Raw genomic sequence first — 141,996 nt, 5'->3', positions numbered from 1 at the left:
AATACCCAACATTCCCTGCATGATACATCATACCCAACAAAGTTTGACCACACCTCATGCTTGAAGTGGCATCTTGATAGGGGTAATGACAAATTGATCTCATTATTATAACATATTTATGCCCAATTCCTATTTAGCTTCATTCTGCATTCAAAGTCCACTATTAACATTTCAAAGTCCACTATTAACATTTAATCCAATATTAACCTTCAAAATTAGAATAAATTCTAAAGATACAGGTTCAAATATAGTAAGATCGAAATACAATTCCAAACATGTTTAATTGGTAGGTGATGCAAATTTAAAGATTTCATGAAATAGTAAAGCAAGCAACCATTACCCAGCTAATTTAACTATTACTCAGGCAATGTGTTAGCTTAAGTATATATTCAGATCATCATTACTATTACCTAACTTCAAAATCGAATAAAATATAGAAATATTTACTTGTCATTTTGGTTTGAATTTAATTACAGAGAATTTGAATTTAAACAAAAAAGTGAATCTAATTTTCAGTAAACTATAATTGTAGTGTTATCTAACATATGTTTAGGGGATAAAATTATAAAAGAGAAAGACAGTAGCTCAAAAGTGCTTGAAATGCAATCATAGATAAACTCAACAGAAACAAAATTTCGTTCTCATCACAGCCACTTAATGGTCTTTCTCTATCTATTCCATGTAAAATTGAAGAAAAAAATTAAAAGAAAATACACCATGAACGAAAACATGATAGGCATTCAGAATGAGTAGGAGGATTGTGTTCATCATATGAATTATCATATGAAAATATTCGTAAACATCATCACCATGCCATTATAGAAAAAAGCCCTAATCTCATTTAAAAAAATAAAAAACTAGAAGCATGCAAAAGATTAAACACCCCACGCCCCCAAAATAAAGGATGCAAAGAACAGTGGAAACCTCTCAGACAAATGCCTCGATTGTCATCAGAATTTTAAAGAATGGAATATAGATCGGACTCGTCATCATTTTCATCATCACAGAGAAAACCACACATCGCATCCTGTTCCTCAACCCAAATTCAACCCCCAAACAAGAATAATAAAATCGAATACAGTAATAAAACAAAAAAAAAAAAAAAAAAACACAACACAAACACAAACATATCTCACGAATAGAAGCACAAATGCAGAGGTTGGATTTGGTAGAAAAAAACGGTGGTCACGGTTCCTTGAAGATGCAGAATATGCTTCGACTTTATAGGCCAGCAGGTTCCGTTTTGAGGTATTAGGGTTTTGCATTACCGTTAGAGTTTAATGGGCCTTTGACTGAGCTTATTGGGCCTAGCGGCAAAATTAATTTATCGGCATGAAATTGCACCAAAAAGTGTAAAGTAGAGAATATTTTTCCATTAACAATTTTTTAAATAATATTATCATAATAATTACTCTTTAAGTGAATATAATATATATATATATATATATATATTGTAAGAAAATCTTTCTTTTATTGATAAATATTGCTATATAAAGTGGATTTTGAGTATTATATTGTTTGTTTTGTATAATTACGAGTTTGCAAACTTTGGTCCGTTGACATGGATTAAAAAGAATAATCAGAGTGATGACAATTATTTTACCCCAACCCCAAAATATAAGAATGTAGTAAATATATTAGTTAAAATTTTTAAAAAATAACATTTGATGCAAGTAAATAAAAAAACATTATATCAATAAAATAATAAATAAAAAAAAGTAATCATGTGTAAAAAACAATTATAAATAATAAAAAAAAACATTAAAACAATATTGGAGAGAATATAAAAAAAATTGTTTGACACCAAAAAAATCATTATACAATACATTGTAGGTGCAAAGTTTTTATATTTATAAAGAAAAAATGGATAAAAAATAATAAAAGGTAATGTGTAAAAGAAATTTGGCGTCAAAGTATAATTGTGCAACTTAAAAAGTCAAAACCATAAGGTAAAAACAAAAACTCTTGTGAAATTCAAAAAGAAAATGAGAAGAAATATGAAACAGTACCAACCCTAAATTATTATGAGTTTTTGTCCTTTTGAAAACTTGAACTTGGTAGTTATGCGGATACGCATATGTTGGTGAATGCCGTAACAGGGAGTAACAACGTTTGAAGGAGGATCAGTGGTGTTTAATGGAGAAGTGAAATTCGTTGAAGGTTCTGGTTCGTGCCGTCAAAAATGATTTTGTGCTGCCTATATAGATAAATGTTAATTTTTTTGGATTAAAATATATAATAAAATTAATATTGTAGACATATTACGCATATTTCAATCGCAATTTTTTATTGATTAAATAATTTCATTATTATATTTATGTTTAGTGAATTTGCTATATAATATAGTGGAGAAATGATAACTTTTTAATAAAATAGTTTTTTTTTTATCTTGTTCTATCTTATGTTTAAATGTTTCAGCTTAATAGCTCATGTAAGTTATTCAAATTTTCTATAATCTTTATACATTTTTATATTTTAAATTAAGAAAAAATGTATACCACAACAAAAACTTCTAAAGATTAATTCAGGAAAAGTAAAAAATCAAACGAATTGTAACAAACACACTACTTAAGTAGTGCATCTAGCTAAGTTGTTTTTAAATTTACATTAACAATTTATTTAAATGTATAAAAAAGAAATAGAAAAAGGAGGGAAGGGTTGATTGATTAAGAAAAATATTTATTTAGACATTAATCAAACAGATAAATTGAAATTAAACTCTGACTGAAGGAAAATATTTATACGAAATAATTTTGTTACTGTATTAAAAATGATTTATAATCGAAAGTTATTATTGTAATTTTTTTAAAATGATTTTTCACTGTTTTGTTTTATGTATTTAAAAAAACAATTAAAGAAAGAGTTTATAAAATGCATGTATGATATTTGCAGTTAGGAACAAACAAGAGAGGAACAGGGACAAAGTTAAGCAAAAACATAATATAAAATTATGAATAATAAAAAATACTGTCAAATTATTTTTAATGTATAGTTATAGTTGTATATAATATATATATATATATATATATGAGGTTTATTAAATTATGTAATTTAGTATATTAAATTTTAGTTGTGAATATATTTTTATATATTATGAATTTTAAATTTTAAGATTAAAGATATTTAAATATTTTTTATTTAAAATTAAAAATGAAAGTTATTAAAATATTTTTTCGTGTTTCAAATATATTTATTTTATAAATAGAGATTTTTTTTATCAATTAAAATTTGGTAGAGGTTACAACATCTTCCTGAAATGAACCTGACACTGTTTCGACAACCTCCCAGATTTACAGCATAACATTGCCTCCCTTCCTATGCAATCTGAACAGACGTGTGATGATCCTTTCCTAATACAGTTTTACGAACAATGCATGTAACCTTTTCAGGAGAAGGTAATTTTGATTTGCAACTGTTTGATGGAGTATTATAAGAAATGAAAACCGATTATGAGAATTTTTTAGCCAATTATGAATGGTGTCTCTATTTTCATACCATTTTCTAAATGGTGTCTCTAATTTTTGTGAAAATTTGATTTTAGTATTGTTTTTTATCAGTAAAATCAAATATATTAAATAAGGATAATTGAGTTGTTTCATCTTATACACAAATGTATAAAATATAAATAAAAAATAGCTACATAACTTTTTCTTCTATACGAGATTGTGAAAATTGTTCTGGTTAAGATATAAAACTAAATTTTACATATTTATATATATAACAATCTCAATAGGATGTACTCTGCATATATGTATAAAACATGATCCATAATTTTCTCCATCATTCTAAATTGCTTTCACCACAACATTTAAGCCAAAAAAAATATTAAAAAACACAGTCAAGGAACCAATAACAAAAGCCGCCGCGATATTATAAACAAAACCCAAACAATACTTGTTGGTGACAATCACTGACTATATTTTTCAACGTCTGTTAAAAATTAAAAGATTTTAAGATATTAAGTTTAGAGTTATTATGTTATTGTAACGAGAAAACGTGAAGAATTAAATACTTATTTTTTACTGATATCGTGTGTATATTATAAAATTTAATAAAGTAACAGAAAGAATTTTGTTTTGAACTAAGTTTATTGGATAGAAAATTTAAATATAGAATAATTCGTTTAAAATGTATTTTGATTGCTTAAATATAAAATTTAAATTCTATAAAAATAAAAAATTAAAATGCATCTCTTCTACACCACTTTATTCTATAACAATAAGGAATACGGTGAAAGGATATTTTAAATGATAGTGAAGTGACAAAAATCAATATTACTAGTTGTTTCTATAATGTGACTGAAAATTCAAGCAATGAAAGCTAGCATAGAAGAAACATCAAGTCCTCTAAGACTAAAAACAAACTGAAGTTTTCAACAAACTTCAAAAAGTTAAGTTACTAAATTAAACTTATGTGACGAATGTTAAGTATAAATCAAGATCACTGATACGATTTAGTCTCATGAATTGAAAGCAACTTTTTATTTTAAATTAAAAGACAAAAAAATAAAAAGAATAATTGAAGTACCAAAATAAATATTATCCACATTTAAGTCTGTTACTTGTAGTGATTAATTTTATATGGTCTCTATTATATATACTATTAAGACAAAATTTAAATTCTAACGAAAGAATATCATTAAAAAACATATAAAAATATCTGTTATTCAATTTTAATTCGATCTAATTTAATAAAAAAATTAAGTATTCACAATGATTTAAATTTGGGGATGAATCCTTAATCTTTTTTTAAAGTGATAAAATGACTGTCAAACGACACACACCATAAAATACAAATGACCGGTTTTGGTTGTTTGAGAGAAGGATTTTTTTTTAAATGAAAACGATACTTTAATAATATTTTTAACGACATTCTAATATTATACATATGTAATTGATTGAAAATTATTTTACGATTAATAATAATAATTATAAACACTGAAATTAATATAAAATGACATGTAAATAATATTAAAATATTATTAAAAAAAATGTTGTTAAATAATTATTATCATTTTTAAAAATAAATATTTAAGTGAAAGATTACTGTTGCTTAATTCTTTGTCAAAATCTCACTGTATGCACTCCAATCACCTAGAAAGGCGAGTCATTATGCAATTTACCCGGTCATCAAAAATTATTTGCAGTGTATTTTTATTAATAATATTATTTGAAAAAAGTTTTCTGACACCACTTACCCTATTAACAACCCATTTTTAAAAAAAATTAGTTCATTAAAAAATAATTTTTTATATTTATAAAAAATTAAAAAAAGAAAAAACAAATATAAAAGGTGTATAAAAATTTTATTGGGTGTATTTACAGGTAAACACAATGTGGGCACAAACGACATAGAACCATTCTACTTCAGCACCAGTGGACCCATTATCACGCATTCCAAAGTCCAATCATATTCTCACGTGTCATCCAGGAAGGTGTTTTACTAGGGTGCTACTCTACTTACTGTTCACGATGAGGACGCCGGTGGGGCCTACCCTCGCGCTTGTCAACCACCGTTGTCCGCTCATGGGAATCACAAACCTGCGTTTTGAACTTGCAACCGAACTTCTTACCCAAAGCGAGCCACGCCCCGCCGCCTTGTGGGCCCGTCCTGTCCATCTTCTCAATCACCCGTTTCATCGAAGAACACTCTCGTTCTAGCTGATGCACCCGCGACCTCATGCTATCCATGTCCAAGCGAAGCACTTGATTCTCCCTCACCGTTACCTGCCACGTGTTAATATCGCCGCCATCGTACGTGCATCCTTCCCCTGTTCCACCCCCGTCTGCATCCTTCCCCTGTTCCACCCCCGTCTGCATCCTTCGACGGCACCGAAAGCCTTGCCGGCTCCTCCGCTGCCATCAGCGTTCCGACGATGGCGTGCCTCAGTTGAAGTTGCTCGAAGAAGAGCACGCGAACCACCGCTCGCAGCGGGAGCCTTTCATTCTGCGCGGCGTGCGTGCACGCCTCCAGTGTAAGTTTCTGACAGTCCAACACTTCACAAATCTTCTCCCTATCCGATTTCGAAACCCATGGATGCGCCTGCAATTAGCGATCCGAAATTAGGATTTTCAATAATCAATTATGTTTCTTATAGAAGCACGTAATATCGGAATAGTTTGTATGTGCCTTGAGGTAGACATCTACGGCACGATAGAGACCATCGTGGAACAGTCTCGCTTGATCAGGAACTGAGATAGCAAGATCGTAGAATTTCTTAGGCTTGAGATTGGCATCGGAAGCGATCTCTGAAAGATAACAGTCGATGAGTTTTCCGACGAGCATCATCGCCGGCGACGTTGGTTCGCAGCCGTCGATTGCAGCCACTTTTCGCTCTTCTTCTAAAAAGTAACGTAAAATCCTCGCTACGCAATCGATATCGTACAAAGTTTCGTTTAGATATGAATAGCTAGGTATGAGAAGGTCATCGAGAGTAACTTCATCGAGCTGCGATCCTATCTTCTTCTCCAACACGTCTCTGCATGCTTCCGAAGCACTCAGCATGGCAGCGGTTCGCAACAGTCCGAAGAGAAACCTCACCTGCGTGGAGTGCTTGGATGAGAGGTTCGAGATCACAATCTCAAGTAACTCTTTCTGTTCTGCTTCTGAAGAAGACAATGTCAAAGCCTTCCGATTGGACCTCGACAAGCCTGGAATGTGTTTCTTAGCGTAATGCATTAGGCAGGTTTCGATTATCCCCGGCTTCAACTCAGATCCTTTCATGGCGATAATTAATTGCTTGAACATAGGTAAACCTAGAAGCGTGAGCTCCCCAAACCAAGAGTCCTCTTCACCATCGATCATGGCTTTTCTTCTTCCCCGCAGTGTGTAAGCGGAATCGCTCACTGGCCACCTAAACCGTGCTTCGGAGACGATGGAATCGACGCACCTCCGCGGGATTCCTAAAGTCTCTGCGAGAGGCATTAAGCGCTGGCTGGATTTCAAAGCTATGATGGAGTCCTTGAGGCCGTTTAGCACGGACTGAGAGAGAAAGGTCTCCGTCTTGGAGATCAGGTTTTCTTCGGAGTGTTCTTCCGTCATCTCGAGAAATTCCCCGGCGCAGCGGAGAGGAACCACATTGGAAGAAGATAAGTCGATTTTGGCGCCGAAACAGAATTTCGCGGCTAATTCAAAGGTCTCGGAGCCGCCGGGGAAATCTGCGAATACCAAATGACAGTGTTTGCCCCCCTCTTCTGCTTCTGGTGTGGTAGCAGAGGAATGATTTGCTTCTTGGTCGGTTATTAGCTGGTGAAGCTTTCGACTTTTTGACATCATAGGGGACTGAAATAAAACATGTCACGACACGGGACAGATTTTAGAGAAACCAAGTACAGAGAATTGTTGGGTGTGCAAGCATAAGATAAGAATATTGGTTTTAGTGTGCTATCGGAAGCTCACCTTGTGAAGATGGAAGTTCATCTTCTCTACTTCAACCAAAAGGTCACTTGGCAATTCCGTTGTGCAAAACCTGCAATAAGGAATTGTTGTGAATATGGTCACTTTTGGATCAAGAAAAGCGTGGTTCAAAGGTAGCCAGTGAGAGAAGTTATTAATCTAACCATGCTTGCCCTCTGGAATTCGGTTGCTCCCCTGTTGTCATTTCCTCAGAAAAATACCAGGATTCAAAAATACAAGCAGATTTCAGTTTAACTGAATTCTGAAGATGCTGAAAACTAAGCATACATAATGTGAGTAGGGGATTGTGGGACAGTGATTTTATTATCACCCTGAATTATAGACGAATTGTAGAAAGTAGACTTGACTGGCACAACCAATTGCGAAATATAGATAGATGAGAACGAAGAAAAATATTGTCTTTTTGTGCTTTCTTTTGGAGATTTTATGTGGAAAAGAACACATGAAAGCTTAATATAAGAAGTGAAAAGACGAAGAAAGGACCGGGTGAAACAGTATGGAATCTACAAACTCAAAACGGACAAATAGACCTAGACCAAATTCCTAAAAAGGGGATCCATAGGATCCCTTTCCTTCCTTTATCAGAACTTCCTTTTCTTTCTTCTTCTCTGACTTTCAGCAGAACTTCACTATCACCTACTGTTTATCTCACTCATGAATTAAGATGGCAATAAACTCAACAAAAAGGAGGTGTCACTGATTAGTTTTCTTTTTGGAAAGACAACATTCACTCATTACCCATATAGCATTGCTTGCCAACCAGGTTATTACTTTTTGCGCAAATGATGGAATAATTTAGTTTAGGAATGAGAATTCTGGTTTTCTCACATATAGTGTTGCTTTGCTTAGATAATAGATCATCTTATCATTATTTTAGACGGAACCTGTCAAATAATTCTCTAAAAGGCCCAGCGGGACCTTATATCATCTGCCATGGCGGAGTTAACGAATGCAATGTTAATTGCAAATTTCTTTAGTTGGTTTAGGATTCAACATTCTTTACTGGTTCTTTTGTTCATCTTTATTAATTAGTTAATTTTTAAAATAAACAAAGTTAATTAAAATAATAATAAATATTTCAATTTATGATAATTAAAATGTTCTTTATTACTAGACTATATTAATTAGTAATTTTCATTTTTAATGTTAAATTAAATTTAGTTGATGATAAAACTAAAAAAATATAGGTTAAAACATGACAAAATTCAAATTAATAAAGACTAAAAACAGAAGGAATTATTAATAGTACCTTTTCTTTGGAGGATGTTAATAAATTCAGGAAACGTCTTCTATATTCACTCTACCAGAAAATATGTAAGCATTCCTCTTGTCTGCCCTTGATTAAGAGTAATCACAGTAAATTTAGTAAAAACCAGATTAAGGGGGAAGGAAGCCTTATATATATATATATATATATATATATATATATATATATATATATATATATATATATATATATATATATATATATATATATATATATAACAGAAAGTTGGTATGAAGTATTATTGTTAATGAAATTAGTTTTCCTAAAGTTGAGGAATACATTTTAAAGGATAAGCTTAGAGCTTCCAAACTAAACAAAATTGAGTAAAGAGAAAGACAAATACTGAGAGGTGTCTTCATTTATCGTGGCATATCTTTTGTCTCATACTTTCGTAGAATTTACGGCTACCTTTACTGAGTAAACAACCACTGTAAGGTGCAGTGCAGCATTCCAAGAACTTCTTCAAAATAAACCAAGAGTTCAAATTGATACACGCACATGACAATGTGTACAAATATAGAAAAAGGGTGGGAGGGAAGTGTTTCAATAATGCAGTGTTTGCTTCAATAGATGTACTCTTTGTGAGAAAAGAAAAGGAAATAATGTAAGTATTTGCTTCAACTTGCTGACTTGTGAGAATGGATTTAAAGAAAGATGAGCTGATGAATTTAAGAGGATAAAAAGAAAAAAATAGAATTGTTTGTTTTAAAGATGAAGAGTTAAAAGTGAAAGGATACGAAGGTAAATTCGGACCTTTCAAATGCCTTCCAATGGATCAGTTTATTTGAGAATTCAAGTGATGGGTGTAGAAGTTTCTTTATCAGTTACTGTTTGGTCACTCACACTATCAATCTAGCCTATTTGCGCTGCTATGTTTTTGGACACAGGGGACCATTACAAGATGCTATTTGCTATTTCGAAAATATTAGTCATACCAGCAACTCTTACGGCTCGTTATCTTAATTAGTTCCAGAATATTGTTTTTAGTTTTGATTATTTATTCTGTAAGTTTTAATCATTCGATGGATTAGTCTCCATTGTTTTACAGAGATTAGATTTGGTATTTACACTGTACTTTGGGTCGTAATTCCAATGTAGAAGAAAATCAGTGTTTCATTTTTCTTACTATATCCAAAAAAATAATCCTTTTAGTCTATATATACACTTTGGCACAATTTTCCGTTTCAGTTCTACACCAAAAAAACTTAAGCACCCTCGAAAATTTAAATTTAATAAACCGTTGAATTAACTTCTGAATGGTTTCTCACGTAGAGGACAATATATAGAAAATTTTCATGCAAGAACTATGTTCTTGACCGACATTTTTGAGATTTATAATTCTCAAAGTCAAATTAATGGATAATAAAACATGACAATTAAAAAGTATATCTCTCAATAAGCATTTGAAAATCGTAAAAACCCTGCAGATAGCATCCATTCGAAGATAAAGATAACATAACCAAGTCGTTAGAACCCACGTTAAATGCGTCTAAAAAGAGGAGCAAAAGTTCAAGAACATCTATTGAAAGTTCAGAATCTGCTTATACACAAAAACCAAAAATATAGAAACTAAAATGACAATTAAACCTTTCAATTATGATTATATCCAAATATTTTAAATGTTCCCCCTCCCTCCTTTTACCAAATTCCTCCCTCTCAGACCCACGTTAACAGAGTATGGGTTAAAGAGGGATAGAAAACCATGACAGAATAAAAAATAATATACCTAAAACCAAAACATAAACTGACAAACTTTGAAGCATATGAAGTTTATTACACAGGGCACTAGAGCAGAGAAATTTATTCTTTATTAATGGATCCATTAACATAGAAGAATGCAGGTTCATGTTGGTCAGTTTCACATGACCAACGCTACATTACATTATTATATTAGTATTAACCTCCTTAAACAGTTATAATACACGATACTACCCTCTGCACGTCGTCGTATAACTCGAAAAGAACTTGTACGGATCAGAATCCAACGCAGCTCCATCAACTTTGAGCATTCCCGTTGCCTGCTGCAGAAACCAACAGGTACACTCCATCTCCATAATGAATTGGTATTTACATAAAGTTTAAAGTAACGTAATTGATTAAGAGGAAGTTGAAAAGGTTTACCTTGGGAAGAGTTGTTGGGCTGAGTTGGTTGCTGAGTAGCCGTGTCGGTGCTTCTGGGGGGTATGACAACGCCGGGCCATGAGCGGCAGGTGCAGTGCATTCCCTCGTCAATGCTGGCGTAGAGGGTGGTCAGGTGGTTCCCACACCCTCCCCACGTGTACCTCCCACAGCTTCTACACTCCACCCTATAGCACATGATTTTGGCTTTGAAAGTTGAAACTCTTCTACACTTGAGCAATTCCAACGATGCCTTGCTTCAGAGTATGGTATTATGACACAACAAACCCATTTTATAAAGAATGTATTCAGATGACATTGTTGATCCTGTCATCTCGTTAACATCAACGCTTTCTTGGTTTAGTTTCTCTTGTGCCACACACTAATGGGGCCACCTCGATACTGAAGATAACGCCTGGCATAATTATTCGGTTATTCCATTTCAGAGATTCTGTTTAGAAGCCACTCTTCCTATTCCTAATTTGCCTTTCAAAACCTTTATGGACCAGATAATGCATTCAACGACTACCATTATGCCACCTTCTTAGGAATAACCGCTAGACAAAATACATCGCATTCACTTCTTTTCCTAGGTCTCTTTCATTTGTTGATAGTAACTAGTAATTGATCTTACAGCTTCGAGTAGGGGTGCTCAATATATAGAGCTATTTTTTAGGTTAAGATGCTTAAATACTCCTTTCACTGCGCCGCATCCGTTATGTCTCTTTGTTTCGCGATCTTAAATATGGTTTTTTATCCTAGGTGAAAGAAATAGCAGAGAACCCTGAGATGGTTCTTCGAATATACTTCAAACTTATTTAGAGAAATCAAATTGAGAATACTTTATAAGGAAAAAAAAATCGAAGTCAATCATAAGGTATCAGAAATATAACCAAAACAATTCGGTAGAGAACATATAAATCAATCACAGCCTTTAAAGCTTGCAGATTTTAACTCCTAATTTATAGTTTACATGCATGAGCAAGCTTATAAATGAATTTTGCCAAACAAACTAAGAATCCAAGAAACAGTATTTAACTTCGATCGACAGAAACATTCATTATTCACAACGGTGGAAAGACCCATGCAATCATTTTTCATTTATCCTGTTATTTTTGGGCTGCGATGTTATGATATGGATGTTTCATTATACCTTCTGGCTTGGTTAAACAAAAATTGTAGCATGCTTCAGTAATTAATCAATTACCATGCCCCCCAAAATCATAACTATTACTCATTCAACCAAATCCAGAGTAAATACCCTGAGTGATTTTAATTGAAAAAAAATATCGTAATTTTTTTACGAATGTCATTTCAAGTATTCAGAAATTTGTGACGATATCAATTAGCTGCACATAAAGCCAGTACGGAGACTATATAGCAGAACACTTTCTCAGAAAACATTCAATCCCCTAAAAATATCCTCTCATCAATAGTTCACTAGTGTCACCAAACTGTATGGTTGCATTCAAAGTTCAAATTAAACACACCATACAAACGAACCAAGAATTACATCAGCAAGCGCTCTCATCACCCTTGTCTTCAGTTGATTCTAACGCTGGTTTTTTTGGTGTGCTTCCTTCTGACGAGCTGGCATTTGATGCTCGCTTAACACCTCTTCCTACCACACCAAGGTGTGTGACTCCACCTGATCCATTAGTGTGGGCAGTTGAAATGGATGGAGAGTCAAAACCTCCATTGTTTTTTACAGTAGCCAACTGTGAGGAACTCACCATTCCCAGAGATGATTCCTTCCCATTGCCTGCCTTGGCAGCGGCTATTCCTAGGATCTCAGCTAAAATTGACTTTGGATTTGAGACTAACTGTTGCAAATCTTCAAGCTGCAATTTCATAAATTCCCATTTATATCAAAATAAAAGCACAGGATAGCTAGTTATCTTAAAAAAATTTACCAAGTTTACCTTTCTTTCCAGCTCACTTGATAGACCTTTCAGAGTTTCAATCTCTGATTGCTTATCCACAATTGAGTTATTAGGGTCAGAATTGGGGTCTGTAGGTACATTCTCAGTTAACTCGGACACAGATGTCAAATCTGAACAACTCTTTACTTCATTTGTAAGACGATGCAATCGTGCCTTACAAACAGATGTAGCCTTCTGACAGTAGATAATTGCTTCTTGAGCCTTAGAACCAACCTCCAAACACAAGCATATGCGAAAGTTTCTATTTTCAGGAGTTAAGTAGCATCAGAGGACATATTCAGTTATCTACTTTGCTTAAATTAAAGACACCATAAAAACCACACATTTAGATAAAAATTAAACCAAGGATACAAGTCAGCAATTTTTCTATCATCTGGTTCAACCAGTTGCTCTAAGATGGACAGTGCCTTCTGGTAATCTGACAGAGAAGTTTCAAAATCCTCTGCATATACAAGAACCAGGAAATAATCCATCCAGCTATTAATATAATCATATTCCACCTTTTTGTTTTTCTGGAGAAGAATTAATAAAATTTAAAATGAGTATATGAATATGGAAATACCTCTTTCCAATGCAACATCTGCCAATGTTGATAGTATGTCCACCTGCTCTATTGTATTGACAGATTGCTTTTCAACAATCGCTCTAGCAATATCAAGCATTTTCCATGCCAGATCCAGGTCAGTCTCATCTTCATCAGCTTCTGCCAAGTCTTCTGCATCACTAGCCTCGTCACCTTCTTCCTCATCATTCTTGGTGGACCCTGTTTCATGTTTGAAAATTGAAGTAACACTAAGAAACTGATTTATCTGCAGACTACGACTTTTGTGGTTATAAATTATAAATTTCATCTTGATTAGGGAATAATATCTTGATTAGGGAATAACATAATGCACACACACATATATATACAAAAGTGACCTTATGCTAGCTTCTCCAAATTTTCAAATATGGTTGATATTCAGACACCCAGTATCTACATCTAACAATTTTAGGAGGCTTTGTACATACTTTTATTCATAAATATCCTGCTTTATATAGTCTGCATCAACCACGAGCTCTTTCTTTTCTCACTGGCTTAGCTACTGGTAGGAGAGAATCGACTTATAATGTTAACATCAGTGCCATGCATAAACATCTTATCAGTACACATAAACATGCTTAAACAATGTTTTTCAATTTGTCATTAAACAGCTCATAAATCAAGCTAATTACACCTGTTGATATAAAAGAATGTTCTGGCAACTCTAAATAAAATGCACATCTCATAATCTATCACATAATCAATAACTCAAAACACTTCCCCTTGTCTGCAAAGACGGTTGAGTAGGGCAGCATGCTTTCTAAGGCAAACTAAGTAAGAAGTAACAATTTTTTTGAAACAATTTCAAATTTGCATCACATTTTACATATATGTCCAATTCATCTTATAAAGAACCATGGTATAAAAAACTTTAAGAAATGGAGCAATAAATTATAAACAAAAATAAAATAAAAATTAAGCAGTAAGCCCTAGAGACAACACACTGACCATCATCCACAGCTTCACCCTGGTCAGCTGAATCCTGCACAGTATTGCTCGAAAAAGAAGCAGTGGAAGATTCTGCGTTCACAGAACTCTTGGCAGGTCCTTCTTTTGTGGAGTCATGTTGAGATCCATCCTCCTTCTTGGGCACATCAGCCAAAGGATCAGCTTCCTCCTGAGCCTTGTACAAAAGAGCACACCCATATTTGTAGTATGTGTGCACACACTCAGGAGCAAGTTCACCATAATGAGACACTCTGTTTATTTCAAATATTCTTTCAGAGCATTATACATACATACACACACACACACACACACACACATATATATATATATATATATATATATATATATATATATATATATATATATATATATATATATATATATATATATATATATATATATAAATTTAGAGTATGAAACATCACATCAACTATCATTTTCTATTAATCAAGCACACATATTCACTCATGCATAAACCATACAGTCCTAAAAGAGAATTTCTTCAAACCTTTTAGCAGAATGATTAAACTCAATTCACACAGAGAATGTATTTTACAGTAAAAGAAACCTGATTTCCAGAGCACGGCTGAAGTTATCAGCTGCTTCTCCAAAATCGTTCTCTTTTATTGCCAGGTTCCCTTTTTCCATCAGCTCATTCGCCAACTCCAGAGACTTCTGAGGATCGCTAACGGAAGCTTCAGCCTTAGACACAGACTCTTCAACACCATGGGCTGTAGAAGCATTCACAGATATTCCGCTCTTGTCCTTCTCAGAAGAGTTTAGGGTTTCGTCCACTGCGACAGCTTCCTCCAGCCGAGGCATTGTGACAGAGGTTTCAGATGCAGGAGCTTCTTCCGCCATTCTCGAATTTCCCTTCAGAGACGGGAGAGAAAGAAAAAATCGAAACTGAAGTGACCTCAATTCGCAAGGGTTTGGGTTTTGATTTGAGGCTTTGGTTTCTGGCGCAAAATGGTGAAAATGAAAAGGAAACCCGAGTACGAAATGGGCCTTATACCCGCACCATTTCAGTACCCAAATTTGCCGCTTGACACCATTTCGGTATTGACAGTTTGACACGTGGTAGAAGTGATGGTAGAAAGGACATTTTAGTAATTAAATAAATCAGTTAAATTTGGAAACAAACCATGGTCACACAGGTAGAGGATCAGTGAGGTAGTGACATGGTTTGTGCAATCTCGTCATGACCAAAGTTGGTTGTGATCCTGTGTTGTGAAAACTTTGTCGACACTTCAAAACGTGAGAACTGAGACAGTTGCTGTTTTTTTTTTCTGACAGGGTTGACGGCCAAAGAATCAGTGGCGCAGGACATTCCCCCTTGTTTTGGATACAAAGAGTCTGAAGAAAATGAAAGAGGAAACGGAGCAGATTGTCCAGAGGGGTTGGTAACGGCATAGAAGGGAAGACTGTGAGAATGTTTCTACCATCAATAGCCTGCTTCAGTTGTTCTGTATGACCCAGTATTTTGTAAGACATTTTTATTTTATTTTTATTATTTAGAAGATTTTTTTGAAGGCAAATTTTTTTATTTTTTATTAAAATAAATTTGAAAGTAAATGACAATAAATTTAAAATTAAAGTTTTTTAGAATTAACGTAAAATTTAATTAATGTAACAGATTAAAATAAATTATTTTTAAATTCACTTTTATTTATTTTTAAATTCATTTAAATAAACAATAACAAAATTTATTTTCAGATGATCTTAAATTTTCTAATCATTTTTTTTACATCATTTAAAAGTGAGATGAAGTAAATGATAAGTAAGGTTACCATGAACGTACGTGTGGATTTAGATTTTTAATAATGAATGTATTGTTGGAATATTTCACTGTAACTGTTAAGAATAAGTTTTTTAATCTTAGAAAAAGTTTATGAAAAATGCACACCAAGATTAGTAGTAAGTTTATACAAAAGTTTCTAATAAATTTAAATCATATTTAATCTTTAACAGAAACTGAATATAAAGCTGCATTGTGTACATCTCCTTAGTTGAAGTATCACTTGTAGATTTTCTTTAAACGATATTCTGGATTTAATTTTGTGTGTCTTTTGAAAAAGAAAAATTACTGTTGAGAAATTAGTTTCTCAATGACTCCATATTTGTACGCCTAAATAGAGGACTGCTGGTTTGAGGACTCACAAAAGGTAGTTTTTCCTTCTTTCATATTGGTCATTTGACCCTTTATATTAAAAATAATATAATTACAATTTTTTATATAATATTTTTTATTTAATTAGTATTTGTATTCAAGCAATAATGTACAAGATTTTCAAAATTATAAAATATTTATTATATTAATTTGATTTTATGAAAATATAATTATAATTTAATATAAGTATTTTATTTTATAAAATTAAATAATAATATTTTGATTGTTTTTATAATAAGAAATGTATTTATTATATATATTTTTAAAAAAATATATTATGTATAATTATATTTTAAACTATATTATGATTGAGTTAACCAAAATTAAAAATTTAATTTTAAATAAAGCATTGGTTAGATGATGTAAAAAAATGTAAATAATAAACTTTAATATATAGATATAAACACAATAATATAACTTCATAGTGTCATAGATATAGTTATGATTTCATGAATATTAAAGGTAAAAAATTTAATTAATACAAATAAGTATAATAATATATAGTTATTGATTAATCAAACTTAACATATTGGATATTATTAATCAAACATATAATCATTGGATATCAACCTCTTTACATCTAATGAAACATGGGACAGATTGTCATCATGAGTAAGGTTTTTCTTATCAATTTTGTACTAAGCTTCTTGACAACTGAATATTGCAACAACTCTAAAAAAAACCTTTTTGTGTTCCAAGCCTTTAAAAGAGTGCAAAAAGAAGCATCCAAAGATTTACGTGTAAAATACAAATATTAGTTGACTATACAATAACTCAATTAACAAGTTTAAAAGAGTAAAACGAAATTGAAAAAAATTAAAAAAATATGTGACGAATTAATATATTAAGTTTGTTTAATATTTTTTGTAATCTCATTTACAATTTTTTTCTTTTACGTGTTTTTAAAAAGAATGACATCGAATAAATTTTAAATAGAATATTCAAAACTTAAAACTAAGAAAATCATATCTCATTTTAAATTAAAAATGTTTTTATTTTATTTCTTATAACCTTCCATTTTAATTCAAATAACTTAGACAATTCCTTTTTGTAATGGAATTAACATTCTCCAACAGGAGTTTTTATTATATTTTATAAAATAGAAGTTGAATTTATCTTGTTTCTTTTCCATACTAAGGGACGGAAAGAAAAATCTTCCTTTGTTAACTGTGAACGGTGGGTGTTGCAATCTGAAATTCTGCATCTAGGAAATTTTGGTTGCGTGGATGGCGCGTTTCATATCCCCAAACCCCATCACACTGCACAGATTCCGTCCATGTTTACCAATTACTCGCTTCGCTGCACATCCTCAACACAATCGCATCAACACCCGCAAATTTCAGACTTTAGCTTGCCAAACAAATCCTAACCCCGATCAAAAGGATGTCCCTCCAAGGGTATGTTTCCGTTACTCTGCAAAAACAGAAAATTGGATGAGGTTCTTTATTTCGTACCTTAACTTCCTCTAACCTCTGCTCAGGAACAAGTAAAACCAGTAGTTGAGCCTACCACAGTCAATACTCAGACCACTAAGACGACCACAAGTTCACTTCCTCAATTGCCAAACAAAGATGTCAACAACAAAATCGCACTTGTTTCTACTTTAGCGGCTTTGGGACTTTTCCTGTTTGCCAGGTTGGATTTAGGTGTTTCTCTCAAGGATCTCTCTACCACTGCAGTGCCTTACGAAGAGGTTTGGTTATGCCCTCCACTGCTTTTCTTCTTTTAATTAGCTTGTGTTAATTATGTCAATATATCTGTTAGTGTTCCCAAGGTTTTCAAACCGTGTTACATAGTATCTGGCACCATTTTTTTTTATAATACTTGTGCTTTCATATTGGATGGTCCAGGCTCTCTCCAATGGGAAACCCACTGTGGTCGAGTTTTATGCAGATTGGTGTGAGGTATGTCGGGAATTAGCTCCAGACGTATACAAAGTTGAGCAGCAATACAAGTAATCACCTTTTAAGTAAAACACATGCTTTCCTATTTATTATGGTTCATATTAAGCAGAACATTAAGGCCATTTTACATGAGGAAATGTGGAGTTTTGGTTTCTTTTTTACTTTTTACTTTGAATCACAAAACTCTATGTTATCTTTACTTTGATTTCTGTTTCCAAATATTTGCACTTGGTAAAAATATGTTTTTTTTTTATGTTTACTGTATAATTTTTGAGAAATAAACATCCTGACTGAAAAAATTTGAATAGTTTTGTAATTAAAAGTGAAGATAAGAAATGAAAACAAAAGTAAACAGAGGTCCTTAATTTTGCTATTGCCAGTGTTAATTAGTGTTGACACAGTTTAATTTTCAACACAGGGATCAAGTTAATTTTGTAATGTTGAATGTTGATAACACAAAGTGGGAGCAAGAGCTTGACGAGTTTGGCGTGGAGGGTATTCCACATTTTGCATTCCTTGATAAGGAAGGGAATGAGGAGGGTAATGTTGTGGGTAGGCTTCCCAGACAGTACCTGCTTGAAAATGTGGATGCCCTTGCTCGTGGACAAGCATCCGTTCCTCACGCTCGTGTTGTAGGCCAATATTCAAGTGCTGAAACAAGGAAGGTGCATCAAGTTGTTGATCCAAGAAGTCATGGTTAGATGACCAGTTTCATCTGTCAGTGAGCAAACAACTTGTTACTCTTGTTTACATTTATTTTTTCTTATCCAGATCACAATCTTATTATGAACATTGTGCAAGTCTGTCATAGATTAGGATCTAAAAATCTAGATATCAGTCACACACATGTTAGCTCAAATGTGTCTATATTCTTAGTCTTGTTATAATTAAAATTCACTTGAATGTTTACAGGCCTGTTACTCTATTCATTTTCTGTTTTCTAACAATTTATATCTGTACACCCCACTCCCCTTCAAATTCTAAATGCACGGAATTCTCAGTCTATCAGAAAGTGATGTGTTTATTGGAAACAATGAATTTTCTGCTCCTATCAGGGTTTACCACTCAATAACCACGTCTAAGATTTAAATGACATTTGCCATACATCGGGTTTATAATTACAGGACGCCCTTAGGGTTCTACTGGTCAACGCTGTTTTCTACCATATTTGTGTTTTCGTTGGACACTCTTCAAGTTCTAGTGGCCAATGCCTTAAGATTCAACTGTTTTATTGTGAATTTTTCTAACATAACTGAAACTTTCAAATGTATTTGGTGTTTCAAAACATCACCAGCTTAATAGAAATAATATATATTCTTTTGTTCTTTTTCAAAATGAAAATTCACTAAAGCAGGGTTGAGATAGACGTGGATCATGCGTCAAGTGCTGCCTATGCAGCAGTGCAGAAAATTTAATTAACCCAAATAAAATCTTAATCCAAACTAAATCACCTCTAAAAAGTCAAGTAATGAAAACATTTGTAAATTAATCTGGTTTATTTCTTAACCGTTCACTTAATCGATTTTAAAAAAGATTTTTATCCATGACAGAGGGTAGAGAAATTAATTATTTTTCTCCGTTATTTTTCAATTTCTTCTGCTATGTTGATTTCTAGCTTTTAGTACAATGCTTGCTCTCCTCCTGCACACTATATGTAAGATCCATGTCTGCAAACACTGCCCCAAGATCCCTGGGGATTCTCGTATTACAGCTACTTTAAGTTTAAAACTGGTTTTGGTTCAAAAGTTGGTTCCGAATAATTTAAAACTTTTGTATATTTTTCAAAGAAATGATGTTTTTATTTTAAAATTAAATTCAAATAATTTTTTTTTTCATATACTGAAACCATATACCTTGGCATAACTTGGACTACTCAGAGACACCCAAAATGACAATTGTAGCCAAAGGTGGTTTCTTTCAACCATAATTATATACAGTAACTAGCATAGTGTTGATCCTGACTGAGTAGTGAATTCTGCATATTGATCACTGATGATTTATAAATATAATATTTGGAAGTTAATCATACATAAAAATAGGTATAGCAACAACTGCGACAGAGAAAAGGAAGTGTTATATGCCTTTAGTATTCACATTTATGGAGGCTAGCCACCTCAAAGTAAGTATACATGTCAAGGGATGACATTTACTAACAAGCTGTTTGACGAAAGTGAGCTGTGTCCACTCGACCAATGAATAGGATCATGTACTGATACAGGAGAGCTGTCTTTCACCTCCACAGAATGAAAAAATCTCTCAATCTTCTGGGGAACTATCAATCTCGCACTCCCTTGGCCAGCCTTTTTGATACCACTCAATGACTTCTCACTTCCACTGCGAGGTGATGAACAAGTGGATCCATTCGATGAAGTCATGGCAGTTTCCTCCATAGTTGCCCATCCACTGCGTTTAATGTGTTCTAGCTCCTCTGCCACTTCCATCATAGTAGGCCTCATGTCACTGTGAAAAGCAAGGCACCTAAATGCAAGCTCAGCTACCTTATGAATAGAATACAGTGTCCAAGCATCTCTGTGTGGTTCAAGGAAGGGGTCTATGATCTCATCTACAGCACCCCTCCTAATCCTATCTACGGCAAGTGCAGCTAAGTTAACCTCACTCCTAGGTCGAGAAAAATCAACCGCTTTCATGGCAGTTATTATCTCTACCAAGACCACTCCAAAACTGTACACATCACTTTTATCAGAAAGATGGAAGTTCTGGTGGTATTGGGGATCCACATAACCAGGAGTCCCCTGTGGAGCGGTTGAGATATGAGATGTTTCTGTCATGCCAAGCCTAGAAAGCCCAAAATCAGCTATCTTAGATTTGAAGTGATAATCCAAAAGTATATTACTAGATTTTATGTCTCTGTGGTAAATTGGGGGGTGAATTGCGGAATGGAGATATGCTATAGCATTAGCAGTTTCAGTAGCTACGGTAAGTCTTACTGTCCACGGCAGTCCTTCACTCCTCTCTCTTTGCAAGTGCTGAGAAAGTGTTCCATTTTGCATATATTCATAAACAAGGATCTGCTCTCCCTTCTCTATGCAGCAACCTAAGAGCCGAACTAAATTTGGATGACTCACTGAAGAAAGGAGCTTGATCTCATTCATGACTTGGTCAGCACTGTTGGTGTCTCTTTGCCTTAACTTCTTGATAGCAACCCATTCATCACTGTGCAGTTTTCCGGCGTAAACTGTACCAAATGCCCCGGTTCCCAGCCTGTGTTTCTCAGAGAAAGAATTTGTGGCTTTTTCTACTTCTTTGTAGGGATAGAAAGGTATACTTGAGTTTCCTGCAGCTTCACGTAATTGCCGCTTTACTCTGGTATGTTTTCCCAACCAAATAGAGCGGCGCCTAGCACAGTAGCATAGAAGAAATAGACCAGCCACCACCAAAGCTCCAGCTATGCTCGCTGTCAAGTGTGAACAATCATGCAGAATTCATCCAAATATGAAATTTAAGAACTTCTCTTATGTATTCATGTTTGTATCAAGAACGTGAAAAAATATGCATTCAATAAAAGTTTGACAGGTTAACAAAGATTCTCGTGTGAAACAAATTTCCAACATATGACTATATACAGTGAAACGAGTAGGACTTTAAGATGTTAAGGTTCTATTCTATAATACCTCCAACAGCAACACCGATTTTGGTTGCTTTTCCACATCCTCCGGAAGCCAGTGTTGAAGCACTGCAACTTGAAGCCGAAGCTGATGACAAGGCAACCGTAGGAACAGATTAAAATCAATGACGATATATGCTAAAAAAACTAATATATCACATTAGATGATAAAAACATATGTTCTGGATATGCAGTATCTACTAAAATCTTCCTCGTTTGATTTATAGCTTTTGAAGACATGATTGTTATTGATCAGAAATTGCTTCAGTTTTTATTAATGTTTGAATTCTGTAAAGTTTTAATTATAAACCCGTCTGAATTAAAAAATAAACCAAACACGTGCAATAGGAAAAATCGTCAAGACGTGGCACAGAAAATGTTCGAACTAAGGTTTTATGTCAATATGAGATATCTATATTGAGAAAATGTCTAGTAGAAAGGGTAATTCGAATCACATTCAATTTGCGTTGTCAACATATGGGTGATAAATAAATTGTCAGTGATGCCATATGCCTAATGTTACGAGTGGTAATTACTACCTTAAATTTGGCAAGTTCCTAATACTAATTGCTCACGTTGAGCAATATTTCCCGTTTGACCACGTCTAATACATTGAAAATTCAATTCCATTCAACCACGCATGTGCAGCCAAAACATGTTGACTTTTGATTTCTCAAGGATTCTGTTCGGTTAAGTTACCATTCAAAACAAATAACGCGTTCGTTATTCCCTCCAACCCTACTCAAATAAAAGAAAACTCAGAACATAACGCCAATACTCCCTATCTTCCATGAGATTGGATTCCTTAGAGAAGTAACACGAAAATTATAATGGGGTAAAAATTAAATAGGTTTATAAGCAAAGCTATCAATAGCTGTTCTTCCATATCTATCCAAAATTAGGGAACCTGCAATGCCTTGTGAACTACACGACCACCAGAAGAAAAAAAAAATGTAAGTTGTTTTATCAGAAAGGGAAAGTCAACGTGGTTTTACAGGTAGGGTTTAGGTGAGCTAGTACAGTGTACGTCTCTTCATACTTTTGTTTTAAAAAATATTTGTTTTTTTCTTAACTTTTGAATACATCATTAGTAATTCAGTAGTATGCACTCAAATATTTTACGAGTACAAACATATTCGAATATAAAGTCAATGTTTATATTTAAGAAAGATATAAGTATTATTTTGTACATTACTTATAAAACATGATAAAATATTTTACTGAAAAAATCTAAAATAATTAATTATAAAATAAGAGAGAGAGAGAGAGGGAGATTATATTGTTATAACATATTAACAAATTTTTCCATTCCATCCATTGAGTTTAGGTCATTCTCAAGCTAAAAAGGAAATCAATGCTCTTGTATGATGTTAACTCTGCAAATTAAGAAGAAAATGTGCATGTTTTCTGCAAATAGAATGTGAAAAAAATGAGTGCAGTCTCTCGATATGGTGTGATAGATATACACTAGGCACCTAACATTTTAAAGAAGATGGGTATTTGTTTGAGACGGGTCAAAATTGGGGTCTTGCCACATGGTTATCCAGCACATAAAGCCGCAAGCAGGTGTTAAATTCTCAGTCAAACCCCGCAATTTTTCCACAAGCAAGAACCAAACCATATAATAATAAAATAATAAAACCAGTACATAGATAAATATATGATTATATAAATAATGTGAACTCACTTTTCCGGCAACCGGTGCCATTTATGAAGCCGTCGCCGGTGAAACCATGGATACACTGGCACCGAAACCCTCTTTGGACCGTTGAGCAGGTAGCGTTTTCAGAACATTCATCACACTGTCCTTGAAGCCACCACGCCAACTCGACCACCTGAAACTGCAGCGTAATCTCCTTGCTCTGCCCAAAATAAATCGCAGAGAACAAGTAATTACACTTAGTTTCTTTCAAATCTTTGTACGTCAGAACACCCGCCTCATCTTGTTTCGAAAAGCAACTGATATTACCACTTGTCTTATCGCAGGTTTCCACAAAATTCGAAGCCGGAAAAGCGCACCCTCGAGACGCATCGCTGCAATCTTGCACCAGAAAGCTGTTGTTAACAGAGGGAGCAAAATTGTTACTGAAAAGTGGCTCGATGGATTCCATGCTGCGGTTGCATTTTGCAGGGAGATTGACGAGTATGTTGCTGTTGGTAATGTTTTGGACCAGAAATTCGTGAAGATGAACTTTGTTGTCGGAACAGTTTAGTATGATTTCACAACCTTCGGAGAATCCAAAAGGGAACTGAACACTCTGCTTCCCGCATTGCCTATTACAGGTGAGGTTTTGCGCTCTTGTTGTGCACACTATCAAGATCGTGAGGACTATAACGAGATTCGTACGGTGGTGAACAAACATTTTTAGATGCTCATTGAAACTGAACTAACTTCAAATTGGTAATCACAATCATCACCCTTCCCTTGCTGAAAATTATTAAAACAAAAATTCAACTTGAATTCTCCCGAAACATGGTAAGACGATAATCTTTCAGATGATGGATTAAATGAAAATTAAAGGTTGTGATCGGTGCCGTTGGGTAGCCATCTATCTCAATAAATGCGTGCTCATACAAGAGAACCAATCACCTTTGAGGGAAAATTTAAAAAAGAAAACTGAAAAAAAAAATGAATTAATTGCCCAGAGACATAACTATGCATACCTTCAGAGGTTCTGCAAAGGTTGAAATTAATGACTGCAGCAGTTGAAGAAGTAATTCAGCACAGCACACACAACACAACACCCTTCTAAGATATGTGTTTTGTCTGCTTAACGTTCTTCTCCGACGGGAAAACAATAAAACGGAAGTTGCAGCAGAGCGTAGGTTGTGAATTGAAGAATACTCTAATAGTAAGAAAGTTAGCCACCACATTCACACTTTGTTTGTGGATCAATGTCTTGGAAATAAAATACATGTGACCGTCGACATCTTTTTCTGAACATGGAATGCCGAATGTACCCCTCAATGAACTTTCTTCTGCACAAAATGCCCCTCTTCCATAGCCAAATTACGCCCACTGCACGTAAAATTTTAGTTGGTCAAAACAAGGCAAATTGTAAGAAGTTTGACTTATACCACACATTTTCTAGTTTGAGCCCTATATATACACAGTATTGTTTTCTCCAATTGTACTTTTTTACTAAAAATGTTTGCTATGGCTGTATAAGACATGATTTAACAAGATTAAAATTCTTTTAGAAAACAAAAAAAATTATCATAAATTAATTTATGCATCAATTAAGTTTTAGAAGTTTATATATACATAATGATAGGTTCAATATCTACCGTAAAATCACACAAATTTTCTATAAACTCCCAAAATTAATCAAATTTGTATTATTTATTAAGAACTAATTATAAAATGAATTTAGACTCAACTATATTAATCAACTCAATATTAAATGTTGTAATTTAAAATATCCTTTTAGTTATTATTACTAGTAAAAATATATGTTTTTCTCTTTTTCTTGATACAGACAATTAATTTAATTCAAAAAAATTAAATAAATATTCAATTAAAAAATAAAATGATAAAATAATTAATTTAATTCAAAAAATGATTAAATTTAAATTAACAGTCATTTTAAAAGTAAAAAAGAAAATATAATTATTGTAATTTAAAATAATAATTACTTAAAATGTAAAATTAAAATATATATATATATATATATATATATATATATATATATATATATACAAAAAAAAATACCCTTAATGGTATAAACAATAACACTTTTTTATTTTAATTTATGTAAAACTTTTAGAAAATTATTTGATATATTCTAAATTGGAAGTTCTCTCACAGATTGTTCTAAAAAATTATTTTAAAAACTTATCTTTAATATTGATTTGTAAATAAGGATCCGTTTTGAAACTATTTTTACATTTATTTAAATAACTCTTAAATGTTTTGACTTTAAATTTGTTGAATTAAACTATTTTAAAAAATTAAAGTTCATCACAATTTTCTTAAAAGACATTTTAAAATAATAAAAAGTTGAAAATATATTTAAATTATCGTTAACAATGTATAACTGAATTAAGGGAAATAAACATAAACAATTTTGTTTGTAGGAGATAAATAATTTACACTCTTATATCAGTTTAGGGGGAAGCGTTGATATAACAAAATCATGGAAACTTTTATGTTTGGCTATAAATTAATCAGATTGTTTGGTGTGAAATGAATGGTGCCCTCCTTTTCATTTTGTTGTTTCTCTTCGGCTTATGACCACTAATCTGCTACCAGGTTTCCACCATATCTATCATGATTACTTTATTTCTAATCAAATTACATGTTTGTAAGACTTCAAATAGATGATGACTGTCTTTTTTTATTTTAATGAAGATAGATCCAGTTAACTGGTCACTCAAACAGATCTCAAGGAGTTATAAATCAATTTATTCATTTCCATATATATTAAAAAAACTATAATTTCAAAATGTTATAACTTTTAATTAGTTTTTTTGTTGAGATTTTAATTATAATTTCAGAATGAAGATATATTAAAATAAAAAATAATTTATTTTCTTTTCTTTTCTTTTTTAGTTATTTATTTGCTGTAATATAAAATTAATATCAAGAAAAATATCTATGTTACTTTATTTTAGTAATTATTTTAATATTTTTTAAAATTATTTATTTTATTAAAATGTAGTCAAATATATTTTTAAATATTTAATTATTAGCTATGTTTAGATAATTGATTATATGTAATGTATAGTCGAAAATGATTCAATTGCTTCATAAATCTTCACATCGTAAAGAAAAAAAATGTAACTAAATATTTTTGTCTATAACAATATTAAATTTATGGATTAAAACATACAAATAAACTAATCACTTATTAGTACGAGGAGATGAAATAGTTTACTTACTATAGTGAAATATTTACTTTCTAAATTTGGAGACAGAATTTGGTATACAAGTCTCAAACTTTCAAAAATGAATATATTTAATTTTTTTTAACTCAATTATAAAACTCTCTTGATATTTTAAACGACGATTTATGTGGATATTGTTTACACCATTTTTGGTACATTTAAATTTAAATGTAAATTTAAAACATATTTTAACAAGTAAAAAAGAGTTAATGTTATTGAATTAAAAAAATTATATCTATTTAATTTTTTTAAAATTTAAAAATTAAAATATATCAAAATTTGAGACATAAATAAATTTTAATTTCACATTTAAATTTATGAACTAAAAAAAATTAACCTAAAAAACTACATAAAAATAATAATTGTCAAATATATTCACAAAATATTTATGACATGTTTATTTAGATACCCATTAATATTTTTTAATTAAGTTTATTTTAAAAAATTATTTTAAATACAAATTAAATAAAATTTTGATCTTAAATTAGAATCTAAATTAATTGTATAATAAAATAACATTGAATAAAATTATTTGTTTAGAAAAAGCACCAAGATAAACGTTTAAAGGAAATCATAATTTTAAAAGAAAATTAATTCAATAAGTCTAAATAGAAACACAAATTTAATAATAATAATAATAATAATAAAATTATTAAAAAATTAATTATCAATATTCTTCTGATTAATAATCTTATTTGATTCATTTAATTCTTAAAAAATATACAAATAAATTTATATATTTCGTTCATTGATAAGAAATAATAGTTAAAATACTTATACCTATTATGTAAAAGCGAATTTATTAAAGGTTTCATTTTCATATGATAACTCCTCTAATTATAAAAAAAAAAAAAACATATTTTTCATTCTTGACCACATATGTTAAATTGAACATTATATTTAAGTAGTTTGAATTTAAATTAATTGGTGAAGTGAGAATTTTTTTTATAGTTATATATATATATGATAAAGTTTCATTTTATGTGGAATATTTAATGCATTCTCTTATTACAGTAATAACATAAAATGTGAAAATCGAGAAAAACTCAATAATAAGTGATAAAATAGATCCAAAATTTAATTAAAAGATATATATCATGATATTGAGAAGAAAACTTAAATCTAAACTCAATCATTATGACTCTATAAAATAAAATTTGTTCTAGTTTATATATTATAATTTTTTTTTATTTCTACTAGAATCTTCAATACTTAATTAACTTTTAGTTAAGTAAAATATGTACGAGAGCATCTCCGAATAAGATATTATTCATCCATAGAATTGGATTCATATTTATCGGTTAAATAAACTCTCACCCATCCGATTTCTTAGACCCAAACAACCTATACAGATTCTTAATCTTTCTTAAAAAAAAACAAGTTTTCTGTAACATTTTTTCCCATTATATACAACAATTTTAGCAAATTGTTTTCCATTTAAACAATATTTTTATTTACTTATTTATCCACGACCAAAATAGTTTACTACTGTTAATAAACGTGTGTATATATGTAAAAAAATTAAATTGATACTCAATGAAATAAAAAAACTAAATTATTTTGAAGAAAAAATGAACTCAATTATTATTTCAATTTAGTTTAAAAAGGAAATTATTACTTCTAAATAAAAAATTTAAACTAAACTCAATCATAATTTACGAGATTAAACAGTAAAAATTAAAATAAAATATTTATCAATAATGATTCAAATAAATTAAATAGTAAAAAAAAATTAGATTAATTTGATTTAATTAAATGATAGAAGTGATTCATTTAAACAATCATACCATGTATACTTTGTGTGGAATTCATTTGGACTTGTTCATACATTTTACGCAGTTTGTCACTGTGCCAGTTAAGATCAAAGAATGGGATTATGAAATCTCATACAATTATCTATAATTAATTTTATAGAAATGTCCATGTCAAATTAACTATATGAATTGCCATTTCATTACTACTTGCAAGCACATAAATGGACGTTGATAATAACATATTATTTCAATGTCAGTAAGTGCCAGTTGTAGAACGGTACAAGTTGCGGCTGCATGAATTCACATTTTTCTATCTCTCTTTTACTTTTTTCTTTCAATCTTTAAGATGTAATAAGGCAGAAAAAATAAATTATAAAAGTTGGTGTCATACTATAATACTACGTCAAGTGGTAGTTAAAGGGCATAGCCATAGCCATGAATGCTGCATTTTTCCAAGTCAATTCAATTTAGAACAATCTATTCTCATCTAAGCATAACAACAGACAAAGCAATCCAGAGTCAACAAAACAAACACTGCCAAGAAAAAAAGGGATAACGTGTTTATATTTGTTACATGAATTAATTTGCTTTTTAAACTATCTTAGTTTAAAAAAAAAAGTTAAATTCAAAATGCATCTTCATGTTTTAAGTTTGTATTTTGATAACAGCGTTTAGTATATATTTATGGAATAAAAAAATTAAGCTAAAGTAATTGGACTTTTAACTTATTTTTTTTTTAAAAAAAACTCAAGTTTATGATTGTTATCGTTCATTGAAGGCAAATTCCAATCATGCAAACAATTGCACAAGAGAAGTAAAGTTTCAATTCGTTACTCATTCTATTATCGTATTTTACTGGAAATTCAAAATTCCATATACTGTTAAAGAAAAAAAAAACGAAGATTCGATTTATTAGTGTTACTAATATCACAACTTATGTTGATTATGCTAAAAGGGAATAAATGAGATTATTTTTAGTGGCCCACAATTTTATACTCATTTAACACAATATGTTTTATTTTTTTATTAAAAAAATATGTTAAATAAATGTAGATGTGTCAATTTATTATTCTATTTATATTTTGCAAATCCTCATGGAAAAAAAATTGGTTTGCTTATTAGAAAAAAAAAACAAAACGAAATGATTCTACGAGCAATTACATCAAAAAATTATCATGATCAAAACATGTGGAGAAATATTTTGAGAAATAGTTTAACTAGGTCACAACGTTACGTGGGAATCTAAGTAGTTTCCATTTGTGACTCCTTCTCGTTATGGGAATTTCTGCTCAATATTAATGATGTTGGGACCTTGTACTAACACAAATATATATTTAGTTATATGCTATGAAACCGTAATTTTGTTTTTATAATTTCTAAGAATAAATATAACCAAAGAATTAAGATACTGGAGCTTTATTTCCACGGCTATAATCCCCATTTTGTAATGATCACATAATATGTTGATTTTTCAAATTTTGTTGCGCTACTTTTTTAATGTTTAAATTTGTTAGTAATTATATTATCAGGAGGCACCTGATTTCGTAATAGAAGTAAAGTTTGAATTTATTACTGATTTTATTATTATTATAATTGCACTAGAAAAGTGAATTTTTGATTTATTAATTGTTAGTTTTTTTTTTTAATTCTTAAGACAATAGATGTATACTGTATTTTGTTTTTATATACAGTTTTTTAGGTTGATTTTTTCCTCATTGTGAGACCAAACTTACACTTAGAATTCACTTTAATACTCCCAAGATCAATCCTTATGTTGACAAGAAATAGAAGACATTAAGATTCAGATGAATGAGAATATTAAGAATGAAAGTTTAATTTATAATAAATATCAAAGAGTTAAAATCATCGTATTATGGACACGTATTAATTCAATAAATATAAACCTTTTTAAAGTGTATCAATCTAAAAACATAATGATTGACAACTAAAATTGTTTCAGTAGGGATATGGAGACCAAGATTCGAACCTAACAACTCTGGACCGCTTCTTCTCTGTACTGCTTTTACTGTGCTGTTTCTCTCTTTCTTCTCTGCTTTTCTGAGTAAAGATGGGCTGGGTACCTGCAAAGGCACTCCGACGCTCAAGTCAGAAAGGGATATGATCAATCAGATTAGGAGTAATCTTTCTTAATTTTCTATATGAGAAAAACGTACATTTTTTTCTCTTGTGTTTCGTATATTTAAAACAGTAAAAACAAACTGTTACCTGAAAATCCGGACAGTTACCGAAGTGGACTGTGTAGAAGTTGTAACTGCTAGATTGTGTGTTGATACTGAGTCAATTGCTTCCGTGATCCACGGCGTTGGTTAGCTAACATGTGTAACTGCTTATCTGTAACCGCTAAACCGTATGCTAAAATATCGCACGCCGCATGTCGATCGTTCTGTGTGTCGACATGGATAGGCGACATGTTGTATGAGCGCTTCGTGTCGCGACATATTATTTTGGTTGTCGAGCACCAAGTGGTCGACGACCGGTAACCCAGACGATCATTAAGACATTCACGACATCTCAGGTCGCCTGGGTTACCGGTCGACCGTTGTAGGATAAGGCATCCTATGGTACAAAAATGAAAGGCAAAAAAGAAGAAGAAATAAAACTAACAATACGCAATCATATAATTTTACTCAAGAAGGGAATACGATTTTAATATCTTTCTTTATAAATTTAAAGAGAACACAATAACACTTTCTAAATTGCAATGATAATATGATTTTTCCAACTCATAATCTCCATGAAAGTTTAAATAACAAATCTTTCATTTCTTACAACTTTTTTATATGCATTTTCACATTGTTATACTAAATATGTATTAAAAAGAATAATTATTCTCTTGTATGATAAATCGTACACTTAAACATCGATAACAATAAAAAAAATACAACTACTGAAATTAGTAGAAATGTTAGTTTCACTTTTCACATTTTTTTTTCACATGCATTAGAATTATAAAAGAAATTTATGAGATTCTAGTATATTTTAATGAAAAAAAAAACAGTATAATCCCTAATAAACAACGAAGTAAAACTTCCCTTTTCAAGAGTTAGGTTAATTTTGTTGATTTTTAACCCAAATTCAAAGCGTGGTGCCACCAAGTCAAAAGCAGAAGCTTTAAAATTTATTTTTCTAGAAGACAGGCTTCCTTTCATTTTAAAAGTTGACACAAAAAGTCATTTATTCGATTGGGCACGCAGCAGAAGGATAAATAAAATGAAAAAAAAAAATCCCTATTCAAGAGTATATTTACATTGTCATTTTGAAGAATTTATACCATAAAACAATCATAACATATTGACTAGAGTGAAAGAATGTAAAGGGTTTCCAAGTATACAAATGATAAAAGAATAATTATAATAAGATGATGATTAATTAAAAAGAAAACATTTAAATTATCAACAATTCAGCATGTTACCCTTCTAGTATCATGTCCTAGTCATAGATATGCATATAATTATTAAATGTTCCCGGTCAATTACAATTTCACTACTTTTTCATTTCATTTATTTCCAATTTCAATGACTTTTTTTTGTCAAGACTGATCATTTTTCTTATATCATAAATTCTGAACGATAAAAGAAAAATCTTGCATAATTTGTTTGTGTTGTTTTGATGTTATGAAACATTATTTGCCTATTGACTTTGAAGCCACTCTATAATTTGTTCAAGCTTATCAACATGCAGAAAATTTAGGACAAGATTTTAGTGAGTGATTATGACCCTTCTTGGCAGAATTGTCGTCTACTAAAACAAAACTCTACATTTGATAGGACTCCGGATATATTGCAATTTAATTTTTGAATCTATAATTTATAATGGTGTTTTTATTTTTATAATGATGTCTCTTTGTGAAGAATAAATTTTTTCCCATCGTTTTAAATTTTCCAATGATATTAATTCACAATGAGAAAAATAAAACTAACAAATATTTAGAAACAAGCTATTAGAATATGCACAATAATTGGGGTATGAAAAATGTAAGTTATTTTTTTTCCTTCTACAATCATTATAATAGAAGAAAATAAATATTTTGAAAGAGTATTTTTTTAAAATTATTCTTAGAATAATTTATGAGTTAACATGCATAATTATAATATTAATTTATTGAACATTTTAATGCCTTTTGTTTTGGGCCATTGTAGAAAATTTCAGCGGGCTTTTGCTCTCACCTGTACTAGCCCAATAGCCCAATAAAATATTTTACTCACTGTCCCGGGCGTGGTACAAAACATAAAGTATGCATTGCTTAAACCCTAGAAAGAGTTTCTGATTCGATTTCAAAGGTGAAAGAAGGATTTTCAGAGGAGCATCGATGTCGGTCAGAGAAGACAACGATTCCGACGCCCCCGAGGAATTCACAACAGAACAGGTATATGATTTCTTCTTCTTCTTCTTCTTCTTTTGTTGTCAATTAAACCAATCAATTTCATGACCTGACTGGTAACAAGATCAATACTTAACACAAGGTTGACCATCGCAGGGTTTACGGCAAGACGAAGAGATTCAAAGGGTTCAAAGAGAAAACAAATCCAGGTATTGCTTTAAATGTGTTATGAGGTTCTGTTTATTAATCTAAGTTGTCTAGAGTAAAACTGAAAAAATAAGTTTTTTGTTTGAATAAAAAACTGGTAAACTTCCCTAATTTTTTATTGAAACATGGTTCAATAGAGTTGAATAAAAACTCGCCAATGTATATAGATTCTGGGCTAATTCCAAGCTTGGTCTAAATACCATTGAGGGGTTGGTTGGGTAAGGAGGGAGTATGACTACGAATGTTGCGGAGTAGATTCACTAGCTTTCTTTTATTGCAAGACACGAGTTTGAGAGGTTCTCATTTTGCTGTTAAGTGTTATTCATTGATTAACACTTAGGTTCTTAATGGTTTTGAAAAAATACTCAAGAGAACTGAGCAAACTTGGGCCTGTTCAGGGTATATTTAAAAGGGCTATTTAGCTCTATATCAGTGAATTGGGAATCTGCAAGTTCATGGAAGGATATTATATTGTCAATTGTTTCTTAAATTATGGATTGGTATATGTTGCTGCTAAGTGTTATTCATTGATTAACACTTTGGTTCTTAATGGTTTTGAAAAAATAAGAGAACTGCGCAAACCTGGGCCTGTTCAGGGTATATTTCTAAGGGCTATTTAGCTCTATATCAGTGAATTGGGAATCTGCAAGTTCATGGAAGGATATTATATTATCAATTGTTTCTTAAACTATGGATTGATATATGTTGAAGATTTATAGGTTAAGATATACTTGTATGCTCTTAAGCTCTGTTAGTCACTTGTAGGATATATTTTTGGTCTCCTGCAGAACCATCAATTAAATGACTCTATGACTTTGATTGGTAGGGTTGTACGCGAAGCAAAAGAGCGTAGGAGGAAATGGGCCCAAAACATAACTCCTAGACCATCTAAAGCTGGTAAAAATTCTCAAATTGTAATAGACTCTGAACCTCCGCAAAAACTGAAAGCAGCCGATGGATTTCTCCCCGAGGACATTGTCCAAATGCTTGCTGCACGTGAGAAGTATGTAGATCTGCCATTTTTTTTCTCTTGTGCGATATGTGTATTTTTATTGGAACAAATCTCTAAGATGCTATAATTCGCTTGCAGTCATGTTTCATTTTCTGACACTAAGGAGGAGAAAGATGAAACAAAGTCTACCATTTCAAGGAAGAGAAAATCAAGGAAGTCAGGGTTAGAATTTTCATTCTTTTTTATTGCATTCATTTCTGTGACGATGCATTCGTGTTACATTTTGTCCTGTATTTATTGTGTTCGTACCGTGACTTGCAGTTTGAAACCTGTTATTTTGAGCAAAATAGGTCCTCCTCAATGCTCAAACAGTGCCCTGGAGTTCTTGAAAGAAAGGAAAATGTCAGTTCGAAGATCGTCTTCAGTTTTGAACAATTCCAAGCGAGCACTCCGTCTTCTTTCTCGTTCAGGGGTTCTTGGCAGGAAATGATAATGTTAATTGATTTGTCTTAATTTTTGGCCAGTGGGGTTATTGTTGCAATATTTACTTTTAAGCTATCATGATTATTGCTGCTGTTGGTCCACCCTACTGAGTTGTAATCTATAGATATTCTAATTTGTTTGGATTATAAATAGGAAAGATAAAATGAAATCGAAGTTGAGTAAAAAATTATTTTATTGTACAAAAATAAGAAGAAAATGGAGGGTGTGTCTTTTCTTGTGCGGATGAATAAAGGGTATGGTCGGAAGGTATTCTTATATTAATTAATTTTTTTAATAAGAATTGAAACTCTTTTTCTCTGTAATTTGCTGCTTAATTTTTTTATTCGTATGAAAATATTTAATCTTTTTTAGAGATTTATGTCAATTCGAGGGAAATGGGGAATACATTTTCAGTAGTGAATTTGCTTATTTATCCGCGTAAAAAGTAGTACTGAAAGGTAGTAATTTTTGTCCTATTTTCTTTTATTTTGGAAGTAGGAATAACACCGAGTGCTTGTCTGATTTCCTTATCACCTCTGGTATTAAAATTGTGATCTTAAACGATTCTATTCTTAAGTAATTTCTTATCAAAACCTCAAATTGGTTTTGGTGATAGATGTTTCAAAACTAAAAAAAGTAGAAACAGACAACTCATCATCAATTCCTTTATGCTGTTCACCCTCTTCAATTCGCACTTTTGCTTTGCCCTAACAGATTACAGTCAAGAATTTATGTTTATAAATTTCAAAAGCTAAATAAAGTAATTGAAAATGGAACTCAAACACAACATAAATTGGTTGAAGTTTCTGTCTCAAGGACAACAAGGATAAAGAAAAAGGCACACGTAAAGTTGTGTTTTTGAGTAGAAGTTCTGCCTAACATCTGATCTATATTGATCGTGGTTTGAGCTACAAATTAAATCTTGTTAATTTACCGTGGCACAATCATTTCTTCAACGTTCAAATCTAGTAATTTGACTAATGATAATATACCGTAGTTTAGTACTTCCACATTCAATATAAGGGAATGTCTCAGCTGTGATGAGTTGCATGTATTTCAAGGAGCAGAGAATACATCATATTGTTGGAGCCAAATCTGTTCTTGAGCTGAAGGTGTGTTGCCTTTGGAGCTGCCGAAAAGACCATCAAAAGCGCCTTTGATTCTGTTTAGGGACTTGCGGTGTCGAATGCGATGAAGAACTTCTTGTTTGTTAAGGGTCTGTGTTGATGCTTTGGAAGACAAGGATGACTTCAACTGGAGTTGGCTTGAGACACCATGAACTGGGTCACAGTCCTTGTCTTGCACGTGTCTGCGGCTCGACTTGTCAGTCTCTGCTTCGGGTCTGGAGATCTCGAAATCCATTTTGGTTTAGGTTTTTGTTTGATTAGAATGCTGCTAAACACAGGACATGAATGTTAAAGTGGTGGAAGACGTTGAAATATATAAGCACAGATCACCGATAAGAAGGGTTTCACTTTCAGGCTTCTCTTCAAACCAAAGCCTGTTGTTTCTCTCAAACAAGGGATGCAGACGTAAGTATCGTCCAAGAGACAAAAACTGCGTGTTAACTAATAAAAGGTTTTTCAGACATTCACCGCATTTTCATCAAACCACCAAAGATATTCTGCTGCCTGTATTCTGTGATGTCAAAAAATAGATACAAAAGTCACGTAGCTTTTAAGAGTGTTTGTCATGTTATGCAACTTTTTTTATGATTATTTTACTTTAAAATAATTGTGTGTATATATATATATATATATATATAATATTTAAAATACGTGTCCAGTTTATACATGATATGAGAAAAATTCTGGAGTAATTCTTATTATAGTTTTTACTCTTGTGAATATATTGTATTACCAATTTGTAGGTAAAATTCATTATCTTTATTTTTAAGATGGAGGTGTGATGGGAACTAGGAATCTTTCTCAGATATTCGTTCATAATTCAAATTTTGGCACTCAGATAACTGAAATCAGAACCTCCCCTGTAAAAAAAATAAGAAAAGAGAGACAAGATGTAGGAAGTAGAGTGCAGTAGCTATAATTATTGAAGATATGGTTGACAGTGATCTCTTTCGATGGGAACGTGTTGGTAGAAAAACAATGGGCTGTGTTAGTAGTTTTCCTTTTTCAAGTAAACTAATGGCTCTGTCTTTGCTTCTGTCAGTTTTCACAACTCAACTCAAACAAAAGTTTAAGATTTTAATGATAACTATTAGGGTTAATTTTTTCAAGTTTTGCAGAACAGAATCGATATATTATTGGATAAAAGGATTACTAAAAACAGGGTCAGGATGATTGGATAAAAAATTGGGTTGTGATTATCACCAATAAATAATTTATCCACTTTTATTTATAATTGAAAGAAAGAAATTGCAATATAAGAGGTGAACCTAGAAAAGAAAGTTATTTTGAACAAATTTCAATCATTGAAAAATAGTGTTAAAAAGGTGTTTTAACAAAATATATTGTTTTCATTTTAAACTTTTAATTAAAACGATAATACTATATTGAAAAAAAAACATGAAATAAACAACCTATCAACTTCTATGTAATTTTGGTTATTTTAAGAGAAAGGGTTAAATATGTTTTTAGTCCCTAAATTATTGGCCGTTTCTGGTTTTCGTCCCTCTTTCAAAGTAAGGTACAATTTGGTCCTCATTCTTTTTGAAACGTTCGTTTTAGTCCTCAGAATTTTGGTTTTAGTCCTCATTTGTTGCTAAATGACGACCAAATTTTTAAACAGTGTTTAGTTTTCGAGGACTAAAACGAACGTTTCGAAAAGAATGAGGACCAAATTGTACCTTACTTTGAAAGAGGGACGAAAACCAGAAACGACCAATAGTTTAGGGACTAAAAACATATTTAACCCTAAGAGAAAATATGAAAACAAATAAAATTGTGAAGAAAAACACGACTTACTAATATTTTCATTTCTCTTATTATATTGTACAAAGTTTTAAACTAAAATAAGATTAAAAAAATATCTCTTTCTTTCATTTTCTTCCTATCGCATGCCAAAAAGAGTTGTTGATTAAAAAATATTTGTATTTGTTTTTAAAATGGTGTATCCCTGTAACCTTTCAGCACCATCATGGTTATAGTGACAATAAATTTAAAATATACTTCCCAACATTTCAGTATATTGTACTAATCAAATGGTGACTTAACTAAAATTGATCTGGTGTATAAGTGTTGAGCGTTTGCAGAATTTCTTGTTTTGGCAAAACTTGAGAAAATAAAGGGTAATTTTTTTGTGGGAAAAAATAAGCACCAATTATTTTTCTTTGGAAGTGGGTGAAAACTACAATTTTAGTTTATTGACTAAATCAAACTCGTTTAACAGGTCAAATAATCTCGTTCATTCGTTCAACATATCTAAAGAGTGCAATTCCTCATATCATAGCAATGTAAGTTAATCATAACATGATTCTTTCGTTACCTAATCTTACAATCTTCTTCCTAATTAAAGGTTGACAGGGAAGTTAACCCACGTAGTCATAGGCATATACGCAGAAAGCGTGGCACAACATAATTAGACAACAACATCAGATGCATAAGGTTACCAAACAACCACTGCGTCCCAAACAAAGTCCTTTGTCAACCTCAATACCAAACCTCCCAACGTTTATTCAACGACGTTGGGCGGTTTGGTACCTCAACTGATCCTTAACATTAACATTTACTCATTAATTCACCACGACCCCAATACCAAACATTAACTGCAAAAATCCTCAATGCTAATTCCTCTCTAAAACAAATAAAAAAGCTTAACTTGGCTTTGAACCTTTCTGCTTCTGCTACTGCTACATTCCCTTGCATGGGAACGATGACAGGATTGTTAGAGGAAGGAAGCTCCCATGGAAAAAAGTATGGAAAGTTAAAGAAAGACGAATTCGATGGTTATAACTCTGATAACCATCCAAGAATAAATAGCCCTGTTACGTTGGACGCACCTCATTTGGATCCTCAAATGGCAATAGATCACACTGCTTACGACCCTTCCCTTTCTCCTTTATCGAAATCGCCATGGTCCTCTCACATGAACGAAGAAGGTTCTACCTCCAACGACAACGAGGCTCTCATAGGGTCCTTAGTCCGAGAAGAGGGTCACATATACTCCCTCGCTGCAACCAAGGAGTTGTTATACACGGGTTCAGAGAGTAAAAATATTCGCGTGTGGAAGAACCAAAAGGAGTTCACGGGGTTCAAATGCCACAGCGGCTTGGTGAAAGCGATTGTGATCGCCGGGGAAAAAATCCTCACGGGACACCAAGATGGAAGGATAAGAGTGTGGAAAGTTTCCGGGAAAAACGACCAACAACACAAGCGTGTGGCAACGTTGCCCACGTTAAGAAACTACATAAAATGTTCGGTGAAACCAAGTAATTACGTGGAAGTGAAACGACACCGTAACGTCTTGTGGATTAAACACTACGACGCCATTTCATGTCTGGCCGTGACAGAGGATCATTGTTATATATACTCTGCCTCGTGGGATAGAACTTTCAAAGTGTGGCGAACGTCCAATTTCAAGTGTCTAGAGTCTGTGATAGCCCATGACGATGCTGTTAATGCGCTTGTTGTGGGGTTGGACGACTTGGTTTTCACGGGCTCGGCTGACGGCTCGGTTAAGATTTGGCGGCGGGAGGTTCACGGGAAAAGGACAAAACATTTTTTCTCGCACACGTTGTTGAAGCAAGAGTGTGCGGTGACGGCGCTGACGATGAGCGGCGAGGGGAATTTTTTATACGCTGGTTCTTCCGATGGGCTGGTGAATTATTGGGTGAGAGAGACAAATTGGGAGCACAGGGGCACATTAAGGGGACACAAGTTGGCCATTTTGTGTTTGGCGGCTGCAGGAAGTTTGGTCTTCAGTGGGTCTGCTGACATGTCCATATGCGTGTGGAAGAGATCACTGAGTCAGGAGCACACGTGTCTTAATGTTTTGTCCGGCCACTGTGGCCCGGTTAAGTGTCTGGCGGCGGAGAGGGATCTCGACGGCATGTGCAACGAGCGACGGTGGATTTTGTACAGTGGCAGTTTGGATAAGTCCGTTAAGATGTGGAAGGTCTCCGAGAATGCAACTGCACAACACAACCACCAAGCACCACGGCAGAGTGTTGATATCTTCCCCATAGTTTCATCATTGAAGAGAGTGGGGTCCAAGAGATTCTAGTTCCATATCATATGTTCCAACGACATGAATATCTGTGTCATAGATTCGTTAATTAGTTAGCATGTATGAACAGGTTTGGTTTTTCTGATATGTTCTCTTCCAACATTTATGTTTATATGCTTTCCACTCCTAATTCTGGGTTTATGCACCAAGTCTGTGGCAACAATTTCGTATTTTTGAAGAGGAAAATCAAACGCAGATATTACAAGAACCAAAAGTAATGTATATCCAGTCATTTCATAGATTAAGTATACTTTTAAATATAAATTATTTATCACAAATTTAAATACAATTTTTTGCGTATATAAATATTTGTTTTTTTGTGAACATTAATAACGACATTGTTTAAAATTCTAAACACATTAATAAATATGGGAGTTTGTCAAAACATAAATATTGGCTTCATTTTTACTTTTTTTTGGCTTGCATTTGTTTCTACACTCCTACCTTATTTGTTCTAAGAAACTGAAACTTAAGCATTTGCGTTTGTCTTGATTTTTTGGGTAACGTGATGTTGTGTTAATAAACTAATAATGTCATCCTGAACCATTCATTATCTTGCACCCAAATTTGAAAATTTATTTATCATTCATAATCAAATGAGATAACAAATTATAAAATATATTTTTTAAATACACGTGAGTATTCACGGTATCCGTTGATAATTTTTAAACCAATAATAAATAATTTTTTTTTGATATTTTTTAAACAAATAATAAATAATATTTCTTCTGAAATGGGACGAGATACTTCTTGTGTGATGTTTCTGTCTTGGAAGAACGTGTATGTTTAAGTCAGAATTTTCCTCTGAAAATAAAAACTAATTTCATTATGAAAAAAAGTAGAAGTTACTTCCAAATTAAATCTCTATTTATAGAATTTACACAACTCTGATAAATTAATTTATTTCTTAATAGTTATTAATACCACTCTTAACCATCATTAATAGTCATTGTCGTAATGATTGTGCTTTAACTATGTACAACTGTTGTGACCAAATGATTATGAAATCCTTTTACGTAACCTAGTCGTTTGGTTCGATTCAACATGTTGTCATCTCTGATCAGTTGGATCTAGCCTGTAATAACAAATAGAATTTTTTTATTGTAAATTAGGTAATGGTTGCCATTTTTACATGCAATTGAGAGGTGTGAAGTTCAAAGCATCACGATTATCGTTTTCAATGAACATATTTCAAAACCAACGATAAAGAGACCAAGTGGTTGAAAGGAAGTATGAAAGAGTGTAAAATGAATCAAACCTCTTCGGATAGTCTTAAGCAATACTCGAATTTAGGAATTTTGTGTATAATAGGACCGATCAATCAAAAAATAGTCCGATTAGTCAAAATAACTGGTTGACCGATTCCAAATTTGTTTGAAAGTGAAAAACCAAACTATTACACCAAACAACGAAGGTTTAAGTAAATTTGAATGGCAGATAAACAATTATAATAAAAAAAAAGTATAAATATAAATTTAGGTAAAATGATAAATTACGCAGTAATTATATATTTATTATCTTTATTTTCGAATCCATATTAAGTTTTGACAACAGATATCAGTCCATCATTAAAGAAATAGGAATGAAGACGTTAAACGATGGTCCCGTTGAAATAGTAAAATTGCATAAAATTGGAAGAAGTTGAAGGTAATGTGATTGCAGGAGTTAGAAAAAAGAGAAAAAAAAATGCAGGAAGTTTGTGTGGTAAAGCAATATTAGAATGGATAGAGTAGGAATGGGAGTGGGAAGCATAAAAGGACAAAGCGTTCACCAGCTGAGACCCCACGTGCCCCTCCCAATCGCAAAAAAGAAGAAAGATTCCCCGAATTCACGTCCCGTTTTTGTTTCCCTTTCCTTTTCCTTCTTCTCTCACCCACTCTCTCCTATTCTATTATTATATTCCAATAATAATATCATTATTATTCTCTTTCTCTTCCTTCCTCACCTAAAATCACCTTTTGCTTTCTTCACACTCACACACATTCATTCCAATCTCATCACCCAACACTCAACACTGCATTATTCTTACTATTCCCTTTCGTTTAACCCTTCTCGATATCATCATTTACCACTACTTCCTCTTTGCTTTCATGCTTTTCTTATATTCCGATTCTCATTAGATTAGGGTTTCCCCGCGTCACCGTTTCTCACCATGTCGCCGGCGGCGCCCCAAGCTGCCGACTACTCATTCGCTGTCGAGTACGACGGCCCGCCGCTAACCTACGACCTTCCTCGGGCGGTGCCCATCAGTGTCGACAGCATTCCGGTCGCTGCCGTCGTTTCCCAGGTTCCTCTCTCCGACGCTCTCTCATTGCCGGTTGTGCAGCCGCTTCTGCCACCGCCGCAGCCCCCTCTCAGAACCCTTGGCTCCGAACTTAGGGGTTCCAAGTTAGCGTCCGAAACGACGGTCTCTCCCACCTCCGTGATCGCATTCGAGCACCGAGCTTCCGAGAGCAACGTCGGGGAGCTTTCCGGCGAGCTGAGCAGCTCCGGCGCGTTTGAGTTCTCCACCGGGAACGACGGCTCCGGTGACTTGTCGGATTTGGGCGAAAGTTCGAGAGTGCTTGAGGAAACTAGAAGCTCTAGTACCGCTGAGTTTTGGGACAAATCAGGGAGAAGTTCTGGCGTGCTGAGGGCTTTGGATGGAAAAGAGAGTTTGGATTTCAACGAGTTGAATCAGCAAGATTGGGCATCCACCGAGTCAGTGTTGAGTTTGGAGTATCCGTCAACTCGGGTTTCTTCGCTGAAGGCTGAGGATATCGATTCCAAGCGCCCCCCGGTTGTTAAGTTTGATGTGGACTCTGATGACGATGCCTTGGATGAGGAGTTTGATGTGGAGGAAACTGTGAGTAAACCTGTTAAAAGGGCACCTCTCACGAAGGGGAAGAAAGGGTCTTGTTATAGGTGCTTCAAGGGGACTAGGTTTACTGAGAAAGAAGTTTGTCTTGTTTGTGATGCGAAATATTGTAGTAATTGCGTGCTCAGAGCTATGGGGTCTATGCCCGAGGGGAGGAAATGTGTGACTTGCATTGGATTCCCGATTGATGAGACCAAACGAGGGAGTCTGGGGAAGTGCTCTCGGATGCTCAAGCGATTGCTTAACGAATTGGAAGTTCGGCAGATAATGAAAGCGGAGAGATTTTGTGAAGCCAATCAGCTTCCACCTGAGTATGTTTGCGTCAATGGCCAGCCGCTTTCTTATGAGGAACTGGTTACGTTGCAGAACTGCCCGAACCCTCCCAAGAAGCTGAAGCCGGGAAATTATTGGTATGATAAAGTATCTGGTCTTTGGGGGAAGGTATTTGTTATTATTATTATCTATTTGATTTTTCTCGTACATTTGTGATTTATACAGAGTTATAGTTTGAGTGTCATTTAGGATGCTGACTGGTTTATGATTTCACAGGAGGGACAGAAGCCTTCCAGAATTATAAGTCCACATCTTAATGTTGGAGGCCCCATCCAACCGGATGCTAGTAATGGAAACACTCAGGTTTTCATCAATGGTCGGGAAATAACAAAAGTTGAGCTTCGAATGTTGCAGGTCGAAGATTTATACCGAAAGGCTGTCTTAATAATCATACTTTGTTTATTGTTAAACAAAAGCGTTGAAAGGATTCTGTTTTGGTTGTGCAGTTGGCAGGAGTTCAGTGTGCTGGCAACCCACATTTTTGGGTCAATGAGGATGGTTCCTACCAAGAAGAGGGGCAGAGGAACACTAGAGGTTATATATGGGGCAAGGTAACCTCTTACTTTTTTGCGGTGGGAAAGAAAATACCTCCAGTTCTTCCTGCCAAACGTTATTTACTATGCATTTCTTTATTTCTGCTTGTTAGGCTGGAACGAAGCTTGTTTGTGCTTTCCTGTCTTTGCCAGTTCCTTCTAAATCTTCAAATTCTTTGGGAGAACAACCTTTCAGCCTAGCTAGCAGAACAATTCCTGACTACCTGGAGCATGGGGTGCTTCAGAAGCTTCTCTTGGTCGGTTGTAGTGGATCTGGAACGAGCACTATTTTTAAGCAGGTGACATTTAACTTGATAATTGAGTCTGTGAATTAAGTCATGTTTTAATATTTTCTTTGAATTGATAGTTACATTAAATTGGATAAAATATGGTCTGTAGGCACCTGCTACAGGAATAAACATTAGTATACCTTCATTCGCTTAGCAAAATGAAAGAAAAGAAATGTGTTTTCTAAGCTATAAACATTAGTATTAACCTAGTTAATCACAATATATTGTGTGCAGTAATATTGTCAATTCTGCAAAGGTTGCTATATATTTTAATTGGATGCACAACTATGTTACTCTCCATTATGTCATCTAGCATTTCCTCGTTCAGAAAAGCCTATTTTTTGGAGTAATTGGTAACCGATTTCAAAGTTGGATGTGGTAGGCGATTATTCTTGGGAACATAAGGAATTGTTCAAATAAGATTTTGACAAGCCCCTCCTCAATGTAAATCAAAGTCACCAATAGAGATGCTGGAACTAGTCAATATATTCACAGAATTGCCAATATCTGTTGCAGGCAAAGATATTATACAAAAGCGTCCCATTCTCGGAAGATGAGCATGAAAACATAAAGTTGACCATTCAGAGCAATGTTTATGCCTACCTTGGCATACTGCTTGAGGGGCGGGAGCGTTTTGAAGATGAAAGTTTGGGGGATTTGAAAAAAAGACAGTCATCCGTACTTGACAGCACAGGTAGGATGCATTTTTTCTCTCCCTTATCCTCAGAAATATGTGCTTTTTATTGAGGTTTGACTTGTTATCCTGGCTATCTTTCTTTTAAAGCACCTATGGTGCCCCATTTAGTTGCCACGAGTTTGTTCTAAATGGCTTGCAGCATACTTGTTTGTTTGAGTGGAGTTATAGTTCATAATTATGTTTATATGTCCTTCTGCTTTTTAATACTTAAAGGTTGAGTCTTACCATTATTGTTTTCTACAGGAAGTAGTCTAAAACATGATGACAAGACTGTATATTCCATTGGCCCAAGATTGAAAGCGTTCTCTGATTGGTTACTGAAAACTATGGTATCTGGCAAACTTGATGCTATCTTTCCAGCTGCTACTCGTGAGTATGCACCACTGATTGAGGAATTATGGAATGATGCTGCAATTAAGGCCTCATATGAAAGAAGAAGCGAATTGGAAATGCTGCCTAGTGTTGCTAGTTATTTCTTAGAGCGGGTAAGATAATTCTTTAATCTATTATTTAGCATTTGTGCTGCTATCAAATTAATTGTGTAAAACCCTTTTATGTGTAACCCATTAACTGTTTTTAAAAGTAGGTAGTTGAATTCTTTATGGAATGGCCGCTTTTCATTTTTATAAGGGATTTTTATCTATAGTCAATTTCTTCTGCAAGTACTGGGAAAACAATGGAGGGGTGAATAAAATTTTTGTACATAGGATTTGATAAGTTTTAAGAATTAGTAGGTGTTTGACTGGTGGTGAAGCTTGGTTGTAAAAAGGGATAATTTCTCAGGGAGAGGTAGCGAGTATTGTACAAAGGATATCGGACAGCAGCTTTAAGCTTGCAGAGTAACAAATAAATTTCAGTCTAGCAAAGTCAGCATTTTGTGAGAATAAGTTAATACTGCTCCTCACCTGTTAAGATTATTAGAATGCTTGGTCAATATTATTTTTATTGTTGCTCCATCTTGTGTTCTTATAGGTTTCCGTTTTTATATTTCCTCTCCTAGAAAAAAATGGTTGGGCTAGTATCTTGACTAGTTGTGCTGTTCATGGACACTATTGTCTCTGACTATGACAAGTTTTTCTGTTTCAGGCTGTTAAAATATTAAGGACGGACTATGAACCCTCAGATTTAGATATCCTTTATGCAGAGGGAGTTACTTCATCTAATGGGGTGGCCTGTGCGGAGTTTTCATTTCCCCAATCAGATTCCGAGGAAACCGTTGACACTACCGATCTCTATGATTCTTTTGTTAGGTAGCTGAAAATATTTCTGCGCCTGTTATGTACCAAAATTGTGTTTTGGCTCTGAATAAACCCAATTGATCTTATAATTGTTTTCTCTGGGAAAATAGTGGCATCAGTGAAAATACCAAAATAGACAAGAAAATAATAGCATTAGTGAAAAATATCAAAATAAACAAAATACAGGATAAGTATGCTAGAATTGTAGTAAGGAGCTTATGGCTTTGATGAAATATTTTTTTCGCTGGTATTGTTGTTTAAGAAACACGGTAGAGGGTTTTTCCATCTCTGGATATGGATATGAAGTGCTCTCACGTTTTAATCTTAGTGTTTCTATTTTTTATATTTTAGATCAATCTGTATATTAGTTGGATAGTGGTGCCCATACTACTGTAATGGCTACCGTAGAGATTTTTTAGTCTGGTTTAGTTGTTAAAAGCAAACTCTGTTTCTTATGAGGAAGATGCGTCGCCATTTTGTATATTTGTTTCAAATGGGCGGAATATGACTGTTCTGTCATGCATATCTATTTATGCCAGAAATATCCTATGATGTTGCTGATTTTCGTATTTGTGAATTTGAATCATAAGGGTATTTATTATGTGTTCCCTACCACGTGCCTTTATCGGATGTTTCTGATTCATACTTTTTTTCTGGTCAACAGGTATCAACTAATTAGAGTACATGCAAGGGGCCTAGGAGAAAATTGCAAGTGGCTAGAGATGTTTGAGGATGTTGAAATGGTTATCTTCTGTGTTTCCTTGAGTGACTACGATCAGGTTTCTGTCGATGGGAATGGTTGTCCCTCTAACAAGATGATATTGAGCAAGAAGTTTTTTGAAACCATTGTCACTCATCCAACCTTTGAGCAAATGGACTTCTTGTTGATATTAAACAAATTTGATCTGTTTGAGGAGAAAATCGAACAAGTTCCTTTGACCAAGTGTGAATGGTTCTCTGATTTCCATCCAATAATCAGTCGCAACCGTCCCAACAGCAATAGCAACAGCATTAATAGTAATCCCTCCCTTGGTCAGTTGGCTTCCCATTACATAGCAGTTAAGTTTAAAAGGCTTTACTCATCTCTTACCGGAAGAAAGTTGTATGTGTCCCTGGTGAAGGGGTTGGAGCCTGGTAGTGTGGATGCGGCGCTTAAATACGCCAAGGAGATTTTGAAGTGGAACGAAGAGAGACCAAACTTTAGCTTGAGTGAATATTCAATGTATAGCACGGAGGCGAGTTCATTCTCTCATTGATTGCTGATTCAGGCAAGCGTTGTTAGCATACTTGTGTATGGCTTGACATCAGTTCGTGTACATATTACTAACTAGGAGTAAAATGGATCGTTCCTTGTACTAGCTATCTCCACTTGTAAGATTCAGTAGATGTTAAACATGTAGGTAAGGTTTCCAGCAATTAGAGAGTGTGCTGGTGAGTCAGTCAGCACATACCACAGATCAATATGTAATTTTCAAATTCATTTTTTTTTTCATATGGTTAGGTAACATCTTCATGATAGAATTTTTATTTCACATTTTGTCAGTCTGTCAACTTGTGTTTTAGTTGCAAACCTGCTTTTGTGTGCAGTACATGTACTAAGGCAAGCCTAAGATTTTAACTAGGCTTTATGGCGTTATCCTGATTGTGAATGGCATAAAGATAACATAATATTTGTGAAGGCCTTGCATTACTTTCGTTTATTTATTTTTTTCTAAAAGTTCAGAATGATCAGAGTTCTACAAATTACACCAGCTTTTATAACACAGTGCAACTTCGTTAAACATGCTATTGTTATTACAAGATTGATAGCCCGGATTTCAGAATCTAGAGGCTTCGTGTACAACTAGTATTATATAATCTAGTTCTCATAAAGCTTGGTGTCCAGACGTGGAGTTAGGAGAACTTCGAGCGGGGTTGCTTTTAAATTTGTGAGTCCAAAGCTCTCCGTCATGTCAACAACTTGATTTGAAGGAGAAGCAACATTGAAAGAGTGCAAGAGTCTAGACAAGGTCAAATGCACTACACGCAGAGCTAGTGAGGCACCTGGGCATGATCGCCTTCCAGAACTAAAAGGGACGAGCTCATAGTTTTGACCCTTTACATCGACATCTTTGTGGCTTGTCAAGAACCTTTCAGGCTTGAAATCATGAGGGTCACTCCACACACGACCATCCCGATGGATCTTCCAAGCATTCACCATTAATTGTGTGCCCGCAGGAATGTGATAGCCGCATGAAAAGGTGCAGTCTTCCATGGCTGCTCGAAGGGTGATAATGGGACTGGGTGGATATAGGCGCAGAGTTTCCTTCACAACGGCTTGAAGGTACACCAGCTTCTTTATGTCAGATTCTTCAACTTTCCTTTCCTTCCCAATAAGAGTGTCCAGTTCATGTTGGGTTCGTTTAAGTTCCGTTGGATGGTTAAGTAGCAGAGACAGCACCCATGTTAGCGTGACCATGGTGGGGTCAGTTCCTGCTAAAATCAAATTCTGCAAAAGATATACAAGACCATGGTTGTAATTCAAAATTGGATGTCAAGCAAAAAGGTGATGTGCACCAAAAGCTGATATTTTCTTCTTGTGAACAGAATAAGGGTGTTACACTGAATCGGATTGCAAGACATCACGTAAAAATTGGAGAAGTGGAATTTGGTTACGTGCGTTAATAGCTTTGGATATTTGCAAGACAGAAGGGTGTTTAAAGAAGAGAGTTTTTCTTCTAAGGAAGTGGACCCTACTGAACTTGCAAAAAAACTAGTAGCTTTTGACATGTTGTTTTGTCCCTTATGAAAAGACTTGAATAGACGAGCCGAAATATCAATAGCTTGTTTGATCTCACAAATAATTAAAAGCAAGGTTGCACAATAAATTAAAAAGTGGGGAAATTTTGACACAGGTCACGGTGATAGTGGTAATGGTTTTCGTCAACTCAAAATTGTACTCTTCTAGCATTTAAAGAATCACTGTTCAAACAATATTATATGTGAATCTTTTCCAAATTTATGTCTTGTACTCTAGTGTTTCTGTAGGAATAAATCCTTTTGAATTTATTACTTGGTAAGGCAGACATAAGACTGCAGTGGTTTGAATATTGATCCATTAAAGCGGTTCACCAGATACGGTATAATTTCTCTCTTTGATTTTACCACCAGAGGCTCCTGATTAGCGAGTCCTAAACTATAAGGTTTATAGCAGAAAGGCCTAAATTTGTTTTGGACTCCAATTGTATGTTTATCGGATAACATGCAGGAATTATAGTAGCAAGAAGAAACCGTGAAAACAAGATAGCTAAACATTTACGTACCAGGCAAGTGGCCTTGATGATGGTATCTGAATCATAACCAGAAATCTCTGTACCCTGCAGAACATTCAGCAAGACATCCATGAAATCATCCCGTTCTTCCTTTCCATTCACATTCAAAGCTCTTTTCCTTTTGTGCTCCTCTAGCCAACCTTCAACTAGAGTGTCCAATTCACTAGCAGTTCTCTTCATATCCTTTTCATATCCATTGATATCTAGCCACCCCAGAAATGGAAATGCATCAGACAACACAAACGCCCCAAACAAACATACCCAGTCCCTCATAACTCTCCTATACCTTCTTGCTTCACCATCCGCATAACCATCGCCAACCCCACAATACGGCTTCCCTCCCACCATTCTGATAGCAATATTATGTGTCAAATCTCCAAACCACTGCTTCATATCTACCAAAACTCCTCCCTCCGGACACCCTTCTTTTGACCATAACCGGTAGAGCCCCCTTATTGCAGCATCTAACGCAAACGTTCTTGTGTTTTTGAGGGGCTCAAGCCGGTTGTTAGACAGAAGCTCAATGGTCGTTAGCTTCCGTACTTGAAGCCAGTAAGGACCATAAGGAGTGAAGCCAAACATGGCATAGTTATAGCCCATTAGCTTTGAGGCTGCAACACAGGGCCTGGTCGAGAATGTTTTGTCATGGACAGTAAAACACTCCTTGGCCATCTCCCAGCTACTCAACACCAGAACTTTGTATGAACCAAGCTTTATTGTGAAAATTGGTCCATGTTTCTCAGCCATGACCCCAAGTGTTTTGTGCGTAAGTTGATGACTCCCGAAGAGATGCAAATGGCCAATGATAGGCCATGCACCTGCTGCTTGAGGTGCACTACAGATCTTTTTTGTATTGCCGCCAACTGTTTTCTTAAATTGATAAACCAAAAGGCACACTAACAGGGCAAGAATGCCTGAAATAAGTGTTTTAAGCAGAAAAACATCCATGACCCTCACGCTCTTCAATACCAAATTAAGCTAAAGAATTTATAAACAACATATATGTCGGTTATCTTCTTCCTTAGCCTATCCTTGCATCTACCATCTATATATAATATAATGTCACTGTCACTTCATCTTAATTTTCATTTTTTTCATCGTTAGCAGTGGAGTTAAGTGCTCAACTAATCATATTAATCACTAATATTATTCCTTTTTTATTTCTCTTTGTATATTATACTATCATATAATTATTACACACACATTGTTCGTTACACATGACAGAAAAAAGGAATGGAAACAAGTAATATATACATACATATTATCAAGAGACTCATCTCATCTCATTTCATGCGATAATTAATCTTCTTTAGAGTTTCACTGCTACCAAATACGACGTCATACAAGTATACACTCAACATCTACACTTTTATTCGGTAACATTAAATATACTTTTTTTTTCAGTGAAAAGGAAAACTTTGACAACTACTTAATACATAATAATAACTAATATAAATTTATCGTTAATGATTTAAATAAGATTGTTATTTAATTATTTTTATGTATATATTATTTCTCACAACAAAAATATTTTTATACGACTTTTACATTTTATTTTTTGTTTAGAATATTTATTTATTTTATCTGAATATATGTTTTCTTAGAAATTCTCTTTCGTGCCGAAAAAAATTAAATTCATTTTAGTTTTTATTTTTTCTATGATCTTTCTTCCATTTGGTTTCCTCTCTTTTTTCCTTTTTACTTTCTTTCATTTCACTTTTATTTCCAAACCAAACATACTCAAAATCTCAATTATCACCTAGGTGTCCTCGATTTTCCTAAGTACTCTAAGGTTTATATATATTAAAAAATATTTATTATTGATAACTCATTTAAATTTAACTTTGCCACTAATCCTTGTATCTTTATTTAGTCTACATATATAATAACAAATTCTTAGGATTTGTTAACTCATCTCCAATAGAAAAGTTATCATGAAAACTTTCTTAAAATATTCTCAGCTTCTTGAGAAATTAAACATGTGAATTATCTAACTACAATTTTGGGTGAAAAATTGTTAATTCAATTGGACTTCATGATTAGGGTTTATATAAAAAAACTCTTAAAAAGAAAATTGTTGAAGAAGACCTAAATGTAGTGGAGGCATCAAATTTCTATCTTGTGGGGTGTGTGTGTGGACCTTAGAGAAGTGAGTGAGTTAGTCTAAGGCCACTTTTGCTTCACAATAACAATAATTGATTCAAACCTAACAAATAGCTTCGCTCTCAATCGCTTTTCTTCTTTTCTCTAACGCTGTGGAAAACCGAAATCCACCACCATACCTTTATATTTCTTTTTTGTGTTTATCTCACCCTTATAAATTCCTTTCTTCTCTCCTTTTCAATAATCATATTTCTATTTTCTTCATTCATTTTTTTTTATAATTTTACAAATGAGATTGGTTCATGTCTATTATCTATTTATAAAAAAAAAAATTACTTGACTACAAATATTGAACATTTTTCTTCAAATAAAAAAAATATAGTAGCAAGCCCTACTAGTGAAAATGAAATAAGCATCCTTTTGAACACACAAAAGCAATTATTCATGGTGGAGTTGATATTTGTTCGTGCAAAAAGAAGTTTTTCTGAATATGACACCACAATATAAGCTATTGGAATCTGCAACAACAAAAGCTTATCAGAATGTAAACATTTAGCACTTTGAAAAGAGCAGTTTAACTAAGTTAGAAATGAGGATATCTGATTACTTTTTTTAGGATTACCAGCTATCATGTCTTTTTTTATCTATAATAGGACAACTTATAACAACTTTTATACACCTACAAAGATTAAACAGTTCTATGAAAAATTGTATACTTTTGTCAATTTTTAATTTATACATTTATTCTATTTTTTATATCTTTTCAACTTTTCTATTACTTTTTTTGTTCTTTACAATTTTTTTTTTCTTTTTATGACTTTCTCTATTATCTATAACTTTTTATTGTTTCTCCCTCGTAATATAACAAAATCCAAACCACTCACTATTTATTTATTGTGTAACCTCCATTACCATTTTTAACTATAAAGTAAAAATATCTCTTTCTCGCCAAGTATTATTAAAACAAACATATGCCGATAAAACAAACAAACAAAAAATACAATGTAATATTAAATTAAGCATAAAAATACCATGTTTGAATCATGTTAACTTCTGAAATTATTTAGGTTATAATTTTCTCATTACGTTTTAGATATGTTCATCAAAATTAAAAAAGAAAAGAAAAAGGAATTGATAAATAAAAAGCCTTAAAAAATATTTCGACCTGATATATTTCTCGTATAAAAATCTTATTTATTAATAAATGTATTTATTTTTAAATTACAAATATAATTTCTAATAATTGACAAAAATTTCTAAACCAACACATTCATATGATCTTGAAAAACAAAACGTAATATAGACCGAATATGTATAGGTGTGACCTAAACACCACTTATCTTTGCCCGAAAGTAGAGGTTGATTATTTTCCTTGACTAGTTTACTTGGCTCAAACTTAAAATGAAATTCTAGTAGATGTATGTGGTTGTGTGAGCTTCAAATTTATTGCTTTTTCTATTTCTTTATTTATGCTTTACTACTGGACATATAAATAGATATAGCAAAGGATAACAAAACAAAATATGAATTACGTTCACAGCCTATAAAGGAATTTTGAACTATTGATTACTAAAATGTATTATAAATAATAATATAATGAACAAACTATGTTTTTGGGGCTTGTAGTAATTTAAAAAAACCTTTTTATTAATTTATCTTGAACTTTAGGATTGAACTACTTTATTACCTTCAAACCTGTTTTTCATATTTTGAGTTGTAATGAGACATAATGTTGAGTGATTTTGAACAACATTTTCTTCAAGTTCTTGTATCTTTCCCATTGTACTGAGAGAACTTTAAACAATATTAATAATGGTGAGCGAATTATCATGACAATTAAATTCTCATACTTTTCAAGAGTAAAAAACATTGATATATAAATTTTAATTCACAATAATAATTGATAGAGTTCATAAGTTTCTGATGTTTGTGATGACATATATCTCATTATATTGGAATGCTATGTAAGTGAGTATTACTGTGAGATTTTGCAATTCTACTAATTCATAATTAAGCTTACTTCATATCCACAATTTCCACTTTTTATGTTTTTTATATTATTAATCCATGTTAGGGTTACCTAGCTGTCGTTGAATATCTATATCTTATTGTAAGAAAGTAATTTATGTTTTTTCTTTTTATTTTATTCCCACATCTTCTTATCACAATTAAATCAGAAATTAAATATTCTTATCTATGTCATATATTCACTCATATTTATATCTTTCATAATAAATTTAAATTAATTATATTCATAAAATTATAAATAAAGTAACCGCCAAATAATTTTCTTATGGAAATCCTACTCTCTTTTATTATTATTATTATTACCTATTTTGACATAATTAATTAAAAATATAAATTAACATACATGATATATATGTAAAAGTAGTCTATACATTAATAATAATAGTTTGGAGTGTGTGTATTCTTATTTTGAGGAGAAATATATATATATATATATATATATATATATATATATTAAAAGAAACTGGTTAAAGAATTTTAATCTTATTATCATTTTGTGAAAAGTTTATGTATTTTATAAGATTTTAATGGATTAATGTTAGTTGTTTGCAAAGAAGTTAAACCAATAATATGTTTCTTTCTAATTTTTTCAAATTAATTTTATAACTTTTAAATGTTAATAGAAGAATTAAATCCATAATTTCTTTTAGCATCTCTTTCAACTTTTACTACAAGTTAACCTTATGGTTCCAACATTTCATATGATTATTGATAACTTTTTATTCGTTAACCACTAACAATAAAGTTAATTTATCACAAAAACATTAATATTATTTGGTTAAACGCGAAATATAGTCAATTTGATCTCATAAAACTATTAAATCAGTCTATAAAATGATAAAACGACATTGATTTGATGTATGTGTTTACATATTTCCAATTTCGACATTAAGAAACCAAATTAAAATATATAACATGTACAAGGATAACTGAATGATATATAATAAAGAGAACAGTTATAATATATAAGGAACAATAGTTATATACACTAAATCAACAATATTTTACTTTTAGATAGATCCTAATTTAATAATTGTTTACATTAAATTATATATGATTAACCTGAATCGTTTTTACTAAAAAATTTAACGAAATTAGATGATCTATATGGTAGACTATTTGAAGATAAATTCCAATTAAAAAAAAATCTAATTACAGAAGACTCTATAATATTCTAAAAATTTAAAAACGATAATAATACTTCATTTAACACTTTAATATAGACACATAGGATTCTAAATTTAGATGATAAGGAAAAAAAAGTATGTTTAGTTCATTAAATAATACTTAATGTACTAGTTTATTGTTAAGTGATTAAATAATGAATTTTAGGGTTTGTAAGCATTGACATAAAGTGGAAATTGAAGTATGAGAAAAGTGGAAGGGTACATAAATATTAGTTGAATAACGGTGACATTGACAGTGACAAGATGATCTGAAACTTCCATGTGCCTTGCTTTTGATGGTGGACGGTGGAAAGAGTTTTGAAGTGTACCACCATTGCATCAATACCCCAATCTTACAACAATGCTCTCTTTTTTAAATCAGTACAAATACCAATCATTACATCTCAAGACTTCAATTTCGCCTCTGTCTCTCTTAATTCTATTATCATAATAAGCATCTAATAAGGATCACTAAATGAATTAAGCTTTTATTAAGTGCAGTGTTTATGTTATAGGGACATTATGTCCCCTTATTGGTTTCAAACCTGTAACAACAAACAACTTGGTGTCTAGGATATGTTGGGTGTGCCTGATGTAAGCCACCTCTTCATACACGTCAATTTCTCTATCGTGTTTTTGGTCAAAATTTCCATACAATTCTCTTCAAACACTACCACACTAATTACATATGTGAAAATCAATCAAAAATTAACTAGTCATCAAGTAACCACAAGAAAACTAAAAAAAGCTCATGTTGGTGAGTTGCTAAAGCTTCACAGTCATTCATCACAACGCTCGAAATTCCCTAAATTGTGCTGTCAGCCATGTAAGAAAAGGAAGTGCACTCAGATTAAAAAATCTGAATAGAAGCTATTCAATTATTAGAAAGCTTAATAAGCAACTAATGCACTACAAATTTTACCCAGAAGATGTTTCAAAACAAACACTACTTTAAATGTTTAAAAATAGAATGTCATCACAGTGGAAGAACGGTTCATTTCTTTTTTCTTTTTTTACCATTATCCATGCGTTGGTTTTGATCTGAATAAAAATGCTTACACTGTTTGTAGTGTTGGCTTTCCATGTGTTTTACCGATCAAGGATCTTCATTTTGGACCATACAATAGAAGACGTATGAGATCATTGAAATGTTGAAATGAGTTTATTCTGTCAACCGAACTGAGATTACATGTCCTTTGGGGTAGGGCAAGTGGTGAATCCCTAATCAAACTGTCTAGTCACTACAATTTATGAATAAGTGTAGTTGATGAGAATGAAATTGGGTTTTAGATCTTTTCAATAAAGTTGAGTTTAACCATTCCATTTTAAAAAAATTTAAATGAAAACAGAAGTTGAGTGAAGTGATGCATAGATAAGGTGTACATATAAAAGGTGTACGTATATTTGTGGGGAGGGTGAGTTTGGTTCCCTAGGGAGAATGGAAGGGACATGGATAAGGTGTACATATAAAAGGGGAGGGCCAGAAAAAGGTGTGAAGCTGTAGGATGCTAAATGTCACCTTCTCAGAAATCCAAGTACAGGGTCCTCACTTCTTCATACCCCTCATCCATGTTACAATAATGCATACATCTAACATTAGCGTTGCTTTCGCCAACTTTATTTTTACATCAACCTTCGCTTTCTTTTCTTCTTCTATAATACTTATCCTATACATATATATTTTCTATCACATCATCAACTATACTCAAAATTACCAAACCTGTACTCCCTTCTAATTCCCATTATACTACTATTTCTTTATTTTAAGATAATTAAGCTAATTTTAACCACCACTTTTATATATAGTTGCATGGTTTTTCTTATAATTTGGACACTTTAATATTCTACAACTGATATTTTTTTCTTTTAATAGTAGTATTGAAAAATACAATCATAAGTAAACGAATTGTAAAATTGTAAAGCACTAAATTATAATTTTTAATTCAAGTGGTGAGAAGAGCACAGTGTTATTCTTATTTTATGCAAATTGTCTTTTTTTACTTTTTCTGACATGGTATCAGAGTCATGGTTAAAGTTTATTCTAGTAATATTTTTTGTTTTTTTAGATATTTCTATTTCATCCGTTGTCGGACCGATATCGGACCATCCACCCAATTTCTACTATCACGCTCAAGATGTTTATACTTTGGCGTGAAAGGATATGTTGGAAATCTCATATCAACTAGAGATAAAGTCAATTTATAATATATAAGTGAAGTACAAACCTCATCTTATAAATCGGTTTTGTGGAATTGAATTAAGCTTAAACCCATTTTCTAACACTTAGAGTTTAGAAATTGTGGGGAGACACACACTGGTAATGGGTCTAATGATAGCTTGCAGTGAAATAGGTTGACAAAGATTGGAGTAGTTCTTTCGTTACAACTGGCGGAAATCAAGTAATATAGACTCAGACACTTCAATTTTGATTACATCCTTTTCTGGGTTCAGATATTTTGCAATTTCGTGTGGATCAGATTTCATTTCTCTGCTTTTTAAAATCAAATCCTTGGGAGAGTAATTTTTTTCTCCTTTTTAGAAGACCAGTTATGCAATTTATGAGTAATTAAATAGCATTAATTAATTTATTTTAAAACCTTAAATACTTGCTTAAATGTGTGGTTCAGTGCCACCTAATAATTTCATAGTGCAGCACTCAAATTAGCAAAGAAAATTTCGAAGTGGGTGATGAGAAACCAAATTTTAGCACAATGATTAATCTATAGATGTTCTCCCTCCATCACCCCAAGTGGTTCTGCACCTTCCCATTATTTTCTTTTATTCCAAAAATATTCTACACATTTCCACTATTTTTTTTTATTCCAAAAATATCCTACACCTCCCCACTATTTTCTTTTATTTCAAAAATACTCTACACCTCTCCATTATCCTCAACCATCTTTCTCTTTCTTTCTTTGCATTAATGGAGCATTCATATGACTTAGATTTAAACTTGTGATATATTGCAAAATATAAAATTCAGAGGAAACTTCAATGTTAGTGCTTCTATCACTTCCATTTTATAAACTGAAAAGTTAGATGCAAATACAAAATAATAAACATAATAATATTAATAGTAAATAATATATTATTATTATTGTTATTATTATATACTAACTTTATAACGACGAAAGAACTAAATAAATTTCAAATCTTTAACAAATAATTTTTCTTTTATATTTTAAGTATTTAATAATATTTTTATATTATTTATCTAATAAATTAAATACTTTATTCAAGTTATTTGAGTCAAGTCGGTAAGTTAAAACATAATATAATGTTAAAAATTATAGATATTAAATGTAAAAAAATACACATATATATAAACATTTTTCTAGAAATTTATAACAAAATTTTACCATTTATTAAGTAATTTCAAGAAAAAAAAATATATTGAACAATGAAAATAAGATTGAATCAAACTTATTTAAGGGAAAATGTAAATAAAATTTTGCAATATATCACAAGTTTAAATCTTAGCCCTGTGAATGCTCCATTAATGTGGAGAGAAAAAGAGAAAAATTGTTGAATATAGTGGAGAGGTATAGAGTATTTTTGGAATAAAAGAAAATTGTGGAGATGTGCAGGAATACTTGGGGTGGTGGAGGGAGCAACACCCTTAATCTATATACTGCACTGAGGCCAGTTCACCTTCTATTGATTGTTAATTTAGGCTGCAATCAATAGCAGTTTATTATATTGTCCTCTTTTAATATAGGAAAACATTTTAGCGTCAATATGAACAGTAATTTGTTGGGTACTACACAAATCCAATTAAAATAAAGATGAACAAAAAATATCAATAATAAATAAAAATGAACAATAAATTATTCTTCAAGTTCTTCACATGTCGTACTCCTTAAATTATGTAAATAGTATAATTGTACATTTTAATTTTGACATGATCGTTTTCCGTGAAAACCAATCTCGATTTGAAGTCACATGTCAAGTTTCACTTAAATCTACTATTCGCTAATCATGTAGTTGTTTTTCACCATTAGAGCTAATTATTGTTTCACTCACTAGAATATTCTCATCTTCTCATATACTTGCAACATAACCTTGTGAGGTTGATGTTTTAGAATTCCTTCTTCCATTCTTCCTCTGCCATCGATCTTTCTTGGCATGTTCTCTCTTGTCATAATGATAACATTTGAGTGTTTCTTACTTTGAGATTTTGATTTATCATGAGTTTGACTTCCATTATATCAACGTTCTCTTGATCTACCTCTTCTTATTGTCAAAGTCTTTACTTGTTTGGAACTTTCCCGCCTATCTATTTTATTTTATTTTCTAAATTTTTCTTCAAGAATAGCTTTTGGCAATATCCTTAAAGTATAGGTACTCATCAATATTGTTAGTTGTTATGTTGATGATGAGTTAAACATATAAATCGGATAAACTTTGCAATAAAAGCTCTGCAGATTCATTTTCAATTATTTTCAATTATGTTAAAATTTGTTATTGCAAGTTTTTCAACTATTTTGAAATTAAAATTTGGTAGTTTTTCAACTAAGTTGAAATTTGTCATTTGCAAGATCATTGATATGAACTCAATCATTTTGAAATTAAAATTTGGTAGTTTTTCAACTAAGTTGCATTTGCAAGATCATTGATATGAACTCAGTCATTATATTGTTATGGGCTCAGTCATTATATTGTTATGTTGACTTTGTTATGTTGAGGAGTTAATCATATGAATAAGAATATCTATATGTGAACTGTAGTCATATGATGAAAGTGTCCCAAATCTAACTTGTGGGCAAATTTATAATAATGTAAAAAATACAAAAATAGTGTTTTCATTAATTTTTACCCCTTTAAAACCAATTTGCTGCTAAGTAAAAATTCTCCAGTGTCAAAGTAATATAAAAGAGGAAGACAAATAAGATAGGACGAGAAAACTTTTGGATTGCTAACACAAGAGATTGTGATTTGTTTTATAACAACCAAACCATTCCCCTAAAGATGTTCCCACCTACGTGGGACTTCTTTCTTCACATAATTCAGATACATAGATTGAGTGACCTAACGATGCTATTTCAAAAAATCAGTTGAGTATTTGGTACATGGAAAGTCCTGCACAAGAAGAGAGAGAATGGACAGGCAAGAATCCATTAACATTTTTTTTAATAAAAGAATGCTACTAGACTTCAAATATATGCAAGCACACACTCCTTTGGGCCCAAAAGTCCTTCAAATGTCATGGGAGAATTTCTTTATGAAAATGTGAGTCTAAATTACACATTGAATAACAAAGTCAAATATCATATGAAAAAAAAGTCTCAAACTCTGAAGGTTTTTGAACTAAAAATGGTTTCAATCCCTAGAATATGTTGACTGAAATCACATATATATAATTTCTCTTTAATGAATCCTCTGGTATAAAAAGTTGATCAAAATTCTGCCACAAATTATCAACCTGTAAGATGCAGTAAACATGAAGATTGAAGGTTGTTATGCAAGTGATCTATTGATACATTTGCATTTAGATACCAACGTTACTTAGCCGGTCCCTCACCTTGCAATTACAATTTATAACTTGATTGCAAATCATTTGCACGTTTAAATAGCTGATACAATTGAATGATGGATAAAACTTGAGCATCTAATAAGTTCTCTGTATGTTGATGACTGATCAAAACAGAATGGTTGGTTGTGAAGCACACAGTATAGACAATAGTTATTGTAATGCAGTGCAGCTTCTTTAAAATGCAGTCTTCAATAAGTACATAATCATTACACTACATTGCAACTATTTAAGCATGTTATGGCTATTAACATATGGAAAGAACCCAGAGGATTCTTGTCGCTATTTTGAGAAAAACTAGGTTCATGTAATCTAGTCCTCGTTAGTATGTGTTCTTGCTGTTGATTCTTTTGAGGAATACATACATCACCAATGAACCACCCATATAAAATATTACAACAACACCAACTTCCAACTCAAAATCTTAAGGCAAATGATACTAAACTACCATATGATCCATGATCCTGATCAAGTAACACGTATTTAAGTTTTTACGTTTTAGATAGAAAAGCTAGTTATTATCTTTAATTAGCAGATAAAGATTTATCAAGACTGTGGCTGATAACCTGCTTATTTGGGACTTGGTAGCTATTAGACAAAATCTCGATAGTGGTCAGTTTCGTCATCTCACGCCAGTAAGGACCATAAGGAGAGAAGCCAAACATAGCATAGTTATAGCCCATTAGCTTTGAGGCTGCAAGACAGGGCCTGGTCGAGAATGCTCTGTCATGGACAATAAAACACTCCTTGGCCATCTCCCAGCTACTTAAAGAAAATAAGGTATCGATTGGATAATTAATTAAAATTTGATTCAAACTTAAAACATCTGTAACAGTGTAAGAAACATGTGATTACAATAATAAACATTTAAAAGAAAATGACATAAATTTATTGCATAACAATAGATTTGCCCATTTAAGTCATGGTGCATGTATCATTCGCCTAGGGATGTCACTTGAGGTAGACTGGTCTTTGTATTGAGGTTGCTGATGTGAATTGAATGAAACGTATGCTACTGATTTAATTCAAGCGGACAAATGATAGGCGTAATCTGATTTTCCGTGTGTTTCAGTCTATTAGAAGAGACCATTTAGTCAATGTTTGCGTCAGCATCGGTTCAAGTAGTGGTTTCAATAATAGAGGATGATCATGTCTTTTACCAGGCAAACGTAATTAATCATCACCCTTTACTTCGTTATCTGAAAGATCTAAACAATTTTTGTTATAATTATACAGATTTAAAAAGAATATAATCCATTATCCATGTGTTCCTTTAAAAGTGGAGTTATTGGACAGATCTATGGATATCGAAAATCTTTAGTACGTAGATGTTTGTATATATACTACTAAACCTGCTATTACAATTTCACTTCCAAGAGCATCAGTATCCAAAAGTAGATAGAAGATACAATCAAACTCATGCTAGAAACCAGGTTCTCGGGCGTAAACGTGTTCGTGGATGACATAGAAAAACTTGGGGAATGTGAACCACAAGTGCAGAATTATTATAACAACATATAGTAGCTTCATTGAACTTTTTATTAGCCCCAAGTTGAGGTTACTAAACCTTATTAAAATCTAGTCTTGGTAAAGCTTTGAATCTAAACGTGGAGTTAGCAGAACTTCAAGTGGGGTTGCTTTTAAATTTGTGAGTCCAATGCTCTCTGTCATGTCTACAGCTTGATTTGAGGGCGAAGCAACATTGAAAGAGTGTAAGAGTGTAGCCAAGGTCAAGTGCACAACACGCAGAGCCAGTGGGCCCCCCGGACATGCTCTTCTTCCGGAACCAAAAGGGAAGTACTCAGAGTTCTGACCCTTTACATCAACGTCTTTGTGGCTTGTCAAGAACCTTTCAGGTTTGAAATCATGAGGATCATGCCAGACACGACCATCTCTTTGGATCTTCCAAGTATTCACAATCAAATGTGTGCCGGCAGGAACATGATAGCCGCATGAAAATGTACACTCTTCCATTGCTGCACGAAGGGTCAGTATAGGACTTGGTGGATACAGCCGCATGGTTTCCTTTACAATGGCTTGGATGTACACTAGCTTCTTTATGTCAGATTCTTCCACCTTCCTGTCCTTCCCAACCTGAGTGTCCAATTCTTCTTGGGCTTTTTTAAGCTCCGTTTCATTGTTTAGAAGCAGAGACAGGGCCCAAGTTAGAGCCACCATGATGCTGTCTCCTCCTGCCAAGATCAGATTCTGCAAAAATACACCAGCTCATGGTTGGAATTCAATGTCAGATATCAATATGCACAAAAAAGAGGTGGTGTATTTTTAGCTTTTAAATTTGTTCTTCTGTTCTAAACCAAAGATGGATGCTGTACTGAATCAGAGAACATACTAAGAATTTCTAATGACTAAAGCACAAAACATACTAGGAAATTCTAGTGACTGGAGCAACAAAACAGGATACCAGACAAATACTCAACTAAAATACAAAATAAAAAAAGTAGATAATAGACAAAAATTTACTAGTAAAAAAATCTTACATACCCTTCCCTCTGTTATGAAGACCTATAAGAACCTTTCTCTTGGAAATTTGAAAACAAATGCAACGCCAGACAAAAGAGAAGATTTCGGGGTGTATAAAGAGAAAGCCTTAACCTCCTTTTTTATAAGGAGAGGAGAAAGCCCCTCTTTTATTTTGTATTCTCCTCACAGATGATAATAATATGAACACACTTACCAGGCAAGTAGCCTTGATGATGGTGTCTAAATCATAACCAGAAACCTTAAGATCGTGCTGAACATTAAGCATAACATCCATGACATCCTGTTCTTCCTTTCCATTTGTACTCGCGTTTCTTTTTCTTTTGTGTTCTTCCAGCCACCCTTCAACCAAAGTGTCTATTTCACTAGCTGTTCTCTTCATAGCCTTTTTGTATCCATTGTTATCTATCCACCCCAGAAGTGGAATTGAATCGGATAATACAAACACCCCAAATAAACTCATAAAGTCCCTCATAGCTTTCTTATATCTTCCTGCTTCACCTTCTGCAGAAGCATCACTATTAGCCCCATAATATGGCTTCCCTCCCACCATTCTCAGAATAATATTATTCGTCAAATCCCCAAACCACCGCTTCATGTCTACCAAAACTCCTTCCTTTGGACAACCTTCTCTTGACCATAACTTGTATACCTCCCTAGTTGCAGTCTCTAACTCAGATGTTCTTGTATCCTTAAGCAATTCAAGCCTTTGGTTAGAGAGAAGCTCAATAGTGGTAAATTTCCTCATCTCACGCCAATAGGGTCCATGAGCAGCGAAGCCAAACATTGCTGAATTGTAGGTCATTAGCTTTGTTGCTGCAATACATGGCCTGGTGGAGAATGCTTTATCATGGACAGTGAAACACTCTTTGGCCATCTCCGAACTACTCAACACCAGAACTTTGTTCGAACCAAGTTTTATTGTGAAAATTGGTCCATGATTTTCAGCCATCATCCCAAGTGTCTTGTGTGTAAGTTGCTTAGCCCCGAAGAGGTGCAAATGACCAACAATAGGCCATGCTCCTGCTGCTTGAGGCACAGTGCAGATCTTTGCATTAGGACCATTTGTCTGCTTCAACTGATAAAGCAAGGCACCTACAAGCAAGACAAGAACGCCTAAAATCAGCGTTTGGAGCTGGAAAACATCCATGATCATGACAATGGCCATGTTGAGTAGGCTACCTTAAATTTGTTTTATGTCCTTTTTCCCTGTGTTTAACTTAGTAAAACAGTGCACCCCAGTTGTCTTTTTGACATACAGATGGATCAGGTTCGTGAAAATCAAATGTTTCAGATTTATTAATTGTGCATGATTAACGTAAAAACGTAAAGTCTTCTTTACTGAATAGACTTCAATTAAAAATTGGTCGGTCTACTGGAATTTTTCAGAATTGTTGCTCTTAAATTTGCCATAAATTATTAAATTCAAGACACATGATTTTTGTCTCAAGTGATTTTTTTTATATTCAATTGGTAATAATATAATCGAAGTATGCTAGCAACTAAACTTCTGATAAGATCCTCTAGGCAAAATTGACCCGGCATCTTGAAATGTTCAAATCTTCTAACCGATATACAGGAAATCGGTGAGAAACATTATAGTCTGTTCCGCATTTTTTCTGGAGTAGTTAAAGAATATGAATAAACATTTACTGCATACATTCTGGCTTAAGTATTTTCCGGATTCCATTTCATTTTTTGCAACTTCTTTTTTTCATCGAAATATTATCTTGTCTTTTTATCTCATTTGAGAAGATAGGCTTTGTCTGACTTTCTGCGCTTTAAAAGTGCCACTAGGCATAGGCTAAGGAAGTAATATTAGAATATTCATTGCAGATTGAGATCATTCTTATCGTAATTCCATTATATCTTAGCTAAATGGACCGGCACTATATGCACCAGTGTTTCAACCATTTTTTTAAGGCTTAAATGCTTATTTCATCCTCAAAGAGATGAATTTCTATTTAGTATCTGGTTTTAAAAATGAAGACATTGGTCTTATGTTATGAAAAGTGTATGAATAAGGTCCTTTCCGTTAAGTTGACAGCAACGGCCTTAAGTTCATGCTGATGTAACCGTATTTTTTCTCTTCTCTCTTATGTTGTCCAGCTTTTTCCCTCTCTTGTTCAGCTTTTTCTTTGATGATTTGTTGAACTTGTTCTTTCTTTGTGAACCTTATTCATATACTTTTCATAACATAGGGACCTAATGTCTTCATTTTTAAAACCGGATACTAAACAGAAATTCACCTCTTAATATGGGAACGAAGTAAGCATTTAAGCCTTTTTTTAAAAACAAACCGAGTGCACTCTAGAAGGTAGAGCTGTCAAAACGGGTAACCCGGTCCGACCCACCACGGGTTGACTACTTAGTGAGCCAACCCAACCCGGCTCATTTATTAGCGAGCCGAAAAAATTCGAACCCAACCTGACCCACCACGGGTTGGTGGGTTAAACGGGTTAGCTCATTGGCTCACTTAATTAACCATTTTTTTTACTCTCTTCTTCTGAGATTCTTATAACATGTTACTTTGATCGATCAAATTGAAACATTAATAATTGAACCAATTGATATAAAAGAAAATGAAATAAAAGAAATATATTGTTATATATATTCTAAGCTATCAAGAATAAAATTTTGTCAATTTAGTTTGATGAAACATACACAACCCTTTTGAGCAAGAAACTACATATAGCCGTTAATAAAAATATATAGCACCAAGATAAAATTGTCATGCTTGTAGATAGTTCTAAAAACAAGATAAAACAAATGATATTTCCTGAATTATCCAATCTATAATATTATCCATCTATTAAATTGGAGTCCTAAATGGATAAATCCACGGTATTATGCTCTCTTGAAGAGTTTTATTTGCAAAGGGAAGGGAAACTTTTGGAAAGACAGGCGAAAGACTAAGTAAAGGTTGTGCATTTTGAATAATTAATTTGATTTACTTAAAAAAAATAACCAATCCGACCCACCACGAGTTCAACCCGTGTGAGCCAGGTCAAAATTGGCTCGCATAAAAAATTTTGCATTTTTTTTCAACCCAACCGGACTCAAATCCGTGATGAGCCGGGTTGGCTCACATATTTCAACCCATTTTGACGGCAGTACTAGAAGGTAAGGTTATTTAGTAATTTTATCATAATTATACTTCCTTCTCTCCTTAATATACGTCATTTATAACAAAATAAATTACTATTTTCCAATTTTAAAAAATTAAATTTACATTTATTATTATTGACTTTTAAAATGGATCATTGCTTATTAATAAAACGAATTCATGTTTACAATATTTAATATTTCCTCCGTCTTCTTAAGTAACCTTATCTAGCAACTTTATCTTCGAAAGATTTTGTTCTTATTAGTGACTATCCTTTTAACGTAAGATTTCAATCAGGATTATCTTTTGGATCCGTAAACGAAGCGAATGGCATTGACATTGATTATCTTCACCATCTGTTTTCATGCAACTCAACAGACAACTTAAATTCAGATTATAAGAAGTATTTGGAATTCAAATACCATTATAAAAGAGTATCTGTGTACTATCCAATCACAAATTATGGCCACTTGGCATAAGAGGCCTTCGGAAAACATTTAGCTACCATGCTAGAAAGTCAAATTATAATAACGTATCTGTGCTGTACTATGACAAAAGAAAGCACACATTACAAAAAGGTTTTCATGCCAAAAATTACCAACTCCATCCATTTAAATAGTAATGCTTTTTCTTGGAAAGTAAGCACATATATCCCGGGTTACACTAAGAAAAAGAAAAAACTTCTTCATGGTTTTTTGAATCTGGACCTAAGTCTTCCAGCAATGCTGTCCGAGCTGGGTTTGGAGGAAGAAGCGAGTGGCTTCATGGTATCTGAACATTCCTTTTTTTCAAGCTGCGGAGATTTCGGAGTATCTAAACACTTAATCTTTTCTAGCTGTTCTTGCTCATTAGAGAAAAGCAATCTCTTTGTTGAAACCTCAGCACCGTCACCTTCAGTTTCAGCTAGAGACTTCAATGATCCCAGATGATTATCAGTGACCTCAAGAGACTTGTTGTCCACATCAGAGAAGGGTAGCGACCTTTGTACTGAAACTGGATTTGAAGCATCTGCATTTTTCTCCACATCTATTTCTGCGCGCCGGGTTTGAACAAGGAAGTGTGCAACTGATTTGTAACCCAATGACGATATCTAAAAAAAAGGGAGCAATTTGAGCTTAGCTTCAATTTCAATATCCGGAGAAACAACTTTATGGTAATATAAATTTCAGTAAAGAATTAGGAGTAACCTTTTTATATAAAGGGCCAGTTGGGGCCCATCCTTTTGCTTGACGGCATAAGCTACAGTTGCAAATTCCACGACAAACAGGGCATAGCCAAGTTGGATTCTGTAGGGCTTCAAGTACATGCTCCCCATATCTACAAAAGAACAATGTAAAATAATGAAAGAGGTCATGCATCACAAGAAGCCATAAATTGCAAGGATTGGTTTTGTTCAAACTAAACAAGCAATAACAACGGATTACCAGCAATGGTTTTTTAAAGGTGAAGTATACTAATTTACTGAAATATTGAAGGATAAAAGATTCCAGACAGAATATTCAAAGCATAATCACGAATTCCCTGGATATAATCCTGGGCTTTGGATGTATGCACATTTGAGATTAGCCTTTGATAATACCTTGAAACATTAGCAGATATACCATAGCTCCAGCTACATGTTTCAATGAAAACAAAATGAGCATTGTACAGTAGTTTAACTAACGAAGTGATCAACAGCAAACTATCCTGAAGATAATATAAATCGGGCAACGACAGGCCAACACCTGATTTAGGAGGGAATTTAATTCACAAAGTTACTGGGCAGTCATTTAATACTAATTTTGGAATAGGAGGTTACTGGTTATGAAGTGGCGGTTATAATGATATATGAGTCGTGGTTACATACTTGTAAAAGAGAAACTTAGTGTGCCTTTAGGAGGGAGCTGAGTCCCTAACGTTGCAGTGGTGAATTGTCACCTGTTAGATGAATGCAGTATGTAAGATTTAGACATGCGTTTATTTTATTTTTTAAAATTTGAAATTTTACCACTCATCATTTATCAGTTAGAACTTCAAATTCTTAAATGGCTCTCAAATGTGATACATAGTTGACTGTACCACGAAGAGTCCGTTCTGAGTTGCTTTGACTGTGTTAAAAGGTTGCCATCTCCGTCAAAGAAGTTCCGGAATTTGTGGTTTAAACACCCTTACGGCGGTAGAGGCAAGAGATAGAGACCAGCTGCTTAAAGCACCATGTACTCCCGCAGCAGCCCACATTTAGATATCCTTGTGAAAAGCTCTTCGGTAGTGCTTTTCTACTTGTGCCATTTTATCCAGTTAGAAAGCTTTATCAATATTCAATCTCCAAGATCATGTAGAGAAATCTCAACTAGTTACAACAACTAGACTGTAAAGTAAATGAGTGTTTTTCTACTTGAGCCATTTTGTCCAGAGTTAAATAGATTTACAGAGATTCAATCTCCAATATTATATACGTAAAAATCAACTTGTTATCAACAACTCCACTACAAAACTGATGTACATTGTCTGCAGAGGAAACTTCTTGAGTTAAGATAAAGTTGTTTATAATTTATGAATAGAATGGTATGATCTAATTGATATCAGGGAAAGAATTGGATACATGAAAGGAGACTTCCGGGATGTTCCAGACTATAATTCATGGGAAATGGTAAAAACTTGGGCAAAGATAAATATATATATATATATATATATATATATATATATATATATATATATATATATATATATATAATTGAAAGTGAAATCTAAACAGGAAAATGATGAAAGTGAAAAAGTGTACACATGTCAACATCCTGAGTTGAATCCATACAATGGATGAAAACTCTCTAAATGCAACCTAATGTTGTGAATGGTAGGGAATCTGCTCCCTGTTTAGGAGAAGGAAACCCTGTGTTTGTAACCAAATCTGACCTAACTTCAGTCTTTATTACGAGAGATTAAGCATGCAGTGCACTGTCATTATAAAAGATTTTACACCATTATTAACTAATAAGAAATCACCCAAAATATTGGTCTACTTGCTTACAATACAATATTACAGCATCAACTATTCAGCATTATCCTTATTTGTCTATAAATATCCTACCAAATCAGCACAATGTAGAGAGACTGTGGCATCTTTCGGCATGAAAACAAACTCACGTTAGAAGGCATACCTCATATACAAGCAATCTCCACAAAACTGCCCCTGGACCATGTTACATTGGCTACAACATGTACGATAACCAAGTGTTTTTTGCCTACAAAACAATATATTAACTCAATGATAAAGTTCATGCAGAAAAATAAATGAAGACCAGTAGATCAATAAATTAAATACATCTCCTAAATGAGAACATGGTAAAAATGGTTATTTGCAAAGAAAGATCTTACAAAGAGAGAAAAGAGAAAGTTTATCATCAAAAGCCTTTCTTTTCTAACTCAATTATGTTTATGAGCAAATACAAAAAGTAAACAAACAAACTCTTACTGTTCAAAGTGCCACCGCTATCATACACAAGTACACAATAAAATTAGTGGTGTTTTATTTTAAGGAAAAAATCAGCATCATGTTACCCGCAATTAAAAAAGCATGTCTCGAAAGTAGTATTTATACAAATACTAAACACAAGTTCATGGCAGACAGCCAGTACACCTCTTAACCAATCACTCAAGAACAACCAAAAATTATACCAATACTCTCTCTCTCTCTCTCTCTCTCTGTGTTAAAGCCGCATATATCTTCCTTTGAATAATATACGACTACTAAGTTACTCTGGAACTCTATGGCAAGTGATACTGTGATTTCTAAAAAATCCAAACTAACAATAAAAAGTGTATTAGAGGGTGTGATGGTAGCACTCCCCTTAATAACTTAGGCTTCAGACATTAGAGTAACAATTTAATAGAAACTGATTAACCTGCACTGATGGCAAGTTTTGCCACGGACGGAGTCATAGATTCGCTTTCCATCTTTACCACAACCATCAACGAAAAGCGTCCAGGGTTTCTGGGTGTTCCCCAATAACTTCAGGTGCTCATCAGTGTACACCTCAGGCTTGGCACCTTCTTCTATCACCACCCTTCCACGTTCCGCAAACTCGGATTTCTTGACAGGAACTTCAGCGTAACTAACAGGGGTCACATTCTGCAATCTGGAAAAAAGAATCAAAGTTTAAGGTAAAAATGAACAAAACTTATGCGTTGAGTGATAGATGGCTGGGATTGGAACCTGGAAGAGCGGCGAGTGGGGGCGGAAGGTTTGAGAGTTGAAGGAGGGGTTTTGGGTTTGATTGAAGAGTAGGATCTAGAAGTAGTTCGGTGGGGTTTGTTGTTGTTGTGGAGCTTGAGGCTGAGGGAAAGGTCGAATATGCCCAACTTCCCCATTCTCTCACGGTTTTCGCGGATTCTCTTCTCTCTGGTGAGCTCGTAGTCGGAGATATTGGGCTGCTGAGGTGTGGCGTCGTTGGCCATGGCGTCGGACTCCGCCGTTAGGGTTCGCTTTCTGAGAGCCGGCATGGCAGAGTGGGTTTGAATTCAAGTTTGGAGTTACTCTAGAATACGAAACAGTACAACGGTCGGGGTGGAAAGAGGGAATCCCTAAAGCCAAAATCTTAATGTTTCTCTCTCAAACGTCACACCCACTTCTTAAGATGTAATTTTCTTACCATTTTTTACGAAAGAAGTCGTTTTATTTTCTTAAGTAATACGTTGTCATGATATTAAACATTTATATAGTGACAACATATTGAAATTTTGAAATAAAATAATAAAATATGGACAAACTTGTCTGTAAAAATAAAAAAGTAAGTGTCTGTACGTTAACTATCTGCTAACGTGTCCTTCTCATTTCTTCTTGTTAAGAAAATTATGTTACCATGTTATAAATTTGTATTCGTTAAGTAGTTTAAGATTTGGATGAAAGTACGGGTCGTTGTTTCTTGTGAAATATAATTTATATTAGTATCATGAATAAATATTAAATTAAAAAAATACAAATTTCAGTTATCAACATATACATTAAATTTATAATAATTAATTATTGATATATACACCTATGCTTATTTTAGTAACGCAGACCTATTTTAGTAAAATCCGAATGACATTAGTGTTTTCCAAAATTTTCCTCACCAAAAACAATGTAATATTTAAAGCAAAAAATTTATTAGGTTATTCTGAATTTAAAAATATGTTTTTATAATTAGAACTGAAATTAAAAAAAAAAAAAAACTGAATGTATTTTTGTAGCATTATAGTTTTGTTCTTTTTTATATAGTTTTATTCATACGTCTTTTATTGCGAATGTTTTAGGTCTTCGTTAAATTTAATATGTTAATTTTAAAATATAGTCTCAATAATTTATAAATTATGTAGCATATTTATATAAATAATGTATTGGTAAAATTAATTAAGTTAAAATTCCATTTCTAATCCAATTTTCGTGATTTTTTTTGGAAATTCAAATATAAACATTAAATTTTTAAAATCAAATTGTTCATTAAATAAATCATCACACAATTTTAAGACTCACTTACATTTTTCTATTTTAAAATATTGTAAAATAATTTTTAAGGATAAAATAAAAAACGTGACACACACTCACTTATATTCAAAGTCTCACTTATATTCAAAGTTGTAACGTAAACTGGATGAACCTCTTGATGATCCTACATTTTTCAAATTACTTTTGTTCTCTTTCTTCCTTCTCTAAATCTTGGGGACGCTCACATTAGTGATTTACTCTAATATTTATTGTAATAAAGATGAATAATCAGAGTTAAATTATTTGTCTTTCCTGTCAGACATATATTTATAAATATTATAATAACCTTACAATTAGATTTGACTCATTAATCATCACTAAATTACTTTCACTATTCTTATTAATCTCCAATCAATGACTATTATTCTCTTTATTGGATAGTCGATCCCTTAATTGACCTATAAATATTATAATGAATTTATCATTAAGTATGACTTATTAATCATCAATAAATAACTTTCATTATTCTCCTTAATCTCTAATTAAGGATTATTGTTCTCCTTATTGAATGTTCAATTGCTTAACTTACCAAATGGTCATACAAAATATATATATATATATATATATATATATATATATATATATATATTATAAATTTAATTTTCTATTAACCTATCTACAACATTTGGACTAGGGCTTTGTGCGGTATTTATTATATGTAAAGAATAATTAGATATTTTATGAAAACAAATACTTAAACACTATCCAACGTAATTTTAGAAAAACACAGAAAATAGTGTAATTTATTATTTCTTATCCAAATAAAGTTTATCTATTTTTCTCACCTCTTTTCTTTTGTGACTTTTGCAACGAAGAATTAAAAAAATATATCAAAAGCATAAAAGTATTTTGAGCAAGGACTAGTCGAAGCAGATACACAAGCAAAATTACTAGTATTACGAAATATTTGTACGGTTGTTGGTTAAATTGAAAAAGATATTATGAATTATATACTATTTTATTTCCAATAAATTTTATATTAGAAAAACATCACAATATTAAAAATTTAATTTAAAATAAAGTATTATTTAAATATTAAATTTTATTAAAAAAATCAATATGATGGGTACTACTTAAGTTATGATTTGTAATTATGAGTAACATAACCGATTGAGCTTGACGGATTGTTTCGTCAGATGATGTAAAATGAGACGGATTGAATTTAAAATTTTAATCTGTTAGTCACTTTTGGTTCGATCTATTCAGTTATGGTGTATTTATTTGGAGGAGAAGATTTGGGAGAGAGTGACTAGATGAATTTGAGAAGATTTGGGGGTGAATATATTTTTTGTTTATTTGAGTGAATTTTGAGGTAATTAAGAATGGATTTGAAAGTAAAGTTAGAATTTAACTGATGTGATAGATACAAAATTGTTTAATTGGTAGAAATGAAATATTACTAAAATGCCCATAATTATTAAAGTAATATAAAATGATAATTGTTAATGTTATATTTAATTGTAAAAATGTTTACAAATAGTAAGAAATTAACCTTAATTATTTAATTATTAAAATTTAAATTTAAGAGCCCATTTAATATTATCGAATTGTCTTAATTAGTTTTTAAGGTAATATTAAATATTGTTAAATATTTATATATTAGAATTTAAATTTTAGAGGCAATTTAATACATCAAATGCATTTTATAGGTTATAATAATGAATTAATAGAATAATAAAAAAAAAGATTAAAAAGAAAATATAAAAAAAGCTTCTTCTTTCTTCCATTTGGAGAAACAAACACATCAAATGTATTGTTAGAAAGTGAGTTTTAAGCATAACTCATCGAGTGTGGGAGGTTTTTCATTTTCAAATTCTACTCTAACCATGACTCTGATACCATGTTAGAAAGTGAGTTTTAAGCCTAACTCAACCCCACAAAACCGGCTTGTAGGGTGAGGTTTGCACCCACTTATAAAGTATGAATTGACCTTATCTCTAGTCGATGTGGGACTTCCAACATGCATAAGGTTGAGTTTTTGTTTAACTCAAAGAAAAGAAAAGGGTGTGTGAACATTTCCTTCAGATCGACATCCTCTTCAATGTGCTCCCTCGCATCGCATCCATGCCTTCTCACTCTCAAATTTTCAACCACCAACATCTCTCTCTTCCCCTCCATCTCTCTCGCAACAAACACCAATCTCTTCCTCCAAACACTTCCCTTGCATGTTCTTCCCGCTCTCTTTTCAGTTGCGCCACTCTCCAAGTGTTTTTCTCTCTATTTCTGCGTTTTCGAAATTCGATTATATGAATAGTTTGATTTAATTAATTTCTTTATCGTTCAATTCCTTCCCGCTCCCTTTTCAATTGCGCCACTCTCCTTTTCTTTTTTTTTAATCTTGAGAGAGTCATTCTTCCCACCCCTGAAACCGAATAGGGATGGAAGGGAACCGAATACACCTCCAAAATATTTCATTTCAGCAACTCTTCTTCAACATAGTGTAGTTATGCATGCTTCTTCGATTTGATTATGAAACTTTGGGATAGAATAAAATCGTGCTATTTTTTAAACGAGGACACACATAACATTTGCATATAAATCACTGCAAATCTTCGCAACATGCAACACAGCGAGATGCTTAAATTGAGTTTCTCTCGCAAATGACCGCATTTCCATCTTTTACAAATCCACACAAACGAACAAAAAAAATACAAACGAACAAAAAAATTCTAGCAAATGGTCGCTTGCAATTTCTCTTATACAGTGTTTTCCGTTCAAGTGAACCGCTCAAGTGAACACAACGTCAATTAAATTGATAGATTAAAATGTCTATCATGCTAAGACATATATTTTAAATTAAAAATTAAAATAATATAAAAGATTTACTTTTTCTATATTATATTTTTTAAAACATAAATATATAATAGTATTGTAATTTAAATTATTAATTCTTATAAATTAAATTTTAATTATTATTAGTTGTAATAAAATAATTTATTACGTAAATATAATAATTATTTTAATTTATATAATTAAAAATATTAACTAATTAATTAAAAATTAGAAAATATTTTATGTAATTAAATACGTTTTTAATATTTATTTATATGTAAATAAATTTTAAAAAATTTAAAAAAGGTGACGGATATGTCTTACTCGATCTGTCAATCCATTTTACGTGTGAAGAGTTATCATTAGTTATCATTTTTGTTTATTGATCCGGTCTAACTCAACCCGTTTTTACCATGCTAATAACATGTGAGACCAAAATTAGCCGAATTCCATTTTATCACCCGAGTTTGTAAAAATATAAATCAGGCGGTCAATTTTATGCTTTGTAAGTCCTAATAAGTTGTTGGATACAGATGGACTGTAAATACCACACCATGAATTATGAGAATACAGGCACATCGCTTCTAAATTTTCAGTATAACCTTGCTTTTGGTTATGGTGACCAAACAATACCTAATCTAATTAATCCCTACTTTGAATATTAGAATTGAGAAATCATCACATCCACGTATGTTGATGAACTACCACATGAAATTTGAAATTTGTTGTTAAAAAATATAACAAAAGTGATCAAAGCATATACAACTAGGCTTTCGAGTTTTTATATTGTAAATAAACTAAAAGCTTCTTATATAAGCAAGCATTCGTTTGCCTCTTTCAGCAGTGCCTCAGTTCTTTAAGTGGTGAAACATAAATTAAGCTATGGCGTTGAAATATCATACCACATTTGCTCTTTTGCTTTTGCTTGTCAATCTGAGGTTTCGTGGAAATGATGCTGCTCAGAATGCTAAGTTAGCAGCTTCTTTCATCTTTGGGGACTCGTTGGTAGATGCAGGAAACAACAACTATCTTTCAACTCTTTCCAGGGCAAACGTTCCCCCCAATGGAATTGATTTCAAGGCCTCTGGGGGAAATCCAACTGGACGTTTCACCAATGGAAGAACCATTGGTGATATTGTGGGTAACTCTTTATTTTCTGGCAGAAATGGTGCTCTAATGTAACCTTTTCTTTTTATACCATTTGATTTATATTTTTCCTTGGATTTTCAACCTTCTTAGGAGAAGAATTGGGACAAGCAAATTATGCAGCTCCCTATTTGGCACCAAACACAACTGGGAAAAACATACTCAATGGAGTTAACTATGCTTCAGGAGGAGGAGGGATTCTAAATGCAACAGGAAGTTTATTTGTGAGTATTTTTTAACTCTGATGTTTTCGGGATTGATATATGTGTGTAATTCGCAGTATAATTATTCCACGTTACGTTGCATTAATTTGTTTTTCAGACGAATAGGCTCGGAATGGATGTTCAAATTGATTACTTCAACATAACAAGACAACAGATTAACAAGTTGCTTGGCGAATCGGAGGCGAGAGATTACGTAATGAAGAAATCCTTGTTTTCCGTCACCGTTGGGTCCAACGATTTCTTAAACAATTATCTTCTTCCCTTTGTTTCCTCCGGAGTCAGAGTTTCTCAAAACCCGGATGCTTTCGTAGACGACATGATCAATCATTTCAGGATCCAACTTTACGTAACCACCTTAATCTAAAATTAAGTAATTGAAATGTATCTTTTGAAACACGTAAGCTAATACGAATTTATGATATTATGATAGAGGCTATACCAACTGGATGGTCGGAAGTTTGTGATCAGCAACGTTGGGCCAATAGGGTGCATACCTTACCAGAGGATTTTAAACGAGCTCAACGATGAAGATTGTGTGGATTTGGCTAATAACCTTGCAACACAGTACAATGCTCGATTGAAGGACTTGGTTGCTGAGCTAAATGACAACCTCCCCGGAGCTACCTTCGTTCTCGCTAATGTGTATGATTTAGTGTCGGAACTGATCGTAAATTATCGTAAATATGGTAATAATTTAGTCTTGGAAATCAATCACTGCATTACATTGAGAAACATGTTTATGATAATATATATATTACTTGGATTGCAGGACTTTCGACAGCAAGTAGAGGTTGCTGTGGAATTGGAAGTGGGGGTCAGGTTGCAGGGATAATCCCTTGTGTACCAACATCTAGCTTGTGTTCAGATAGGGAAAAGCACGTTTTCTGGGATCAGTATCACCCAAGTGATGCAGCCAACCTAATACTTGCCAAACAACTTATTAATGGAGACAAGAGATACATATCTCCAATCAATCTTAGACAACTTATAGATCTTTGATCATACACTAATTCATTTCCTTCCCTTAATTAATTTGTCCGCACGATTTTCTATTTTCTCAATTCTATGTAAAAGTGTCTTTAACTGTCAAAAAATGTGCTTCAAGCCATATCCTTTTTCATCGCAATGTAATCTCAATTTTAATTTATTTTTAATAATAGTTTATGTGTTTCTAATTTCAGAATCACGTCAAGTCGGAATATAAACTATTGAAATTATTTTAACTTAATGAGGGAATTAAGTAATTGATGTTTGGTTCTAAAGAAAGACGTTAGTAATTGGTTTTTGACTGTTAAAGTTCGACAATCAAACATGAACGTTGGTGTTTGACTTTACTACGCCTTGACCAAAAAAATAAACTAATTCCACGTTTCAACTGCGGAAGGAGGGTTTCATTTTCTTGTGGGTAGATGGAGGCGGTTTAGTGAGAAATACTAACACCAGGAAGCAATTTTGTTCAACAACTTCTTCTTGTAGCTTAAATTTTATAAATATTATACTTTTGTTTGCATAACACGAGTCCATTTTTTTTATCTGTCTAAAATTTGATAATACGGTTTTTAGTTGTTGTAAATAATTGCATTTTAATTTTAATCTCTATAAATTATTTTTTAATATTTTTTGGAATTTAAATTACTATTTTTAATTTTAGTGTTTAGTTGTATTAAAGATGTACAAAAATTTAATTTATTCAATAATAAAAACAATGATCAAAATCAAACTTAGTTAATTGTCGTGATTAAGAATATATTCATGCTAATTAGCTGTGAATGATATTTTTCTCGATTATTACCCCTGGAATTAAATGGATCTAAATAAAAAGAAAATAATAGGCAGTATTTATTTTTCGCGTTCATGAAATTCAATTGAGACATTTTTTACACTCTACTTGGTAGTAATACCGTGGAAATAGAAAAGAGAATTAAAGATACTCTAAAGTGGAAGTTTTGAGGTTTTTAATTTTTAGGTTTAATACCTCTTTTGGTCCCTCGAAAGGGGCCAAAAGTTCAATGTGGTCCTACCTTTTTTTAGAAGTTCAATGTGGTCCCAACTTTTGTAAAAAGTGTGCAATTAAATCCTTTTTGGTAACGGCGTTAATTTTTTAACGGGCCAGCTGACAGGGTGGACTGAAGTTTGCTACGTGGCTGTGTGAGGGTAATACGTGGCTGTGTGAGGGTAATACGTGGTTGTGTGAGGGTAATACGTGACTCTGAGATGGTAAACGTGTGTATATTACTGTGGTTAAGAAATCAGAGGTTAGGGTTTGAGTTGCAGAGAAATTGGTCTTTGAGATACGAATGGCTTCTTCCGAAGGGTGTTCGTCGTGTTCGAAAAGTTGGGGCAAAGGATCTTCTCGGTGGTCCCATGATTGTGGTGTGAGAGGAGGTGGGATAATCCCTACTTGTTATTGTGGTGATGTTGTTGTAACCAAAGTAGCAGAACTACGAAGAATGCTGGGAGAAATTTTTGGAGTTGACCCATGTGTGACCTCGTGATCTAACTCTGTATCTTTTTTGTGCCATTTCTGACATATATTCCCTGTTTGGAAGAACCTATTCCATACTTTACCCAAGAAAAAACAAAACCTTTTTGTTCCCTCTTTGTATTTTAGGTAGAAAACCAAACAGAAACAACAGCAACTCAACGCACAGTGAACTCTAACCTTTCCATTTTGTACCTTCAAAAGATGCTTATTTTCTCATTAATTATCCCTTTTTTGGGTACCTGTCTCTCTCAAATTTTTTTGGGCATTTCTTATTTTTCTTGGAATCCACTATTCAACCAGAGTTGTTTGACCTTTTCATTAATTTTCTAAATTTTACGTTTTCAGAATTTAATTGGAGTTCAGGATAAAGTTTACCTCAATTAATTCATGAATTATTATTATGGCATTAAATTCATTATTTTTTTTAATAATTACTTTAATCACGTGTAGGATTATCTCCAATTACTTAAAACAGTAAAAGTATTTATACAAACACTATATAAAAATATATTCATGTTTCACATTTTAATTCATTTTATATTATAAATAAACCCTTATAGCTAGTATAAATTAAACTAAACTTTTTTAATGGAACAGAGGTAATGGCCATTGAATCAACTCTCATTATTAGTAAACTGGGTCACTTCACTACATAGGATTTGTAATTCACATCGTTTACAAATGTAGCACATGTTTTTATTAAGATTTCTCTTTTCATCCATGCTACCACCTTTCAGAATGACGATATATAATGAAAACACAATTTTCTTTCTTTTTTCAAATTGGTTTTCAGAAGCAAATATTCTTTTTCTCGAATCGCCTGCTGGTGTTGGCTTCTCATACACAAATACCAGCTCTGATCTCAAAACTTCAGGGGACAAAAGAACAGGTATAAGTAAATCTGAAGTGCTGTTGAATTTAAGGGGGTTTGTCACCATTTTCATAACCACTGTTATTCTATCCTAAGAATTTCAAATTTGTAACACAGCTCAGGATGCACTGATTTTCCTAATCAGATGGATGTCAAGGTTTCCACAGTTAACTGCTGCAAAGAGTTAACTGCTGCAGGATTGAAAATATGGGTATTCATGTACGGTTTTAAATCGTTTCTTTACAATATGGGTATTCAGGTACGGTTTTAAATCATATGTATACGCTTCAATATTGACTTCTTTAATTTTCAGCATTTCTCTCAATCACCGAGAAGATTCTTTGTCCAACTTTTCGAACACGACGAACACCCTTCAAAAGACCAATTTCTTTGCAACTCAAACCCTAACTTCTGATTTCTTAACCACAGTAATATACACACGTTTACCCTCTCACAGCCACGTATTACCCTCACACAGCCACGTAACAAACTTTAGTCCACCCTGTCAGCTGTCCCGTTAAAAAATTAACGCCGTTACCAAAAAGGATTTAATTGCACACTTTTTACAAAAGTTGGGACCTAGGACCACATTGAACTTTTGGCCCATTTCGAGGGACCAAAACAGGTATTAAACCTATTTTTTAATTACATGGACCATGTAGCGCCGAGTTTTGAAAGGGCCAAGACACGTTGGGCCTTGGTAGCACTTGAAAACCAAATCAAACTAAATTGAGAGTTCAGAAAGATTCTGATTCTCCTCGCTAACCCTCTCTCAACGCAACCCATTTCATTTCAATTCAATTCAAGCCGTGTGAATATGAAATTGAAACTTGCGCAAGAAAAAATCAATTAAAATTCCCCCCAAATTCCCGTGCATGTGTCGTCGCCTAGGGTTTAAGGAGGAGTTTTCTTCAGTCCGATAATTACACTCACGACACAACAATGTCATTTTCGTTGTTCGCCACGCCGCAGCAGCAACATCAACCACAACCGCAGCAGTCTCCTTTTCAACCACAGCAAACTAGTCTGTTCCTTCCGCAGCAGCAGCAGCAGTTTCAACCACAACAACAGCAGCAGCCACATCAGCCACAACAGCAGTTGTTTTTGTTCACTAACGATAAAACACCCGCTAGTTATAGTACCAATTGGGCGGATCTACATCCTGACTCCCAGAAGATTCTCCTTCAGATAGAGTATGCTTTAATTTCACCATTTTTCCTCAATGTTTCTGCAAAAATGAGAGAGAGAGAGAGAGAGAGAGAGAGAGAGAGAGAGAGAGAGAGAGAGAGAGAGAGAGAGAGAGAGAGAGAGAGAGAGAGAGAGAAGAAGGTTTTTGTGTTCAGTGGTTAAAATGTGGTTATTGCTTGTCCTTTAGTTGCTTAATTACCTGTTATTTGTTACTTAGGGAGCGGATATTGGAGTATAGGGATGAAAGCCAGAGACTAGATCAGTGTAGTCGTCTTTATGATTCTTCTGTTTCCAACGATGGCTTTGAGCTTGACGCGGGCCATATTGTTCAGGTGCACCCTTTATGCTCTTGTTGATTCTTATTTGGCTGTAATCTATTCCATTCTTGTTATATAATATATATTTATTTTTTTTCAAGTAAAGTGTTGTTTCTTCGGTATAGAACTTGTGGTAAAATGACAGTTTCCTCCTTGCAAGAGAAAAAGAAGTAGATTGATGTTTCTAGTTGACGCATATCTGATATAATGTGACTGGTTTTATTGTAGTTTATGTTTTAGTAGTGTTGAGTTAAGAATTAATGGAGTATCTGTTTTTCCTAAAAGCAGGGCCTAATGCTACTGGTTTTATTGTAGTTTACATTTTAGTAGTGTTGAGTTGACAATTAATGGACTATCTGTTTTTTACTAAAAGCAAGGCCTAATGTTACTGGTCATTTCTGTTACTATCCCGTGGACAGAACTAACATGACCATCCTTATCTGACTTCTATAAGAAATTTAAATTTTCATTGTTTGTTGTTTGCAAAGTAAAGTCTGAAAGAAGTTTATTTGTTAACAGTTGCCACACTAAGTGTAAAGAAGTTGTGGCAAAATCAGTTGATTGTTGACACTTGGATTATGTGGTTTGCTCTATTTTTCAAATAGAGCATGTCACATTATGACCTTAAAAACACAAAAAAAGTCTGGGAGTTTTTCATGTATTCTGTTTGTCAAATGTTGGTAGTGAACGTTTTAGGTATTTTAACCTTTATAAATGAGTTGTTTTAAATTGTAGGTAATTCAACTCATGTTGCAGTTGCAATTTTTATAGGAACATGCTAACCTATTTTGAGAAATGTTAAAGTATGCATTCTTCTTATGACGTGTGCTAAAGTCAATTTTAAATCCATTTTTTATTCCTACTTTGTGCTTTTCATGTATGGTTAGTCAACTTTCTTCTATGACTAAGAACTATCACTAATACTGAGATGGTTAACTGCTCCCTTCTCTCACAACATCGTGCTTATTGCTTAATGTAATCTATTCATGAAACAATGTTTTTTTTTCTTCCTTGTGATGTTTGTAGGAACTTGGTGGAATTAGCACTGGCATGGAACGACAAAAGACTTTGTTGCAGGAACTGATGTCCACTGTTAAGGAAATGCTACGCAATACAGAGGTTGCTGTTCGTTCCTTTATGATACTACGCCCCAGGTTCCTTCATCCCAGTGGGGGTTCATCAAGTGCCACTGCCCCATCACAGACTCCTGGAGCGACTATAGCACCTGGCTCAAGTGGCCAACCGATAAATGCATCTATAATGCCTGTTTTTGATTTCTACAGTGGTCTTCCAAAGAAACCATCTCCATTTTTACAGCAAACAATTTTAAGATTTGAGAAGTATCTTGGCGAGTGCCATCAGTGGATTGAAGAGTTAGAGCAGCTGCTTCTTTTGGACTCTGAGAGAAATGCTTCCAGTAACGGATCTTCATTACTACAATCTCTTCCCAAGGTCATGACAAATGTGCATGACTTTTTTGTTCATGTGGCTGCGAAGGTAGATTGATTGCTCTTTTAGCTAATATCACAAATAACTACGACTATATGCACTTTGTATTGAACCGTCAGAATTAAAATTTACTTATTCATAAAATATGACTTCCAAAATTTAATGATGGTAGAACTCTTTTTTTTTTTTTATCACATTTCTCTTTCTTGGTATATTCTATTCTGTGTATGTGTTGTTGGTTCATTTTAAATTGCTATCTCTTTTTAAAGAGTCTATTATATATGTCATTCACCTTGTCCATATTTATGCTTCTCTGGTACTTCAAATTTGTTATCATTTTCTATATTTCATATGGAACTACTATGGTATCATGCTCCATTTTCTGCTTATTGTAATGAATGAAAGGCCAGAAGCTTTTGTAGTAGTGATGATGATAAATGTACAGTTGACCCTTTTGCTAAAAGGGTTTTCGTGCATATACAAAACCATGCCCTATAATGTTACCAATTCTCATTTACAGCAATGATAACCAATTTTTAAATGATGTCTATTCAGGTGGAGAGCATTCATCAGTTCATTGAATCTATGAAATCATCATACCTAGCTGATCAGCGTCACCGGGGGGAGGTGAATGACCCGTTTTTGGAGGCAGATAGGCGAGAAACTGCTAGACAAGAAGCTGCCTCAAAAAGAGTTCATCCAACATTACATTTACCTGCAAATCCACAACCCTCAACTCAAGTTGCTGGGTTGTTTTCCAGTTCAGGGACTCAAGCAGCATTGCCTGCCCCACAGACATCTGCAGCAACTACATCATTGTCATCAGGAAGTGGATTCTCTCTTTTTAGTACACCATCCTCTGCTCCATCGTCTTCTGCGTTGTCATCTCTATTTACGACACCAACTCCTGCTCCAGGACCTCAAACCTCACTTTTTGGTTCTGCAACATCTGTACCTGGCCAGGCATCAACTCCCTCTCTGTTCGGTAATACCACTCCATTGTTTAGTTCAACCCCAGCCACAAATTCACTCTTTTCAACTCCATTTGGTTCAGGTACTGTTTTTGGGTTATATTTCTTAATAGTAGTCATCCTACTTTCAAGTATTGATAGACTACATAGTTGTTTTTAGATAGAAAAATGTTTTGGTAGTCATTATTTCAAAGTTTCGGGTGATGTTGGACCACATAACACATAGGACACAAAAGGTAAAAATTAGGGTTTATTGGGAGAATTAAAGAAATGATGGTAAAGGGTGAGGATTAAGATCTTAAGTTTCAACTGAGGTTGACGGAGTAGCTAGTGTCGGTTGTAAATAAAGAACCGAATAATCAGTCTAGTTAAAATTAGTTTTATTTCTCATTTTTCATTATTAAGAGAATTGAGTGGAACCGTGTGACTTTAATTGGTTCACATGAAGTGATGATTCTATACTGGTTTTCTGGTTTAAGTTTGGTTTTGGAAAGGATTTTAGGGTTCCGTTTCAAAGGTCTGGAGGACCGTGTCCTATTCCGGTTCACAAGCTGACATGTTCCGATTTTGGAAATCTGTTTGAAATTACTGAGCATCCTATTGTTGTACTTGACCGCTAGAGGGAAAGAGGATGGAACCAGGATCCATTAACACTAGTCTTTTGTCCCCTAGAAATTTGAACATTCATTGTCAATTTCATATTTTTGGAGAAAAGTAGAAGGAAATAAAGAATAGGGGAGGGGTTTGGGTTCACTTATCCTTAATTCTATTGTCAAATGAAATTAACAATTTGCTCGGTATTCTTTCCAGGCGCTGCAACAGGATCTGGGGCTAGCTTTGGACCTGGATCGGTAAAATAAATTTTATCCTTACTGGCACGTTTGTAGACTATTTCTGTTAATTATTTAAAACAATCCTAGTATGTCGTGTCTTGTCAGTCTTAATAGAATTAAGCATTGTGAATTTTGTGCTTTGTATGATTGCTTCTTCTGAATCTTCGTTTCTATGATATTCTTGCAGAAAAATCCACGGGCGAAATCCAGAACTGCTCGACGCTGATAAGTGTGATCTGAAAGCATAAAGTTGATTGGAATCTTTCCTGTTGCCGAGCAAATATGCAATTTTCTTGCTCGAAGCAATGGTTTTTCCTTATTAGACGGTCTTAAATGGTTTTTCCTCTGAATTGGAATGTAGATGTCGCATTGAGGGCACTGGTACGTATCGTGGACAATTGGATGCGGCCGTGTTTCAGTCCATTGAGTTCTTCCATTGGGTATTTTCTTTTAGCTACTGTTGACCCATTTTCTTTAACATTGTAGATTAATATAGGTTAGATGATTTTGAATGCTATATGCTGTAGCTTTGCTTTCTTCCTGGTTCCAGGTTGAGTTTGATACACCCCTCGCTGTTGTAAAAGATACCAACTGCTTGGAAGATATTTGGATACATTTTACTGATATATTATTGTAAACTTGGAGTAATTGAAGACTTGTTCACTATTTAACTTGGAGTAATTGAACTTTAAAACACTCAGACTTGTTCACTATTTAAAGCTCGAGACAAACCCAACCCACACTACTGAAACCCCGTAAATATCGTGATAAATTGGTACCTTTAGTACTTTTAAATTGTTAATTTTTATTGATGTAATTTGGTGCTTTGTTTTGTGCACTAAATCTTTAATAACGAAATTCGTTATTATAAGAAATCAAACGCATTAAATACATTGATTTAAAAAAGCAAAATAATAAGGGGATTTGGCTGGATACTTAAAAGTAAAGGTCCAAGATAACTAGGTTTTATACGCATAAGCGCAACACATAAAATTGCCCTTCAAAATGCTTTTTTTGAATGTGTAAAATTCTGAGGACCGAGTCTTGCAGAGTATGTCATCTTGTTAATGGTTTTTTGGACTTAATGATTCACAATTAAATTGCACTACGTTTTAAGAGTTATATTCCCAAACAGAAAATATATTCCATTGGTTACTTGAACAAATCTTCTAATTTTTCTTAAAATGCAAATTAGATAGATCAAATTCACTTTTCATATATAACAACTTCTTTTGGCGGATGCTTTGAAAGATATAAAGCAACAGGGAATTTTTTTTTTTTGTATAAGATGATAATATAGTAACACTGCATAGTTTTGTATACGTAAAAATTCCAATTAACTCTCAATTTAATTTTGAAAATATTTTCTTCTTTCTGAATAGTTCCTAAAGTAAAAAATTATATAAATAATTTTTCAAGTATTAGAAATGATGCCAAATACTCTTTCAAATATTTATATTTTAAAATTAGTATATAAACATTAATAAAATATATAAATACAAAAATTAATTTGCTGAATATTCATATATTTAAGGAACTATTTATATATTTTTATTCTTTTAGGGACTATTTAAGAGAGTCAGAAAGGGTTAATACATGAAGGAGCACATCTATAATTTTATAAATCTAATCCCCTTATTCTTAAAGAAAAAAAAAAACTAATAATGGCACATTCAGTACTGTGTAAATTTTGTTATTGGTAAAGATGAAACAAAGAGCTTCTTAATATTTGACTGGATAGTTATGTTGGCTTGGCATAGATGCTAGCTCTTTCATTGGAGACGATGATTAAATATAATCCTCCACATTGTGGCCAAGAGATTTATAGTCATTTAAATGATGATTTAATTAACAAACATATAATTGTATTAGTGCACTGAACAAATATTTTGATTTAGAGAATAATATTATAAAACTTCATGAATACAAGGAGAAGATGGAGAAATTACATATCCATCATCCCTATCCACAGCGGTTTAATCATTATCTACTTCCTCTGTCATCATTTCCTGTTCTAATCATATTTCTTTTTAGCCTGTGCAACTCAGCCTGCACTTCATCAGCCTTGGGATGTGAATGATCTCCGGAAGAGAACACATGAATGTCATTTTTGGCCTCAATCCAACTCAACCCTGGATCTTTCTCTAAGATCGATCCCCTCATATTTCGTCTTATTTCTGCAACTTTATCCCATCTCCTTGCAGCGGAATAAAGATTAGAAAGCAAAACAAGCGTCGGACCATCTTCTGCTTTCAATCTCAAAACTTCCTCTGCTGCATGAATTCCCACTTTAAAATTTTTATTTATAACACAAGCACTTAACAAAGTTCTCCATAGTTCCAGATTATCTTCAGTATAAGGTGACTTATTGATAATTTCTTTCGCCTCTTCCAGTAATGCTGCTCGACTGAACAAATTTACCATGCAAGAGTAGTGCTTAGGCCCTGGAATCAAGCCAATGCGGTTCATATAATTCCAGAGAAAATTTCCTTGCTCAACCCACCTACGGTGGCTGCAACCAGACAATAAAGACAAGAATGTCACTTGATCGGGAATCAGACCTTGTTTGAGAATCTCCTCAAAAAGTTTCAATGCCTCCTCGACCATTCCATGGTGACTATATCCACCAAGCATTGAGTTCCAACACTTCAAATCTGGGTCTGAAACTTGGGAAAATACCAAATATGCAGCTTCAAGGCTACCATTTTTTGCATACATATCAATTAGACTCCCAGAAACAGACATTTCAACATCATAACCCAATTTAACAGCATAGCAATGAATTATTTCGCCTTGTCTTAAAAGTGCAAGGTCAGCACAGGCACTAAAAACTCCACTGAGAACATAGTCATCAACCTCATGGGCTTCATGAACCATTTCGAAAAAGCATCTAATTGCCCTAATTCCATCAGTCGTTTTAGAATAACCAGTGATCATTTCCGTCCAGAGAATAACATCCTTCACTGATATTGAATAAAATACTCGCCGAGCAGCTTCACTTTCATGATTTTTGAAATACATAGACACTAGAGTGCTTCCTACAAACATGCTTCTCTCAAATCCCATTTTAATAACTTCAGCATGAAGAGATTTTCCATAACTGGAAGATGGGAATGCGCCAGTTGCTGATATAATGCTAGCATAGGTGTAGTCATCCGGTTCAGGAAAACACATTTCTCGCAACTGAACAAATAAATTCATGGCATTCTTTCCATCCTCATTCTCAGAATACCCAGCAATCATTGAGTTCCAAGAAACTAAATCCGGGCATTCCATTCTACTAAAAATCTCATAAGCTGTTCGCGTATTGCCAATGTTGCAGTACATGTCTACAAGAGCATTTTGTAGATGTAAATCCACCGGCACATTCCTAACAATCACATGGGCATGAATCAATCTACCAGAGCGATAATCCTTCAGATGACTACAGGCATTCAAAACCATACAATAGGTGAACTGGGTTGGGACAAAACCAACCCTCATCATTGTAATAAACAGCCGAAAACCCTCCTTGATCTTATTATTCTTCAGATATCCCACAATGAGAGAATTCCAAGCAACATCATCTCTATCAATCATATCCCCAAAAACCAATTCAGCGGAACTCAAATCCCCGCAGGTTGAGTACATATTAAGCAAAGAAGTTTGGAAACAAATATCATTCAAACCCAACTTGAAGGCCTTGGCATGAAGCGATGATCCAAACCACCAATGTTGAAGCAAGGAAGATGCTTGCAGCAAGCTAGTAAAAGTCATGCTGGAGGGTCTTAGACCCTTAGTTTCCATCTGGATATACAGTTCAAGAGCCGAAATGGCATGGTTTGATGAAGCTCGAGAATAGGCTGCAAAAAGTGCGTTGTAGGAAACAACAGTTCTGTGAGGCATTTTGTCGAACACAAGGTGAGAGTCTGTGAGTGAACCACACCGAGCGTACATGGAGAGGATGTTGTTGTACACAAACGGAGATTGGGAGTTGAAGACAGTGGTAGTAGTTAATATTAGGGCGTGGAGTTGACGCGCCTCTCGTATTGAAGTGACGCTGGTGCATTTTTGGAGCAGAGACAGAGCATGACCCTCTACTGCACAAAAACATACTTTGTTCATGTAATTGTTGCATGCTATGTCTCAGCCACACCACACACAATTGCATGCTATTGAAGTGACAGGGTCAAAATGTTTATTTTATATCTCTAAACTTTATAATAAATAAATGTTTTTAAATATATAAATTATATTGTAAGTATGATATTTATGATAATAAACGCTGTTTTAACAAAATAGTTATGTTTTTGAAAATTATATTGATATACAAGACTATTTTTAACTAAAGACATTTTATATTGAAAATATTAAAGCTTAATTTAAAAATAATTTGAATGACATAAATGTAACATCCCAAAATACAGTGTAAAAACTATATAATAGAATAATCACATCGATTAATATTAATATTACAGATCAGTCTTACAAAATAAAAAACGTACGCTTGTGGCCGAACGACCTTACAGAGAAACAAGAAAACTAGAACCGAACAACATAAGCAAACCCGACCGAACGGTTTACAAAAGGCTATACCGAACAGTCCTACAAAATAAGAGGGAAAAGATGAACCGCCAGCTTAGCATGCCCACATTCATACTTTACAAATTCCAATATACATTCATGAGCTATTCCTCCCCGGAACGCTCGTCCATAATCCAAAACATTTCATCCATATCATATTCTATTCATCTTTCATTATTAATAATCTCAATTAAACCCTTCGTACAAAGATCACTAAGGATACCAAATACCGAACGTTAAACATCAACCCTGAACCAGACCGAACGCTTGGAGTGAGGCCAAAGGTCTCCAGTTCCAAACAGATCAAAACCGAGAAATGGAATCATTGGTTTTAAGAAAGGGAGTGATTAACATAATAGTTCTCAAGAACGATTAGGAATCAAACGTTTATTTACTAGGTGAGCCAATTGAATGAACTAACTCCCGAGTTAGACCAAACGCTAATAGGCCTAGGCCGAATATTAAGACTCTAGGCTGAAACCAATTTAAGACAGACACCGTGGAAACCTCAAATACGAGTAAAGAATTGAATCAGGTGAATAAACCGAACGTCAATAAATATACTTAGCTTTTGAATGAGTTAAACATTAAGAACAATCAGAATGTCAGTCGAAGACCGAACACCGAAAAGGGCGAACCCTATTGAGTTTGAACGAACATTCTTTTATATATATATATATATATATATATATATATATATATATATATATATATATATATATATATATCTCAGAAAGGAGAATGAGTACCTGGTGTAAGACCGAGCACTTATTTAGCACGAGCGCTTGGTGGAAGACCGAGCACTACTCAGTACGAACGCTTGGTGTAAGACCGAGCACTACTAAACTTATAGGAGAAAGGCTTGATAAATATAATAAGATATCATTTTGAGTAGTGTTTAAGAACAAATGAAAATATACAATTACATATAGATATACTTAAGTTTATAACCGAATACCAAGGAACAACTATGCTTGGCCGAACGCTCATGCACAGTATTACAAAACGAAGACGTTCGTCCTCAACTAGGATTCTTCCCAAATGAAAGAATCCAATTCCAACCAAGTTCACTAGAAAAACCAAACGATCAAGGACTGTTCAGTGACGAACGTACACTTTCATAGGAAAATTTCATACTAGAATTCTTTATATCAATTCATCTCTCAACATCTATTTTCATAAACTCAAACATCCATATCATAGTAAATAATCATACTTCATATACATTCAGCCACTCAACAAACATGCATTCATTAGCAACGAACGTAGAAGCGAACATACAATTAAATTATATAAGCTCCCCTTACCTCTAAGTGTGACCAAACGTTCAACAATGCACCTCTAGGCGTGACCGAACGTTCAACAATGCAGAAATATATCTCCTCACTACTGAAATCTTAGAGTTCGACGATCACCCCTTTCAAACTAAACCAAACAGGAAAAACAGAAATACTCAGAACAAAGTGACTTATTCATGCAACCAAGAATATGGGTTCGCATGTGTAAGAAGAACGAACGTTCTAAAGAGAAAGTGACTTACCAGTTTCAGAACCAAAAACTGATCGATTCAACTGGAAGCTCTTGACGCCGGGAGTGCTCCAGCGGTGCCTGAGTGGTGAACGGAGAAGAGAAAGTGAGTGTTTTGTAGAGAGAAGGAAAAGCTTTTAGAGAGAAGAAGGAGAAAAATGAAGTTTCAGAGTTTGAAAGAGAGGTTGCATGCAGAGAGTGGCGTGAGTTTTGAAAAACTAAGCTTTGCTACCACCGTCAAGGATGAACGGCCACTTCATTGCCCACATCTGTCTCCCACTTTCTGATTTCCAGATTTTCTTCGCTTGACACCTGGTGTCCGCTCAAAGTGGTTTTGGATGCGTTTTTAATGAGGTCTGACAATAAACGACAAAAAAAAAACGCTTTCACTGAAGAAAGTTCCCAGACTTTCTTACAAAATAGCCTAAAAATGTTCCGATTCAGTATAATTTTTATAATTTGGATAGACAGATGCTTTATAATCCATATATATTTGAATAAGTTGCTATGCTAATCTTAACTTTTTCTATTAATCAAAATATAATATGTTAAGTAAATAGTTAAAATATACTAGACTCTAATTAACATGATATTTTTATAAACATGAAGAAGAGTTTGATATTTAAATATATATGAAAGAAGACAATATTAGAAAAAATAATCTCATTGAATGAACTTTAAGTATTTTAAAAAGTTAGTTCCTCACTTTTAACATGTTTACAAAATAAAATTAGAGTTGAACTTTGATATATTATTGATGTAAATTTTATATTATTAACTAATAAAAAATTTAAATAGCACTTTCTTAAAATAATTGTAAAAATTAATAACTTTTGTGGAAGAAAAAAAAATAGAAACGAAAAAAGAATTAAAAAAACAAAAATAGTATTTCAATAAGGACGGAAGATAAAACAAAAAATGTCCTTATCAGACCTAATTTGCGTAGGGTCTCGGTCAATTATAACTTGTCTATCATTTTCGAATTTCGTAATTGTATTTTTCAAATTGATTCTGCAATTCTTTATTCTGGCCTTGACTCAATAATCAGAGAGCTATATATCTAAAATCAAAAGGTCTAAAATTATTTCAGCTAAAAATATATCAAAATTATTGTATTATATTATTCTATATTACAGTGTTTTAATCAGGCATGCTGATAAACACATTGATCAAAATCTCAACCAAAGAAAAAAGAAATCTACTCAATCTCTCTTTATATATAGCATTAATCATAGCAAACAAGCTTTTCTGAGAGACAACACTTTATTCCAGAAAGTACAAACACTTACACATAGAAAAGATAATTAAGTTTATTCATAAAGAAATAAAACACTATCGAGATAGTTTTCATCTTTTGAAACAGGTAATGGATTTTCTGGATCAAATTCTGCAATGAGAGTGCTTAGTTATCAGCAATCTCGAGAAGAATTGAACAGAGATCCTTGGTTTTACCAAGCATGGCCATGTGATCTGCTCCATTGATCTCCCTCACAGTATGAATTCCAGCATTTTGGATCATCCATTGTTGGTACTCTTTTGGAATTATCAAGTCCTCACTGAGGACAATATAGGCACGTGAGACAGACGCATAACCCTCTCGGGAGAAATTTTTTGCCTCTGAAAGTTCTTCAGGAAAGAGTGAGCCTTTCCTTACGAGAGTCTTGGCCAATTCCAGATCCTGCAAAATCCAAGTCAAAAACATTTTAAAATTCTATCCCCTCAAAAGAATTGCCATCATTTGTCTTACGTGTCTGTGTGTCTGTGACTACCTCGGTGGAGCAGAGTTGGTACACAGAAGTGGACAAAAACTCAGGACCGAAAAGAAACGTGGTTTTGTTTCCAGTCTTCGATATCTCGCAGTCCATCCATCCATTAAGTGGTTCTTTCTCAGTCAACTGTCCAAATCCACATCCACAACGTTAATTATCTATTTCGCATCTTTATTTTAATTAACCATTTTTCTAACAATACTTAAAGTACATAGATCAAAATTAACTTTAATTTGGTGATTTTAATTGAGATAGACAGAGTAATTTTTGTTGTACAGAGCAAGGATATCCGTGTTTCGACATTCATTGCCACTAGTTATCCAAACTCTATCCAACCAATTTTAAGGAGGTAGATTAAAGATGAGTTTAAAGCGTATTAATATAGTATGGTAGCGGTAGGTTTTTAAAATAGTAAAAATGTAATTGTTCTATTCTTGAGTGGATAACCATTTTAATTCTCACCTCATCCCTGCATCTACTAAATTAATACTATGTATTTAATATATACACACAAACTCATATCTCATGCCTGCTATATATATATATATATATATATATATATATATATATATATATATATATATATATATATATATAAATCAACAAAAAAAATATACTATAAATTATTTGAAGACAACATTAAAATTACGTAAATATATTTTATGGACTGCATTTCACAATTTTAAGGAGGTAGATTAAAGATGAGTTTAAAGCGTATTAATATAGTATGGTAGCGTATTAAAAAAATCGTTAGTCTTTCACTCTATTACTTGGGATAAACATTGTTAGAACAAATAATCACACAAATATATAAAAATTTAGAAAAACTGTATAACGCACAAATAGATAAAAAATTTAGAAAAATTGCGGCAAAGGGAATGAAAAGAGTACAGTAGATGCACCTACTCATTTAATTTAATGGTGAACACCGATCAGAAAAGTACGTCTTAGCTTTTCACAGGTATATTTTGTAAGTACCTTACAGTTTGTAATTTGTATGCATAATCTGGTTTTTATTTACTTTAATAATAATAAAAAAAAAAAAAACATACCTCTTGTAATACATGGGAGGGTTTGTGGTGGGGATCAGGAGCAAAAGCTGAAAGAAAAACTCCGAGAGATACTTTTTCTGGAAAATTTTCCATTGCAAGGGCTATGTTCATCCCTCCAAAGTTATGTCCGACAAGGACAACTGTTTCTGTAGGAGGAAGAGACGCCAAAAGATCCAACAAAGGTTTGGAATAGTGATAAAAAGTGGGGATGTCTTGTATTTTTTGTGTGTCTATGCCTGAAGCTGCAAGGTCAAGGACTGTGACTTTATGGCCAGCTGATGCCAAAAGTGGCTTCAGCTTGTACCAGCACCAAGCACCATGGCCAAGACCATGCACCAGGACAAAGTGCTTTTTCTTACTCTCATTCTCACTCATCCTGTCTTTCCAGTGCTTTCCTCACTGTGTTCTCCTCTGTAACGTATATATAGAAAACACAAATGAAATTAGGCAAATTTCATCCACATTTCAGTAAGATCCCACTACATTTTTCTTGGTATGTTTTGTTATATGTAATAATAATTAGGTTAACTTCGTTTCTAGGTCTTCACACCTTTGAATTGTATTTTTAAACTATATTTTTAATTTAGTTTCTAGGTATTTACTTATTTTAGTTGAATTTTGTTCAATATATTGTTGTTATTATTATGATATATCAATTCAAAAAAATCATAAACTTTATTCAATCTTTTTAAGAGCCTCTTTATAAAAAACATAAATAGTTTAGGAACATAAATAATTATTTTTAACTCTAGTGCTATTTTAAAAGGTTACAATTTAAATGGATAAACAAAAGGAAGATTATGAATAAGTTATAAGCATTATTATTATTTTTCTTAAAAAAGTTACCTTTCTAAACTTCAAGTCAATATATATACTTTTTCTATAAATTATAAAATAATTAAGATAAATGAATTACTACAAAAAAATGTTATATTATTGAATAATCAACTGGTAAATAAATTTTAGTGATAGATTTTTAAATTTTAAATACATACAAAAATATTTATCGATAAAAGATCCGTCATAAAATTTATGAGTAAGATCTAACAATAATTTATATATTGATAAGTTTCATTAGCAAAATAAACATCAAAATTTTCATTATAAATTTTTATCACGTACATAGTAAAATTTATCAGTAAATTCATCTATATTTTTTTAAAACTCAATAATTTATTTTTAAATCTATTGATAGTTAAATTTTTAAAATATTTGTTGATGTTTTCTTTGATAAATCTATTTGTAAAATAAGTTTCAATTTTGTTGTAAGAAAAAAAAAAGGAAAAAAAGGATAAGAAAGAATAGAAGGATGTAGTGACATCCACAAAAGAGAAGAGAAGAAGAAGAAGGGACAACAACTATAAAAAGGAAATGATGTGAATTGTGAAGGTGATGGTAGGATGTAAAGGAGGGGAATGCAAAGGAGAGGAGGAAAAAAAAGAAGAAAAAAAAATAATAGTAATAATAATATTAAAGAAAAAGCAGGTGTAGGAATTTTTATTATAATTTTAATGTAGAGTAATTTAGGGATTTCACCTTTTATGGGATGTAGATAGAAACAAGTGGGGTGCAGGAATAAACACCCTTTCTATATTGCTTCTTGGGCTTGAGATAAGCCCACTAGTCCTAATCCAAACATTAGGGTGTTACTCCCTCCACCACCACATTTTCTCCCTCCACCTCCCCAATTTTATTACATATTTTTTGAATTACAAAACTAACCTTTCATAATTACAAAAATAACCTTTTTACTTTTTAATCCTAATTATTTATTTTAACCCTAAAATCTATTTTTCTACCCCTTCTCACCCACCTCCCAACCCTCTCAGATTCTCACCCAAACTCCATACCCAAACTCCATGACATCCATTTTTCATCTTCCATCTTTCCTCCATATCCATTATTCAAAAATAATATATCAAAAAATATAAATTATATTATTTAAATATCTTCAAAATTAATATAAAAAAAACTGTAAAATATAAACCGTATAATCTTTAAAGGGATGTTGACATCCGTTGACGGATGCTCACATCCGTTTAAAGATTATACGGTTTATATTTTAGGGTTTTATTACGCACCTTTACACCTCTGAACCTCTCACGCCTCTGAACCAGCACCTTGAAGCACCACCACACTCACGGTTGAAGATGATTTGCTTTCTCCATTTTCAATCTTACTAAACACAAAGTCCACCGCACTCTCACGTCACAATTCTGTAAAAGAGAAGAAGAAGTAGAACATGATAGACAACCCAAGGGTAATGGAACGTAAATAATAAAGAGAAAGATGGAAGAATGATAAAGAGAATGAATGTCCATATGAGATTTTAAATAATATTAACCATAAAATTTTAATAAGGGTAAAATAGGAATGAAAAAATAAAGAAAAGGGTAAAAGGGGAATGGGGTGGTGGAGGAAGCAAGTTGTGGTGGTGGAGGGAGTAACACCCCAAACATTATTATTATTAAACCCTACATATTAGAAATAAAAAAAAATATAAAAATAAAGAGAATGAATGACTTTTTTGTTGAGCAAGAACAACCTCTGGTTTCTTGTAATTCTTTTAGGAATTATGTGATTTTTTATTTATTCAACATTATTCATGTACTCATATCATACACAATTCAATATTATGTTATTGGTTAGTGAATCATTTATATAACTTGTTGTTTGTATATAATGTTCATAATACGAGAATGTGATGAAAAATGGTTGTATTGTTATCTATATATTATTGGAATGATGATTATTTTAAAATGAACTCACCTTATTCTATCTGTATATGTAATATGTTATGATCTAGGTAGTACGAAAACAAGTAATGAACCAAATACCAATTATAACATTTCCAATATAATATTCTCAATTTTTTAATAAATTTTCTCACCTCAAAAAATTTTAAACTCAATATTATGAAATGTTTTTTTTATTTTTAAATTTCAATCAACATTTTCGTTTATACGTATTTACTCAATATAAGTATCTTATTTTACTATAATCTTCCAAATTCATTCTACACTGATATTGATAAAAACTCACGTAACTAATTCATTTTTATTTACCAGAAAAGATACAGAAAAAAAGAAGAAGAAATATTTGTTCCCTTCTGATTTATCCGAACAAGTTATATTTAAATAGATCGCACATACTCATTTTAGATAAACCCTTTGACTAAATAATTCTTTTTATGATTTTAATTATTTTTAAATAACTTCAGAAGTCCTTAAATTAGTCAACATTAGATATGCATTACACCCCGAGTAGATTATCAAATAATGTTTTACTTTATCATTTTAAACTATCTTCATATTTATCTCTATTTATAATTCTATCAGTCACTTAGTATACACGTGCTCACATGTGTCCTTAGCTAATCTCTCTTCTTTCTTTACATGCGTTAAAGCAATATATAAAAGTAGTGCTTGTATGTGATACAATAATAAAATAGTAATAACATTAGTCTTTTTTTGCAGCTCTATTATCAGTCTTCTTTCCTTTCTTGTTTCAGGGAGAACATTGTTACCAAATGTAAGAAAGTTATGTCTTTGCCTTTAATTACAAGTGGACCCCATACAATGGAGATCGTGGGCTGGTTGCCATTATTTAAAAATTAAATGTTTGAGGCATTAGTTTGGATTATTACCAACCTTGTGCTGAATTTTTAGGCAAAGCACTGTACAACTAAATTTCCTAAAATTAGGTCAATTATTGGTGAGCTTTCTCATTCTATCATTAATTTTGAATAACTAAATTGAAAATAAAATCTAGATTTTTTTTAAATAAATTAGTTGGAATTTTTATAGATTTAAATTTACATTTTTTTAAAACAAAAAATTAGAGGTTTATAAATAATTTTGATATTGGTTGATATTAAAAAAAAGTGATTATAAATTTAAAAATAACGAAAAATCAATGCTAACAAGTATGTTTTATGGACACTAATTCTATTAAACATAATAATATAGGTACACTTTTTAAGTGAGTATATAGGTACAACTATTCAATCTATCGAAGAAAAAATTCACTTGAAAAGACACTCTGAGTCCAATCAGAGATTTGACACTACTTTTTATTTAAAACTTTAAAACAATAACTTATTGAATCTTTCATCTTTATTATAATACTCTATTTTTTTATTTTTATTTAATGTCTGACTTATACCTCGTTTAGACTCCCAGGACAAAAACTCATTATACATTAGGTGAACTTTTCCATTCATTTAGATTCCCTGACAAAAACTCATTATATATTAGGTGAACTTTTCCATTCCTATCATTTAGATAGGGGTAAGTGAAAATATTAGGTGAGATAAGATGCAGAGAGAGAAAGAGAAGCATTTAGTGTTGATTCACGGAGGCGGCCATGGTGCTTGGTGTTGGTATAAGGTCGCTGCATTGCTGAAATCGAGTGGACACCGTGTGACAGCTCTGGACATGGCTGCCTCCGGGATCCATCCGAAGCAGGCGGAGGAGCTGAATTCAATATCAGAATACTATGAGCCTTTGATGGAATTTCTGGAGAGTTTGGATGCTGAAGAGCGTGTGATCCTCGTCGGTCATAGCTTGGGTGGGATCGGCATGTCCTTAGCCATGGAAAGCTTCCCCGAAAAGATCGCAGCTGCGGTATTTGTCAGTACCTTGATGCCTTCTCCCGATCTAAGCTTGTTCACTCTTTCTCAGGAGGTGGTGTACTTCATTTTTAATGTTCTGATCACTACGTAAACTGCTTAAATTTCCTCTCTTCACTCAATTTCATTTCATTTCTAAAGTCCCGGGCTCGTCGAAGATCGGAATCTAAGTATGACAACAACAGCAGTCAACCGGAAAAATCAATTAAATTCTCGCCTGAATTCTTAGCATCCAATTTATACCAACTCTCTCCACCGGAGGTATGCACTTTGAAATAAAATATATAAATTACAATTTTTTTAATGTAATTTTGTTTTTTTCTGTGATTTTAGTTGCTATCTTTTTAAAAGGAATGGGTTTTCCTATTACAATTATTACTTATCAATATTTTTTTCAAACAAATATAGGGGGACGCCCATTTCTTTTACTACTAAATATAAAGTTTAATACATACTGATTTTGGCTTTTTAGTATTCAAGTTTGATTTTTGATATTAAAGTTAATCCGATTCAGATTATAAAAACTTTTTATTTTGAGATTTTATAATGAATTTTTTATTAAAATTGACTGAATCACTGTTCAAATATCGTGATTAAACGTTTAAACATGATAATTTTAAAGTTAATCAGCTTTAAAACGGTTTGGTTTATATAGGGTTTCGACATGATTTCACTTAACAAATAGTTAGACAGACAGATAGACAGTTTACCGGAGTGCAACACCTTTTGATTCATAGTTATTTTTAATGGTTTTCTTTATATTTTTAAAGATGAGTTTTTATGAAGATTACTTTCAAATTTTTAAATATAATTTGGAAAAGATGATATCAACCAACTTTAATTAAAAAACAGTTAAATTTGTTTATATTCGAGTCCATAGATGTTTGATTTTGTCATGCTATTTTTTTTCAGAAGCGGTTGAGATTCATTTATAAACTGGAAACAATATTATTTGGATGAAATAAGAACAATTGTCGTGAACAGTTCAGTTAAATTTCATTCGTGTTGATATACAGTTTCACTAACAAGCGCACGGAAAAACTAGTAAGCAAAAATGTCCATTTGTAATTTAAGAAAATATCAATAATTACTTAATTAAGCGTAGAAATTTATCCAAAATTTAAAACTATATCATATAATAGAAATAAAATACTTTTTAACATATTGATCTACAAATTTGCATCAGTGTTTTTGGTGAAAACTTATAGATTCAGAATTAAGAGAACACAAAAAACCAGTTTATCATTAGACATATAATCATGAGGCATTTCATAGAGTGTGTAAATGAAGCAGGATTTGACCTTGGCATTGTCACTGTTGAGACCCACTCGCATTTTTGGTGATGAACAAATGTCGGGTGAGAATGCTAGACTGACAGAAGAGAAGTATGGAAGTGTGAAGAAGGTGTATATAATGTGCGAGCAAGACAACATGTTCAAACGTGAGGTGCAGCTCTCAATGATTGAACGAAACCCTCCAAATGATGTCAAAGTCATTGCTGGAGCAGATCACATGGTCATGTTCTCTAAACCACAAGAGTTTTTCTCTCACCTTCAAGAGATCGCCAACACCTATTACTAGAAATTGAATATTTTTGTTGGTTTTAATAGTGAACTTATGTGTGAAGAGTAAACACTGGAAAACAAAATACATCTTCGTTAATAAGGCAAAGAGCTTGCATTTTATGGGATTGGATTTTTGTTCCTCTAGGGCTTCGTTTGTGTATCATAACGGAACATCAGAGTGTATAATTATTATATGTTTGTAGGCGAGCTAGAAAGGTCTCCTCAATCATTTGAATAGCGCTCCTTTTAGTTATTTCAGAGGTAATAATTTCTTTGGAGTGTCCCATAAGAAGAGGTCTCCTCAATCACTTGATCAGCTTTCCCCTTAGTTATAAAGTCATTATATGGGTCATTAATGCAGTTTGTATTTTCAATGTTGTAATTAGTAGTTTATTAAAGGTATGATTTGTTTGTAAACTTACTAAGTATTTTGAATGTCCATGTTCGGTCAAGGTGCGTCATGTGGGCTATTATGTGATGATATATATATATTCAATTTGATGTTTCCTTCTGTTCAAGAGGTGATCATCACATTATATTTACAAGTCATTGTTCTTTTTTCATGATGTGGATTTCTTAATTGTCGTTATTAGACATCGTCAAAGCCTTTTTGTAAATTAGTGATATGACAGATTTTACATTCAAATATACCAACATATACTTCCGTTGGAGAACAATAAGTCTAAAATTTATGAAAAAGAATACTTTGACACGGCCAAAGTTTTTGACATTGATATGACACGCAGTGGGGCCCAAATTTTGTGAATGTACAGAAGGGTGATATTGTCATTTACCCTCTAAATTAAACGCTGCGTTTTATTTAGGGTGTTCTCTGTATTTAGTTTTCCAGTTGGTCTGATTTCACATTTTGGAAGCTAGGGTTGGGGTGATAGAGAAGCGGAGAAGTGGAAGAGCGTGTTGTGGTAGGGTTCGGTTGATAGAGAAGGCGAGAACTCCATGGGTGCCACTTAATCGGAGGGTGTATGGTTCTTCTTTGTTTCTTCTTTTGTCATGATTTTTGTATTTTTTCCATTTGTATTTGCTTCATTTTGGTGAACCCTAGACTAAAGGGGGCAAGGTGGTCTGAGGGAGAGTTGCAGTAGGGAGAACACTAAATTCTCAATCCGTGACGAGCACTGAGAGAAGACGGTTTGGGGAGTTATCTCTGTCTAATTTGAAAACTGTGTTTGAATGTCTAATTTGGCATATTATTTTGGTTAGTTTCCCTGTTTGACAAATTTGATTGTCCTGTATTGTAAACTAATATTGATTTATGACAAATATGGTTTGCTTGATTTGTAACTTGTGTCGTGTCTGATGCGTGCGAAATGCAATGCTGGTTTTCGGAGGGATGCATTTTATTAGAGGTGGTTGTCAATGTCTGAAAAAGGGATACCTATTAAGGATTGTAACCAACGAGGGAGTTGATTGAAGTGGAATATTTACATTTGGTTTCTCCCCTGAATAGGTAGCTGTTGAGAGTGAATTTCCGTAGTGCTTGAGTATTTCTCACATTGAATCATCCAATATTTAGAAGCTTTTGAGTAAAATTACTTTGACTTTTTGGATTTTATCATCTGAAAACCCTTATTTGTAGACCTGCTTAGTTTGGTTTTCAGATGGTAACAATGAAAGCAATTTTAGTGTTCCTCTTTGAAAATTGTATGGATTTCTCCCTTTTGTTTTGTTTTTTCTTCTGTATGGTTTATACAATGTCATCAACATCTTCTTGAATTAGTTTAAATGCACGTCCACTGGCAACTAACTTTTTGCATTCTCTTCATGATAGGTGGCTGCACTTGTTCCTAAAGGTGATGTTGATGGTGAAATGGGTGATGCTCACATGAATTGATGAGTCAGGCACTTAGAAAATTGAGGCATGCCTTATCACAGACATAACATATCTCTTTTCCATCCTTTTTTTCAAGGTAGTAACTATCATAATTATTGAGCCTCGTTAGATAGAATATGCAGACTTGGATTTTTTGCTATGTAGAAAAAGAATATGGGAATTATTTCCATTAATTGAAATTTGTAATTATGCATTGGCCATGCGTTTGTAATTATTTGTATAAAATTTGTTGTAATCAAGTTTATCTCATTTAATATAAACAAACGAAATTTATTGTTTGATAATGCTTTAAAATATGTATATTTGTAATATAAAAAAACGCTCTGTAATATTGTGAAATTTATTTAATTAATTTTAATAATGTTGGATGTATTTTCAATGCAGAACCACCATGGGTCTTATAAGTTGGATGTCTTTTTGGTATATGAGTGGCAGATGAAATTGAGTAGGTTGAAAATATAATTATTATATAAGGTTTATGAATGTGATTTTGTTGTGAGAGATGTGTCTATATATGTCTTCCAGTTAAATATTTTATGGCTTGAAGTCTAAGTTTTTTATTTTATGGACATGCAGTCAAAGCATAGAGATAGTTGGAACAATCATTATGGAAGAACAGGTTTGAATGCACATGATGATTTTTTGTGTTTAAAATTGATTTCCTGAAGTGGTCTATTTGACTTTTTGAATTGTTTACTTTGATATATAGGTTTATGCACGACATTCATGCAGGACAAAATACTTGGCACATGTGAATACATTATTAACGAATGTGCAGAAGACGTTTATACAAAGAACTCCTTTTGGATGGCTACTGTCCATTGATGTGGAGGTGTCATTCCATTTCTTATGTCTGGGTTTTGTTTTCTCAAACTCAAATCATTCTTCCAGTGGATCTGCTTTTGAATTTGGAATATTGTTCCAGTATGATGTCAAGTTTATTCGTTATATGGACAAAATGCCTCAGTTAAAATCACTTAAAAATGTATTAATCTGTGAAAGGAAATACTGCCATGCATTTGACCTGTTGATTGATTCTAGGTGTTGGCGTACATGTTTGACGTGAACATGTCTCCTCTGTTGATTTGTTGTTGCTTGTTTCATAAGCCATTCATATTGACTTTTATTTTCTTTGATACTTTGCTATCAGTGGATTTAAACATTCTGATTTTCTTTTTGCTATGAGTTCTCACTTTAGCTGATATACAGGTATGCCTTAGGATGGAGGGGTGGAAGCTGGTATGCAACTAAGAAGTTCAGAAAGGAGCAAATGAAAATGCTAGGACAGATTACACCTAGAAGATGGCAATTGCTTGGGAAGATAAAACCTAAAGGGTTGCAATTCCAATTCCTTAGAAGGAACCTTACAAAACTCAAATTATCTGATAGTGCCATGAAAACATCTGAGTCAAGTATAAAGGATGCAGCTACTACACATGTTACTGGAAAATCCAATTAGTATACTACTATAAAATGGTTCTTTAAGCAACAATATTTATTCAGATGGCTGTAGATAGCAGATTAGGCATTCAATTAGATAAAAATATTAGCAACTTGGTATAACTAATTATCATCAAATTTTGCACTGATAATTTATTTTGGCCTGCAGCTGCTCACCCTTAGCTTCATAAATTATTCATCCTTCATGATAAGTTCTTTAGAAACTTGTGTTGTATTTGATTGTTAAATTTATAATCGAGTAAATACACATACTTTGATTTTGGTGGGTGGCAAATAGAACTCTCTTTATTGGAGGAAATACACATTAGATTTGTGTTATGTAGGGAATGAACAAGTTCTCAATGGTCTAATTTTACTAACAAAATTTTCGACCAAGATAATATAATTCAAGAGTGACAGACTAAGAAAAATGGATCAGAAAAGAGAGAATAACGATGAATGAATCTGTGTATAGCAGCTCTCAAATACTTTAATACCCATATAGACATCAAATCAAATAACTAAACATATTACTATTATCACAATTGAATACATTTATTTTGAATTAACTTAAGATACATGCACATACTCTATAACCATTTGTAATTCAAAATACTTAAATGTTTATAAAGATATAGAAAAGGTGAACTTATCTTATTTTTAATTCTGATCAACTATATATGTAAAATTCTTTATTATATCACTATTAGCTGTTTTTCATTATAAGACAAATGGAATTAAAAACTTCTAGAGAAGGAAATTGTAATGGGTTTTCCCAAGTATTAGACATTAAAACAGTGTTACTGTGATCTATACTTATGAGTTACTATTATGTAATCCAAAGCTTGTACTTAAAATAACTCGTTTCAGTCATTCTAATTTTAATTATATTACTTTAGCATTTATTATACAAGGTAAAAATTTATTTGGTTGCATATAATTTGACTTATAAATGAAAAGTGAATAATTAAAAGTTAGAGGAAAAATTGAACATTCATCTTAAAAGTTAATATTAAATTATGGGTTTATATTAACCTTGTGCTTCATAGAGAAAAATAAAAACTAAAATTGCTGCTTCATCAAAGATAAATAAAAAATAAAATTGATTTCAATCAATCCTGTGAAACACTTGATTTTTTCCTCCAGTAAGTGGTTATTTCATAAAACATATGTGGTTGGTTGTGACAGACATTTCGTATAACAATAAATTGATAAACCTTATTTTAATTACTTTGATATCAAAAGTTCACTGATGCATCAAATGACGTGTTTAAATGGAGTGGTGTTATGCAGAATAATAATTTGGTCATTTAAACTACTCTGGTTTTTTGCTGCATTATGTGGTTATTGAATTCAAAATTTGTGGTTGGTTGTCACTGACAATTTGTACAAAAACAAAAGACATGAAATGGATATCAATCATTCATTTGTTATGTGCACTTAGTGGTTATATACTAAGTTGTATATGGTTATTTATGATAGAGGTTCTGAACAAGAATATAATTGGTTTAATTGAATATCAATCCTTGATTTCTTAGGTCCAGTAAGTGGTGATGTACTATGTTATATGTGGTTATTTGTGAAAGAGGTTATGAACAAGAATAGAAGTGGTTTAATTCAATATCAATAATCCCTTATTTTAGGTACAGTAAGTGGTTATTTAATAAGTTGTATGTGGTTATTTCTGAAACATGTTCTGAACACGAATACAATTGATTTAATTGGATATCAATCATTCATTTGTTACGTGCAGTTAGTGGTTATATACTAAGTTGTATATGGTTATTTGTGAAAGAGGTTCTGAACAACAATATAATTCGTTTAATTGAATATTAATCATTGATTTCTTAGGTCCAGTAAGTGGTGATGTACTATGTTATATGTGGATATTTCTGAGAGAGGTTCTGAACAAGAATATAAGTGGTTTATTTTAATATCAATCATCACATTTCTTAGGACAAATTTCATTAATATGGTTGGCAGCCAAACTTTTATGAATAAACAAACTTAAATTTTCATCCAAATACCATTTTATAATCAATCATAAAATTCATCAACATTAAATAGTACAACATATTCTTCACTACATAAACTAAACAACTTAAAAACCAGTAACGTTAATTGAATCCTAATCAATCATATTTTGTGGACATTCTATTCAAAATGTGCATTAATTGTTCCCCTACTTCAATGTATTCAAGTTGCTGATGTTGTCCTACTTCATGCCTTAATCAATGCCTAAAGGATCCCACATTTCTGCAATACCCTTCTATGATGAACATTATCTTCGTGTAATACCCATTGACAAACCATTTGTTGTCGCAGAACTTGTAATTGTTCCTTCAATAACAATACTCTTTTAAATTTTACACTAAAAAACGTTTTATCATAAATCATATTGAAATAAACATATACATAAATCATACTAACCATTGTGTAATCGGGCATTTTATTCCCATCAAATTTAGGTGTATGATCCCATAACTCAATATACTTAATGACCAATATACCACAATCATATCTACACATTAAACAAATATTAGAAAGTGATTATATGACATAACTTAATAAATTGTCAACACCAGCAAGTTCACTAACGTATTTGGTTGCACAGGCAAATCTTCTTCGATCACTTTCAATTCCTGCTCCTTAGGGTTTGAGTGTATGTCAATCATATTGAATAATTCTTGCAAAGTGGCAACCTTACAAATTGATATTCAACACATTCAATACTCTTATAAATCTTCTATTGTAAAAGTAAAGTTCACTTAAAACAATAACAATACAACAAAATATGTCTTACCATAGCCTTGTCAATACTTTTTCTACGCTGCCTTTTGTGACCAAGAGAATCCAAAATAAACATTTCTCTTGATTGGATGACAGGGAAGCATTTAATTCAACTATAGGTTGGGTTTGTACTTGGTGCCTAACTCTAACTGTACCCTGCAAGTATCAACCAAACCATATCTTAGTATAATCAATGCAACAATCTACCTAATAAATATTAAATTGAAACAATTACAGCATACTTACAGGTTCATTCACTTCTCTGTCCATATCACTATATCATGCACATTTTACCAAACACAATCAACATCATTGTATAATTAGAGTGAAAAGTTCGGTTTATTATGTATTTAACTCATTCAAACCATATCTTAGTACAACCAACAATAATTATTCAAGCATCCACCAACCTATATTTGTAAGGACCACATTTTTCTTGGTGGTGGGGACACGGTGGTCACCCACCTTTCGCATTATTGGAGTGCAATTATGAGGGAAGGAGAGAAAAGGAGAGGGGGGAGGCATTTTACGGAGGAGGCTTGGCAAAAAGAATGGGGGATTATTGGCATGTGAGAGGGAGAGAGGGAAAGCAGCAGAGGGAGGGAACCCTTCTCCCGTTTACAGCCGTCCAAAGGGCAATCATGGGAAGCTGTACAAACTCTGAAGGGCAGAGAGGAGGAGCTGGGTTGGGCATCTGGTGAGAGGGAAGTTCTTGCAGCCAGATCTGGAGAGAAAGGGGAGAGGTACTGAATTTGCTAAGAGATCTGGAGCTGTATGACTGGAGGAGATGGATCACAAATTTCACAAAGGAAGTCTTCAAGAGGTAAGGGGAGTTTGATTTATTTCATTAATTGTTGAAATAATCTGTATTTGATACAAATCTGAGAAGAAGGGGATGAAAATAAGGTTTTCTGGGTTCTCTAGAATCTGGTGCGATTCTGCAGAGTTATGCAAAACGCGCGTTCGTCCAAATGGCTCGACCAATTAGTGGTCGGCCAAAATACTATGAGCGTTTGGTTTTACTTTCTGATGTACCCAGAAATAGTATTCCGTGAATAGTGTTCGACATTAGCGTTCGGTGAATAGTGTTCGACAATAGCTTTCGAGGAATAATGCTCGACAATAGTGTTTGGTGAATAGTGTTCGACAATAGCGTTCGGTGAATAGTATTCGACAATAGCTTTTGGTGAATAGTACTGGACAATAGCGTTCCGTGAATAGTGTTCGACATTTGCGTTCGGTGAATAGTGTTCGACAATAGCTTTCGAGGAATAATGCTCGACAATAGTGTTTGGTGAATAGTGTTCGACAATAGCTTTTGGTGAATAGTGATGGACAATAGCGTTCGGTGAATAGTGTTCGACAATAGCTTTCGAGGAATAATGTTCGACAATAGCGTTCGGTGAATAGTGTTCGACAATAGCGTTCGGTGAATAGTGTTCGACAATAGCGTTTGGTGAATAGTGTTCGACAATAGCTTTCGGTGAATAGTGCTGGACAATAGTGTTCGGTGAATAGTGTTCAACAATAGCTTTCGGTGAATAGTGCTGGACAATAGCGTTCGGTGAATATTGTTCGACAATAGCGTTCGGAGAATAATGCTCGACAATAGCGTTCGGTGAATAGTGGGTACTCGGTTTAGCGTTCGACCTATTGAATCTCATAGCGTCCGTCCAATTAGGATAGTAGTGTTCGGCAGTTATGTTTGGTGAATGGTGTTCGACCAAATAGTGGTCTACAAATGGTAATGGGTTCTAAGTTCACTTTGCTGTTGTTTGAGTTGAATTAATTGTGTACAATGTTTGATATATATATATATATATATATATATATATATATATATATATATATACTCTGATGTGATTTATGTGAATGCATGAGATATAATAAAATTACTGTGATGACTGTATTTTATGATGTTAATGTGAGTTGAGGAGTATGAGTATGGTATGAATCTCATGGAGAGATTATGTAATATTATGTCATTAGTGTGTATGTTGATGTTGAGGGTCCCGTAGTTGGAGGTTATCCTGATACTCTAATAACCATTCAGTCTCATGTAGAGAAGGATGAATTATGTGGTGAGAGGAGCAGGAGGTCCTGGTCTACGTTCCGGTTTGAACATAGTGAGGGGACTAACCTTGTGAATGGTATGAAGTATTTTGGAAGGGTATTTGTAAGAAAAAGTAGAAGTCATCACAAGTGCATAACCTCCCGTGACCGCTCATCAACGTATCATCCGGATGAGTGTCTAGTAGGAATTGTGGTATGATAGTATATGAGAATGTCTGACCTAAATATTATATGATGTTTTAATTGAAGCAATTATGCATGTTTTATAATTGTTGTGTTGCATGTTAGCTCACCCTTACTTGTTTGTTTGTGCCGGGAAAATTGTATTTTTGCGATGATCGTATAACGTATTTGTTATACGGGAGCAGAGGAAGAATTGTCGCATGATCTGGTGTATATGAAGGAAGATTTGGAAGAGCAGATTAGAGGGATTCAATGATATCTCTGCAGTCAACTATGAGCTTAGAACTTATGTATAGATTTAAGTTTGAGGTTACATGGTGTTAATGTAATTGCATTATTACAATTTTTTTAAATTTTGAATTTTAAAGGGAGAATTTTTGGGATGTTACAATATTCACACACAACACCTGCACATCATTTCATTGTTCATACAATAGTAAACCACATTTATATATGAATGAAACATGCACTCTTAATTTGACACCAATGCCACCCAATTACATCCGCTTATGTACCATCATTCACAAGCCTAATTTTTATTCAATTACAACAAAGGTATACACTTACCATATTAATATCAGTATTTAAGACTCGTATAACTCATGCACTATGTATTAGAAATGCTTTAATTAATATCACGTGTTAATTCAGAATTAAATCATGACATCTTACCTTAAGTTCATATCACATCATTTGTTTATAAGGATAATAATAAATAAACCTATATAATCCACATCATGTATACCTATAAGTCATAAATTATTAGTCTAAAAGAAATCTAATTAACTTAAACATAGCAACACAAAAAGTCTTAACCCTTAGAAGTTTGAAACAGCAAAGTATACAAGGTTTTCCATCATTACTAAACATTGTATTTATGGAGTATGCATTTTAAGTTTTACAGGACAATGATCATAGTTTTATGAAGCTAAAACATGTAACATTAAAATTTATCGGTCATTCATCCAACATACCAAACCAGCAACATTTCAAATACATTTTAATTCAATTCTTAAATGCATACCCAATTAACTATAACTACAAAACAACCTTCCATAATCCAATAAAATATTGATTCACTCAAACCGAAAACCAAAACAGGTTCATACATATATATACATGCTCTACATCCACACCATACAATTATATATTAAAGAAGATTTATCAAATTAATACAATAAAATATGTCTGCAGCATTTTAATTCAAACAGCAGAGAATTCCTGCAATGATTTTAACCCAAACAACAACTAATTTTTCTGCAATAACAGCATCAAAATAGTAAACAATTTTTTGTACCATTCTAATCAAAACAGCAAATAATTTTCTGCACCAATTTAATGTTAAAACAGTAAAGTTTCTGGTGCAGTAACAACAATCAAAAGACCCCAATACAACAAGATTTTCTACTGCAGTAACAGAAAAAATAACAAGCAGTTTATACAACATTTTTCATCCAAACAGCAACTACAAAAAAAAAACAACATCATCACTGGTAGTGCTCAAAAGGGTAAAACTACCACACAAAAAAATTGAAAAAAACATACCTCAAAGTCACACACCACAGAAGCGACACAAGTCGAAACGTAAATCGGAGACCACAACCCTCAACTCCACAACCACTGAAAATAATCTTACAGAAATGAGTTTACACCACAATGTACTTCAAAAAGGAAAAGCGAAATCAAAATAGAAAAACCCTCACTTAGGAGGGATCAAAAATAAAACCCCTACCTCAAACTCACAAACGAGAGACGAGATTCAGAGACGAGATTGGGAGCGGCACCAACGATGGAAGCACTGATTGAAGCACCGAAGAAGCACAAATCAGAATAGAGGCACTGCTGATGGAGAATAATGACGTTAGTCAAAGAAAACCTAAATGGATTTTCTAACGAGAAGCGCGAAAGAAGAACGTTTCCCAAATTCTATTTTTTCCAATTTTACCCTCATCCACTGTGCACTCTTTTTTCCAAAACGCTGACGTGTACCGTGTCATATGAATGTAACTGACACGTAGGCGTGTCATTGTATTACTACTCAAAATTTATCTTGAAGTTCTATCGGTATTTTATCACTGTAGTTATTGATAGTTTTATTCGGTTAATAACTTATCATCATAGTTACTGACAGTACTTGTTGGCACTTTTGGCAGCAAATTATCCACCCAAATTACGGGAGTTTTATATCATGTTATAAAGGGAGATGAGTGAGAAGAACAGAGAGAATAAGAGAAAAGGAGGAGGAGAAGGTGGTGGTGGTGATGGTGGTTGGGCAAGCTATTGGGTGTGCAAAAGGTGGTGGGTGACGTAAAGGCTTGCTAGTGACGCGAAAGGAGAATTGATGTAATATGTCTTTTATAACTTATATAAAAAACTAGTGTATGCTATTTACATTAAAATAATATTGAATCGTTATCTTATTTGTTCTTTCATTGTTTTATTACTATATGGTTATGAAAATAGTTAAAGAAAGTTATAAAATTCTTATAGTCCTTTGCTGAAAATGGTTATAATTATTGTAATTATCTTGATGATTTGAATATGAAAAGTAGATTTCAGAACCCAATTAATTTTTTTTATAATATTTTTCAAATTAAGGAATTAATGCGAATGAATTGAAATAAACTTAAGAATCATATGAACAATACAATCTTTGATTTTTTGGTGATATAATTTTTCAATATTCAAACCTTCGTTTATGGAAGTAATATGACAAGTTTCATATGCTAATTGGTTCAAGGTGAATACTCATGGTGTAGTTAAGGGTTTGACTTCTTGTACTAGTATTTATAGAGGAAGTCAAGGTGAATATGTTGGATAGTTTTTCAACCTCTTTAGAAGTACAAACTTGTATTTATATTGAGTTTATGTGGATCATGCATGACTTGGTTGTCATGGTTTTTTTGGATCAATAAATAGTTCTCAGAGTCTTAGAAGAAAATGACGCCAATGTTTGCATTTTTTTAAGTATAGACAATTTAAAGTTTCTCATATTTTTTGTTAGAAAATTCATTTTGTTACTAATTTAGCTTTGATTCATAAAACAAATAAATAATTTAATGTTTTACTTTCATATATTTATTTAGATATAGTTTGATGATGGGTTTAATGTGATTCACTTTATATTTTTTATATTTTTAATAACTTTTTATGTAATGGAAATAATTGTTGAGTTTTAAGGTGTTAACATAACTAAAATATCAAAGTTTATAGCAATATCTAGACATTGTTTAGAATGAAAATGACACAAGATCAATACCTAGATTTTAAGAAAAAATATTTTCATTCCCCATTTTCAAAAAACTTCTTTTAGTTTTTTAAATAATGTTATTTTTAATAATATACTCAATTATTATTAAGCTTGTTTTTTTAATAACAATATTATATCCAATTAAAAGCAGTTAAAAAAACTCACTTTTATTAAAAAGAAATCTAAAAAGTTAATAAATTAATATTAAATTGAACTAAATAATTGAATGCCTTTTAGTTATTGTATTAAAATTTAAAAGATTATATTAATTGTAAGTAGAGATTAGGATGAAGAACTGGTCTTGATAGAAGTAAAAGATTAGTTGTGGAATTGATGAAGTGTTGATTGACTGTCATCAAGATTGTGATGTTTGGGTCAAAGTCCATTTTTCCACCAAATTTTTTTATTGACTTTTCTAACGCGGACTAGGTATACGACGCTTCACACGTCACCTGTTATCTTTGATATTGGCCAATAACATTAAATTATTGAAAATTTGTCTTTTAGATTAGGTTTGAGTTTAATTTTTAAAATAATTTGTGTTTATCCTCTATTTAATTTTGAAGTAACTAACAGTTATCATCTTACATTTCACAGAAAATAGGTCATTTGACGAAGGAGAAGTGTGGATTTTTTCTAAAAAACGGTATGAGATCTTGAAAAGATTTTCATCATAAAATAGTATAGAAAAATAAGTAAAAAAATTATAATTAATTAGTGGAAACATATGGATGTTATTTTTTAAAATAATAAAATTAATACAATTATAATTATAAAATTTAATACAAAATAAATTTTAGAATAAAAAATAAATTTTACTCATTTTATAAATAATTTTTTATCATTAATAGTTATTTTTATTTTAAAAATAATTAAAAAATATTAAATTAAAAATTATTTAATTTAACAAAATTCATTGGAAAACTAAAATTAATAAGTTAGTTATTTTATTTTAAATAAATAATTACTTATTAAAAGGTAAAACTAAAAATTAAAATAAGCTCTAAAATAATCCCTTTTGGTATAAATGTATAAATTGTATTGTGTATGATAATAACTAATTATTGTGGAGATATTCAAGTTTTCATTTAAAAACACACCCATCTATTATTATGTAGTTCTATAATTATTATCTTTTTAATTCTTAACTCCATAATAATAAATTAATTCTTACTTATTTATTTATCTCTATGTTATATATGTTGGATTCCAGCAATAATAACAAAAGAAAAAAAAAACATGATAACAAGAGTAGAAAAAAAGTAATTAGATTCAAATTAAGGTTTTACAGATAGGGTTTTATTAAATACAATGTATCTACTATATAAAGTATTTTGTATGTATACAATTTAGAAAACAGAATAGCAAAAATCTTTAAAAGAGTTAATTCTAAGATTAATACATGTGATGAATGATTTATTTAAATTTATTGACATTTTCAATCGAAAATCTTTTGTCTGAACCCATAATTTGAAACTGGATACCATCAATTATAAATTACGTAATTTATTTTAAAAATAATAAAACACGATACGATATATAAATGTATATTAAAAAGTATATAATAATTTTTGAAAACATGATAAATAATAGTTATATGATTATTATTATACGAATTCAATCAAAATAATATATAATTTGAATTGTCAACATAAAGAAATTATAAATTATTATTATCATAAAATTATTATTTTTCTAGATTATATATTTTATAGAAAAATATTAAGTAAATTTAAATATTCAAATAATATTTAATTTTTTATTGAATACATGTGTGTGTGTGTGTTACATATGGCAATTTTTTTATTTTAAGTAAATTTAAAAAAAAACAATTTAGTTATTTGAAATATTTTACAAAGTTCTTTAAACTTTAATTTCGTTATTGAAATAATTTATTTTACTTTAAAGAAAAATTAAATTCGTCTGATAAATAAATTAATATGTTAAATGAACTCATCTAAAGAAATCACTAATTTTATATTTATCATAGCATGAATAAATCTTTTATCATAGAGGACACAATTTAAAATACATTTTAATGAAAGAAAATGGACATGTATATTTATTTAGTGGAGACGTGAAGCATTGAAGTTGTGAGCTGAAGGAAGATGGAGGGGAAGAAGAAGAGACGTCTGGTGTTGGTTCACGGAGCCTACCATGGAGCCTGGTGTTGGTACAAGCTCTCTACCCTCCTCGATTCCGCCGGCCTTCAAGTCACGTCTCTCGACATGGCTGCATCCGGCATCCATCCAAACCAACTGCTCGATATCACTTCAGTTTCGCAATATGTTGAACCTTTGCTCCAATTTCTACGATCTTTACCACCAGAGGAACGAGTCATCCTTGTCGGTCATAGTTTTGGAGGTTTATGCATTTCTCTAGCCATGGAAATGTTCCCCCACAAAGTTGCAGCTGCTGTTTTCCTTACCGGTTGGATGCCTGGTCCCCACCTCAGCTATCTCTCACTGTTCCTAGAGGTACGTACCAACCAACCGCTAACCGTTCTTTCATCTCTCTGCTACTCATTTTAATTTAATTTTCTATAGTTCAAGCACAGGTTAAGCTTGAAATTCAATTTGGGCTCAAAGACTGTCACAGATGAAAATACCAACGATCATCCGAAGCGATATATGACATGTGATCTTCAAAACTTAGCATCCAACGTCTACCAACAATCTCCCCCAGAGGTATATGTCTTTTCAAGTTCTTTTCAAATTATTAGCATTCAACTTTACAGACGATCGCAAAAGTCTCTTAATTAACCATGATATTGGGATGGTATGTGTAAATGATCACCAGGACTTGGCCCTGGCGTCTTCACTTTTGAGACCCTTTCCCATATTTGGTGACGAAGATTTGCGAGAGAATACACAACTGACGGAAGAGAACCATGGAACTGTGGCCAGAGTCTATATAGTGTGTGAACAGGACAAAATAATGGAGCAGGATTTTCAACTGTCAATGGTTGAAAGAAACCCTCCTAATGAGGTCAAAGTGATTGCTGGAGCTGATCACATGCCCATGTTGTCTAAACCACAACAGCTTTTCTCTTACCTTCAAGAGATTGCCGACATCTATTACTAGCATTTCACCGTTTATGTTATTTCTGCAATTATGTGTGATGACCATATCAGCAAATGCATTTGTAATGGTCCTATGATCAATTTGCTTCTCTATGTTTCCGAATACTACATAATAATTTCTATCGCAGTACTATTATAATTTTATAATGTAAGTAACTAATGGGACTGACTAGGTTTAAATTGATGGAATATGATCATTCTCTATGGCTTTAAATTCATTTCTTTTCTTTTCTTTTATACTAATTTTAGTTTTTTTCACTTTTTTAAATATCGTTCTAATATTTTATGATAAACTTTGTTATAAAAGTTAAAACAGACTCATGTGTATATGTTAAGGACTAGAGCTATAAAACACCTACGTAAAACCTATGTATATAAATTAAATAATTAAACTTATTTATAACATATTGGTGAAAGGGGAACTTTACAAACATAATTTAATTTAGACATCGAATGTAATTTTTTAAAATAATTTAAGGATGAAAATATATTTTATTTTTTAACTTATATTTAAATATACAAGATTTAAGATATAATTCTTTATTTAGTCTCATAATTTTATTAATTTTCTATATGATTTCATAATTATTAACATGTTTATCAAACTTTAAAAAACAATTAACATTTTTTTAATTCGTGCGAGGTGACGTTTATTTAGTTGCTGGAGGTCGTATTTTTAAACTATATTATGTTTTTTTTCCTAAATGTGTAATGGTTTCCAAATAATTATTATAAGAAAATTGTGTACTGTTGAGAAAAAATAATTTATTAATAATAAAAAAATTCTTCAATAATTTGAATTTAATATTAATTGCATTATTGATAATTAACAATTGGAGATCTATTGATAAATATTCTAATTAATATATCCTAGTAATTATTGATGTTGATATTTCTCCAACTTTTTCTCTTTTTTTTTTCTTTTTCTCTTTCTTTTTTTCTTATCTCTCCTCTTCTTTCATATCCTTTTCTTTTTCCAACTATTTTTCTTATTTCTCTTTTTTCATAATTATTTCTCTAACTCTGATTACGTCGAGTTGTCATCACATTATTGTGTCACTACTATCAACACGCCTCCTATACTTAGTAATTCTCCTCTTTTTCCTTCTTTTCTTCTTCTAACATTTCTTTTTAACATATAAACAAATATCAACAGATTTTGTAATTCATTTTATCAATAATTTTTTATGTATAATAAAAATTACAAATTATTAACCAAATTTATCGATGAAATTAGTCATAAAATATATTACTAATAAAAATATTTATTAATAATATAAATTTTAATTTATCAACAAATTTTAAAGATAAAAACATTTCTTAATATAATAAAATTATAAAATTTGTCAATAAAATTTATTCATAAATTTAAAGTTATTGATGGATTTATTTCTTTTTTATAATTACAAATATTTTTTAGTACAGTAGGAAATAAGTGGAAACTTTAAGATGGGTTTTTACGGAAAATAAATTCCTTATTCGGTAACTTTTGAAATTCTTTTTGTAAGAAAAAGAATAAAATTTCATGTTAAGCTAAGTAAACTAAAAATATAATGTATGTAATTTGAATTTTTATTAATATTTTTTTATTATAAAAGGTCATATTGAAAACGAATTAGTATTTCATATAAAAAATATATTATAATTCATGAATCCAACCATGTTATTATTTTTACTAAAATATTCAAACAGAATTTAAGTTTCAAGAATTTTTTTTTCAGCTGTCTTTTGTTCTAATTCTTTAATTGTAGACATAATTATTTATTTTTTGAGTTAGATATATTTTTAATTTTTAAATTTTGAAATAAAATTAAAATTTATTTTAATTTTTATTTGTCCTTAAGTTTTAAAAATAATAGTTGTTACATTGTTTAACATGTCAAATTACTTTTCAAGTTGATATTTGAATATTTTATATTGTTTGATACATTTAACTCAAATGTTAATATGAAATATCAATTAATCTTTTTTACTGTATTAAGTTAAAATATTATATCTATTCATTTTAAAATTTAAAAACTAAAATATATTAGAGTTTAAAATAATAAAAAAATTAATTTTATTTAAAAATTATAAACATATTTAAATTTTTTAAATATTTTTAACTGATTTATATCAATATTTAATATTTATAATGAGTACATCTGACAAGAAATTAAAAATAATTTTATATGGATGAAATACAGTTGTCATCCTCAAATTATTTTAAAAAATGTTGTATGATTTATAAATTAAATTATTGATAATGCAATCTATCAAATTAATTCTAATTTTTCAATATAATTAAGTTTTGTGTTATGAGTAGTTAAAAATAATAATTATAGTAAAACTAACTCAAATTATCTAAATTGATTTAAAATAAAATCAATTTTTATAAAATTTACCTTTAAGAATTAGAAATATAAAAATAAATAAATTAGTGCAAATAAGAATAAATAAAATAAACTAACGTGTTAAGAGTGTTATGAACAAATTAAATGAAAATAAATAAAGCAATACAATTAATTGCAACCGAATTTCAAATTATAACTCTATCACAATTAAATATATATGGAAAGAGACATATTAGAGAGGAACATCTAACATCATATTCAATTAAAGTTTTATCCATTCAAAAAGTAAAACTTATGAGTCCTAATTGAACTTCACTATCCGTGTAGGATTGTTAGGTAACTATGTAATATCCCAAAAATTCTCCCTTTAAAATTCAAAATTTAAAAAAATTGTAATAATGCAATTACATTAACACCATGTAACCTCAAACTTAAATCTATACATAAGTTCTAAGCTCATAGTTGACTGCAGAGATAACATTGAATCCCTCTAATCTGCTCTTCCAAATCTTCCTTCATATACACCAGATCATGCGACAATTCTTCCTCTGCTCCCGTATAACAAATACGTTATACGATCATCGCAAAAATACAATTTTCCCGGCACAAACAAACAAGTAAGGGTGAGCTAACATGCAACACAACAATTATAAAACATGCATAATTGCTTCAATAAAAACATCATATAATATTTAGGTCAGACATTCTCATATACTATCATACCACAATTCCTACTAGACACTCATCCGGATGATACGTTGATGAGCGGTCACGGGAGGTTATGCACTTGTGATGACTTCTACTTTTTCTTACAAATACCCTTCCAAAATACTTCATACCATTCACAAGGTTAGTCCCCTCACTATGTTCAAACCGGAACGTAGACCAGGACCTCCTGCTCCTCTCACCACATAATTCATCCTTCTCTACATGAGACTGGATGGTTATTAGAGTATCAGGATAACCTCCAACTACGGGACCCTCAACATCAACATACACACTAATGACATAATATTACATAATCTCTCCATGAGATTCATACCATACTCATACTCCTCAACTCACATTAACATCATAAAATACAGTCATCACAGTAATTTTATTATATCTCATGCATTCACATAAATCACATCAGAGTATATATATATATATATATATATATATATATATATATATATATATATATATATATATATATATATATATATCAAACATTGTACACAATTAATTCAACTCAAACAACAGCAAAGTGAACTTAGAACCCATTACCATTTGTAGACCACTATTTGGTCGAACACCATTCACCAAACATAATTGCCGAACACTACTATCCTAATTGGACGGACGCTATGAGATTCAATAGGTCGAACGCTAAACCGAGTACCCACTATTCACCGAACGCTATTGTCGAGCATTATTCTCCGAACGCTATTGTCGAACAATATTCACCGAACGCTATTGTCCAGCACTATTCACCGAAAGCTATTGTCAAACACTATTCACCGAACACTATTGTCCAGCACTATTCACCGAAAGCTATTGTCGAACACTATTCACCAAACGCTATTGTCGAACACTATTCACCGAACGCTATTGTCGAACACTATTCACCGAACACTATTGTCGAGCATTATTCCTCGAAAGCTATTGTCGAACACTATTCACCGAACGCTAATGTCGAACACTATTCACGGAATACTATTTCTGGGTACATCAGAAAGTAAAACCAAACGCTCATAGTATTTTGGCCGACCACTAATTGGTCGAGCCATTTGGACGAACGCGCGTTTTGCATAACTCTGCAGAATCGCACCAGATTCTAGAGAACCCAGAAAACCTTATTTTCATCCCCTTCTTCTCAGATTTGTATCAAATACAGATTATTTCAACAATTAATGAAATAAATCAAACTCCCCTTACCTCTTGAAGACTTCCTTTGTGAAATTTGTGATCCATCTCCTCCAGTCATACAGCTCCAGATCTCTTAGCAAATTCAGTACCTCTCCCCTTTCTCTCCAGATCTGGCTGCAAGAACTTCCCTCTCACCAGATGCCCAACCCAGCTCCTCCTCTCTGCCCTTCAGAGTTTGTACAGCTTCCCATGGTTGCCCTTTGGACGGCTGTAAACGGGAGAAGGGTTCCCTCCCTCTGCTGCTTTCCCTCTCTCCCTCTCACATGCCAATAATCCCCCCTTCTTTTTGCCAAGCCTCCTCCGTAAAATGCCTCCCCCCTCTCCTTTTCTCATAATTGCACTCCAATAATGCGAAAGGTGGGTGACCACCGTGTCCCCACCACCAAGAAAAATGTGGTCCTTACAAACTCAACATAATAGTTAATTTTATTCTTTTAACAAAGAAAATATCTTAAATATATTTTCTCTTATAAAACTTATATGGAAAACATGATCATTTTGTATGTTATTAAACTTAACCATCTTTACAATACCCTAATAAATAAAAAAGGAAAAACTTTCTAATTCATCATTATCAATAAAAAGCAATTATTTTTTAATAAATTAACTATTGTAATATTACCAAATATCAATTATTATTTTATTAAACATTGTTTTAAGGAATAAGAAAAGACAAAACTAGGGTTACGGGTCTAAACTAAAGACTAGCTATATTATAAATATTAATAAATGTTTTAACATTGAATGCATAAATTTAAAATACATTTAAAAAGTAAAAGAAAATGGACACATATATATATATGTAACAGAGACGTAAAGGATTGAAGTTGTGAGGTGAAAAAAGATGGAGGGAAAGAAGAGGCGTCTGGTGTTGGTTCACGGAGCCCAGCATGGAGCATGGTGTTGGTATAAGCTCTCTGCACTTCTTAATTCCGCCGGACTCCAAGTCACGTGTCTCGACATGGCTTCTTCCGGCATCCATCCAAAGCAGGTGCTCGATATCACTTCAGTTTCACAATATGTTGAACCTTTGTTCCAATTTCTAAGATCTTTACCACCAGAGGAACGAGTCATCCTTGTCGGTCATAGTTTTGGAGGCTTATGCATTTCTCTAGCCATGGAGTTCTTCCCTCACAAAATTGCAGTTGCGGTTTTCGTTACCGCCTGGATGCCTGGTCCCAACCTTAGCTATCTCACACTATTACAAGAGGTAACACCCATTCTTGTCTCTCTAATATGATGATATTCGTTCGTATATGGGTAGAGATAAAATAAATTTAGTAGATAAAAATAGGAATATAGATTTTATTTTATAAAGTTGAATTAAGTTTAAATTATATTTCTTAACATAATATCATAATTATGATAGGATTTCTATCTTTTTGATATCAGGATTATGACTCATAATTATGAAAATACAAATAATAATTTATAATTAATTTTATAGAATTAAGTTAGGTTTAAAATTCATTATTTAATATATTCTAACAAAATTTGGTATTTTATAAAATTGACTTAGACTCCAAATTTACTTCCGAATGTTATAACTCAATTTAATTTAACTTTCTATAGTTCAAGCACAGGTTAAGCTTGAAATCCAATTTGGACTCCAAGACTGTGTCTGATGAAAATTCCAACAGTCATGAGAAGCGATATGTAACACCCGATCCTCAAAGCTTAGCATCCAACTTTTACCAGCTATCTCCACCCGAGGTATATGTCTTTTCAAGCTGTTTTCATATTATTATCAGGAATTATAGTCTCTCGAAAAATTATATAACCCGGAAACAAAATTTATAGCATTCAACTTTGTGTTCCTACTAGTACGACAAGAATTAGTCTCATGAACCATTGGAACTAATTTCATTTGCACTCTTGTGGTTTCACAAACACGCACGCAGAAACCGGGAAACAGAAACGACCATTTTGTAGTTAAAAAACACTGAGAATTGTTTGAATAATCTTAGAAATTAATTTATAAAAAGTATAGAAATTAAGTATTGAGAAGATCAGTCTACAAATTTATTTATCGTTGTGATAATATTGATAGATTAAGAATTAACCGATATAAAAGTAGTTTATGAAGCAGTGATTTTACAGACGATTGAAAAAGTGTATTAACCATGGCATTGGATGGCATGTGTAAATGACCAGGACTTCGCCCTGGCGTTGTCACTAGTGAGACCCTTTCCCATCTTCAGTGATGAAGATTTGCGAGAAAATATACAACTCACAGAAGAGAACCATGGAACTGTGGTCAGAGTCTATATAGTGTGTGAAGAAGACAAATTAATAGAGAAGGATTTTCAACTGTCAATCATTGAAAGAAACCCTCCTAATGAGGTCAAAGTGATTTCTGGAGCTGATCACATGCCCATGTTATCTAAACCACAACAGCTTTTCTCTTACCTTCAAGAGATTGCCAACATCTATTACTAGCATTTCATCGTTTGTTTTATTTCTGCAATTATGTGTGATGACCATAAAGATCAGCAAAGACATTTGTACCTTCCCAGATATCTGTAGATGGTCCTGTGATCAATTTGCTTTTCTACTTTATAAAGCCGTTCTATTAGTTTTCGACTTTCACATAATAATTTTTATCGGAGTACTATTAATTGTAAGTAGACTAATGGTATATTTATACCCCTCTAAATTTAAATTTATGTAATATGATCATTCTTTAACTAAATTTAAATCGTCAAAATTATACTACAATGACATTTATTCAAGTTGTACGAACCAAGATTTTTGGCCACTGACTTGCCACGATAAAATAATACTAGTCAAATACATAGGTACAATGATAACTTATGTTCTTTTAGGAAATATTATATAAAAGAGAACTGGCCAGTTATTCAACATATTTTATGGAACACATCTTATCTAGCGTAGTGTTGAAACATGTAATTGATTCATATAACTCCCTTCCTATTTAAATTTCTTTTCTTATCCATAAGTTATGAATCAAGAATTTAAATGAAAATACAACAAAAAAAAACTCATGATTCACTACAAGAAAATTTCTAAATGATGACATGCTTCTAGTCAAGGACCTACAACCAAAGCTATGACTAGAAGAATACAAAAAAACTAAACCTCCTCTCAACATGAGACACCAAAGCTAAAGTTCATTGGACTAAGGAGAATGTGAAAACATAACCTAAAACTCCATATTTGTAAATATTATATTTGTAAATATTATACTAGTATTTAATTTTGGAATTTGTATTATGAATATAGAATTTTCGTTGGGCTATGATGGACTTGTAGATAAAAGGTGTTTTTGGACCAAGAAATAAGCTTAAATTGGGCCACGAGTCTGACACATAGAATTAGGGTTTTTGGGTGTTGTTCCCTCCACCACCCCAAGTGCTCCTGCACCTCCTTACTAATTTCTTTTATTCCAAAAATACTCTACACCTCTCCACTATTTTCTTTTATTCCAAAATTACCCTACACCTTCCCACTATATTCAATAATCTTTCTCTTTCTCTCTCCACATTAATGGATCATTCACATGGTTCAGATTTAAACTTGTGATATATTGCAAAATTTTATTTACACTTTCTCTTAAATAAGCTTGATTCAATCTTATTTTCACTGTTCAATATATTTTTTTTTCTTCAAATCACTTAATAAATGGTAAAATTTTGTTCTAAATTTCTAGAAATATGTTTATATATATGTGTATTTTTTTTACATTTAATATCTATAATTTTTAACATTATATTATGTTTTAACTTACCGACATGTTTGACTCAAATAACTTGAATAAAGTATTTAATTTATTAGATAAATAATATAAAAATATTATTAAATACTTAAAATATAAAAGAAAAATTATTTGTTAAAGATTTGGTATTTATTTAGTTCTTTCGTCATTATAAAGTTAGTATATAATAATAATAATAATAATAATAATAATATATTATTTACTATTAATATTATTATGTTTATTATTTTGTATTTGCATCTAACCTTTAAGTTTATAAAATGGAAGTGGTAGAAGCACTAATATTGAAGTTTCCTCTCAATTTTATATTTTGCAATATATCACAAGTTTAAATCTAAGTCATATGAATGCTCCATTAATGTAGAGAGAGAAAGAGAAAGATAATGCTCCATTAATGCAAAGAGAGAAAGAAAAAGATTGTTGAGGATAGTGGGGAGGTGTAGGGTATTTTTGAAATAAAAGAAAATAGTGGGGAGGTGTAGAGTATTTTTGGAATAAAAGAAAATAGTGGGGAGATGCAGAAGTACTTGGGGTGGTGGAGGGAGCAACACCCAGGGTTTTTTTACCTAATTGATGCCGAACTTGTGGAGACCAAGCTTCTCCTTAGGTATCACTTGACAAAGAATATGTGATTTGCTTAGGTGCTTGCATGCACTCTTTTTGGCTTAAAATTCAATTTTCTAGATCACATTTCCATCTCATTTTTTAAGACACCGTACTCTTCTTTTCTCCTATAAAATAGAGGAATCTAAACTATGTGAAATTATTCATGAATATAATAGAGTTATTTTGATGACTCCCAATTACTCTCCTTTTGTAAGTTAACCTAGGCTAGAGTTCTCCTTAGTAACTTTCTCTAACCTCCTTCCTTAAGTGTTGGCTTAACCTCACTTGCAAGTTACACCAAATCACCATCACCAAACTATCTCTTATCTTTTTACTTGCTTTTGCACCTTTGTACTTTCAAGGACTCCTCGATTTCATACGCATGGAGTTCTAGCTCGAAGATGGACTCATCATCACTAAATAATGACTAATTTAAGTAGCCAAAAATATGTTTAATGAGCAATTTAAATATTAGTTTTCTAATTAAAGGTCAATTTAGAGACCAATTTATTTGGTAGTCAAAACCTTGGCAACTAGTATTAATGACTAATTCATAATAGAAACTATTTTAGTTATCAATTTAAAAATCAATTATAACTTTTTATTCATAATAGAAAATGTACTATATGAAATATACCGATCAGAGTTAATGGTCATTTATGGGCAGTTACCAGATATATTAGCAGATATATTAGCAGATACTAATAGGCCAGGTTACAAATATAGGTACTAATAATTGATTATTTGATTGCCTAAAAATATATTGCGTTAATGGTTAATCAATATGTTTGACTGCCACAAGCCCTATAAATACACAATTGACGTCCAGTTAAAATAAGATTGATCTATCCTAATAAAATAAAAGCCTCTTTGAAAAAGATATCTGACTTGAAGAAAGGATTGGACGATCGAAAGAGGGCAGAGAAAAAAAAAGACGACCCGACTCTCGGACAAATTCAACCGAAAGAGAAAATATTCTATTTACCAATAACTTTTAATTTATAAATTAATATATAAATTGATCATGACTAATTATTTATAGCCACTAAAATTGGTCATTATTTAAAAAATTTCTTGTAGTGATTGTTATCTCTTTAAGAGAAAACTCCACAACAAAATCAAAGTTTCAAACTCTTTATTTCTTTTTCCAAAATAATGTGATTTTGGAGCATACACAAACAAGTATTGACGAAAGAACACAGGGATAGTTTTCATAATCTATTCTTTGTGGGAAAAAAATATTAACTCTTATAACTCAATTCCCCTCATAAAGAGAAAATAATAATAATAATTTTTTTTCATGAGTTTATATATTATTGTTCTTCTAATAATATGAGGAAGAGTTTTTTTATGAAATGTCTCAATAATATATTATTTGGTATGAATCAGTCAATATTTTCCGGGATTTTATTTCTATAATGGAAAATCAATAATATTTATTTGAGTATTACATTTACCTTATAAGAAATATATAGGAAATAATTTATCCTTACGGAATAATATAATTTTAAATTTTCCTGTAGTTTTATTACTTTTTAATTAAATAATTTAATGTTCATATAGGAAGATAAAAAAGGTGAATCACTCTTCTCATGGTGAAAAATAATTATGCATATAGTGAAAATTAAAATCAACATTAATGAGGAAGTTAATGGACATTAAAGGTTACTTAGTAATGATGAAACAGGTCATTTAGATGGTCATCATGAATTCTGATAGAAAAAATTAAGTTTATTTTTGGTAATTTTTTAAATTAAAAAAAATCAAGTTTAATATAATAAAAGTAAATTATGGTAATCAATTCCATGAATTATTAATCCTTTTACAAATTATTCATCTTATTTTTTTCATCACACATGTTGACTTTATTTAGACTTCATTTAAGAGAATGAGCTGCAATTTCTATTAAATATAGAACTGTTGGGAAGAAAGGAAGATTGTAAAAGATCTATTCCATAAACTGGAAAAGTATTGATGTCAAAAAACGAGATGAGAGATTAACGATATTAACTCTTTCAATGAAATGGAAGTGACAATTCCTGAATGAAGGTAACAACTCGTGGAAGCTCAGTCAAATCAAAACATGGATGTGTGGGATGAAGCTCACGTACAACGGAACAACTTAATATGATGGAGACTTGAGAAATGTAAGGAATATGTGGATTTCAAAATAAATCTTTGATGATAAGCTGGTTATTTCTTTCTGACTTAAGAGAGAGAGTTGGACCGGGGGAACTCATGTTAGCCCAGTCTCCAATGAGACAGTTTTCTTTTTCCACCTTCGTAATTTTCTTTTTGTGTGTGTTTTCATAATTTTTTATTTTTGTCTTTACAATTTGAAATTTATTTTTCAACATCCGGATTATACTGCTCAAAAGTTAATAATAATCAAATTACACAGTTCAAATTTTAAAACTGATTTTCGAATTATGCCATCCAAAAGTTATTTCATTATCAACAAACAAGTGACTTCTAGATTATATAATTTGGTGACTTTCAGATTATATAAATTGAAATTCATTTAACTTTCAGATTATATAATTAAAAAAAATGACTTTTATATTGTATAATTTAAATAAAATGAAAAAAAAGGATTTTATGACGGTGTGGAAAGAAAATTACGGAGGTGCAGGAAGAAACTGTCCTCCGATGCTTTCTCTAAACGGGCTATTTCCTGAATATCTTGGATTTCTAGTTGAGCAGAGTAAATTGGATATCTCTTCCTGCGCCCCTCTTTTTCTTCTTACACCCCATAAAATTTTGAATTTCCATACCACCTCTAAACAAAATTATAATAAAAATTCCTGCATTTTTTATAATATTTTTCTGATTGAAAATTCTAAAAGAAATTCCTGAATCGGAAATATATTTTGGAATACTCAAAGATATATAAAAATACATTTTAGAATGAATGTTTTTCCAGAAATATCTTTTAAAACACTTTTTTCCAAAAAAAAAAACTTATATTTCGGAATCATTATTCCAAAAGATACTTTTGAATCGAAAATATTAAAAGACTTCTGAAACACACATTCTGAAATTTTATCTTTTATATTTTCCATATTGAGTATTCTTCTAGATTGAGAAATACCTTCTGGATTGAGTGTTCCAGAATCTAAAAAGCACACACCCAGTCTCTTCTAGCACCATATCTTTTTTATCATCCATAACTCCTTCTCATATGATTTTATTTATTTGCATGTTATGTCTAACTTAATTTCTTGATGAAGTTTTCAATAACACATAAAATGGAAGGAAGTGCAAGAAGGGAGGTGGAGGGGATGCAAAGGAAGAGGGAGGGGCGCAAGGGTGAATGGGAAGGGAAATTAGGGTTAGAGTTTTTATTATTGATTCAAGGATAAAATAGGTTTTTTATTAAATTAGGGGGTGCAGGAAGAAAACCATTGGGTGCAGGAAATAGCAGCCCAGTAAATGATATTTACTTTATTTAACACTTTTTGACTAAAAGATGAATTTAATAAATATGACTATTAAATTATTTAACAATGTTTTACTTTTAAAAAGATTCCCAAGAAAACAAAATAAAGTGTTTGCCTAATGAAGTTATTTCACTGAAAGGCTACTTCAAAAAGACACGAGTAGCTGTAATAAAATTTCATTGGGAGCAAATATATATTTAAGGAAATGTGTGAAAAACCATACAATATACGACTTTAAAACAAATTTTAATTATTTAAATAAATTATGCAATAGTCATGATTTTCAAGAATCAACTTATGAAAGATTTGTACATCAAATGTCCCTATAAATTAATAAGGAATAACATAATAAAAAGAAGAAGCACATACACAATTTGGTCTCTATATATACGTGCACAATATATTCTTTAATTTCCACACATTTTTTACATAGATTTTTGGGCTTAAAATCTATCATTTTAGTTTTTCTCATATTTTTCAATTTCTAATCATTACGATAAACTTTATTATAAAAACTAAAACAGATTCATGAGTATATTTTAAGGACTAAAGCTATAAAGCACCTACGTAAAACCTAAGTATATAAATTAAATAATCAAACTTATCCATAGCATATTGGCCAAAGATAATTTTACAAACATAATGGTTAGTTAAAGTTGTAACTAGCAAGTAGCTAGGGTGGATATATGATTTTTAACTCTATAAATTAAAAGGGCACAACTAGAGAAAGACGTAACAGCAAAGCTAGATTCACATCCTATAATTCTCTTAACAACATCATATACATGTCTTTACATATGCCCATAATAAAAAATCATAGGATACATCAAACTGTGCTGTCATTGTTGGAAACTTCATGAAAAAACATCAGAATCTTCACTGATAAGTCCCAGAAATATACAAGAGAATATATGATTATATATTTACAACAAATCTCGAGAAAATAAATTTATAAGACTTATTTATTTATATGTGTTACTATTTTGTCTACTTTTTTATATAACAGAAAACTCCAACTTACGTTATACATAGCCACCGATATCACGCTGGAAAGTTTTGTGAGAACGTTTAAAGTTGGACTTGAAACATTGATACATTACGTGTTCATGTAAGAGGGTTGAGTGAAAATTGGAAAACATTTGGAGAAGCATGTGGAAAATGTTCCCCGTATTCCCTTTCCCATTTGTAGATACTGTTGAGAAGTTCTTTAAAGCTGCATCAACGAAAGTATATAAATTGGCAGATTTTAATTTCTAGGCGAATGTGCGACGAGGCAGAGGAATCTGACATGCACATGCTTACAACCAACCTTCCAATTAAGGCTGCTGTGTTATCGTTTCCTTTTCCTTTATCTCTTTGTTCCTCCTTTATCAGAGTATATGTACAGCTCATGTTTCAATCTTCTTACAACATTATATCATTGCTTCAACAAACTTATTCCCTTAAATTCTCCCCGCCGTATCCACCATGCACTTTCCTCTAATATTCTATATATATTATTACATTTTTTTTCTAACTTTTTTATAACCCAACATTAGCACTAGAATGTGCAACATAAGTTCTCAGATCTGTTAACAGCAAACCTTTAATATCTATGAGAAAACTTAATATTAAAAGCTGAATCTAAGTTTAATTCAATCTTATAAAATTGGTTGGTAAAAGAATTCTAACAAAACCAAATCAAAACCACTGAAGACAGCAAAACCAACGCAGCCAAAGAGTCACATTCAGTAAGGCCTTTAATATAACTATTATGTCTGGCTGGTTTCGTATATAATAAAAGAATGTATGTATATATAAGAATTTATCTCAACAACAGGTTGCTTTGTTGGACTAAAGCTTTCTCCAATTCAGTGAAAACTCTTACCTTCACTACTTTATCCATGCTTTCAGATCACTGCCATAAAGAAATCCACCGGTTTATAACTGTGTAGAGAGTGCAATTTTTCCCCTTCTGTGGCTTGGAATTTTGTGTCTTTATAGCATCACTGCTGTATTGTGGCGAAGGATGAAGTTATTATAAATGTATCAATGAAATCTTGTTTATATCATAGCAACAAATATATAGTTCATTTGTAGGGTTAGTTTGTTTTTGGGCCTTTTGACCTTCTTTTTAAACAAAGATATAAAACTAGATAGTGGGTGTAAACCTTAATAAACCCGCCTATTCCTACAAACATCCCTACAAACCTAGAACTCAATTTTTTTTATGTATATCTATCTATCTATCTATATATATATATATATATATATATATATATATATATATATATATATATATGATTTGCTATCAAAAGTCTCTTCAACCAATGTATGAGGTTTGTTTTCCAAATGTTTAACCAAATGGACAATCATGCTCTGAATTTAGTGTTAGTATCTTCTTTAAATGATACTATTTTTATTACGCAGATCATAAAGAAAAAACATATAAAACAATGACAGTTTAATACTCACCCAAACAAATTGCTGAGTTGAAAATTCATTTTAATAATATCAGTATAGTAACATGTACTATACTATCTTAAGAGAAGACTTAAAAAAATCTAATTAAAATATTAATATTTTTGAGTTGCTTCTTAAAGATATTCAAACTCAACAGGACATATTAATTTTGGGTCCAAAGAGTCCACACTTGTTTTGTAGCTGTGAGGAATTAAAAATAAGATCTCATCACATTATAAAAGGTAGCTACTTTCCAAAAATTGTTTCCACTGCAATGATTCCAATAATATCATAAGTTTTAAACTCACCACATTCCACCAAGGAAAGAAGACAGACCGTCTGAGTGCGTGTCAAATAAGGTATCGTCAGTAAATTTTGACATTAAAATTAATTATCATAATCAAGATTAAAATAAAAAATTATGTAATTTTTAAAATGGCATCGTGACTTTCTTCTAATATTTATATATATATATATATATATATATATATATATATTAGTCTTAACCATTAACGCATAATTATATATTTTAACACAAAAAATAGTTAAACTTTATTTTTTTACTCCTAAAAAAATATTTCCATAACTCACCACGAAACTCTAAAAATAGATATACTTAACAAACATCAAGCATATATATCCATTACTTAATTGACAATAATTCCAGATAAATGTGATGGATTGTGAAGGAAATTTGTTTGGCAAAAATGCTAATTAATATGGATAATCATCATCCGGATTAAACCTAAAAAAAAGAGAGTCATTTTTCTTGTATATTGTCCATATCACTATAGAACTTTAAGGGGAAAAGAGTAATTAATTGGCATGAAGTGGAGACAAGAACAGAGGTACATGTGTAGGGTTTGAAATGATATAACTTAGACCCCATTATCCATTAACTCCCCTTCTAAGCAGAGAAGAAATTACAAACGACAAGTTTATGATGAAGATCATAGTCATTATCTAGTATACATCAATCACTAACACTATAGCCACCTATTTATTACAGGCATAATTGCTCTAATAGGACAATAAAATAATCAAATTAAGCGTGCGATTTTAATTGTCTGTAATTAGTTGTTGGGTGAGAGGGGCCCTTTCAGATAGTGATTTTTCATGTATAGTTTGCCAGTAAACAATTCTATATCATTGTCCATAAATTGGCTTCACTGCTTTATTGGTTTCTATGCGCTTGAAGCTAATCTATAAAGATTCGCTCAATTCATATCAATGTCGGTGCATTGTTTTCTACTGTTTTCTGCTTCCATTTTCCGGGTGGCTTTGCTAGAAGAATGCATGCAGGTGCTTATAATCGTATCAATTTTATGAGTAATATGATAACGTAACTATATAATAGACTCACTGATACGTCAAATCTCGCACACATAATAAATTCAACAAACTTGATTAGAATAAGTGTTCATATTATATTAAAAAGTAAATTTAAATTTCATTTATTTTTATAAGTTTTATCGTGTAAAAAACGACTTAATTAAAATGCGAATGCTGATGGGGTATTTATTTACTATTATTATTAAAAAAGACATATATTTGCTATATTAAATAGTACAGTTTTAAAATTATTTTAAAAAAGAAATATAATTAAACATATAGTTTAAAATTGCCTAATTAAAGGATGAGACCTCGGTAAAAAATGAACTGAAAATTCTCTCAACGGTTTTGTTGGTGGTGGGTTTGTTAATTCCAATTTGGTATGTGAGAAATTCGTCGTGTAGATCTCCGAACTCCAATTAGAAAGCTTAGGGGGTCTATGGAATTTTACTATTTTCCGACCCAGGGAATCTTTCCAACAATAACTTTTGTCAGCTTTCAAACCTCACTCATCGATCAATTTCATTGTGCTGGGATGATGACCTATACCTATGCATGTAAGCGTATTTTGCTGCTTTTAAGGTAGGGACCGTCCAACATGGCTAACAAAATCAACAATGCTAACAACCATTTATTCACCCTTCTTCGTCTCTTTTCCAATATGCATGACTCTTAACATTTTGTACACATTTTTGCTTTGCCTTTCAGGATCATGCTCTAGCTAGCTTCCATCCTTCCATGGTCTTGGGTCTATGAACAAGACATGTAATGTTTAAGCTAAAATCGCTTCTCTATTGCATGTGCTATACACACATATATAGATCGATAGGTATCCGATAGTGACCGTGCTTCTTGTTATAACGCGATATTCGAGGCTTTGGTGTAGATTTATATGCATATGGAACATAGAGGATCTATATACACCCAAACACAAACGCTTCCATTTCATGAAATATCGGAAATTCTATAGGTAATCAACATCCTTAATTAAAAGTTAATCACATGCAATGTTAGACTGAAGAGTTGTAAAAATGAGAAAAAGTCGAAATAAGAGGAGGCATGAGAAAGCTGTGGGCTGCATTCATGCGTAAGAAGAAACATGAGACATGAGTAGGGCCCGTGACCCATGTATATAGGAACATGGGTTTATTTAATTTTTACCCCCATACCATCCCATATCATGCATCTCCTTTCATGTTCTTATACTTCTATTTCTCTCATCAGGATAGACCATGTAGCTAATGACTGTCTAGTCAGCGTTTATCCAGACGATCATATGGTGTGTTATAGTTGATTAACGTCAAAACACTCTATAGTCATATTATCTCACTAATGGATCGGTGAGGAGTCTAGTTGATTGATAATCCAAATCCTTAAACCTTAATAACAATTGAGTTTACGGGTAAAAATATATTTATTGATTATTTGGTCATAATTAAACCTATACTAATGATAAATCTACTCTAGAACTTGAGATAGTGAAATAGAGGATTATATTTATTTTAAATTTAATATTTTATTATGTTAATCAAACGATCATATTTCGGACTCAAAGACTTGAGTGTCGGAATACCTTTAACATATATTTATTTGTACAGTTTTAACAACTAGTAAAAAGAGAGTTAAAAACAACATAATTTAAACTTTGGAAATAGTTTTAGAAGTGAGTGTGACATTGTGGCTAGGATTATTTGGTTGTGATCCGAGACTATCAAAAACAAGTTCAAAGGTTAAATATGTAAAATCATTGTTTTATACTTTAAAAAAATTTTAAAAAAAAGTTTTCTAATACTAATTTATTTTAGGTATAAAAAAAGTTTGGAAGAATTTTTTTAATACTAATGTTTCAGATGACGGGAAAAAAAAATGTCAATCGGTTTTGATATTTAGATGGAGGCAGAAGAAAATGAAAAGAGAGATGAGGAAGGCAATGGTATGGCCCTTGACGGAACCAATATAAACAGTATGCATTTGGCTGCCCGCGCGCACTGCCCGCGTTGCCCAGTCTGTCGTCTTTAGCCAGAGCTGGTATCGTTTCCGCTCTGCCCGCTCAAGTGCATGCCAACTTTCCGTTGTTTAGGAAAGGAAAGGAATAAAGTTAATTTTGCATCCGAACTGAACATAGCAGCGAAAAGACTCACTCCCTCACTGTCTCTATCTCTAATGCCAATTCCTGTAGCATAGTATGTAATATAATGTGCAGTGCATGCATGAATGTACCAAAAACACAAAAACAAGAAAAAGCCAAAAGCCAACTCCTTCTCATCTTCTCAATCACTCACTCTACCTCTCCGGAAGCCACGCGGGTTCATTCCTCTCACTAACACCATTTTTTCTTTCTACATCCATCACATCATATAACAAATTACTATCCCAATAATTCATATTCCCAGTTTCTCCGTCTTTCACTTTCCCTTTCCCTTCTACTAATTTCCTTGATTCTTCGTATAAGCATGATTCTCGTTTTTCAATTTTCATTTGTTAGTCGCAATCAACGTTTTGGTCCACATTTCTATATGTAACGAACATGTCGTAAACTTCAATTTCCTTTTGCCTAGTTGGACCAAGTGTGGAAGATATCGCAATTTTGGACTGTTGCTGGTTTTTTATAATGTTGGGGGATAAATGCTTTTATATTATATATTAATTAATTAATAATTCTCAGTGCTCCGTCAATTCCATTAGATTTTATAGCAAGAGTGAGGGGACAATATCGGATATAAATATTTTAAACAACCAAGATTTTGTTGAGATTTCACCATTTAATGGATTGCTTCGACAGTTATGCTATCTTGCAACTTAAGTGATAGTATCATTTATTATCATCAACACCCTCACTCAATCAATCAATACCTTAATTGACAAACGGTTCTGCATATAGGAAACATAGAGACCCTCTTTTTTCATGAGCTTTTTTACCACTTTCTTCCTCTAACTAAAATTTTCTTGTCATTTATCATCACCTTTGGAAAATGCTTTAGGGTCAAAATGCATGGTTAAAACAGAAATTTACGCGTTTGCACAAAATTATTACTACTACTTGATTGAATGATTGCGGTTACTCTGTCAGCTCCGTGTGTAATCGCTCTGTTATACATGATTACAGTTCATATGACCATGCGTGGCAAGCTGACAGATTCATAAGATGATGCTCACTTTGTCTTGTTTTCATTAGGTAAAGTATAAAAGTAATGGACATTATAAATTGGTGAACACAACTTCTGGTCAAGAAGACCCGAGTCTATGTTTTCTAATTTGTACAATTTCTCATCACTGCATGCTTTTTGGACAGTTCATGTCATATCAGATGAAGACGCAAAAGCGTTCTTGTCATCTCTTCCAATTCAACCATCGTTCATCCAATTTAAGTTTGGAAATGTTTATCTGTGTTCCACGTGATGTTTATTTTCTATCTTTAACAACCTTTTTTAGTAATATTATATATTCTATTTATATTATTAACTATTAATTTAACTGGCACCATACATATATTAATAAATCTTCTATTTTGTATAAATAAAAGTTATAAGAAATAAAATAAGAAAAACGCATCTGCTCATTTTTTTTAATGATAATACAAATAATTTTCTTTTATTATAATAATTATAAAACTAAATATAATTATTAATATACTTTATTAGATATTTTATATTAATAAAAATACGTATTAATTATTTATACATATATATAATTAAATATGTTTTTAATTCCTTCATTTGATTTGATGTGAAATTTGTTTATTTTAAAAAAACATTATTTATTTTGACCTTCAAAATTTTAAAATAAATTAATATAATCCTTTTAGTTTAATTAAGTTAAATATATTAATTTTTTTAACGTATCAATATGTAAATAATTCAAATGTTAATATAAAATACATTTTTAACACAAAAAAATTAACATAATTGAATAAAAAACTATTATATCAATTATTTTTAAAGTTGATGAGTTTGTATCAAAATTTTGAATATAAACAAATTTTAATATATTAAAATTTAAAGACTAAAAATATATTTAATTTTTATATATATTAATAACTTTTAAAATTGATAGCTTTTAGTCTATTTTGATACTTTTTTAGTTTAGTAACTAAATTAGCGATCAAATATATTTATCATTTAAAACTTAATTGTTGACTTAAAACTATTCATTTTTCAGACATAATCATTTTTTTAAAATTGGTTGATGTAATATTCGTTGTCTAGTTGACAAGTGTAGGCTTTTAGGCTTTGTTAACTTGAATGAATTTGGGAGAGAGTAATTGAGGGGATTTGAGAGAATTTGAAGATAATTTTTTTTTTTGTTTATTTGAGTGGATTTGGAGGTTAGTGAGTGTGGATTTGAAAGTAAAGTTTGTGAGAATTAGTGTAGAATTTGATTGATATGACAGATTAAAAAAAATTAATTCTAAATTCACTCTCACTTACCTCCAAATCCACTCAAATAAACAACAAAAATTTATCTTCAAATCCTCTCAAATCCGTTGAATTACTCTCTTCCAAATCCATTCAAGTAGACAAAGTCTTAGGGATTAGAATTTCAGTTACAACTTTTTAATAAAAAAAATAATAATAAAGTTACTTAAAATATTCACAAATTAATTATATTGCAAGATGGAAAAAATATATAAATTTTGATGACAATCTTTTGTTAGTAATGTTATTTGATAATTTCAGATGTTATTGCTAATGAACATTTTAATTTCTAAAAATATAAATAAAATTTAAAACTCAGACAATCTAACAAAAGTCACAAGTCAAATACATTAAATATAAAATAAATATTTCACAAATTAAAAGTGAAATAAGCCTCCATTAACATTAATTAAGATGTTTTTGGTTTTTGCCACCTTATCAATAAAAATAGATATGGTATTTATTTAATTTAAAATTTTAAGACAAGTTTATAATTTTTTTACATGGTATTTACTTTATTTTTTTATTCATTGTTAGTCATTTTACCAAATACTATCATTAATACTTTAATCAAAATAATTTGTAGTAGAATTTTGGTGGAAACGGGATTGACATTAAAGAGTCAGTTTGGTGGAATAGTTATGTTACATTTATTGATCATATTTCTATATGTTCTCCAATATTTTTCTCCTTAATTTTAACATTTGGAGCAAGTTGAACATTTAACTTAGTTATTTTATTTTATATTTCTTTTGTCATCTCTAAAGTGACTCATGATGTCACTGACATAATAGACTATAAATATGTTAAAAATTGAAAACCTAAATATAGAAAATTTTAAATCAAACGAAACTTTAATTAATTGAGGTCTTAACTATCTTATTCTGAAATACAACTAAAGTGAACACATATAATTAAGATACTTTAAAATTTGAAAAAAAAAATCGTGTTATAAAAATAATATATATATATATAATATTGAGAAAAATTAAATATACTTTCTTTGTTAGTTTCATGACTTTAAACGAAAATCTAAATATTTGTTTATTATGTGAACACAAGAGGGGGGCGGAACTTTGTCAATAACACATCAAAATCAAACTTTTGCATGAGGCATTTAAGTGCGGTTTGACCCAATCAATTCTCACGTTTTTCTGTGTTCATCTCTTCCAAACCGATTTTAATAACAGTTTTTCTCTTTATCTTACAATGAAGGGAATATTAATCAAAATGAACTATTTATCATTCATCACAAACAAATGGATTATAATGCTAATCAAATATTATAAAAAAGTATTCTCAATAAATAATTTTAAATTATCAATAAATATAAAGTATTTACTGATTGTGAAATGCAATTAAAATCATGCAAACTACATTTTTTATTTCGTTGTATATATACAGTTCAATCAAACACGGCGTTACGGTCATACCATCGATATTCAAGTGAGAAAAATGTGAGTATGAAATATCTACGGGAAAACTAAAAAACTAAAGATACCATTACGAGTGAAGTTAGGTAAAGTGGACCAGAGAATTAGCACAGGAATTAACAAGGAAACATATAATCATTGCTAATTCCCTACCTACCATCATAGTTATATATAAATATCGAACTTTACTATTTTAAATCAATATTGGTTTAAATGTCTCTAGATTTTCTTTTTTCATTTCAACTTAATAGCTTCTTCTTCTCTTTCTTTCCCTAAAAATTAACTACATGATATAAATATGTTTTTTTATCCCCTTTATGTCAGTTTTTGGCTAATTTTTTATTCGACATAATTAGAAACTGAAAATTATTGGGAGATAAAATTGATATTTCGGTTTTATTCAATCACAAGTGTGGTAGTTTTGGTATATGAATTGGTAAAATTAATTATTATAAAAGACGTGTCTGCGTGTTACATAATTAAAAAAAAACTAATAAATTTATACATTATTATTTTTTAGTTAAAGAGCATTTAATCCAAAAAAAAATCATCATACGAAATTTTGTAAGAAAGAAAACCATACAATTAAGTCTTAGCTTATAAGTCATATATATGCTACTTCCATTGACATATCATATTGAAGATTTTAAATCTGTATTTCTAATCAAATACCTTTAATATTTTTTTAATCAAATCTAGTTAACATATATTGTGAGACTCATTATTCGTCCCTTCTATTTGATGAAAGAAAAGAACACGTGTTTCCATCTCGATTTACATGCCGCGTACCACACCATGACCCATGATCGCATATCAATTTTTTCTTTTTCGTATAATTGCAACAAAATTGATAACACATTTTATTATTGAAATTAGAAATAGTGTCTATTTACAGGACAAATATATTTGAGAACAATATGACCTTATAAATTGATATTTGTGATAATGAATTAAAATTAAATTTTTTTATAATATAATATCAATTTTTTTCCTAATAAAGTTTATTAAGCCTATCTTAATGTTATTAAACCATCCATAAATATATTGCAATAAAGTATTTTTTTTTTGTTTTCTATTTTGATAAAGAGAAGGATAAATTGATTTGGGATGTGCAGTGACAATATATTTTTAAGTTGGGAGCAGTAGGGACAATCAGCTTTACACGTATTTCCATGTGATTGCCCCTATTCTAGTCTCCTTTGAACTTGCAATGATTTTTTTTAGAACATGAAGCATCTTTACTTACGGAATTCGTTATCCCTCACATTAGGATTATTATTTAAGAAAACATTCATTACTTCTGCTTTAATTGCTGCTTTATATTACGTTTCGCTGTTGATCATACATGATTGATTAAACATATAAACATTCTGACAGACCAGACGCTAAAAGAACTTATACATGTAACGAGGACAAGAAATTTACAGTATTATGTACAGCATATATAAATTAAGACCAAATTAACACAAAGATGAGTAAAAATTCGTAAGAGAAAGAAAGACGAATTAAAACCTGTTAAATGTTGTATTGTGGTCATGCATATAGAAAGGGAAAATAATAACATATTATGATCCTTAGAAAATAATAATAACAAGCCTTTATATCGGCATTCATTAGTCCTTAGTGGGACAGGCAAAATGATATCTTCTTCTTACATAATTGGTTGTGCAAGACCACACGTATGACATAATAAGTGTAATGATCAAGGCTTTTAATATATGTTTTCTGAATCTGGTTCAAATCCTAAGATAAGAGTAATCATGAAGTTTAAGAAACAAGAAAAGAAATTATTGTACTTTAAAATTTTATATAGATTTTAGATACTGTGATTCCAAATTTCTCTCTCTGTCGCTTTCTTAGTAAATACTGAAATTCGTTTGAGTATTAGTCCGAAACATGTCATAAGAGGTACTAATAAATTTTATGTCTCTCTTTAGTATTAAAAAGATTACCATTTCACATGTTAGTAGAAGAATAAATGTAATGGATAATAGAAAAAAAAAGTTAACAATCATAGTTAATTTGAATGAAAGTATAGACTTGCAACATAACAATTTTCCGTGTAATAATATAGGTTGTCTCGAAATACAAATTCCAACATGAAAAGAGATTGTCGTTTGTGAGATGAATGGGGTAAAAATGGGAGGTGATGAGTGATGGTTGTCTTTGTCCACATGGAGTCTATAAAAGAATTTATAAATAATATGATGGAAGTCCCATTCTAAACATTGGTTGGCAAGAAGCAAGAAGGACCTAACCGACAAGGAAGCAGTCCTAGCTATCAGCATAAAACAACCAAGCAACCCAATTGAGTTCAATTCGCAAAGCTCATTCAATTTCATCGTATGCTTCATCCTACAATATTCTCTCTCCCCCCATTTCCCGCATACACAAATATATACCAAACCTACTTTCTTTTGCTTTTCTCCACCACTAACGCAAAAAGACTCACCACTCATCACCACACCACCCTTTTGCTTTTGCGTGTTTTTGGATTGTTCTAGATCTAAAAGATAAAGATGATCCAAGAACTCTTGGGTGCTGCTACTGCTAGCCTTATAGCAGGAGAAACAAAAATCTCCATTAATAATAATGGAGGAGGAGGAGGACGACTTCTACTAACACCACCCGCACCGTCTTCTCCTTCTCCGTCTCCTTCTTGCACAACAACCATCACCACTTCCACTAACACCGCCACTTCTTCCAACTCAGACAACCAAAATTTGAGGTGCCCTCGTTGTGATTCATCAAACACTAAGTTTTGTTACTACAACAACTACAACCTCACTCAGCCTCGCCACTTCTGCAAGACATGTCGCCGCTACTGGACCAAAGGTGGCGCTCTCAGGAATGTTCCCATCGGAGGTGGCTGCCGGAAAAGCAAGACCTCCGGCATGTCCAACTCGGTGGGAAAGCAGGCCGCCACAACAAAGATGAAAGCAGTGGCATCGGAGCTTGGAAGGCCACAGGGACTCTTTGACCAAGAGCTTCCACAAACCTCAATCCTTTGGGGCTCACCGCAAAATACTCAACTCATGGCTTTACTAAGAGCTACCCAAAGCCAAAGCCAAAGCCAAAACCAAAACCAAAACTCAAACCCTAACCCTAACCCTAGTCTCGTGTCAATGGCCGTCAAGAGAGAAGGGAACTTATCGGAATCTCACTCGCACATGGTCACTGAGTCATTTCTCCCAAATGGGTTGCTGAATAGTACTAGAACTGGTCTAGGATACGATGGTGTGGGAGAACTTCCTTCACTGGGTCTATGCAGCTCCTTTTGGAGGAATAATCAAAATCAGAATCAGCAGCAAAGCAACGGTTTTGTACTTGGAGAACAGCAAAGTGTTGGAGTTCAAGAACTTTACCACAAGTTCAGGTCATCATCGTCAGTTCATTATTGTGGTAGTGATAATTCACCGGTGTTTCTCGGCAACATGCCTTCATCATCTTCTTTGTCCAACATTTTGGAATCATCTTCAGTTTCTGGCAGCGAATTCGGGTGCTGGAATCCAACCCTTTCCTGGGGTGATCTTCCCACAACAAGTGGAGCATATCCTTAATCAACCGCAGTAACTATATTTCCTCTTTTTTATTTACCGTTTTCTTTCAGCGTTAAATACAGAACTCCTTAATTTATAGTTTATAGTTGTTAATCTGTATTCTAGAGTCTTTTCTTCTTCTTTTTTGTTCGGTCGTTTTGGGGTGGATAATTAAAGAATATGTACGTGTAGGTAGCATTAGAATTTTTTTTCCCACTTTCGTTTCTTTCTATCATTTGCTTCCGTCTGCATGTGTTTCTGGTTGATGGTGTCTTAGCTCTCTTAAATTCAAGGAATGGAAAATACAGTGTTTCTGCATCTTTACTTTACATTGAATTTCCTTTTTAACTTTTTCTCCCGTTTCTTTACTTTACCTCTAAATTCCTAATATAATTTTTTGTGGCTTCTAAGCAGTAAGGGGCTAACTGGTGTGGGCCTCTACATAAGTAGTTAAATATTTACAACATGGTGTGAATGCAGAGATTTAGGGTGTGTTGACGTTATGCCAAAGGTAACAGTGAAGCTATATTTTAAGAGACTTAAAAAATAGAGTAAAGCTGGGAACAAGAATATCTGATGTTGATAAACTCAAAAACTTTAGGGTTTAGTTGTTAAGAAGTGAAGGTGGTGGAGGCATGGTGTGTAGCATATGGGAGTGCTAGATTTTGTTTTGTTACGAGAAATCGGTGAATCTAATGCAAAAGCAGCCTTTGGAAAAAGTTTCCTCAAACAGAACTAGATTCTGGATGTTGGTTGTGAGCAATCCACCACCAATTGGTTCGACACAGACTTCACTGAGCAACCATGCCTCACTTCTGCTTCTCTGCTCGTCGACTATTTTATTTGTTTATTCATTTTTAATTTGAAAAATAAAAAGCCTCTCCTATCGCAATCTAACACACACAACAATGTTCTTCTAACCTATATCCATGCACTTTTGTTGCTAAGTGTGAGTCTAAGAATTGACACTCACCAACGTTTAATAAGAACGGCTACAAGTGGTTTTCTTTGAATGATTGAAATAGTGTTCTTTAATGTTAAAATTTTAAAATGCTAATGTTTTAAAAAATAAATAAAATAATACAAAAATAGTTTACCATGTCATTAAATTTACGTCTAACTCGTAGAAAATATATGTAAAAATGTGTGATAGTATTTTTATAATTAAGTGATCAAAATTTATATTTAACCTATAAACATCAGACATAAATGTAGATCTTCACATTTAATCATTATAGGTTAAATATATATTTATGTTTATCAACTACATGTTAGATGTAAATTTACATCTTAATTAGGATAAGACGTAAAGTAATTAACATACATAAATTTAAGTATTGGAAATGTTTGTTTATAACATTGTTTAATGACCAATACTATATGGTAGGCTTTACAAGCAAATTCTATACAGATTGTTCCAAAATCAGCATAACTTCCACCACTTAAGACAATAACAAGAATAAAGGTGTGAAAGTTTTCTAATTTCTTACAAAAATGTCATCACTTAAACCTTTTATGTTGTGTTTAGGTATAATTAGTGTAAAAAGTCTTCTAATTTATTACAAAAATGTTACTATGTTCACTTTTTATACCTATCTAACATAGAAAGTTCTAAAATAATTATAATTATGATATTACGTCACTTATTAAATGGATTGTAATAGACATAAAAATCATCATAAAAAGTTATTTTTGCACTAATGATAAAACATATAAACATATAGGAAAGTACTACAATTTTATTATTCAATATTTTAAATGAAAATGATAAAAATTAATCTTTATTTTATATTATTTATAACATTATTTAAGAAAAAAATTATTCAATTTAAAAATATAACATACATCAACACACACAAAAAATAATATATATATATAAACAACAGCAATAAAAGTAACTAGACTCATGAAAAAATATTAAAATTTTAAATACTCGATAAAAATTTAAATAAAAATTATTTAAAAATATCCAAATTTTATAAATTAATTAAAATTATCCAAAATGTATAAAAAAAACATTAAGTCTTAAAATATAGAAACACACTATTCGACAAATTCCGGGTAGTTAGTTCATATCTAAATTCGCGGATTTCATACTTCCTTTGTCAAAACATGAAATTAAATGGTTGTAAGCTTTAGAGCTTTTGACTTCATAATCAAACATTTTTCTCCTTCTTTGTTAAGGAACTCTAGTACGAAGTTCTTTGAGAAATTGACTGTGAAAAATTATATGCATAGACACATCTTGTAAAGGACGATAACACATGGATATTATTCATTTTTTTCTATTTCTTTTCTTATCATAATTTTCTATTATGCCTATAATTTTTTTCCTATTACTATTTCTCTGTGTTGATAGACTCGTTCAAGGGTTTTTCATATATATATATATATATATATATATATATATATATATATATATATATATATATATATATATATATATATATATATATATATATATATATATATATATATATATATATATATATATATATATATATATATATATATAAACATATTTAGTTCAAACAAGAACTGTTTATTTTTATATTTAGAATATGAAGACGTGTGATATAAGCAACTGTGATACACATACGAGATCGTTTTGGAAAGAAGAGAAATATTCTTTTTACGTATGCATGCCTTTCACCTCGGTTAAAATTGTTTAGTGAACGTATTATTTTTTGTAACATCCCAAAAAATATAGTTTTAAAATATATTTAAGGACTTTTACATTTACAATAAAATAGAACAGTTATAAAGAAAAAGTAAAGTTAATTTACAGTTATCCTAAAATAACCATAAATTAAAAACTTTACAGAAACAATACTAATACACACCAAAAGAGCTTACCGATCGGTCATACAAGTGTATCGACCGAACGGTTCTACACAAATACAACAGGAGTACAAGACCGAACGGTCTTGCTCTTAAACTACCTTCTTCTTCTAGCGCTTGCACCAGAGAGTCATCTGCACCTTCTGCTCACACCCACCAGGTGCTCATTGCAAAGACAAGGACGACCAAACGGACCACACGACAAGACAGGAAAATAAGGATAAACTAGTATAATTTAATTAATTCAGTACAACATATAATACACACAAATCTGAGATAAATCAATAGGTCAATCATACAACAACCAATCATACATTTCCAACCATAACCATACGGTAGTACATGCAATCACGACCACTTTACTCTGACTGTCCGGACTGTATGAATTCTATGTAGCTACGACATTTTTGCACCCGAGTGATGTAATAGCTGGGATGCCCTCAACAGCTGCCACCCAAGGTTAGTCCGTTCTGCCCAAGTTCACCTTATGGTTTAGGACCTCCTGCCATTCTCACACATGACTTACTCCTCTCTACTTGAGAATGAGTAATCACAGAATATCAGGATAAACGCCAACTAAGCATAACCACATTCATACTTTACCACTCCATAACCAATCTTGAGATATTCCTCCTTGGAATACTCCTTCATATCCATATTATTCCATTCATATCACATTATAAATATCTCTTAATACATTCACATTACATTAGAATTATCATACCATATTTCAGTACCAACATATTTCCTCATCCATCACATTTAAGTATAATCAAACTAATCAGTAAAATAACCATCATTCTTGAACACGACCGAACGAAAAAGATGCACTTAACCTATTAACAAGACTGAACGGGAGAAACTCTCCCTACATACTAACATGACCGAACGATCATTGAAGAGTAAGACTCAAGCATGAGCCGAACACAGTTTTAGGGCCGAATACTAGAACAACCGA

At 32.1% G+C, this 141,996-nt stretch overlaps 17 protein-coding genes, 2 non-coding genes and 1 pseudogene across 24 annotated transcripts; 10 read left to right on the top strand and 10 right to left on the bottom strand.

Moving 5' to 3' along the window:
- Positions 1 to 740: 740 nt before the first annotated feature.
- Positions 741 to 817, bottom strand: LOC128194568 (small nucleolar RNA Z105). The gene has a single exon (XR_008245943.1). It is a non-coding gene; the product is annotated as a small nucleolar RNA Z105 (small nucleolar RNA).
- Positions 818 to 922: 105 nt separating this feature from the next.
- Positions 923 to 1,010, bottom strand: LOC128194582 (small nucleolar RNA SNOR75). Its single transcript, XR_008245957.1, has one exon. It is a non-coding gene; the product is annotated as a small nucleolar RNA SNOR75 (small nucleolar RNA).
- A 4,276-nt stretch (positions 1,011 to 5,286) lies between these two features.
- LOC108335167 (BTB/POZ domain-containing protein At5g66560-like) lies at positions 5,287 to 7,823 on the bottom strand (annotated as a pseudogene).
- A 4,323-nt stretch (positions 7,824 to 12,146) lies between these two features.
- LOC108335744 (NASP-related protein sim3) lies at positions 12,147 to 15,287 on the bottom strand. The gene is made up of 6 exons (XM_017571871.2): positions 14,844 to 15,287; positions 14,276 to 14,526; positions 13,307 to 13,507; positions 13,096 to 13,186; positions 12,724 to 12,985; positions 12,147 to 12,642 (listed from the first exon to the last, which is right to left on the bottom strand). Exons 1-6 carry the CDS (start codon positions 15,134 to 15,136, stop codon positions 12,316 to 12,318), a joined length of 1,425 nt encoding a protein of 474 aa, XP_017427360.1. The 5' UTR covers positions 15,137 to 15,287; the 3' UTR covers positions 12,147 to 12,315.
- Positions 15,288 to 17,563: 2,276 nt separating this feature from the next.
- Positions 17,564 to 19,294, top strand: LOC108335745 (thioredoxin-like protein HCF164, chloroplastic). The gene is made up of 4 exons (XM_017571873.2): positions 17,564 to 17,842; positions 17,926 to 18,138; positions 18,296 to 18,399; positions 18,768 to 19,294. The coding sequence occupies exons 1-4, from the start codon at positions 17,672 to 17,674 to the stop codon at positions 19,048 to 19,050; spliced, it is 771 nt and encodes a 256-aa protein (XP_017427362.1). The 5' UTR covers positions 17,564 to 17,671; the 3' UTR covers positions 19,051 to 19,294.
- Positions 19,295 to 20,311: 1,017 nt separating this feature from the next.
- Positions 20,312 to 24,865, bottom strand: LOC108336093 (wall-associated receptor kinase-like 14). 2 transcript variants are annotated; one of them, XM_017572421.2, is made up of 4 exons: positions 24,639 to 24,865; positions 23,662 to 24,402; positions 21,982 to 22,062; positions 20,312 to 21,764 (listed from the first exon to the last, which is right to left on the bottom strand). In XM_017572421.2, the coding sequence occupies exons 2-4, from the start codon at positions 24,335 to 24,337 to the stop codon at positions 20,482 to 20,484; spliced, it is 2,040 nt and encodes a 679-aa protein (XP_017427910.1). In that variant the 5' UTR covers positions 24,338 to 24,402; positions 24,639 to 24,865; the 3' UTR covers positions 20,312 to 20,481. The 2 variants fall into 2 exon arrangements, with proteins under 2 accessions (XP_017427910.1, XP_052725262.1); XM_052869302.1 differs by lacking the exon at positions 24,639 to 24,865 and having other exon boundaries at positions 23,662 to 23,836; positions 23,944 to 24,152.
- A 7,982-nt stretch (positions 24,866 to 32,847) lies between these two features.
- On the top strand, positions 32,848 to 36,013 carry LOC108335385 (uncharacterized). The gene is made up of 5 exons (XM_017571397.2): positions 32,848 to 33,002; positions 33,114 to 33,166; positions 33,991 to 34,167; positions 34,255 to 34,338; positions 34,438 to 36,013. Exons 1-5 carry the CDS (start codon positions 32,946 to 32,948, stop codon positions 34,604 to 34,606), a joined length of 540 nt encoding a protein of 179 aa, XP_017426886.1. The 5' UTR covers positions 32,848 to 32,945; the 3' UTR covers positions 34,607 to 36,013.
- On the bottom strand, positions 35,328 to 36,117 carry LOC108335472 (uncharacterized). Its single transcript, XM_017571493.2, has one exon. The coding sequence runs from the start codon at positions 35,959 to 35,961 to the stop codon at positions 35,656 to 35,658; it is 306 nt and encodes a 101-aa protein (XP_017426982.1). The 5' UTR covers positions 35,962 to 36,117; the 3' UTR covers positions 35,328 to 35,655.
- Positions 36,118 to 37,993: 1,876 nt separating this feature from the next.
- Positions 37,994 to 39,984, top strand: LOC108335469 (protein JINGUBANG). The gene has a single exon (XM_017571490.2). The coding sequence runs from the start codon at positions 38,422 to 38,424 to the stop codon at positions 39,778 to 39,780; it is 1,359 nt and encodes a 452-aa protein (XP_017426979.1). The 5' UTR covers positions 37,994 to 38,421; the 3' UTR covers positions 39,781 to 39,984.
- A 1,715-nt stretch (positions 39,985 to 41,699) lies between these two features.
- On the top strand, positions 41,700 to 47,418 carry LOC108335674 (extra-large guanine nucleotide-binding protein 1). Its single transcript, XM_017571755.2, has 8 exons — positions 41,700 to 43,081; positions 43,190 to 43,327; positions 43,420 to 43,524; positions 43,620 to 43,805; positions 44,313 to 44,490; positions 44,737 to 44,978; positions 45,580 to 45,743; positions 46,396 to 47,418. Exons 1-8 carry the CDS (start codon positions 41,936 to 41,938, stop codon positions 46,985 to 46,987), a joined length of 2,751 nt encoding a protein of 916 aa, XP_017427244.1. The 5' UTR covers positions 41,700 to 41,935; the 3' UTR covers positions 46,988 to 47,418.
- A 138-nt stretch (positions 47,419 to 47,556) lies between these two features.
- On the bottom strand, positions 47,557 to 50,069 carry LOC108335675 (cytochrome P450 CYP82D47-like). The gene is made up of 2 exons (XM_017571756.2): positions 49,034 to 50,069; positions 47,557 to 48,219 (listed from the first exon to the last, which is right to left on the bottom strand). Exons 1-2 carry the CDS (start codon positions 49,988 to 49,990, stop codon positions 47,590 to 47,592), a joined length of 1,587 nt encoding a protein of 528 aa, XP_017427245.1. The 5' UTR covers positions 49,991 to 50,069; the 3' UTR covers positions 47,557 to 47,589.
- Positions 50,070 to 61,174: 11,105 nt separating this feature from the next.
- LOC108335161 (cytochrome P450 CYP82D47) lies at positions 61,175 to 63,631 on the bottom strand. The gene is made up of 2 exons (XM_017571111.2): positions 62,565 to 63,631; positions 61,175 to 62,077 (listed from the first exon to the last, which is right to left on the bottom strand). Exons 1-2 carry the CDS (start codon positions 63,534 to 63,536, stop codon positions 61,448 to 61,450), a joined length of 1,602 nt encoding a protein of 533 aa, XP_017426600.1. The 5' UTR covers positions 63,537 to 63,631; the 3' UTR covers positions 61,175 to 61,447.
- A 2,368-nt stretch (positions 63,632 to 65,999) lies between these two features.
- Positions 66,000 to 70,107, bottom strand: LOC108334691 (uncharacterized). Of its 2 annotated transcripts, XM_017570602.2 has the most exons (6): positions 69,667 to 70,107; positions 69,356 to 69,589; positions 68,612 to 68,695; positions 67,054 to 67,086; positions 66,662 to 66,791; positions 66,000 to 66,564 (listed from the first exon to the last, which is right to left on the bottom strand). In XM_017570602.2, exons 1-6 carry the CDS (start codon positions 69,951 to 69,953, stop codon positions 66,160 to 66,162), a joined length of 1,173 nt encoding a protein of 390 aa, XP_017426091.2. In that variant the 5' UTR covers positions 69,954 to 70,107; the 3' UTR covers positions 66,000 to 66,159. The 2 variants fall into 2 exon arrangements, with proteins under 2 accessions (XP_017426091.2, XP_017426092.2); XM_017570603.2 differs by lacking the exon at positions 67,054 to 67,086 and having other exon boundaries at positions 69,667 to 70,105.
- A 4,499-nt stretch (positions 70,108 to 74,606) lies between these two features.
- LOC108335537 (GDSL esterase/lipase At2g23540) lies at positions 74,607 to 76,288 on the top strand. The gene is made up of 5 exons (XM_017571574.2): positions 74,607 to 74,890; positions 74,989 to 75,119; positions 75,217 to 75,465; positions 75,550 to 75,805; positions 75,889 to 76,288. Exons 1-5 carry the CDS (start codon positions 74,632 to 74,634, stop codon positions 76,116 to 76,118), a joined length of 1,125 nt encoding a protein of 374 aa, XP_017427063.1. The 5' UTR covers positions 74,607 to 74,631; the 3' UTR covers positions 76,119 to 76,288.
- A 2,875-nt stretch (positions 76,289 to 79,163) lies between these two features.
- On the top strand, positions 79,164 to 83,904 carry LOC108336121 (nuclear pore complex protein NUP58). 3 transcript variants are annotated; one of them, XR_008245759.1, is made up of 7 exons: positions 79,164 to 79,668; positions 79,881 to 79,995; positions 81,007 to 81,477; positions 81,985 to 82,483; positions 83,211 to 83,275; positions 83,421 to 83,673; positions 83,784 to 83,904. XR_008245759.1 is itself a non-coding variant. In XM_017572467.2 (6 exons), the coding sequence occupies exons 1-6, from the start codon at positions 79,418 to 79,420 to the stop codon at positions 83,457 to 83,459; spliced, it is 1,416 nt and encodes a 471-aa protein (XP_017427956.1). In that variant the 5' UTR covers positions 79,168 to 79,417; the 3' UTR covers positions 83,460 to 83,904. The 3 variants fall into 3 exon arrangements, 1 of the variants encoding a protein (XP_017427956.1); XR_001832818.2 differs by having other exon boundaries at positions 79,168 to 79,668; positions 83,211 to 83,251; XM_017572467.2 differs by having other exon boundaries at positions 79,168 to 79,668; positions 83,211 to 83,251; positions 83,421 to 83,904.
- A 1,247-nt stretch (positions 83,905 to 85,151) lies between these two features.
- Positions 85,152 to 92,612, bottom strand: LOC108334785 (pentatricopeptide repeat-containing protein At3g50420). Its single transcript, XM_052869488.1, has 4 exons — positions 92,145 to 92,612; positions 91,093 to 91,218; positions 90,728 to 91,001; positions 85,152 to 87,357 (listed from the first exon to the last, which is right to left on the bottom strand). The coding sequence occupies exons 1-4, from the start codon at positions 92,517 to 92,519 to the stop codon at positions 85,217 to 85,219; spliced, it is 2,916 nt and encodes a 971-aa protein (XP_052725448.1). The 5' UTR covers positions 92,520 to 92,612; the 3' UTR covers positions 85,152 to 85,216.
- Positions 92,613 to 96,319: 3,707 nt separating this feature from the next.
- LOC108334626 (methyl jasmonate esterase 1) lies at positions 96,320 to 98,844 on the top strand. Of its 2 annotated transcripts, none has more exons than XM_017570511.2 (3): positions 96,320 to 96,829; positions 96,916 to 97,035; positions 98,068 to 98,844. In XM_017570511.2, exons 1-3 carry the CDS (start codon positions 96,461 to 96,463, stop codon positions 98,353 to 98,355), a joined length of 777 nt encoding a protein of 258 aa, XP_017426000.1. In that variant the 5' UTR covers positions 96,320 to 96,460; the 3' UTR covers positions 98,356 to 98,844. The 2 variants fall into 2 exon arrangements, with proteins under 2 accessions (XP_017426000.1, XP_017425999.1); XM_017570510.2 differs by having other exon boundaries at positions 96,376 to 96,829; positions 98,065 to 98,844.
- Positions 98,845 to 111,941: 13,097 nt separating this feature from the next.
- On the top strand, positions 111,942 to 113,224 carry LOC108335381 (methyl jasmonate esterase 1). The gene is made up of 3 exons (XM_017571394.2): positions 111,942 to 112,404; positions 112,474 to 112,614; positions 112,727 to 113,224. The coding sequence occupies exons 1-3, from the start codon at positions 112,036 to 112,038 to the stop codon at positions 113,009 to 113,011; spliced, it is 795 nt and encodes a 264-aa protein (XP_017426883.1). The 5' UTR covers positions 111,942 to 112,035; the 3' UTR covers positions 113,012 to 113,224.
- Positions 113,225 to 118,075: 4,851 nt separating this feature from the next.
- On the top strand, positions 118,076 to 119,925 carry LOC108335337 (methyl jasmonate esterase 1). Its single transcript, XM_017571337.2, has 3 exons — positions 118,076 to 118,464; positions 118,827 to 118,967; positions 119,409 to 119,925. Exons 1-3 carry the CDS (start codon positions 118,099 to 118,101, stop codon positions 119,691 to 119,693), a joined length of 792 nt encoding a protein of 263 aa, XP_017426826.1. The 5' UTR covers positions 118,076 to 118,098; the 3' UTR covers positions 119,694 to 119,925.
- Positions 119,926 to 136,868: 16,943 nt separating this feature from the next.
- LOC108335833 (dof zinc finger protein DOF2.2) lies at positions 136,869 to 138,515 on the top strand. The gene has a single exon (XM_017572006.2). The coding sequence runs from the start codon at positions 137,178 to 137,180 to the stop codon at positions 138,216 to 138,218; it is 1,041 nt and encodes a 346-aa protein (XP_017427495.1). The 5' UTR covers positions 136,869 to 137,177; the 3' UTR covers positions 138,219 to 138,515.
- Positions 138,516 to 141,996: the final 3,481 nt, after the last annotated feature.

The sequence above is a fragment of the Vigna angularis genome, chromosome 10 (genome assembly GCF_016808095.1).
Source record: "Vigna angularis cultivar LongXiaoDou No.4 chromosome 10, ASM1680809v1, whole genome shotgun sequence".
In the NCBI taxonomy this organism is placed as follows: domain Eukaryota; kingdom Viridiplantae; phylum Streptophyta; class Magnoliopsida; order Fabales; family Fabaceae; genus Vigna; species Vigna angularis.
This window is presented reverse-complemented; position numbering and strand designations above follow the sequence as displayed.

Bases quoted from the DNA above. Each gene is read 5' to 3' on its own strand.
- LOC108335744 (XM_017571871.2), bottom strand. From the start codon at position 15,136: ATGGCGGAAGAAGCTCCTGCATCTGAAACCTCTGTCACAATGCCTCGG. The intron at 14,527-14,843 runs GTTTCTTTTACT...TGAAATAAACAG, and splicing joins AGCCGTGCTCTGGAAATCAG to AGTGTCTCATTATGGTGAAC. The intron at 12,643-12,723 runs GTAAACTTGGTA...ATGAAATTGCAG, and splicing joins CAAGTGAGCTGGAAAGAAAG to CTTGAAGATTTGCAACAGTT.
- LOC108335745 (XM_017571873.2), top strand. From the start codon at position 17,672: ATGGCGCGTTTCATATCCCCAAACCCCATCACACTGCACAGATTCCGT. The intron at 17,843-17,925 runs GTATGTTTCCGT...ACCTCTGCTCAG, and splicing joins AAAAGGATGTCCCTCCAAGG to GAACAAGTAAAACCAGTAGT. The intron at 18,139-18,295 runs GTTTGGTTATGC...TGGATGGTCCAG, and splicing joins CTGCAGTGCCTTACGAAGAG to GCTCTCTCCAATGGGAAACC.
- LOC108336093 (XM_017572421.2), bottom strand. From the start codon at position 24,337: ATGTTTGTTCACCACCGTACGAATCTCGTTATAGTCCTCACGATCTTG. The intron at 22,063-23,661 runs GTGAGTTCACAT...CCTTGTCATCAG, and splicing joins TGGCACCGGTTGCCGGAAAA to CTTCGGCTTCAAGTTGCAGT. The intron at 21,765-21,981 runs GTATTATAGAAT...CACACTTGACAG, and splicing joins AATCGGTGTTGCTGTTGGAG to CGAGCATAGCTGGAGCTTTG.
- LOC108335385 (XM_017571397.2), top strand. From the start codon at position 32,946: ATGTCGGTCAGAGAAGACAACGATTCCGACGCCCCCGAGGAATTCACA. The intron at 33,167-33,990 runs GTATTGCTTTAA...TTTGATTGGTAG, and splicing joins CAAAGAGAAAACAAATCCAG to GGTTGTACGCGAAGCAAAAG. The intron at 34,168-34,254 runs GTATGTAGATCT...ATTCGCTTGCAG, and splicing joins ATGCTTGCTGCACGTGAGAA to TCATGTTTCATTTTCTGACA.
- LOC108335472 (XM_017571493.2), bottom strand. From the start codon at position 35,961: ATGGATTTCGAGATCTCCAGACCCGAAGCAGAGACTGACAAGTCGAGC.
- LOC108335469 (XM_017571490.2), top strand. From the start codon at position 38,422: ATGGGAACGATGACAGGATTGTTAGAGGAAGGAAGCTCCCATGGAAAA.
- LOC108335674 (XM_017571755.2), top strand. From the start codon at position 41,936: ATGTCGCCGGCGGCGCCCCAAGCTGCCGACTACTCATTCGCTGTCGAG. The intron at 43,328-43,419 runs GTCGAAGATTTA...TTGGTTGTGCAG, and splicing joins TTGAGCTTCGAATGTTGCAG to TTGGCAGGAGTTCAGTGTGC. The intron at 44,491-44,736 runs GTAGGATGCATT...TGTTTTCTACAG, and splicing joins ATCCGTACTTGACAGCACAG to GAAGTAGTCTAAAACATGAT.
- LOC108335675 (XM_017571756.2), bottom strand. From the start codon at position 49,990: ATGGATGTTTTTCTGCTTAAAACACTTATTTCAGGCATTCTTGCCCTG. The intron at 48,220-49,033 runs GTACGTAAATGT...TATCTTTTGCAG, and splicing joins TCATCAAGGCCACTTGCCTG to AATTTGATTTTAGCAGGAAC.
- LOC108335161 (XM_017571111.2), bottom strand. From the start codon at position 63,536: ATGGCCATTGTCATGATCATGGATGTTTTCCAGCTCCAAACGCTGATT. The intron at 62,078-62,564 runs GTAAGTGTGTTC...GTATTTTTGCAG, and splicing joins TCATCAAGGCTACTTGCCTG to AATCTGATCTTGGCAGGAGG.
- LOC108334691 (XM_017570602.2), bottom strand. From the start codon at position 69,953: ATGCCGGCTCTCAGAAAGCGAACCCTAACGGCGGAGTCCGACGCCATG. The intron at 69,590-69,666 runs GTTCCAATCCCA...TCTTTTTTCCAG, and splicing joins CCCACTCGCCGCTCTTCCAG to ATTGCAGAATGTGACCCCTG. The intron at 66,565-66,661 runs GTTACTCCTAAT...CCTTTTTTTTAG, and splicing joins CTGGCCCTTTATATAAAAAG to ATATCGTCATTGGGTTACAA.
- LOC108335537 (XM_017571574.2), top strand. From the start codon at position 74,632: ATGGCGTTGAAATATCATACCACATTTGCTCTTTTGCTTTTGCTTGTC. The intron at 75,120-75,216 runs GTGAGTATTTTT...TTTGTTTTTCAG, and splicing joins ATGCAACAGGAAGTTTATTT to ACGAATAGGCTCGGAATGGA. The intron at 75,806-75,888 runs GTAATAATTTAG...CTTGGATTGCAG, and splicing joins CGTAAATTATCGTAAATATG to GACTTTCGACAGCAAGTAGA.
- LOC108336121 (XM_017572467.2), top strand. From the start codon at position 79,418: ATGTCATTTTCGTTGTTCGCCACGCCGCAGCAGCAACATCAACCACAA. The intron at 79,996-81,006 runs GTGCACCCTTTA...TGATGTTTGTAG, and splicing joins ACGCGGGCCATATTGTTCAG to GAACTTGGTGGAATTAGCAC. The intron at 83,252-83,420 runs GTAAAATAAATT...ATATTCTTGCAG, and splicing joins CTAGCTTTGGACCTGGATCG to AAAAATCCACGGGCGAAATC.
- LOC108334785 (XM_052869488.1), bottom strand. From the start codon at position 92,519: ATGAGTGAGAATGAGAGTAAGAAAAAGCACTTTGTCCTGGTGCATGGT. The intron at 91,219-92,144 runs GTATGTTTTTTT...GGATTTGGACAG, and splicing joins CCTCCCATGTATTACAAGAG to TTGACTGAGAAAGAACCACT. The intron at 91,002-91,092 runs GTAGTCACAGAC...TGGATTTTGCAG, and splicing joins ACCAACTCTGCTCCACCGAG to GATCTGGAATTGGCCAAGAC.
- LOC108334626 (XM_017570510.2), top strand. From the start codon at position 96,461: ATGCAGAGAGAGAAAGAGAAGCATTTAGTGTTGATTCACGGAGGCGGC. The intron at 96,830-96,915 runs GTGGTGTACTTC...TCATTTCTAAAG, and splicing joins TGTTCACTCTTTCTCAGGAG to TCCCGGGCTCGTCGAAGATC. The intron at 97,036-98,064 runs GTATGCACTTTG...GTGTAAATGAAG, and splicing joins ACCAACTCTCTCCACCGGAG to CAGGATTTGACCTTGGCATT.
- LOC108335381 (XM_017571394.2), top strand. From the start codon at position 112,036: ATGGAGGGGAAGAAGAAGAGACGTCTGGTGTTGGTTCACGGAGCCTAC. The intron at 112,405-112,473 runs GTACGTACCAAC...AATTTTCTATAG, and splicing joins ATCTCTCACTGTTCCTAGAG to TTCAAGCACAGGTTAAGCTT. The intron at 112,615-112,726 runs GTATATGTCTTT...AATGATCACCAG, and splicing joins ACCAACAATCTCCCCCAGAG to GACTTGGCCCTGGCGTCTTC.
- LOC108335337 (XM_017571337.2), top strand. From the start codon at position 118,099: ATGGAGGGAAAGAAGAGGCGTCTGGTGTTGGTTCACGGAGCCCAGCAT. The intron at 118,465-118,826 runs GTAACACCCATT...AACTTTCTATAG, and splicing joins ATCTCACACTATTACAAGAG to TTCAAGCACAGGTTAAGCTT. The intron at 118,968-119,408 runs GTATATGTCTTT...GTAAATGACCAG, and splicing joins ACCAGCTATCTCCACCCGAG to GACTTCGCCCTGGCGTTGTC.
- LOC108335833 (XM_017572006.2), top strand. From the start codon at position 137,178: ATGATCCAAGAACTCTTGGGTGCTGCTACTGCTAGCCTTATAGCAGGA.